The 144179-nt window shown below is 45.5% G+C and overlaps 1 protein-coding gene and 1 long non-coding RNA gene across 3 annotated transcripts; both read right to left on the bottom strand.

Annotated features, from left to right (window-relative positions):
• Nucleotides 1-22393: 22393 nt before the first annotated feature.
• LOC149337079 (uncharacterized) lies at nt 22394-35461 on the bottom strand. Of its 2 annotated transcripts, none has more exons than XR_016284355.1 (4): nt 34103-35461; nt 32744-32994; nt 31910-31983; nt 22394-22541 (listed from the first exon to the last, which is right to left on the bottom strand). It is a non-coding gene; the product is annotated as an uncharacterized LOC149337079 (long non-coding RNA). The 2 variants fall into 2 exon arrangements; XR_016284354.1 differs by having other exon boundaries at nt 32921-32994; nt 34103-35429.
• A 22769-nt stretch (nt 35462-58230) lies between these two features.
• LOC149337078 (uncharacterized) lies at nt 58231-137055 on the bottom strand. Its single transcript, XM_089553302.1, has 5 exons — nt 136795-137055; nt 132569-132612; nt 122572-122681; nt 66524-66648; nt 58231-62584 (listed from the first exon to the last, which is right to left on the bottom strand). Exons 2-5 carry the CDS (start codon nt 132572-132574, stop codon nt 62295-62297), a joined length of 531 nt encoding a protein of 176 aa, XP_089409428.1. The 5' UTR covers nt 132575-132612; nt 136795-137055; the 3' UTR covers nt 58231-62294.
• Nucleotides 137056-144179: the final 7124 nt, after the last annotated feature.

Genomic DNA, 144179 nt, shown 5'->3' with positions numbered 1-144179 from the left:
TCCTTTCCTTCTTCCTTCCTTTCTTTCTTCCTTTCTCTCTTTCTTTCTCTCTTTCTTTCTTCCTTTCTTTCTTTCTTTCCTTCTCTCTTTCCTTCTCTCTCTCTCTCTTTCTTTCTTCCTTTCTCTCTCTCTTTCTTTCTCTCTTTCTTCCTTTCTTTCTTTCCTTCTTTCTTTCCTTCTTTCTTTCCTTCATTCTTTCTTTCTTCCCTTTCCTTCCTTCTTTCCTTCTTTCTTTCTTTCTTTCCTTCCTCCTTTCTTTCTTTCTTTCTTCCCTTCTTTCCTTCCTTCTTTCCTTTCTTCTTTCTTCCTTTCCTTCTTCCTTTCTTTCTTGCTTTCTTTCTTTCTTTCCTTCTTTCTTTGTTCCTTTCTTTCTTTATTTAATGCTCCAAACCTTGCACACGTCCAAGCAGGGTGGGTAAAATGGCAAACTAAGCAATAATAACAAAATTAGTAAACATCAAAGTGTGGCGAAAGGCAATATAGAATCATTCCAGTCGGTTACAGTGCGAGGAAAACCCCGACAGAGAAATGTCAAGCTAGGATGAGATATGCAAAAGTTACTTTTTTTATATAGACGCCAAATTTTTTGGAGGGCCTGTGGTATGACACAGGCGAATCAGTGCACTATTCATTTGTTTTGTTAGCATGAGAAGTTTAATAGCCTTAAAATGTTCTTATTTCTTTATATAACAATTTCTTCAGACAGAACTAATAAAGTCAATGAAAAATGCGAAGCTCTAAGCAAATAAATCTGTTTATTGACGTTTTACGTCCAAAAGCGACTCGGGAGGGACGCCGTAGTGAAGGGCTCTGGAAATTATGACCACCAGGGGTCCTTTAACGTGCACTGACATCCCGCAATACACGGGCCTCTAGTATTTCGCCACCATCGAAATTCAGCTGCAGTTGCCGGGATCGAACCCGCGTCTTTCGGGTCAGCAGCCGAGCACTGTAACCACTGAGCCACCGCGGCGGGTCAAAGGAGATAAATGCAAGAATGTGTATGTTGGATGTTTTTCGGAATCTGTTCATTATTTCTGAAATTCCTCTCGAGGTTCCAGACATACACATTCTAAGCAAATATATGCAAGAATGTGTATGTCTGGAAGCTCTACAAAAATTTCAGTAATAAAGAATAGGTTCCTAAAAGCATCTGTGTTTCAATGACACAATTTTAAAACAATCTGCTGTTTAAAAATTTTTCACGCCAGGGAGACATTTTCAATCAGGAGCTATACGTAGCGAACGTTGTTCACAAGAAAAAATTCTGTCCTTAGAGCAAAGAATATAGCTTACTTTCTGCGTTCCATTTTATTTGCAAAGGTTTTGTCTTGCCCTTTTCAAAGCGATGCTCAAATATGCGCAGAAACAAAACATCATCAGGCACCCAGGCATCAAGCTCTTCTTTGGGTTCCCAGTCTTATGCAAAATTTACAACACCAGGGCCAGGGAAGGGAAGTCTGTCTTTGTGTATGGAGTATCGTTGGTAAAAAAACCTCTCAGTACAACCGAAGGTGATTGCACCGATGAATTTGTATGTTTGGTCAGTTTCCTCGGTAGCGAAACCCAGCTATCGATTTCTACAGTGCTTGTTTATGTAACGTGTGCTTGTCAAGTGCTGCAGACATTGAAAACAGCCGCTACATAACATCTGACGACTTTTGGATGAACATTAGTGTCTGAACTGCCTTCCTGACTCCGCCGGTTTTCTTCCACAGCTGATTTAACTAGAATCTCGTGTAGTATAGCGATAAGGGGAGAGCTAGCGCATCTGCATCCTAAAATAATGAAATAAGTTGTCACTATGATGACGCCCTGTCTGTCACCTCCTACGTTTGTCTGTGTTAAAGAAGCGCACCCAGTTTTCGCAACACGAGAACCTCACAGTTGATGTAAGGCGTCGTTTGCTGAACAGAATATTTAGTATTCAATGCATTGTGAAATCGACCACTGTTGGAAAATCATTCCTATCAGCGAGCAACCACATTGCTAATGCTGCAGATTAGCGAAAGCTGATATACAAATTAATGCCATGCTGCTCAGAATTTTACACGTTCTTGATGGCTAGTGTGTGCAATTGTCCGCCCTTACGATATATATGGCCGAGAGCATATCTGCTCTAGATATTGACGATATTCATTTTAGTGCTTCCATGTGCGCATTAGAGGCTAATTGGCTCCAGAAATCGAGGCTGATTTCAACATTTTTCCTCTGGATACATGAGCAAATCATATGTACGAGAAATCTTTTAGTTGACGTCCGCATAATCCTGTCGAGTTGCTCGTTTATAGCTTTACGCGTAAGGCATTGATGCGACTCGCAGGTTCAGCTTGACTTAGTTTTGAGCATTCTGTATGGTTGTGGCATGAAGTGTGTTGCCCTCTTTCTCGTTTTGCTACAGAACCTGGATATTCTCGCAATGTGAGTAATTAGCTTTAATTAAAATAATAAATGATGAGCCAATGTGCAGGCTAGAAATTTCTATGAACTTTACAATTAGGGTTTTCTGGGGTGAACGCCAAACCAAATGCAAGCAGCTAAAACACTTTTCTTGACCGTTGAGTCCATTTTTCCATGCGAGGTTTGAAATAGAAGTTCTTACGCACATTTTGAAACTTCTTAGCTGCCATATGTTCTTTTGTATCTACTTGAGCAATGGCAAATCTTAACACTGGAATTTCTGCATTGGTGTAGTAAAGCGCCTCACCAAAAAACCTACACAAAAAATTCAGGGGGCACTTTGACTGTCTGAAAAGTGCGTAGAGGCGAAAGCGTTTTTTGCACCACTTTGACTGCCTCTGTGGCACTGGTGACGTCACCACAGGATGACGTCCCACATAATTAACGACTAATCACCAAGTAATGACAAATGAATATTTAATGACCAATTACCTATTAATGACTAAATGATAATTAAGTGCTAATTAATTACGCTTAAGCTTCGCCTTTAAGAGTGAATCGCGAGAGCCTGTTGTAGCGCTGCCAGGCAGTCCACCGAACCCCACCACTCGTTCGGCGGGAAGCCTTGCCTGTTGAAAACACCTTTGAACGCAGCGCTTTTTGAGGAAAAAAAATGGCGCAGTAATTCTCGACCTCGCTGGAGACCCGAACCGCACCGTACAGGAAGGGAGGAAGTGGGAGTAAAAGAAAAAAAGAGGGGCTGTAGTGAAGAAACTGAAAATTGTATTTGAGCAAACGAAAATACACAGTAACTGTCACATATCTCGGTGGACTACCGCCATCCATTTGTAGAGGAAGGGAGGAAGTGGGACTGAAAGAAGAAAGAGGGGCCGTAATGAAGAAAATGAAAATTGTATTTCAAGAAAGGAAATTTTGCAGTAACTGTCTCACATAGGTCTGTGGACACCCGTCATCCGTTTGATGACGTCAGCTGCGCTCGTCGCTGAGTCACCCCAGGCGCTGAATGTAACGCTGGACGACGGAAGAATGAGACATTGAAATCTTAATTTGAAATCTCCTACAATGATATTTAGGATATTTAAGATGTTCAAAATGTGTTCAGGAACTAGACACTCCACTCGATAAAAAACAAATTGCAAGTAGCGCACGTAACTCGTAAAGATGATGAGTTGAAATGAAAATATAGAACGCAAATCCTTGTGTTGTTGCCGATATACGTTCTAGATTCGCCATATATTGGACTATTACGTTCTTAAGACTAGAATGTTGTTAATGTTACTTATAGCGGTAGTAGCCGAGATTTAACCACAATACATTCGTTAGCTTTGATATAAAAAAGTGTTAAAATACTTTCATCCTTGATATAAAAGCCAGGAAGGCACAACATCAGGAAAAAAACCGCTTACACATACATCTATTATACCCAGGGGCAGCTATCTCGAGCCTACCCTCCCTTACCACATAAAAACGAATGTGCCAGCGCCGCAGGAACCGCGCCTCGCCATCTGTTTCGAACAGGGCAGACAGATACTTTCATATGACAACACGCACGTTCTGCAAGGCTGTATAGATAGCACGGGCGGCAGTGCGGAGCGCCTCGGTAATGAGACAGACCAGAAGACACGCAGACTGCGCCAAATAAAGAGGACACGGCATGAAACGAAACGCCCTTAGCAGCGCACCCGTGCTGCACTGATACAATATTGCTGTTGTCATTTAAACTGGGTAAATGCACTTGCCTACACTTAAGGCTCGGAGACGTATTAAAGAGACTCAGCACTGTATATGAATGTGACAGTCAATCTGTTACAAATAGGCAATACATCCGAAAGTATCGCTTCCAACCTGAGCCAACATATAAGTAAACCTGAAGCTGTACGCGCGGTGGCGTTCCAGTTCACCGGCTCGGCTTCATAAGACCGCAAACGGAGAACTGCACGCGCTACCATACAACCCACATTCGCACGGTGATATTTTCAATTGTGCATTTCTTGCATGTCAATAAAGTAATCGAATCATATAGAGTTGTTTTGTTGCGAAAGGAAAACTCCGACAGCCAAAGCGAGACCTCGAGTGGCCGCCATTGCACCGTAGCTACGCTGACCTTGTTTCAATTGGTCGAAATGGTCGTGACGTCACAGTACGCGAATTTCAAACGGAGCCAATTGTACTTCGGCTAGTAACCATGCAAGAAATTAAAGAGATCGTATAGTGATGCTCGAAGTAAATGGGACAGAGTTTATTTAATTGCTTAATTAACCAATTAGCTCAATTAACCTTTCTAGTCAGCCGCCGCGGTGGCTCAGTGGTTATGGTGCTCGGCTGCTGACCCGAAAGACGCGGGTTCGATCCCGGCCGCGGCGGCGGAATTTCTTTGGAGGAGAAATTCTAGAGGCCCGTGTACTGTGCGATGTCAGTGCACGTTAAAGAACCCCGGGTGGTCGAAATTTCCGGAGCCCTCCACTATGGCGTCTCTCATCGCCTTAGGCGCTTTGGGACGTTAAACCCCATAAACCAACCAACCTAGTCAGACCAGATAAACCAATAAAACCGAGTAGGAAATTGGTTCAGTTGGAAAATTGAACCAGGGTCTCCGGAGTGCGAGACGAGTACGCTAACCACTCCGCCATGCCAGCTCGATCGTTTGGAATGAACAAATGGGGCATCTAGTGGAAACGGTGTCTTCGTTCACTCCCATCTTCCTCCCTTCCCGTTACGGCGAGGTTCAGGTGTCCACCGAGATATGCGAGACAGATAGATTTCCTTTCACCATAAACCAATTTACCGCCGAACGAGCGATGGCGTTCTGTAGACTCCCTGGCAGCGTTGCAAGACGCCGTCGCGTTCCACTCACAGGCGAATCTTAACATTTTAACCACAGATCAGTGACACAAGCAGCAACACCGCGCTTAAATATTTCGCCTCACCGGACTTTAGGTCAACATTGTGTCCCCCTGAATTTTTTTTGCAGCTTCAATTTTCGCCCAGACACACGCAGAATTTACTTGAAGGTTATTTTTACAGCCGACTTGCTGCGAAAAATACGAGCGGTACTTTCAAAGAGACGGTTGGTGCCCTAGTCCTGAAGCAATCAATATCTTGAAGATTACTTAACGGTGACTGAAAGTAACATACTGAGCGCCCATAATACAGCACCTGATTAAGCAGATTATTTCTGAAAAAGAAATTGTAGTTAAGACACTGACGAGCATTAACGTCTTAGTTAAGATTTCCACGGACAGACTTTGTTTGGTTTTAAGGTGTTATAGTGTTTGGTGTTAAGGTGTTATAGTGTTTTTTAGTTAATGCCCTTTGGTCACAAATACTAAAATTTTGTTTAGACACCGGGATAAAATGACCAGGGAAATTGTGGAAGCTTATTTCATAAGGAAGAAGGAATCACAGTGTACCAGCCAGCCTTCTTTGGCATTAGTTGACAAAGAAGTATCGTTTTTAGATAATTCGTGACTTGTTTCATTTGGGTTCTCAGGGGTGCCTTTGTTCGGAGTTCCCCACGTGGCATATGGTGCGATTGTTGATCTTGATTGTTCTAGAGCAATGCTCCTTGCTCTGTTTGTTCACGTGAATATGATGTATATACATGGTCTGTTCTGAAAGTAGTAGGACTCATTTTTTTAAACAAAATTTATTCAAGAGAATAGTACAAACGATTACAATTTTTCAAGGTAGCACCCTTCCGCACCTACACGCTGCTGCTAATGAGTTTTACAGTTTCGTACGCCTCCAGGAACGCCTGGACCGGAATGCTGTTTAGCTCCCTCGTCACGGCCTGCTGAACCACCTCTACCGATCCGTGATGTTTCCCCTCGAGCGTCGATTTTATTCTAGGGAATAGAAAAAAGTGTGGCAGGGCCAAGTCGAGGCTGTAGGGGGGCTGAGACAGCGTTGCCGCCTTGTGCTGGACAAAAAATCGGGGTCCTCATTCAGATGACGAAGGAGATACTACCGGCTGGCCTTTTCCTCCTCTGACAACACTCCCGGCACCAACTTCACGCACGCTTTCCTCATGGATATGTTTTCTGTCACGATCCCAAAAACTTGGGTTTGAGGAATGCTCAAGCCATCAGCAACCATTCTGATACTCATTCTACGATCACTTTTAAGTAAATGTTTCCCTCGCTACACATTTTCGTTGGTCTTGCTGGTCGAAGGGCGTCTGAAGCGGTCGTCTTCCTCCACTCTTTCCTTACCTTCTCGGAAAAGCTTGTGCCTATCAAAAACACCTGATCTACCCATGGAAGCCTCACCGCAGGCCTCCTTAATCATGTTGTGAGTGTCTTTGCCCGTTTTACCAAGATTTACTCAAAATTTGATCGCGTATCGCTGATCCAGTAAACGCTCGACGATTCTGCGTGACGAGACGTTTCGACAGGGGTTAACAGTACAAGCGACCTCCTCTCTATAACGGCCGAGAGCCGACTGCCGATTTTCCCCAGCATTCCCAATATCCCCCTTCAACGATCCTGCACGCGCAGACAACCTCTTGTCCGCCTGTTCACCCAGGAAAAAACCAGTCCTACTACTTTCAGAACAGACCATGTATGTTTTCTCTTTTCAATAAAAAATTCAGTTTCGAGTCAGCGCTCGTCTTTGTGTTCTCTTGCTTCGTCTGTCGTCTTGTTCACGCTGTTCCCTCCCACGATGGAAATTCTAGCTTTTGAAGGAGGCTTGTTTAAGTGCTGGAATCGGTTAAAGCTACGCCCAAGCATTTATGTCACAGTTTTTCCATTGCCTCACATCACCTACAGCTCAACCACACGTCACAGTCATCATGCTAGAAGATTTAATAGCCTGCTAGGAGATCTTCAATTACAAATTACTGAGAGGTCGTAGGCGGATACCATGCGCTGATGTGTGTATTATAATATTTAACGCATCACTTTAAAGAAAAAAATGCGATATATTTAGGTATCTAGTGACCTTTACTCATCCACTCATCAGCAGCAAACACGATCAATCGGTCGCCAAAAGTACTGACGGACAAACGTCATGAACCACGATTTTTTTCAAAGTATACCTAGGAATTATTACTGAACGCTATAGAATTTTTTTCACCACCTTACAAACCACATCACTCCAATATTTTCAGTTGGTACTAAAGGTGCTGGACAAAATATAACCCATTCTGTTATTTTAGAGTCCGCAGCTTCTCCTTCTCGTAGCTATAAACGTGTCTTCACTCGGCACCAGCACACCTTTCGCTGTCGATAATTTATCATTTCCCAGTCCAGGCCTCGGAAGACCTCCTGTAAACGCCCTGCAGTAGACGTAGTAGATCATGTTTGCTACTGAATGAGTGCAAGAGCAAACGTCACTAGACACCTAAATTTATTGCATGGTTTTCCTTTAAAATTATACTTTAGAGTGATGTTAGGTTTAATGAATAATACCTAAGTAATTTGTATTCGTTGATGACATTGCCTTGCTAAGTGCCTTAAGAGATGAGCTACAAAGCATTAACAATGAGTTACGGAGGCTCAGCAGAACTGTGGGTCTAAAAATCAGCATGCAGAAAACCAAAGTAATGTTCAACAGTCTAGCAAGGGAACAGCAGTTCACATTTTGTAGCTAGGTGCTGTAAGTAGTAAGAGAATATGTATACTTAGGGCAGATAGTGACCGCTGATCTGGATCATGAGACGGAAATAACTAGAAGAATAAGAAATGGGTTGAGCGCATATGGCAGGTTTTCTCACATCATGAATGGCAGCTTACCCATATCCCTCAAGAGAACAGTGTGTAACAGCTGTACCTTATTGGTACTCCGCTACAAGCTAGAAACGTGGGGGATAATGGGAAGGGTTTAGTTCAAGGAAAACGCAGCGAGCTATGGAAAGTAAAAGAAAAATGACAGGTGTAACGTTAAGAGACCGAAAGTGGGCAGAGTGGGTTAGCGAACAAACGCCAGTTAATGACATCGTAGTCGAAATCAAGAGGAAGGAATGGGCTTGGGCAGGGCATGTGATCCGAAGGTAAGATATCCGCTGGTCCTTAAGGGTAACGATCCTTAAGGGTAGGTGATCCGGAAAGCAAACTGATTTATGAAGGCGACGTCGAGGCATAGACGACCCAGTAATTTTGTTTCACGACGCGCTACATCACATGGAAGACGGAGGCGCAGTCCAGGGTCCAATGCCCTGAGGCGACGGTTGCAGAACTCTCCCGTGTTCCACGCTGAAAGTGTGAGCTCCAGCCTCAAAGAATGAAGCCCACACGCTGCGTCAGCTCTCGTTGCAGGGATATTGACAGGGATTCCGTCATTGTGGGCAGAACGGGCAGCTTCGTCGCTTGGTGGTTGCCATGAATACCACAGTGGCCCGGCAGCCACTGGAAAATTATGTCATGTCTTTTCAATGTGGCGTCATGGTACAGCTTGCGGATTTATGCAACGAGCTTGCAGGCCTTGAAGAGCTGCTTTAGAGTCGGTAAAAACTGTCCAGTCATGTGCAGATTCGTGACTGATTAATTGAACTGCAGCCCGTAGGGCAGCTAGTTCTGCACCACTTGAAGAGGTGAGATAGGTAGTTCTCACCTTCGTTAAAACAGACCTGGCCGGTATCGCCACAGACCCAGCCGAGCTTGTTAAGTCACTGAGCCATCTGTGTAGCCATGTTTGTGGTGTTTATGGTTAAAAATCAGATAATGCAGTTTCAGTTGCTTGAGAGCAGGCAATCTTAAATCAGATTTGTTAGTAATTCGAGGAATAGAGCTGCACCCGAGGTTCATGGAGACTCCATATGGCTGAACATGGTCTTGATGCATGGGCAAACTTCGAAGGAAGATAGGCTCGATGAGCTTGAATTACTTTTGCGAATGCAGTATGTGGTCTGAGTACGGGAACAGCTGCAAGGTGATGACTCGGAATTCGCGTGAGGGGCCGAATGTGTGTTGTCATGGTTTCCACAGCAATGTATGAAGTAACAGGACGCTCCCCAGCGACAAAAATAGTGGCTGCCGTTGAGGCTCATTTAGGTAGTCCAAGGCAGATTCGTAGACCTTGTGCTTGAACACTTTGAAGTGTCTGAAGGTTTGTCTTTCTAATATTGTTTAAAATGGGAAAGCTATACCGCATGCATTCCAGGAACAGCGAACGGTACAGTTGAAGCATCGAGCGTACAGATGCATCCCAGGACTTTCCCCCAAGGAAGGAGAGAATATGAACAATCGCTGTCAGTTTCTTTCGCATGTCGTAGAGATGGAGACTCCACGAGGGGTTCCTATCGATAAAAATGCCAAAGAAGCGGTGGCTTTTCTCATAGGGAATGGCATTGCCATTAATATATATGGGGTAAATTGTAATTTTTTTTCGCGTGAACGCCACGAGGGAACATTTCTCGGTCGAAATATTTAGGCGCTGCTGGCGAAGGTATAACGTCAGTATCGTTGCCGCCTTTGTAGTCTCGCACGAACTTGGGGACGGGTCGCGCTTGATGCCCAAATATAGATATCATAGGCGTATACTGAGATCGGAACGGATTGTGACAATGAGTCAACCAGGCCGATGAGAGCTATATTGCAAAGAGTTGGGCTCAGCGCTCCACCCTGCGGGACTCCGCGCGAATTTAGATGCGAAGAGGTTGGTGCGCCTTCAGTCTGGACAAAACACGACCTCCCTGCCAAATAGCTGCGTATCCAGCTGAACATGCGGCCTCCAATCTCAGCAGCTTCTAATGCGTCCAAAATGGCCTGATGTGTTACGTTGTCGTAGGCGCCCTTGACGTCCAAGAATAATGCCACGGTCAATATTTTCAAATTTTTCTTGTCCTGGACGGATGTTACAAGATCTACGACATTGTCAATTGAAGAGCGGCCACGTCGAAACCCAGACATAAATCCAGGGTAGATTTGGTATCGCTCCAGGTACCATTCCACGCGGGTTAACAACATTCAATAGGAGGAGTAAGTTTCTATAAAAGGTCGCAGCACAAAATACTTTACAGGTCACGAACACCATGTTCCATAAAAGGGAAAGCGAAAAGCGAAAGCGAAGGGACAAGGGAAATAATAGGCACGCTCAAAAGAAAATGTTCTGCTTCTCTTTCAGGGGGATGCTCCCGGGACGAGGTTACTTCGCTCATTCCCGGTGCCTCAGATTCGTACGATGCCAATTTATACACTGATTTTTATAGAGCAAGAAATATGCGTCTCTCCTGCAACAAGGTCGAACTCTTGACTGCAAAGGGAAAGTTCGAACGCTGTAAATTGTTGAAAAAGTTTTGTTTTTCGCGGCCAGATTTACTTAAACACACTGTACCTGTTTGAGGAAAATCAGGGAATCCCACTCCTTTGGTTATGAGGCCAATTATCTGGAAAAAAGTGTAGCAGATAAAAATTGAAAACCTGTTCTATGTTATAAGAAGGAAGTTGCTTCAACTGAATCGAAATCTCAAAACAGTTCGGAAAAATTTTTAATTCTCAAAGTATACTAAGTATACTAATGGCGCCATTAGCCGTAACTTTAATTCTGTTCATCAGAAGGGAAATTGCTTTTGCTACCATGCACATCAAAGCAGGTACACAATAAACACAATGAAGAAGTATAATTCTGATGCGCCAACTGCTATTCTGTAATAGTGGAATGACCAAAAACAATGCTTTCTTCTTAGGTTCTTGTTGAAAAAAACCCCTCAGTATGAACTGAAATTGCACGGTTTCAATAATTGTGACTTATTGCACTGATATATGTATAAAATAAGCCTGAAATGCTTCATCAAAAATTTTTGGGCTGGGAGAAAGCTAAGATTTATTGCATAAGAAGGACTGGCAAAAAAAAATGTTTAGAGAAGAACGAGAAACAAGATTAGGAATAGCTGCAAGTGTCATAAATGCAATGTTAATTGGAGTAAAAATAGCTGAAATACGTCATATTTCTTGCTAAGGGTCTCCTTAGCATGGCATTAAGTGGATTCTGCTCCTGCGGTACACCACTTTTTTATGTGTTTTGGTGCTTCCAAACAAAAGGGGCGTTTCCAGACACGCTGCTGGTCATCTCTAAGTCACCTCTTCTGTGAGTGCTGGCCAGGTTTGACGTCAATGCGCTTAAAAACGTCTAACGGACTTCCGTGACCATTATTAAAATGAGACATGGTCGTGGTCGTATCCTGTGTTTCAAACATCTTGCGTCAGTTTTGTAAGCGTTATATTAATAAGAACAAACATAATCAAATATGTATGATAAAAAATTATAAGCAGGAAATGAGAAATTTAAAAAAAGAAAATTGCTTTTTATTTACTAGAAAACCTTTAGTTTGGCTCGCGAGAAGAGCAGGAGCTTTTATCTTTGGCTGTATCTTGATAACAGTCCAGACTAGAAACCATTTTTGGACTGATTCCGGCATGAATCGACAATTTAATAAAAGATATTTGAATAATTGAATTCGTTTATAACTGTTGGTGCTTAAAAGTGACCCTACACCTCAAATAACAACAAGCAACCATTCGCCGACACGTTAGGAACAAGGCTAAATAATTATTGCATTATTCACCACCAAATATTCATGTTTATCTTCCTTCATGACAGCTGGTGTACACTTTCGAAGTGTTCCTGCGCGATTAAATAGATGGCTATTCGCAGGCGTGTCGACGAATGGTCTATTGATAGCACAACTCCACCTCAGAGTAATGAACAGTTTGAAGACACCTTTACCATCTTACGAAGTTCGTCACCTGCGAGCTCGATACGCCAGACGAGACATTGCACACATAAGGGTATATATTGAAATTCATTCAAACTCCTTCGTCTATTCGACAGCCGCATTACATCACTCGGTACTTATCGCGCTCACCGCCGCTATCTGTTGCCCATTCTGCTACTCTGAGGCGGAAGTGCAGGCTGGCCACGAAATTTTCTAGCCAAGCTGTGGAATCCAACCTGGCATCTAGAATCTTATGGAAACACATGACGCTTCAAATGCTCCGTCCCATACTGCTCACCTACAGCCGACCCACAGCCACAAGCCAAAAGTGAACAGCGGACTACATTATGTCACCGCCACAGCGAGTATGGTGATCCTGCCAGGTGTCACGGCTGGCAGATGCCATGGTGCATTTCTTGAGTTAGTGATACGCGCAGAGCTGCTTTACGAGTCCGGGTTAGGTGCTGACAGTAGGGAAGACAGTGTAGTATGCCTATGATGCCGCATGCAATCACTGGCCGCAGTGCTACGTAGGGGACTCATAATTGTTAAATGGGAATGTGGGCTCCCAGGCAGATGGGCTGTTAGCCGTGCGTACCACTGCAGTGCGTCTATGGCTCCAATGAGCTCGCGCTCGTAGTGACCCGGCTTCACACAGGCGGTGTCGGATCTTGTTGTTGGCTACCTGACTAAAAGACCACTCACCATGCGATTAGCTGACAGGCACCAGCTTCTAGCGCAGCCTTATGAAGTAATTGGAGAAGTTGTGGGCTAACCGGTATTTTTTTTAATTGTAGTGTAATTGTTCATTAGTATAACCTAATTGCACTCATACGGCTGCAAAAATTATTCTATATTTCTATTACACTTAGATCGCCGGAAATTTGATCTTGAGTGTAGCAGTTAGTGCCTGTACTTTCTTTAGACAATAATGAGCAAAACACAAATACAGAAGTAGCCCACCATGATTTTGTTTTACTTCTTGAATAGCTATTCTTTGCCGCCTCTCAGTGAATTTAGACCGAAAGGTATCTTTGGAGGGGCAGAGTATTTCCATGTAACTTGATATTTTTTTTTTTCAATTCTCAGACCGAACTACACACTCTGGATGTGTATTCAGTAATGTTTTAGGCAGGAGATATTACTCTGAATGTGTCTGGTTTATGTACCCTTTCATGATTAAGGCCTTATATCTCACACCAGTTTTGTGAACCTACAACAAGTGCAACTTTATTGACACGCGAATCTTTATTAGTACATTCATATTTTTTCGCATAATATCTGCTCCTCGTTTGCAGCTCTAAGAAAAGCAGCTGAGCCGCTATTCTTCTACGTGCAGTGCCGGCCATTCACATATCCATCGATGTGTCCCGAGGGCTGCCTATGCTACCCTGTCAGCAATCAGCACAACAGGGGATCCTGCCTCGACCCGCAGCTCCCAATTCCTCCTGGCTATGCTCCATTCCAACGCAGCGGACAAGCCAGAAGAAATATCGGAGGATAAACCGTTAAATCGGTGATTACCTTTCACCAGACGAACACATAAATGTTTTGTTTCCTGTTTGTTTTAAATATTTTGATTAAGGTTCTAAGCTGCCAGCGCAATATTTTTGCGGCGGCTTCTTTAACATCAACACAACAAAAGACATCACAAGTATCGAACGACACATTTCAAATGGCGATACCTGACTGAAAAAGGGGAAATTTGGGGGCCTCCTCATCCATATTCTTAGAGAAAATTGGGAGAGGCTCAGCTTGGTTAAGCCCGGAAATTGCGAAAGCAACTTCATCCGTTTCTTCAGCCATAATCCGCCATGTCTATCGCCGCTCTGCGCCGACGGCACGAGCTGGAGCTCTGTTAACAAAACTGGTATGACGTCACTCCGACTGCAGCGCTCCTAGCGGGAGAAGCGAGAGGCTCACCGCCCGCCATGTCTACCGCCGCTCTCCGCCGACGGCACGAGTTGGGGCCCTTCTCTTCCACAGAGGGTGTGACGTCACCCTTACTGCAGTGCCACTAGTGGTAGAAGCGAGAGGCTCACCGCCCGCCGTGTCTACCGCCGCTCTACACTGACGAGCCGAGCTGAGGCCATGTGTTTTCATAGCTAGTATGACGTCACGTCTAAGGTCACGCTAAAGGTCAAACGTGTCCACCGCCGCGCTAAGCTGAAGGGCTCAAACTGTGAGCAGTATTGCTTTCGCAATAAAAAATGTGATAGCATCTGGAAGGTGGCCTACCCCCAAAATTCCAAAGGGCCCGAAAAATCTTGGAAGTAGGCCTATCCCCAAAAAATAGATTTTTCAGAATCAGTGGAGATTAATGGAGGGTTAATATAGATTAGGTTAATCAGTGGGCAAGGTACGACATCACTGGGCTTTAGTGGAGCGTTAATATAAAATAGTGTAATTAGTGGGCAAGGTATGGCAGCACTGGTGACTAGTGGGTGGAATTACGTTTTTTTAGTGCATATCAGTGAGTGGATTACTGTGAATTATTGCGTCGGATATTTTGTTATGATAATTCTTTGCAAAGTACTCTAACATCCTGCTCTGTACGCTCTCGAACGATCACAAAATTTCATTGCCCAGAAGCTTGAAACCTTTTTGACTAGGATAATCTAAATGCAATCGCATTAATATAAAATGGAAGAAAGCGGAAATCATCTAAAGGTTCATATCATGTTGCCAGATGGTATCATCATCATTCGCCTCACTAAGCCCACTGATGGGCAAGGCTTCTCCGGTTTGTCTAATTACTCCTGTCCGGTACCCGCTGCAGCAGCCTATCCGGCAGACGTTATAGCACCCTCATAATGCAAGAGTTGATGTCAAATAACGGAAAGCAACAACCCAAATACGGCACGACGATAGACAACGACATAAGCACTTACTATGCTTTGAAATTTTTTCTGCAAGCGCGCCCGCATGATGCACTAAAGCGTGAATTTCCAGTGATGAAGGTATCATGTATCTCTGGTTGCCGTTATTCGTAGTCCGTTCTGAATATGTTCCTCCTGACGTATATTCCGCGTGTAAATATTTATAGTGAAGGGGCATATTAAAGTCCTTGCCCCTCTCAAATGGTTCGTATGCTCTCCCATGCGCTCATGAATTCACCAAAATGTACTTCACACGCAGGATGCAGCACATGACAACTAGTACACACCAGAAGACGCACAGGATTTCATGGATCGTAGTTTGCATCTAATGGCACGCGTGGTTTTTGGCGGATAGCGTATAAAATCTCTGCTGGAAAGGTCTCCTAATGCGTGAGGCCTCGAAAAAGCTACGCGGACATCTAGTTTGTCGGGAACATTTCTTTTTATTTTTGTCTTGTCTGATTCCTTTGGTGTATGGTATCATCGCGGTTTCTGTGCGTTATATATATATATATATATATATATATATATATATATATATATATATATATATATATATATATATATATATATATATATATATATATATATATATATATATATATATTGTAGTAGATGCGGTGCTACTCGCAGAGCTCAAATATAATTCTTCTGGAGCCTATATCATGACCGAGTGTGAGAATTCCACCTCTGTGAACTATTCTAGTTTTGCATGGAAGCTGGTAGGAATGAAGCGGGCTCATGTTCTTTGATGTTTATTCGTTAGAGCGGGTGTGGTTATGCAGCCCTCTTGCTGTTTTTATGCATTGCTGATGAGTATGCTGTAGCCGTTTTATCGAGAGCGGTGCGCCCTTCACCCAGATATCCCCAGGTGGTGCAGTGAAGACCATGTTAGGAAATATGGCGTATGATAATAGCGGACCTTTTTACAGTACACAAAGCAGGTTCACAACTCCTTCCGCTCTTTTTAGCCTGTTATCAGCTACCAATTGGAGATGATGTAATCTTTGACGTAGCTCATATCCTTGACGACGCCGCATTATGCCTCGTGTGCAGTACGCTTCTTTCAAATTGCGCTACACTCAGGTAGGCCAGAACATGTGCAAGGGAGAACCAGAAGCTTGCAGCGGGTTTTCCTTGGAATAGAAACCTGACTAAGAATACTGCAGAAGACCTTAATAGCGTGATGATGTGGAGGAAGCTACTGACGCCGACCCCGCTGGCATTTGAAAAGGCCAGGGTCAGTGTTGTTTAGTTACCTCGTTTACGCCTTGCAAACGCACTTGTAGTGACAGCGAATAGTTGAGATATTTTACATCAGCTAAGAAGACATCCACTCCTTAGGCATGTTCGTCATGCAGCCAGTGGAATGACACATTGTGGTTTATCGTAAAAGGTGTTCAATTGGGAGCAGTGCGAATGACTTCAGCAAACACTATCTAGTAATTTATGTAATCGCCTCGTTTGGAGATGTTCACACGGATGGTGGAGCCTTCTCTGCGAGTCTTGTTTGTGGGCTCTTAAAACAAAAAAACCTATTCTCACTATAGATGTCATTGTTGGTGACGGGTGGCAACATTATGACGCCTGCTTTTCTAAATTGTGCGTCAATGTTTACACTTTTCTTTCTTGAAGCTTACCTTTTGACTTCTTTAAAATTACATCGGCGATTACGCTTTCCTTTTCGGAAATAGGCTTCACTGCTGAGAACGAAGAAGTCTCCTTTCTTTCTATCGCAGAAGTTTTTACTTTCTTGATGGGCGGAAACCGTACTGCTGGTTTTGATGCCAACACTCGTGCAGGCCTCGGTGACTATAGCGCGTCCCGGTCACTTCAAAATTTTAAAGCAATGGTCCGGAGAAGGCTGATCAGCTAGACTTCGTCAAGCCATTGTTGAAACTGGTATTAAGATCAAGGCTGAGGAGGGGATAGCTTGGGTTTCTAACCTCCGAACTTCACGTGAAAGTGGCAGAACGTGTGTCAGCACCTCGCCTATTAATTGCCTCACGAAACAAAATGATTTGCCGGGGTAAGAAGGCACCACGTCATCCATGAAAGATCTTTTCAGTATCCTGCATTTTTAGCACTGCCTTTTTTTATCTCATACTCACTTTTCTAAATCAATTGAGATTCACCACCTTTTCTTCGCTTGGTCCTTTTTTTTTACACTTCACAGTTATTTTGCAGCTCTTAAAATCCCAGTACATTGATTAAAGTTTGTTCCTTTAAGAGCTCTCGCTCCTGACTCACTGAAAAGTTCAATCAGCATTCAAAGGAGCGTTGGAAAATTTAGGCAATGAAGAATATCTATAATTGGGCAACCTCTTCAAAAACCTCGCTCAATGCCACATATTTATGCCGATGAAACTCTCTCGCAAGCAAAAGCTGCTGAAAGAATGAGACGATTGAAGACAGGATCCTGTACATTTCGATGATTCCATCTGTCATAAACAAGTGTAAAATAGGTCATGAAACGCGTGAATTGCTTCCGACTTGGAAGCGACCTAATTGATAGCTTCAACCGGGAGGCAGGACAATTTGTATGCAGTTTCGCATAAAGCGCGTCAGAGAATGCTCAAGCGTTGTGCTTGGGATTCATTACAGTTTTTTCGCTTACAAGGCAATAGCTGATAGGGAATGATTGGCTACAACAGTGTTATGTTTACAATATAGTTGTAGATGGAATTCTGAAAGACATTCTTGACGTTGACATTGCGGGAATAGATAGAATTCATCAACTTGGTAGAGCAATTCCAGACGACGAGACACATTAGACCGGTCATTTTTAATCTGCATGACTACAGAGACAGAACGAAAATCCTTCAAAATTGCAAGAAGCTGAAAAATACCAGATACTCTATTGGTGAAGATTTTTCACGCAACGTTCGTGACAAAAGGAAAAACCTTTGGAATAAAACTTAAGAAAATCGGGACCGGAAAGAAAAAGTAATGTTAACTTACGATAAAGTTCGCATAGCTGGCCGCCTTTTTGCATGGGACGCAGAAAGCGATGATATGGTTGAGATAGAGCCAAAAAACGGCGAATTATTTAGCCCAGATCGCAGAATCACGCGATCTCAACAAAAGTAACCTTTCTGAACTTAAACGCGCGAAGTCTTATCAACAAAGTGGAATGCCTGGAAGCACTTCGGCAGCGGCAACGGCGGACAGCGCACGCAAATCAACCCTCTGTTATTGCTTGGTGCAGGACAATCCATCACGGAGTACCAAAGGTTGGAGAAACTTGTGTGAGGCTTTTCATCCCGAAGTCCTGAAAAGTCGTTTCGCCTCTGCCGCGGCTTGGTTGCCCACGTTAAAACTGACGAAGGACCGCGACTGCGCAAGTGCGGCAGAACTGCCCAGATCTGCGAACTGCCTGGAGCCACCGGCGGCGCGACAGGCGACCATCTTTCAAGATAAAGGACGGACTGCTCGGCTTTCTCGGCACTCGGTGGCAGCTGCAGCACGAAAGACAACTGCCTGAACGCTGCTCTTCTTTTCCGCAGGTTGGTGTCGTTCCTTGTGATTACTTCGATGAATATGTGCTGCTTGCTGCCACTGCTGCCGCCCTAGTGTCCTGCTTTTTTCTAAACTACTGTCTGCAACGCACGATGTCGACAGACTTTTGTTCCTCGTGCGATAACAAGTTTACGCCCGATGAAATTTCTGTCACCTGTGTTGAATGTGACCAGTTGTACCATCTCGGAACCTGTGCCGGGCTGACCCCAAAGCAGTACAAAAGTAAATCTGAGTCAGCCAAGCAGAAATGGGTATGTCCCACATGCAAAAATGGAAAGAGCAAAGGAGACAATCAAGGTGACAAGCTGGCTAGTGACGAGATAGCTGACATTAAAGCCCTACTCGTTACTATAAATGGAAAATTAGATGAGCTGATGCCGCTTAAAGAAACTGTAGCTGGCATTGAAACTGCTGTGGAGCTAATGTCCGAAAAGTATGATGAAGTACTAGAAAGACTAACTACTCAGGAAAAAGACACAAAGGACATTCAAAAGAGATTGGAAGTTTTGGAGCAAAAGATCCAAAATAACGAAGAAGAAAATGAAACGTTGCGAAATGAAGTAAATGATCTAGAATGGAGGAGCAGAAAACTTAACCTAGAATTCCATGGAATTCAGGCCAGTGAACCTGAAAATCTGCTAGATAAAGTAAACGCAGTGGCCGACTCGATAGGAGTCCCAAGGCTTTCGAGCGCAGACGTCGATGCAATTCACCGCCTACCTGCAAGGGCCGATAAGATCCAAGGCATATTAGTCAGATACACCAGGCAAGCTGTCAGAGATGAGTGGCTTGAGAAAAGGTCTAAACTGAGGGATGAAAAAAGCAACATTGCCATTATGGAAAACATGACTGGTCATAACCGACATCTGCTGCGACTGGCAAAGGACTGGGCGAAACAAAATGCATATCAGTATGTCTGGCACAGGAATGGAAAGGTATTCCTGCGCAAAGCAAGTGGCCAGTCGGCAATCGTCGTGCGCAATATGCGTGACTTTCCGTCATAGCATGTTCCAATCTGTCCAACAAATGGGTTTAAAATGTGTTGTCGGAGTTTGAAATGGCTAATGATAGTTACTTTCTTCCAAAAGATGTAAACGTAGTTGCAACGAACCACCACCAAAGTTCACTAAAATGCCTTCATTTAAACGTTCGCTCACTTTGCAACAAAGAGGCAGAAATGGATTGTTTTATCTCTAGTTTTTCCTTTTTGTTTGACGCTGTCATGTTGACTGAAACTTGGTGTAAAGACGATCAAGACAACTTTCGGTTTTCCTGTTATCAGTCCTTCGGCTTAAATCGAAAAAATCGTCGTGGTGGTGGAGTCATGCTGTTGATGAAACAGAATGTAAACTGTGAACTGCTTCCTTCTTTTTGTGTGCTATGTGATGATTTTGAAATATTATCAGTTCGTGTAAATAAGCACGTGTTTTCTGTTTGTTATCGGCCCCCAGATGGAAATGTGTCAAGTTTTTTCTCATTTTACGGGCAGTTTCTCGATTTTATTTCTGCAAATAGTTACTTTGTCACCTCGGCCGGCGACTTTAATATAGATATGTTGGCTAACACTAACGAACAAAAAAACATGCAAATGCTTATTACATCAAACGGTTTGATAATGCAATCACATTACCAACTCGAATTACGAAAGACAATAAAACACTACTAGACCTTTTTGTGACAAATTTTGACAACACGAACATCACAGCGGGAGCTATATCATGCAGTCTTAGCGACCATCTTCCGATATTTGTTATGGTAAAGAAGCAGAATTTAGGAGGGTGCAAAAGCCGACCACCCATTTTTTTTCAGCCTATCACTATGTCAAATTTAGACAGCTTCAAAACTGAAGTACTGAAGTCAGATTTTACATGGGTAATGGAGATAAAGAATGCCGATGAAGGGTACGAGAGGTTTATGAACCAATTCCTGGAAATCTACAAGCGACATTTTCCAATAAAAACTTTTAAGCTAGGTAAAAAAATCCGAAAGCCTTGGATAACTCCCACCCTGCGCCGAAAGATCAACGAAAAAAATAGGCTTTACCACCAGTTTATCAAAACAAAAGATCCTGATACCTTAAAGAAATTTAAGACGTACCGAAATAAGTTAAACAAGGAGGTTAAAATAAGCAGATCTAGTTACATTCACTCTGAATTCCAGAGTTGCCTAAAGAAAAGTGACCTCGTATGGAAAAAGTTTAACACTATTTTCAAACGCACGAAAGTGTCACCTAGGATCGAGAAGTTGTCAATAAATTACTGTGAAGTGTCTGGTTGCGCCCTAGCAGAATCTTTCAATGAGCATTTACTTCATTATTCTGATCGTGGTATACTTGAAGATATATACAATTTTATGCCAGTTAGAAATAATTCCTCTGCTTTCCTAAGCCCTGTAACAGAAGATCAAGTTACATCAGTTTTTTCTTCTCTAAATAATAGTTCAAGTTGCGATGCTGAAGGAGTTCAGACACGTCCGGTGAAATATGTGTTGGATGTCTTATGTCCATATTTAACTCATATTTTTAACCTTTGCTTGACAAGTGCATGTTTTCCAAAACGAATGCAAATCGCCAAAGTAACTATGCTCTTTAAAAAGGGTGATCCCAATGATATGAATAATTACCGACCCATATCCGTCTTACCCATATTTTCGAAAGGCTTGGAGAAGCTTATCCATAATCAGCTCTGCTCGTTCTTTGATGTACACAAACTAATTTCAGATGCTCAATATGGATTTAGGAAGAATAAATCGACCGAATTAGCTTTGCTGGAACAGAAAGAGTTTATTTTGTCCGAATTTGAAAAAAAGAACTTTATACTTGGTATTTATGTCGACTTTTCTAAAGCATTCGATTGTATTCATCACTTAACTTTGCTGAAGAAACTGGAAATCTATGGAATCCGAGGCCATTTTCTCGAACTTATTAAATCATATCTCAGTCTTCGGCAACAGTTCGTCCAAATTGAACAGTATCGTTCTGAATTAAAATCCATAATGAAAGGTGTTCCTCAGGGCAGCATTCTTGGCCCGCTTCTTTTTAACATTTACATCAATGATCTCACTAACCTCTCTACTGAGCCTAAGTATGTTTTATATGCCGACGACGCTAGCATATTTCTTTCTGCTCCAGATTGCCACATCTTACACAGCGACGCGAACTCTCTCCTTACCAAGCTTAAAACGTGGTCAATAGCGAACCATTTAAGCATAAATGTTAATAAGACGAAAGCTGTAATATTTAGACCTAAATCTAGGCAGTTAAATTTTCATGTAAGCTTAACTTATAGTGGAGCACCAATAGAAATCACAAATAATATCAAAATTCTGGGTGTTACATTTTCTCAGAGTATGCTATGGGATGGTCACATTGATGCTGTTTTAACCAAGTTATCTCGAGCAGTTGGCATTATTTCCCGTTACAGAGCTTTTCTTCCGTATCAAGTAAAGATTCTGCTTTATAATTCCCTGTTTTACTCTCATCTTAATTACTGTTTTTAATCTGGGGCACAACCACGTATACAAACTTGCAAAAGATCTTCATACTTCAAAAAAAACTTATCACCCTATTGGAAAAAAAGGCAATGATGTAAATATTGGAAACCAACACTGGAAACCTTGGTGGATTATGGTAATGGAAAATGCGTTGGAATGACTGGGCATGTTGGAATGCTGGGCATGTTGGAATGACTGGGCATGTTGGAATGACTGGGCATGTTGGAATGACTGGGCATGTTGGAATGACTGGGCATGTTGGAATGACTGGGCAGGTTGGAATGACTGGGCAGGTTGGAATGACTGGGCATGTTGGAATGCCTGGGCATGTTGGAATGACTGGGCATGTTGGAATGACTGGGAGATGTTGGGGCAGGGGCCATAGAGCAATGTTATGTCTGTCGCAATGAGACAGCAAATTTCAAAATAGATGAAGCTCCTACAGCCAGTTTTATTTTGTGTTCATGCTCCTCTTGCTCTTCTTTAGCCACTTGTCAATGCAGCTGGGCCCCATGAAACAGCCTTGTTGATGTACCACCGGTGCATGAGGGCTTGGGAAAACTGGGCGATGCACTCTGCAGAAAAGATTGAAATGAAAGAATTAGGATCCACAAGTTTTTATTCTTGCCAGTATTAGAGTGCTAAAAAAGTAAACTCCGTATTGTGGCCACAGGAATAAAGTGAGCCTAAATCAAGAACCACTGAAGCTATTCGCACTCAAAAAGAAAAATAATTTGAGGTTCTTATTCAATATATCATATGCTCGTCATTAAGTACCATCATCAGCAGCATAACTAGCACCACTGCAAGACAAAGGCCTCTCCTATATCCCTAAACATAAGCCTGACGTGTGCCATAATGAGCAAAATAAAAAAGCCATCGTTTTTTGTCCTCTGAAGGCTTTTAGTGGGGTATTAATAAGAGGGACAATATAAAGGTAACATCAGAAGGGTGACTGCAGTAGCACAGCTGAGATGTCGCAGACGATACACTACGAAAAGAGGCATACAATCCATTGATACATCAGTTGCAAAAAATAAAAACAGCAGCAAAGAAAAGGTAAAACAAACCAGTGTCAATGCTCCAAGCGATATCACTTATTTCCATAATTTTGAGGGACCACATGCAATGAAAATGTGGTGAGGTAGAGTCACAAGCGAAGGCCATTCTATTCTCGATTTAATTATTACTAACTCTATGCAGCTGAATGCTTTTTCTGGTGTTTTATCTTGTTGTGTTAGTGACCATCTTCCTGTGTTTGCTTGCATTGAGAACGCTAGTACAATAGGAAGTAAGTCCACATCAATCACATACCAAGCTATTACAGAATCATCATTGAAATCCTTTAGGGATGCGCTCATGAAAGTATATTGGAGTAAGATAGCTGAACTTCATGATGCAAATGTTGCCTATAATACGTTTGTCGATTGCTTTAAACAGATATATCACGACTGCTTTCCTCTTGTAACACGCGTGAAAAGTCGCAGAATCCGCAAGCCATGGGTAACGCCAGAGCTTCGCGGAGAAATACAAATGAAAGACAAGCTGTACAGAAAATTTTTGAGCAGCCGGAAGGTTGAGGACCTTGCGGTATTTAAGAAATATAGGAACAAATTGACTAAAAAACTGCGGTCTACACGAACAGCCTATCACGTGTCACTTCTAGATGTTAAGAATGTTCGAAATGGTGTACTATGGTCGAGATTAAATACACTTCTGCAGCGGGACAGTTCACGCACTGCATTAACAAAATTAAATATTGATGGAAAGGAAGTTTCTGGCGTCGAACTGGCTAATGTATTCAATACTTTTTTAACGAGCTTGGCTACCCGTGCTATAACACGTGCTGCCGGATCTGACGCTTGCAAATATGTTCGAATTCAGAATGATGAAACAATTTTTCTGCACCCAGTCACGGTAGACGAAGTAGTGTCGGTGATAACAAATCTTAACAATAGCAGTAGCTGTGACATTGATGATATCCAAATACGGCCAGTCAAGCATGTAGTTGACATAATTGCTCCCATACTTGCTCACATCTTTAACATCTGTTTAGAAACTGCAGTTTTTACGGAAAAAATGCAATTAGCAAAAGTTGTTGTTCTTTACAAAAAAGGAGATCGCAACGCCCTCGCCAACTACAGACCAATCTCTATTTTGCCAGTGTTTTCGAAAGCATTTGAGAAAATGCTGCATCTAAGAATGTCAAATTTCATCCATAAATTTAACTTGCTAACACCATTTCAGTTTGGCTCCTGCAAAAGCAAATCCACTGAACTTGCATTACTCCAACAAAAGGAATATATAATAAAGCAACTTGAAAACAAATCTATTGTCATTGGTGTATTTGTGGACTTCTCAAAGGCTTTTGACCTGGTAAATCATAAAATCTTACTAAATAAATTACACTACTATGGTATCCGAGAAAAAGTGCTCTCATTGTTAAGTTCTTATTTGTCGTTTAGACAGCAAGTGGTGTACATAAATGGTATACAGTCTGAACCGAAGCCGCTCTTCTACGGTGTCCCCCAAGGCAGTACGCTAGGGCCTCTACTCTTCAATATTTACCGAAACGATATTGTCAACATTAGCGATAATACAAAGTTTTCCATCTATGCAGACGATACGAGCGTATTTTTTTCGGGTAAAAATGTTCATGAACTTATCAAACAATGTAATGCCACAATGCCTCTTGAGGTCTGGTCTGCAGTTAACCTGATGCAAATAAATGAGAGTAAGACCAAAGCTGTCATATTTAGGCCGAAAAATAAAGTTATCCCACTGCACGAGAATATTATATTAAACTCGCGGGCTGTAGAAATTGTTGAGCAGTTTAAATGCCTTGGGGTCATATTTTCTGCCAGTATGTCATGGGATTATCATGTCAATTATATCTTGAAAAAAATAGCTCAAATCACTGGTGTTATAGGCCGTCTAAAATACATACTTCCCACAAAAACTAAGATGCTGGTATACAATTCAATATTCAACTCGCATTTAAACTATTGCCAGTTGGTGTGGGGCACTACAACATTCACTAACCTTGAACGTATTCATTTAATGCAAAAAAGATATCTCCGAAATGCATATAATTTACCGTTCCGACATCCCAGTGCAGCTTTCTTTTGTCATTCCAGAGTTATTAAAGCACATAATCTTTATAAATACCGCCTCAGTGTTACTTTTAAAACAGAAATCAAGAAGAATGTAACAAATCTTAAAAATTTTGCAGAACTAAGGAAAAAAGAATCAGTCTATCCAACAAGACGTGGCGAAGAATGGACAGTGCCAACACCTCGACTAAATCTTGGTAGGGAATGCCTTCAGTACACACTTCCATCTCTTCTAAATAGGTATATCCACATTAACCTCGATTTGTTTTCTTTTTCACGTCATGAACTACATAATTTGTTTTTGCATAACATTGTTTAAGTTTCATTATGTATACATATTGCTGTTTCGTGTATTCTCCGGTGCTTCCTTGATGTGCTTGTTTTTTAAAATTGTATAAACTCTTGTGTTGCCTCCCTGTCAATAATAAGGATTGTAGACTCGTCAAGCTGCCCAAGGGCAGCTTTTTTCTACAATTCCTCCATCTGTAGTGCTAGATGGGAAATAAACTTTGATTTGATTTATTCTTCAATGGGAACAGGAAAAATTTCTTGATTTAGTTGTGATGGCATCCTGGTCTGAAGCGGGGCAGCAACATTTAACATTAAGTTGTGGAAAAGTATTGTAGAGTATATGGAACACACCTAAACGAGCGTTTCCCCTTTTATGCAGTGATGTCTGGTGGTCAAATGAGATGACTGATTACACATATGCTGTACCAAGTGTCGCTGTTGGATTAAAGGGAGTTGGTGGCGTAGCATCAAACAGTTTGGTGCAAAATTGAAAGAGCTAGGGAATACTTCAGTTTGGAATCAATAAAATTTTTATGCATAAACTGCGCAGCATGGCAAGAGCACACAGATCATGACATCTCCTGATAAACCCGAGTGCCCTTGTGGTGCCAGCAGCATGTATCGTGACATGCTCCAAGTATGTGGGGCTGCATCTGGTTAAGGTTTCTCCATACCATTAACCCTAGAGGTGGGAAAGGAGGTCAATACGTTGTGACAAAACAATGCAGACAAGACAAGGACAACGAAGGAATAAATATGATGGCATGAGTGCTGACTATCGCCAATGTGTATTGGAAACCACGTCAAAATATATACACTGTGGCCTAAAAAAAACAACGAACAAAGGGCACCTTGTGTCAACCACATTGCATGAGTGTAAAACAAAACAAAAACTGACAAAGAAGCATTTAAGAGCATGAACTCTTCCTTAGGAAGCGTAAAGAAGGTGTGCTAACACAGTGATTACGGTTTTTTTTTAAATTTCAGTGGCCTCGATTATCTCACGCACAAACTTTTCTGTGTCTGTCAGGCAAAATGCAGAACATGAATTCCGGTTCACAGCGTTTAGGATCTGGCAAACAATTGCAATTGCGACAGTGAATCATCAAAGTTCTCCCGCAAGCTTTGTTCACATCGTCGTGGTGGTCTTTTAAACCTCTCAGTGACACACTTGCCTGTTTTCCCACTGTAAACATAGCCGCATTTCAAGGCGTTCGAACACACTATGTCTTCTGTGCAGTGCACGAAGAGACTCTGATGGATAATCTCGGTTGACTACAGGTACTGAAACTTCATAGGGTTAGAAAAACAATATCGACGCCAACTCGACTGCCTATTTAACCGGTGCGACCAATTGTGGATGTAGAGAAAGGTACGTACAAACTTCCTTTTGGGAGTTACAGTCTCGACGGGGGCACAAAAAGAATGTTTCAACTTCTGCTTAAAGCAATCGGCTAAAGACACTGACAAAGGTTCTAAATATCCAGTAAAGGACAAACGGCATATGAGCTGGGCAAAACTGGATGTCATGGCAATCAAACAGGATTTCATTAAGCAATTTTTGAAGCAAAGGTTAGTGACACCTCTTGACCAGCTTAGACTGAACCGAAGAAAATGGTAAAAGTAGCTTGTTTTCCCTTGGCTCGTAAGCCCAACAAGTGTAACCACCCAAGATTGAGATCCAATAAATGTGATGACATATTATCCTCTATAATTTCAGTGGTGATTCAAAGTGGACTGAGGCTTTGACTGAACTCCTCTCTCACCTTAGACAATGCTTCGTCAGGATTGGAGATCCTGCAATAAGCCACGTAACAGCGGCGCTAATAGTTTTTTTTGCAAAAACAAGCTATTCTGAAATGTAATAAAGGTGGACTGAAGGTATGAGCTTAAAAGTGCGACAAAATTATTCACCAAAACGCCTGAGACGTTTGGAATGCCACTGCTCCATTTAGGTTAATGAATTCTTCAACACATTATTGATCCTGATTGAGGGATGGCGTAATATAAATCCTTGATGTCAACATAGCACCCCATGAAACTGGTGCGAGAGTTATTGTGTAGAAACTGCGTTACTTTCTCTGCAGATCTTACACGAGAGGAGTCATCAATGCTCAGCAACTTAATTTTATGTCGCAAAGAGAAGGCGATTTGTTTCTGACAGGTTCCATTCTCTTAAACTACAACCCTCAAGGAGCAGTCACCTTTATGGGTCTTTGCGGTAAAGAAGATAGCTGGACAATTTTTCTTACTGAAGTTGATGGCATTAGCCTGATGGTTAAACTCTAGATTGTTAATGTTTCTTGGCACTGGACTTTGCTTTTAACAAATCAGATAGTAAGTGGCGCTCAAATTCAGAATACACTGCATCTGTGGCCTTGGACTGACAGGCGCCTTTCGATACGACCACAAAACCACCGTTTATCAGCAGTTGAAAGCAAGAGGGCCCACCCTCTTAAATACGACACAGTTCGGCCTGTGGGCAAGTTCCTAAAGAGGGTTCAAACCGTGACACTGCATCAAAACATCCCGAAGCACACCTGTCACACTCAGGTCTGTGCGTGGAAAAGGCAACTCGTCAAACCATGGCAAGCATCTCCACAATAGTTCTCTTCGGCGGAAAGGAAAATTTTGGTCCATAAGCACTTCAAGGACCAGACGAGGCAGCGACTCCAAGCTGAAGGTGTGCACCTTGTTGTCAAACTCTTGTGCCTGAAAACAAGCCAGGGAGTGGCTGGTTGACGGTGTCACGCACCGTTGACCAGGTGAAAGCCATCTGGAATGCCACTTTGCAGCCACTTTGCGCTCACTAGCCCGGAGCAGAGAAGCCAAGGCACGAGTGTCTGAAAACAAGGTGCACAATGTCGACACTGAGTTGCTGCCTCGTCTGCTGCTTGAAGCATATACGGGCCAAAATTTGCCATTGTTCCTTCGAAGAGGACTATTCTGGAGCTGTTTGCCATACTTTGACGTCTTGCCTTCCTGTGCCTGGACCTGAGCGTGACAGGTGTGTTTCAGGGGGCGTTGGTTGATGGGGTGTCGTGGTTTGAACCATGACAGAAACTTGCCCGCAGGCTGAACTGTAACGGGTTTAAGACGGTGGGCCCTATCGCATTCAACTGCTGATAAAGAAGGTGGTTTTGTGGTCATGTCTAAAGGCGTCTTTCTGTCCAAGGCAACGGAGGCAGTTAATTCTGAGTTCAAGTGTCACACAACAGCTGATTTGTTAATAGCAATGTCCAGAGCCAAGAAACTATGTAATAATCTAAAGTTGAACCATCTGGCTAATGTATCAACTTCAGCAAGAAACTAGCAGAGGTGCCAATGAGAGGTCAAAAGACCACCGTTACGATGTGAACAAAGCTAGCAGGGGGAATCTGATGTTTCATTGTCGCGACTGCGATCGTTTGCCACATCCTTTATGCTGTGAGGCGTAATTTCTTGTGCTGCATTGTGATAGACAGACACAGAAAAGTTTGTGCATGAGATGATCGAGGCCACTGAAATTGTAGAAAAAACGCAATCAATGTGTTAACACACCTTCTTTATCGCTCCCTAAGAAAGAGTTCATGCTCTTAAATGCTTCATATTCAACTTTCGTTTTGTTTTTGACAGATCCAAAGTGAATGTTACAAGGCACCCTTTCTTCATTCTTTGTTTAGGCCAGTGTATATATTTTGATGTGCTTTCCAATAAACCTTCTTGAAAGTCAGCACTCGCACCGTCGCATTCCTTCCTCATCTTTCTCTTCTTTGCGCTGTTTTGACATAATGAATTACAAACAAGCCCATTCATCCGTCTTGCAAAAGTCAATACAGTCAGAGTAGCTGAGATAGTTGGGGCATCCTTCAGAATAATGCAGTCATAAAGACAAGGTTGGGACATAAAGACAAAGACTGTTATTGAATGGCTAATATTAATGTACTTTAGTAATGTGCTTGGTTTGGTTTATGGGGGTTTAACATCCCAAAGTGACTCAGGATGAGGGACGCCTTATGATTTTGCATATTGATATGCTGGGCTTCATAAGAGAAGAAGTACAATAGTTTTTTAAGGCCAGCCGTAGAACAGGAAGCAATGAATCTACACTAATATCAAAGAATGAAGGCTCAAGCATGAGAGTGTAGCTAAAAGGTTATAATGACAAACATGAAAAGCTTTGGAGAAATTCAAGTCGATGACACTTGCCTAAAATAAAGAATCTAAATTTGGGTGAAAATCTGTTGTGAATTCAAAAAGTTGGATTGCACATTAGTAAAGAGAATGGGAGCCGTGATGAATGGTATAGAAATATTAGTTTGAATTATGGTGGCAAGTAATATGCGGACTCATTTCGTGCTCTAACAGTTCATGCAAAATGCACATCAATAAAATAGGAGAACAGTTTGGGGATCAGAACGGTTTCCAGCCTTAATTATTGACAGGTCAGCTTCAGGTTGTCAGGGATAGAACCAAGAGGTTTGGATTGGCTAACAATTATTGGTAAAATCTGTCTTCAGATATCCTCAGTAGTTTAAAGTATGTCAGAAGGCTTCTTACACAGCCCTCAGGTACTCGAAAGCTTGTGCTTATCAATGACTTTCGAGACATGATGAGAAGCAATGGTTAATGCAGTGAAATGGGTAACAAATAACTGATTTTTCTCAAGAAAGTGCCCATGGAATATGCTGTCAAACAAATTCCCAAGGATCCTTCAATTAAGCCCAAAATGACAGTTTATGGGTAGCCACTTTGTTATAACCATCACATACAAAAAAAGAGACACCAGAAGCCCTCCTTATTCACTGAAAACAAGGGAGAATTATGAGACATCATTCCGGCACACAAAATCACACGGATGAAGAGAGTAGACTCCATGGACACCATATTTCAACTGAGGTTTATTCCACAACACAGGCTTTTTATGTGCAAAGGGGTACTGTGATCCCTGGGGCTGAAAAGTATTTCCGCCACCAGATAACAATTATTCAGGACGGCAAAAACCAAAACACAAAAAAACATAGGGGTAAAGGTATCTTGCCACTCACATTAAACACATCGGCACGCCTATGCATCACCTACCTGGCTGACCCAACAAACATATTTGCCTCCAGATAATCTATTTCTTTTTCTGGAGCGCTGCAGAAGGGCTGCTGACGTAATTCTCTTTTTCAACAGAGATACAAAAGGCTTAAAAAATTTCCCAGCCCTTTCAAGTGCTAAACTTGCACAAGGCATGTGTTTCTTTCAAAAACGCCTTGCATGCTCGCTTGTGCGAGCAAAGGCGAATGTGCTCAGCTAAATGACCTCTGCCACTTAATGAATCAGCTGTCCTGCAATGTTCAAGCAAGCGTTCATTGATGCAAGCCTCGTCTGTCTAATGTAATGTTTGCCACAGGCAAGGAGGATGCTGTACACCATGTCAACCTCATGTTTAACGAGGGGTTTGGTGTGCTTAGTTTTGTAGGCAGGCTTTTTCGTAACGTCATTTATCAGGTGGCACATGCATCCCAGCTTTCCCAAGCTGAAAATACGACATGTACATCGTGTTTGTCACTGGCCTTCTTGAGGCGGTGTGACACCTGATGGCAATAGGGCACAATGACAGGTCACTGTTGCGAATGTGCGTTGTCTTCCGGCTTGCGCTGCCCAGCACACTTCATCTCTCGAACCTGGCTTTCTACCACTAAGGCTACAATTTCTCCTGTGAAAACTGCCTGCTCCAGTCTCCTTACTTGCGCATTGATGCTGTCACAGAGTCGTGACAGCGTCAATGCCGAAGTAAGGCGACTGGAGCAGGCAGGCAGAAAAAGAAATAGATTATCTCAACGCAAATGTGTGTTGGGTCAGCCAGGTAGGCAATGTTTAGTCACGCCAATGCATTCAACTTGAGTGACAAGCTAACCTTACGCCTATGTTTTTGTTTTTGCAACATTGAATAATTGTTACCTGGTCGAGGAAACACTTTTCAGCCACAGGGGTCACTAGTACCACTTTGCATGTAAAAAGCTCATGTTGTGGAATCAACCTCAGTTGAAGTATGGGGTCTATGGAGTCTACTCTCTTCGTTCATGTGTTTTTGTACACTGGAATGATGTCTCATAATTCTACCCAGAACCAATTAGCTCAGCTCTCCATGCTTAGCAAAAACAAGGCAGCAGTAATGAAACCAGTTCTCATGTGTGCACTTTTTCTTTTACATCTGTGACCTGCGATGAGTGGCGTAAAAACACATATTTAAGTTAACACACATGCATCATAATGTTAATATTCGTAGTCAAATAGTATCACATAATGCAGCCAAAAACATGCAGACATTTCGCACTTCATGCATAGAATGCAACGGTTAAAAGACGAGCAATATTGAATGTAAAACTTCAAATGGCCTGCAACCGGCCCATTCTGACAGCCAACTAATATTACTCATATAAACATGTAAACATATCAGGCCAGAGCAATTCAAACTGCTCCAAGCAGTAGCATTAAGGAAAAGAGCAATGAAAGTAAGAGAACATTTCATGGCAACCACAAGAACAAAGCACAATGCAGTAACAACTTACAACACAGCTTTTGACTTCATCTGGTGGCCACAAAATCCATGCCATTGACTCGGACTGGAAGACAGATGTGCCACCTGCAGATACCAATTTTCCATTATCACTATGACAGGAGTACAAAAACAAGCATGCGAACTCGGTCCAACAGTGAATATCACATGAATGTAAAAAGATCACGAAAAATATACTTGCCCAAGTATACGCAAATATACTTGCCCAAGTATACGCCTCAATACAAAGGAAAACTACCCTGTTTAAAATGCATCAGTTCCCCTAGCACTAGTAAAGGAATCTTGCTATGAGCAAAACAAATCTGCGTTCGAAAGCGTAGATAAACATCGTAATAACTGAGACAATTATTGCGTCACTTGTTTTCCTCAGAAACGAATTTTCAAACAGCAGAGTGATCGAAATGCAAGATCCTATACTCTGGGTAGCCAGAAACGCTATCGGTATCATAAAAAAAAAAAAATCTTCACATACTCATTTAAAAATTAGATCCTGACGGCCGGAAATTAACTTTCGTTGGTAACTGCAACCTGAGACAGTGCTTTCTTTATAGTGGGGTTTGAATTCAGATGCGGAAAATGGGCACTGATCGTATTGGAGGGTTCCGGATTAATTTAGACCACCTAGAATTTCTTAACGTGAGCTGACATCGCACAGCACAGGGGCATTCTTTTTTTCATTTCACCTAAATCGAAATGCGGCTACTGCCATCAGGATCGACCCCACGACCTAAGGTTCAACAGTCTAGGGCCAAGCAAAAACCGCGGCGAATAAAAAGTGTTTCAATCCCCCTCAAAGTGCTAACGCTATCTTGAAAGACAATCATACATTTTACGCACAGCCAAAGTGCCGGTCCTTGAAACGTGCGCGGTGGTGTGAACAAGCATGGGCTCTGCAGAGCAATCCAAACTGCTCCAAGCAGTAGCATTAAGGAAAAGAGCAATGAAAGTAAGAGAACATTTCATGGCAACCACAAGAACAAAGCACAATGCAGTAACAACTTACAACACAGCTTTTGACTTCATCTGGTGGCCACAAAATCCATGCCATTGACTCGGACTGGAAGACAGATGTGCCACCTGCAGATACCAATTTTCCATTATCACTATGACAGGAGTACAAAAACAAGCATGCGAACTCGGTCCAACAGTGAATATCACATGAATGTAAAAAGATCACGAAAAATATACTTGCCCAAGTATACGCAAATATACTTGCCCAAGTATACGCCTCAATACAAAGGAAAACTACCCTGTTTAAAATGCATCAGTTCCCCTAGCACTAGTAAAGGAATCTTGCTATGAGCAAAACAAATCTGCGTTCGAAAGCGTAGATAAACATCGTAATAACTGAGACAATTATTGCGTCACTTGTTTTCCTCAGAAACCAATTTTCAAACAGCAGAGTGATCGAAATGCAAGATCCTATACTCTGGGTAGCCAGAAACGCTATCGGTATCATAAAAAAAAAAAATCTTCACATACTCATTTAAAAATTAGATCCTGACGGCCGGAAATTAACTTTCGTTGGTAACTGCAACCTGAGACAGTGCTTTCTTTATAGTGGGGTTTGAATTCAGATGCGGAAAATGGGCACTGATCGTATTGGAGGGTTCCGGATTAATTTAGACCACCTAGAATTTCTTAACGTGAGCTGACATCGCACAGCACAGGGGCATTCTTTTTTTCATTTCACCTAAATCGAAATGCGGCTACTGCCATCAGGATCGACCCCACGACCTAAGGTTCAACAGTCTAGGGCCAAGCAAAAACCGCGGCGAATAAAAAGTGTTTCAATCCCCCTCAAAGTGCTAACGCTATCTTGAAAGACAATCATACATTTTACGCACAGCCAAAGTGCCGGTCCTTGAAACGTGCGCGGTGGTGTGAACAAGCATGGGCAGAAACGCGTAGAACGAGGCATATACGAGGACAAATCTGTGCTCAACAAGAAACAAAACGCGCAAACATGCGCATACCAAAATCATGCAAAGCTAGCGCACGCACGGTCGCATCCCCTTCGCCAAAACAAGTACCGACAGCGACAATTCTTGGCAGAGCAACTCACCGCGGCGACAACAAAAGCGCCTTAAACGCTTTTTATAGCATTGAACACGAATACTGCAGCAGTACGACAGGTCACCGTTCCAGCATTATATGCTTCGGATAATGCACGAGTACTGCTTACCTTTTCAGATGATTGCGTAGTCGTGCAGAACGCTGTTTGCCTTCGTGTCACGGGCACTACACCAACCAGTGAGATTTCAGCACGAGTGCTACGTAGCCGGCACTCTCTACCACGTAGTCACACAGAAGAAAATATTCCGGGCCTTATTTGGAACATTTCCACCGCGACACTGCCCGCGCGTCTTTGTGCCTGGACACCCATCCTGGACTACACAAAGAAGCGCACAGACTGAAAAGTTAGAGACCAGAAAAATGACACTTTGCCCCGAATAGGCTACGTCGACAGCACTGCGCGATTGTGCACCCTTGAGCAAGAAGAAACACACGCAAACCACAACACAGTTCACGACGGCTCACAATCCAAGTAGCGAATTGTAGCAAGCGCCGAAGCGCGACGCACGCGACGCAGCACCCGAACCGCCATGAGGGTTATACAGAAAAACAGCTACCGGCAGCCACCTGGCGGTGACAACCAGTTTTTGTTTCGGTTTCGTTGTGAAAAAGCTTGTATCCTACTTTTTATTTTATTTTTGGTATTTTTATTGGGTATTCAGCCGTATCGGCATCCACAGAAATTGCAGCGATTGCGAGCAATTACCACTGGTAGAAACGCGCGAATTAACGACCTGTTGCTTGCGCTGCGGTTGAAAAATGCCTGAGTTCTCACGGCAGTATGGCTTGCTGCTTTGCTCATTCACGAAATTACATGCCGATTTCTGTTTGTATGGGGAAGTTTTTTTTTATATTGATGGGAGATCAGCAAGGCTAACAAAATACCCAACGTAGCAGTCGTAGAGAGTAGGTTGTCGTAAAAACATGGTGACGCTGTTTGATCGGCAGCACGACGTGAGAGGCGGCAGCGTTGAAACGCGCGTCGAGAGAACAACCTCCACGGTATATGCTTTCTTGAGACTACAGTGAAGGTGTGCATTTTTTATAGTGGAGTTCTCTCATCCAACGTGAAAACCAAATCAATTCTTAGTATGAAATATGCTGTGTAATTTATATCCTCATATTGTATTTATATATATCTGCATTTCTATTTTGAAAAACAGTGTTGTACTGGTAATTGTGTACCGAGGTGCATGTATAAGAGTGCAGCCTTGTCGAAATATTCTGTGTATATATTTGTATTCGTAGCCCTTCTACAAAGAAGCTGTGTGGCCAGCTATGTGGTTAACAATTTGTTAATTGAATTAGTATATGTCTTGAAATGCACGCTCAATAAAATTTTCTGAATGAAATTGAGTGTTCAGATTCAGGCATGCAGGGCTCTGCAAACCTGCAATTTATTATTTTGTGAACAATGAAGTTAAACTTTTTCTCAAATATTTTGCTAATGATAATCTAAGCCCAAGTATATAAGTCGTTACTTTTTAAAAAAATTTTCTGAAACTGTCAAGTCAACAAATGCACGTGTAAAAAAAGAGAAATTTGTCTTGCAGTTTTTATTCTAACAGCATAAAGTGCCAAGTGTACAGTCTTTGTCAAAAGTAACCAGGCTGCATGGTTTGCTTCTAGCTTGTATAGAGGAGCCCTTGTGTTATTCCTAAGGATCAAAACGTGTTGGAAGGTAATAAGACCCTCAGCCCTTACCTTTAGCTACCATTCCAGCTTCAGGGAAGCTGTGAGGGATCCGCTGTACGAGCTAGAAGCAAACCATGCAGCCTGGTTACTTTTGACAAAGACTGTACGTTTGATGGATTTGACCCACTGAGATTGTTAGTGCATTGATGAGTTTCATTTTGTCAACCATATAGGCACATGCATATGCAGTATCTGCTGCCCAGCATCGGCCATTCAAATACAGCCATGGTTTGTGCCATGCCAAACAAGTAGGTACAGTCGTGGGTAAAAAAGATTAGCACACATGACGGAACACCAGAGCGCCGGAATGACAACGCCTGGCACTGCGGGTGGCGGAGAGGCTGATAACGGGAGTGCCGGGCCGTTCCCATTCTACAGTATTAAGGGGGTCTGCCACGGACAGTAAAATTACTGCGGACTGCCACGGACAGCAAATTAGCGGACTGCCACGGACAGCAAAACTGCTGACTAAAAGCAGCGCTATCATCTATTGTTCCCGCGAGTTCCTTTTGACAAACCATCGCGGACATAAAAAAACAGTAATAAAAAGAAGCCATCTGTGCTCATGATAACCGAGCCAAAATAAATTCCGCAAGCACAGTCACGTAGGGTTGGCACTTCAACGCTCGGGCGGTGCACGCTTGATAAAGCTTACTTCCTGCCGCCCCCCCCCCCCCCCCCCTAGGCTGCAAACATGGAAACGGCCCGTTAGGCAGTTCTGCCTACCGCAGCGCCGCGTGGTGAGATATACGAATTCTGATCGCCAGTGATCTGTGCTAATATTTTTTGCTCGCGACTGTACACATCCATAGGCTCCCACCGTGGTTTCCACATAGTCCAGTGTTGCCTGCCAGGCCCACCGAGATAATCACGATGGATACCACCAAGCCCATCCCGTCCCACCGTGTTCACTGAAGTGTCCAGCGTGGTTTCCATTCAGCCCAATATTGTTTACTGAAAGTGCCAGTGCAGCCACCACAATTTCCACTCAATCCAGGGTGGCCCAAAGTCGCCATTAGTGCATCCAACATCTCTCCCATTCGCTCCAACAGCACCCAGCGTGGAAACCAACACTTCCAATCAGCCCACCGTTTTCTCCAACATGGAAACCAACACTTCCATTCGGCCCACCGTTTTCTCCAACATGACTTTTGCTGGAATTTTCAACAGGGCAGAATACATTTCAATCAATCATACAACAGTCACTCGCAAGGTCTTTTCCCAAAAGCAAACATAATACCAGTATTCAATCTATACAATTATAAGCTAACACTTGCATTCCAGCGCGAATTAAAAAGTCATCTTGAATCTTTGCATGAGTTGTCTTTACTGGAAAAAAGAACTGTTTGTTACCCCACACGTCATAAAGAGGAGTGGATTGTACCAACTCCTAGAACCAACTATGCAATGGAAAAATTATCCTTCACCCTTCCAACACTATTAAATAACTATAAAAAATCCGGGACTGACCTGTTTATTATATCTAAACGCGAATTACGACAGCTTCACTGCATACACTCCTAAAAATTGTACCTTTGTTCCTATGATATGTATATTTAATCTTTTGTTTATTGTACCTCTTTGTGCCCTCTGTATTTATTGCATTGTTGTTGTTTTTTCTTCTTTTTTCTTTCTACTGTATTTTATATTGGCTCTGCTAAATCGCGAAGAGTTTAGATGTGTATATTTATGTTGTTCCATGCCTTGCTGCTGTTGCCCTGTACAGGGGGGTTGTGGGCCTTTGTCAAGCTGCCGTTTACGAGCAGCTTTTACCCACAACCTCCTCCATCATACCGATGGAAATAAAGATTATTATTATTATTATTATTTGTTGATGGCACTGAGTCCGAACGTGGTCACTATATCCGAAACGTGGCTTCACTCAAATGTTTCAGATAATGAAGTTGTTCCACCATGTTATGCTATTCTGCGCAAAGATAGAGCATCGAGAGGCGGGGGTGTGGTCCTTATCTTGAGGGATGATATATCTTTCATGCCTATGCCTGATGTACCAAACGTAGAAAGTATTTGGTGCAAACTAAACATAGAAGGATATGTCCAGCACGTAGGGGCGGTCTATAGGCCACCAAACGCTGATCCCGAGTACTTGGTTCCTTTACTTAATTGCATGCACCGGCACATATTGGGTGACAAAGTTATTTTGGCTGGGGACTCTAATATTTCAGAACCGGACTGGAGCTCTCAAATACCGAAATCACTTTATAATAATGCTCTATCGGACATTATATTCGCATTTAACTTGAATCAACTTGTCCACACGCCTACTCGCATTCAAGGGTTGTACAGCTCGATACTCGATCTGGTTTTCGTTAGTGATTATTTTCCATCAACCGAAATAGACACTGAAATACTATAAGGCTTGTCAGACCATCAGCTTGTGTTATGCACTCTGCCTTTCCCTGTTCCTCTGGCTGTGAAAAAAGATAGATCGCCGATTTTAGCATTTGGAAAGGCAAATGACGCAGCCATTATGACATATCTCGTCCATGAATACGCCAATTTTCTTGAACTGTGTATGGATGATTCGTCAACCATTGATCAGGTCTGGGCATGTTTTAACGTTCACGTCAGGCATTGCATTGACAGTTTCATTCCCGCTGTAATTAAATGCACAAAGAAAAAGAATCCATGGATGACACGCGATGCGATCCACCTCAAGCGTAAAATCAAACGACTGAGAATATCAAATAAAATACGCCCGATTCCCAACTACCTTACTCGCCTTCACTCTCTAACTTATTAAAAAGCAAAATAAAGTCTATTAAACTGAATTATTGTAATAACACACTTAATGGGTTCATTAAAACAGCACCCAGCAAATTCTGGAGATATCTAAGTTCCCAACGCACAAGCAGCAAGGCAAAATCCACCGAAGGACTTGACGCTGACACCTTTAACACTCACTTTAAGTCAGTGTTCACACATGATAACGACTGCTGTGACCTTACCCCCGCATTGGAATGTAAGACCACGCTGTCAGGCACTCCTTCAATATCCGAGGCGGGAGTTCTTATGATGTTGTTAAACATGGATGATAAGAAATGTAATGCCCCACAACCGGGGCCTTTGAGGTAATAAATAAATTGGTTGGTTTATGGGTTTAACGTCCCAAAGCGACTAAGGCTATGAGAGACGCCGTAGTAGAGGGCTCCGGAAATTTCGACCACCTGGGGTTCTTTAACGTGCACTGACATCGCACAGTACACGGGCCTCGAATTTCTCCTCCAAAGAAATTCAGCCGCCGCGGCCGGGATCGAACCCGCGTCCTTCGGGCCAGCAGCCGAGCACCATAGCTACTGAGCCACCGCGGCGGCAATAAATAAATAAATAAATAAATGTGATGGACCAGATGGAATCCCGAACAAATTTTTCAAGCGATATGCCGAGCCTATAAGTAAATACCTCTGCCTAAAATATCAAAAATCAATCGACGAGTGTAGCCTTCCTGCAAAGTGGAAAGTAGCGAAAGTAATTCCGGTACATAAATCTGGCAATATTTCATCTGCAGCTAATTATCGACCCATATCACTGACATGTACAGTACATGCTGCAGATTACTGGAACACATTATTTTGAAATTTCTGACAAATTTTGTTGAAGTCAATAACATACTACACAGAAACAAACATGGATTTCGTAGTGGCTTGTCAACGACTACGCAACTAGTAGAAATTATGCATGATTTGGCACAGTGCCTCAGCAATCAGTCACAAATCGCTGCCCTTTTCCTGGATCTGTCGAAGGCTTTTGACCGAGTCTCTCATGCTAAACTCCACTTTAAACATACAGTTATACTTGGTGATGGACCACTCGTAAGATGGATTTATAATTACCTCTCTGACCGTTATCAATTTGTACAGTACGACCATCATGCCTCCAAGTTAGTACCTGTTCTTTCAGGAGTACCTCAGGGTACAGTTTTAGCCCCGCTGTTGTTTCTACTTTTTATTAACGACATATCAAATGAAACCGAAGTAAAAATGCGACTATTCGCGGATGACTGCGTGCTGTACCAAGAAATAAAAGACTCTAATGACCAGGTAAAACTTAACAATGCTCTAGGAAAAATTGCAGTCTGGTGTAATAAATGGCAGATGGTAATTAATTTCGAAAAAACGGTCTCTATGTCTGTTACAAAGAAAAAGTGTAAATTAGATTATGTATATTCTTGGAATAACATGAATATCCGTAGTGTGACCGAATATCGATACTTGGGTGTAGTCATCACTTCTTACTTAAACTGGACTACGCATGTTCAAACCATAGCCAGCAAAGCATTGAACAAGTTATTTTTCCTTAAAAGGGCCCTTCGTTATTCTACATCCGATACAAAACTTCTTGCTTACGTCACTTTTATCCGTCCGGTCTTAGAATACGCCAACATAACTTGGTTCCCCCACACTAAAAACAACGTTAATACGCTCGAGATGGTGCAAAGGAAAGCCGTGCGCTTTATCTTCAACTGCTATGGCCGCATGCATTCAGCCACAGATCTTTTACGCACGGCAGGGCTTCACACGCTGACCAGCCGTGCCAAATCACACCGTTTAAAGTTTTTGTATCTACTGCTTAATAACGCATTAATGATGTCTCCCACAGATGTTGTTCGTATAAGCACTACACGAGGAACACGTCACAAACATGCACTCACCCTTGAAGAATATTTCTGTCGCAGTAATACTTTCCAATATTCTTTTTTTTCCACAAGTTGTTCGAGATTGGAATCGCTTGCATCCGTCAGTCACGGCCCAGCGCACCATAGACAAATTTATTACCCTCGCTGAGAGCTTTGTGATTTCATTCCTCTCATCATAACCTTGCTCATATTCTTGTATTACAGTACTTTTCTCAGTGTATTTGTGGTACTCAAGTGCCATCATCAGTTTGGTGACACGATTGCTTTATTTATTATTGCCATTTGTATTGCATATTGTTACGGGACGGCGGGCCCGCGCAGAGAAAGGCACAGAGACTCAGACACAGGAAACTCAGACATAACCGGCCGGGGCGATTCACCTTTGTTCTCTATCTCACGCGCTAGCGCCGCGCGCTCTCCCCTCGCGCTCGCCCCGCGCCTCTTCTTTATTTGTATACCGCAGCGCGCTCTTAGTTGCGAAGGTCGTATGCCGTTACATCTTTCCACCGGGGGGGGGGGGAGAGGTGGAAGATAAGAGTCTCTTCCAGCCTCCAAGATAAGAGGAGGAAGACACCGCTGGTGTCCCCTAGCGCGTGCTTCGCTTTGCAGGCGGCATCGAACTCGTCCCGATGAGCCCGGGCTGAGGTTCTTCGCACCGGCGCAGCTTGGTGCGCAGGAGGCATCGTCACGTTGTGATGACAGTGTCGTCTGACACGAGACGGTCTCGGTAGATCCCGGGGCTGCTTGTAGGCGACTCCTCGCCGTACGAAAACTGCGAGGGCTTCTCGCACCGCGGGACTTGGGATGGCGTTCACGGAGCAGCGCTCCACTTAAGGGGCGGCATTCAGGAAGGGAGGCCTGGTGCTGGTACGGGAGGGCGGCACTAGGGAGGACGTGGGAGCCAAGTCGGGATCACGGTGGGTGCCGGAGACATAGCTCTTCATGTTGGAGACATGTTCCGGAAAAATGTGGTGTACACCGCGTGGTCGAAGCTCGGGGAGGTCTTCTAGACGGTACGTAACGGGGCCGAGCCGTGCAACTACACGGTAAGGGCCGCGGTATCGGGGCAAGAGCTTCGCGGCACGGCCAGTCGCGCGGATGGTGCGGCGAACGAGGACCAAGTCACCGGACCGAAAGGAGGGAGGTGGTGGTGCTGCAGCATTGGCCACTTGCGCACGCGCATGGGCCGTGAGAAGGTTGCGCTGAGCGTCGAGGCGGGCGGAACGAAGTCGTTGGGCGCAGTCAGTCGGTGACGCAGTAGGATGGCGAAGGCCCAACTGCGCGTCGAGAGGGATGGAGGGCGTTCTGCCATAGACGACTGAGAACGGCGTGACATGCGTTGTTTCTTGAGCCGCAGTGTTGAGTGCAAAAGCTGCAGTAGAAACAAAACGATCCCAGTTTGTGTGGGACGGAGCGACGTAGGAGGCGAGTATATCCGTAAGGGTGCGGTTGACACGCTCCACGAGGCCATTGCACTGGGGATGATTGACGGATGTAGTGGAATGCGCAATGCCGAAGGAGCGGAGGGCACGCTCAAATTCTTGGGACATAAAGCAGCTCCCGCGGTCCGTGATGAGGCGTTGTGGCACACCATGCCGAAGAACAAGATGTTGTTCCACAAACAAGACGGCATGAGCGGACGACGTGTCGGGAACGGGCAGTGCTTCGACCCACTTGGAGAAGTAGTCGACCGCAACCAGAATATACCGGTTGCCGGCGCGTGTCTTCGGGAACGGGCCCAAATGATCCAGTCCAACCAGTTCGAAAGGTGAACTCGGCGGCGAAAACGCCTGCGGGGGTGGCTTGGTTACTCGTGTGGATGACTTCCTGAACTGGCACGTCTGGCAGGACGCCACGTGTTCCTTGACGTCTCTGGACATATTAGGCCACCAAAAGCGCTCCGACACTCGTGCGTAGGTTTTGCTGCGACCAAGGTGACCAGCCGTGGGAGCGTCGTGTAGGCCGCGCAAGATTTGCGACCGCAGTGTTGCCGGCACAACTGGCAACCACACGGGTGGTCGACCACGGAACCACTTCACATGACACAAGAGGTTATCCTTCATTTGATAGACCCGGCGCAGTTTGCGGAGACCTGCGCCGACGGCGGTGCCAAGGGAGTGGATTATGGCAGCAACGTAGGTATCTTGCGCTTGCGCAGTCCTGAGGTCCGTCAAAGCTGTCACGGAACAAGGGTGGCGAGAAAGGAAATCGGCATCCTGATGTGCAGAGCCGCGCCGATGCACTATGGTGAAATCATACTCTTGAAGTTGCAGGGACCAGCGTGCAATCTTGGCATTTAAGTGTTTGGCAGACTGCAGCCAAGTCAGAGCGCTATTGTCCGTGACGATGGTAAAGTGACGGCCGTACAAGTAGGGACGGAACTTCTCGACGGCCCAGACAACGGCGAGGCACTCGAGTTCTGAAGAGTGGCGGCGGCGCTCAACGTCGGAAAGGTGGCGGCTGGCATAAGCTAGGACTTTATGGTCACCAGACTCGTCTTCCTGCAGAAGGACAGCGCCGAGCCCATCTTGGCTGGCATCCGTGTGGAGGACGATGGGGGCCGATTCGTTGTAATGGGCCAACGTAGGAGGCTCGAGGAGCGCGTGCTTGACGTCAAGGAACGCGAGCTGTTGGGCCGGTGTCCAACTCCACGCTGCATTCTTCTTCAGTAGGGCGGTCAACAGAGCGCTTCGCTTGGCAAAGTTGGGTATAAAACGACGGAAGTATGAAGCAAATCCGAGGAAACTTTTGAGCTCCTTGGCAGTGGTGGGAGCTTCGTAAGCCGTAAGCGCTTTTAGCTTCTCCGGGTCGGGACGGATGCCATGCCGGCTCACAACGTGACCCAAGTACGTGACCTCGGCGAAACCGAAGAAACATTTCTTTGGTTTTAAGCGAAGCCCAGCAGAGGTAAGGGCTTCGAGGACGAGTTTGAGTCGCCTTTGGTGTTCATCAAACGTGGCCGCATAGACAATGACGTCATCCAGGTAGACCAGCGCCATAGTCCACTTCATATGGCCTAAGACGCGGTCCATGAGGCGCTGAAAGGTGGCTGGAGCATTTGAGAGACCGAACGGCATACGGTTGAATTGGTAGAGGCCGTCGGGAGTCACGAATGCTGTCTTTTCCACATCATTGGGGTGAACAGGCACCTGCCAGTAGCCCCAGAGCAGATCTAGGGTGGAAAAATAACGGGCCCCCTTCAGGCGGTCAAGTGCATCGTCGAGGCGGGGCAGCGCGTACACGTCGAGACGAGTGATAGCGTTCAATTTGCGGTAATCTACGCAGAAGCGGAGTGTTCCATCCTTCTTGCGCACAAGGACGACAGGGGAGGACCAAGGGCTACAAGAAGGGGCGATGATTCCCTGGTCAAGCATGTCGCATACGTGCTGCTGGATGACTCTCCGTTCAGCTGGCGCGACACGGCGAGGTTGGTGATGAATAGGCCCACGGTTTTCGGTGTTTATCCGGTGTTGGGCCCAGGAAGTGCACCCGAGTTCACTGGCGCTTAGAGCAAGGCAACTGCGATGCTCGAGCAGCAAGGCCTTCAGAGAGGCGAGCTCCGCGCAGGTCAGGGTGGGCCCAAAGTTAAATGCGTCCCATGATAGGACCGCCGGCGCTGGAGTGTGGTGAGATGGTTTTTCATGCTGCAAAGACGCAACCGGTGATGCTGAGTCCAAGACTGACGCTGCACCCAATTGCGTGCCGGGAGTCAGCACGAGCGGTGCGCGGCTGATATTAAGCATTAACACGTGGACCTCTCCATTGAGCACCGACAGAAGGCTTCGAGGGGAGGTCATCTCTCGGGCCGGAGCCGAACACCGGGTAGGTTCGAAAATCACATCCGCTGTGATCGGATTCTCAGACTTGGCATGCACCCAAGTTGCCGCACCCGGTGGCAGAGTCACGGCGGTCGCCACAGTCACGGTAGTGACGTCGACTGGCTTGACTCGACGTGGCCACTTCGTTCCGAGGTAGCGCACAGACCCTGAAGCACGCTTGGTCGCCGACACCAGGGACTGCCACAGGGTGACACCGACGCTGGAAATCTAGTTAAGCCAACCCGGCCCACACAGAGTTTGGCTCGCACGTGGTTCTGTGGTGGTAAAATTGAGAACGACTCCGGCTTGCTGGCACCACCCGCAACCGAGGACCACTGGCCAAATAGGGCTGTCCACGACAACAAACTCGGTGGAGATGGTCTTTCCGAGTGCTGTCAGGTTGACGGTAACACGTCCGACTTGCTCCACCGGGGCGCCGTTAAAAGCTACGAGCCGGGTTTTGGCGGCCGGAAGAAGCAGGTGGGGCGCGTTGACAATAAGCGATTTGTCGAGCACATTAACAGCCGCTCCAGTGTCGACCAAGGCCGCTACGTGCCGATCAAGCAGGGCGACGTCAAGGAGCACGTAGGGAGCTTCCGTTGTCATCGAAGCCGACGAAAGAAGGGGACGCGGCGAACTAAGGAGTGCGGGGACGGACTTTATCCGGGGGCACCGTTCCACCGAATCGTTTTCCGACGTCGGAGGGCCAGCACAGTCCCTCGCGTAGTGTCCCCTCAGGCCGCAGCGGAAGCAGGTCGTGCGGGTGTCATTACGCCTGCGTCGGGTAGAGGCCGCTGTGGGGACTGAGAACCGAGGAGCCTGCACCGGGACGCTGTGCTCGGAAGACGGTGGCGACCCCCGCGTGGCCAGCAAAGTCGATTCCGCCTCGACGGCGAGCGCCATGGCGGCGCGGACGGACTCAGGACGCCCAGAGCGGACCAAGCGCTGCACCTCAGGGAGTCGGATGGCGTCGACGAATGCCTCGGTGCCGACCAGGGCCACGGCGTTCTGAGGCGCCCCCGGCAACGACTGCAGAGCCAGGCGTTCAATGGCGGCGGCGAGGTCTTGGTATGTCTCCCCGGGCTCTTGACGGCGGACTCGCAGGCGGTGGTACTGCACACGGGGGTGACCTGAGGCACTGTAGTGGTCGGCGAGGAGGCCCGCCAGGACAGTATAAGAGCCCAGCTGGTCAGGCGGCACGTTCTGCAGCAGCTCAGTCGCGCGGCCTCTCAGTTTGGCGACGAGCATCTGTGCCTTCATCTGCTCGTCCCAGCCTCTCGCCGCCGCAATACTGTCCAGCTGGATGCGGTAAGCATCCCACGAAATGGTGCCGTCGAACGTGGGCAACTCCACGACGTCCAATGATGCGCCCGCGCCGAGCACGCTGTTGGCGGCTACGACCGCAGGTACAGCGACGGGAGAGCTGGGTACAGCGGTGGCGGGGACGTCCAGAGGCACCGGACCCGTGTTCGGCTCGACTGGCAGAAGGCGACGGAAGTCGCGCCGGATCGCCTCCATCTCCCCAGCCTGGGCAGTCAGACGGGCCTCCCATGCGTCCATCCGCTGAGTAAAAATATCGAGGAGGCGCTCAATACCGGCGTCCAGCCGCTGCGGAGAACCGAGCCCCTCCGAACGCCCAGGTGTAGCGATGCCGGCCGCGGCGTCGTCGGCGCCGTCGGCTGGTGGCGGAGTCCTGTCGACTGGCACGTCGGGGACTTGATTCTGGGAGCGGGTGAGCGGCATGATCCCACCGCTGCCACCAAATGTTACGGGACGGCGGGCCCGCGCAGAGAAAGGCACAGAGACTCAGACACAGGAGACTCAGACATAACCGGCCGGGGCGATTCACCTTTGTTCTCTACCTCACGCGCTAGCGCCGCGCGCTCTCCCCTCGCGCTCGCCCCGCGCCTCTTCTTTATTTGTATACCGCAGCGCGCTCTTGGTTGCGAAGGTCGTATGCCGTTACAATATTTTGCTTTTATTTTCTACTGTTAAAAAAATAGCACTAAACCTGTATCTGTATCTTTTGCCGTCTACTTTAAAAATCACAAGAAGGAATTCACAGCTTTCCGAAATAAATAATAAATAAATATTGGTGCAAACAGGAATAGCGCAAGTCTGGGTGCCGAATTTTGATTTCTAGGCAAACACAATCGCTAAACGACAAGCACACACGACATTTATTCCGGTGGAACTGCTCGACGTTTTCTAGCTGACCATTTCGAGTTCTCCATATGGCGGCAACAGGCCGCCTGTTTTAATTGTATATTATGTGCATATCTACCATTTAAGAGAGATTACTCACCCGAGCTTCATCCCGAGTAAGGTCGGGAACATGCACTAGCGGCCGAAAACAACGCTGAGGGAAGATGAGGAAGTAAAAATTATCAAGATGGTATCACGAATGTCAAATAAATTAGGAAGTTCCTGCACCGCCTTTAAAATATAAGGAATGCAATTCCGGAACATAGTTTATCTTGAAATAAAAAAGCGGACATTTTCTTCGAATGTCGCTGCTGATTTTAGCTAGAAGTCCATTCGGCCGCGGCCTAAGCGTGCGCTATTAGCGCTTTTTTGTTTTAATTAACGGCACCTGCGAGTTGTAATTTAGTCAGAGTACATTTGCACATCATCACTTTCACGAGTCAGTATTCATTCGGGAAGGTCAACGTTAGAATAAATGATTGTCTCACACTTTTTAGTAATTTCTGCGTTGTAGCCTACACTGATAAACGATACAAAATTCTTGAAAAGCTCTATTTATGAATATTGTTGAATGGAAGTATCCTTGCGTTTTCTTAGATTGAGCGCGTTATGTGGTTCTTTAGATGGCTAAACATTTTGGATTATTGGATGTATGGGTTATTAGATATTTAGGATGAACTAAATATGCTTTAAAACCAGCTGAGGTGTCCGCCGCGGCGGCTCAGTGGTTATGGCGCTCGGGTGCTGGCCCCAAAGACGCGGGTTCGATCCCTGCCACTGTGGTCAAATTTCGATGCAGGGGAAATTCTAGATGCTCCTATACTCTGCGATGGCAGTGCGTGTTAAAGAACCGTTTGATATTCGAAACTTCCGGAGCCCTTCACTACGGCGCCTCTCATAGCCTCAGTCGCATCGGGACGTTAAACCTCAATAAACCAATAAACCAAACAAACAAGCTAAGGCAATCAAGATCCACTCTTCTTCATAAGAAAATGAGTAGTGTCCATGTATGATATCTGTCTTCCTTTTTACGAAGATATTTTGCACGCAGCTATAGATTATCCTGCTATCCTCGTCAACAACTTTCCCCTCCCTTCACTGAGAAACCTATGAACAACTAGTGCATAAAATGCCAGAAATCGACAGCCGTCTATTGCACCTCCGGGAAGCCCGTAGAAGCCTAACCAAGGGATCGGAAACACAGTACAACAGGCGACTTATCTACGCATACCCCAACTTACAGCTCAAGCTGAATAGCACACTCTAACCCTGGCCAGAGAGAAATGGGACCAGCTGGGCAACTCACTGCAGGGTACACCCGGCATAGCCAAAACCTGGGCCTGCTTAGACACAAGGCTGATCCTGCTAAGTGCAAGTCTGAAAACAGCAAGGATTTGCAACGCATCACCAAACAACGCATCACTCAAGCTTTCCTGGGCGACGATGCAGTCCTGCTGCATAAGATCACTAACCGGTACATTGAAGCAGCCAGCTATGGCGCAAAAAACACGGCACCAGGACGGCATAGCATCGGTAATGCAATCATGCGAAACCTGGGACCTAAGCAGATTACTAGCTTTACCAAGTACCTAAACTGACTTTGGGACGCAGGGACGGTACCCCAAGTGTGGAGGCATGCGGAGAACGTAATGATCTTTTAGCCGCGGAAGAAACCAGAATTAAACAATCTCAGACCCATCTTTCTGACATCGTGTCTAGGCAAGCTCTATGAAAGGGTCATGCAATCAGTCTGCAGAACTACCTGGAGAAGAACGACCTTCTACCCAAAGCCATGTAGGTTTCCGCCAGCACCTGTCGGCGCAAAGCACCCTCCTAGTCTTAAAGATGAAATCTTAACTAACAGAGTGGCGGAGTGGACTAACATACCCAAGTTTGGCGAAATATTGTCGTAGCCACAGACCTCAAAGGGGCATTTTACAACGTCAGCGATGACGCAGTATTGACGCGGCTAAGTCGACTAGGCAGCGGCAAGAAGATCGACCATCATATTAGAGGCTACCTAACGGACCAATCAGCAACCATCGGAGTAGGAGAACTTAGGTCGGACAAGCTGGCAAAGCTGAATAAAGCCACCCCGCAAGGCTCAGTGATCTCCCTTTCAGGGCTGCTTGAATGACCCTACTACTTCAAAGGCCTCTGCCAGCCTATGTACCCCCTTTTGCCAAAAGTAACCGAGCAGCACGTTTTTGTTTCTCAACCGTACAACGGAGCCTTTACGGCACCGCTAAGACCGAAATCTGTCAAAACGTGAAGACAGGGGTTCACCTTACTTTACCGAGATTCAGAGCTTAATGGCTGCTATAAGTGCTTCGCCGTGCGGCTAAGAAATAAACCACCGTTGGTCGGTTAATTTGGGAAAGTTGCATGATGACGATATCACGGTGTGGTCAAACGTGGGATGACTTAGTACGGCATCTTTCTCAAAACCGGCGTGATGAAAGGAGCCAAATTACAGTTTACTTTATCTGAAACCTAGCTGTGAGAATATATCCCACGAAAAAAAAGCTTACGTCTACTTCATTGCTACCCCGTTACTAGCTGACATTTCAGGTTATGTTTCAACCCACTCCATCACTCTCTCAAGTATCCAGTCTTTGTGCCGTTTATTAGAAGCAGAAAACATTAGTGTTACATCTCTCTCAAAACAGGCTGGATACACGAAGGTAAGTTTCAGTTTACTTTCTTGACAGCTAGCTGCGAGCAATCTGTGTTACATATCAATTTTCCGCCTACTCCACTGCTGTTTCATTTTTTTTACGCGACATTTCAGTTATTTTTAGTGCTACTCTGAAGTATAAAATGTTCTCTCTGACGCAGATTCAAGGTAGAAATCCTTAGAGCGGCGTGTTATCTTTCTGAAAAACAAGCTTCAAGCAAGAAAGCGAATTTAAGTTTGGTGTCTTTGAAGGATAGTTGTGAACAAATGTGTCGTGTATAAACTCTCCGCGCACTTCACTGCTACTGCACGTTCTACGCGACATTTCAGGTTATTTTTCATTCCACTATATTACTGTATCCGCTATCCGATCTTCTCTTCAATATTGTTTCCAAGCAAAACACTTCAGTGCGGAGTGTTACCTTTCTCAAGCCAGGCTTGAGGCAAAACTAAAATTTCACTCTACTTTCGCTGGAAGTTAGCTGGAAGGGATTGTGTCGCGAACAAATTTTCCATCTTCATCGTTTCTACTCTATTTCTATGTAACATTTGAAGATACTTTTCTTGCCCGCTTGTTATTCCCTCGGCTAGTCCTTGTCCACTCTGACGTTCTCTCCATAGAAGACATTTGACGGTGGTATGTTATCTTTCTTTATCAAAGCAGGGTTGATGCAAAAATGTAAGTTTGAATTTTACTCTCCATGAAAGCTAGCTGGAAGGGGTTGTGGCATGGAGAAATTTTGTGCCTCCTTTTTGCTACTCAGAATCTATGTAACGTTCCAAGATTTTTTACGCCGCTGCGTCACTCTCTCAACTATCGTTTGACCTTTATGATTTTCTTTTCAGCTGGAAAGCTTAAGTGCGGTCTGTTATCTTTATCAAAGGAGCCTTGATGCAATAAGGCGAATTTCAGTTTCATATAAATGAAAGGTAGTTGTGCGTAACGTGTCACGAGTAAACGTTCTGCCCTCTTCTTTTCTATTTCACTTTTACGTCATAGTTCATGGTATTCTTCGTGCCTGCCACTCTCTTATCCTCTAAAATGTGCATTGTTATCCCTGATGTTATTTCAATGGTGAAAACTGTAGTGCGGCGTGTTTTCTCTATCAAACCAGGTTTAGTGCAAGAAATTAAGTTACAGTTTACTTTCTCGTAAAGCTACCTATGAGGAAATGAAATACCTATGAGGAAATTTTTCACCAACTTCGCTACTACTCCATTTTCTTCGTGACATTTAATGTTACTTTTCATGCGACTCTATCCAATGTTCTCCCCGACGTTGTTTCGAAGCAGAAAAATTTAGTGCGTCGTGCTGTTTTTCACAAAACGAGCTTCATAAAAGTAGGCGAATTTCAGTTTACTTTCTCAGAAAGCTAGTTTTGAGGACCTATCAAACGAATAAAGCTCCCGCCCCCATCACTGGAGCTACATTTATACAACTCATTTCATGATATCTCTCGAGCAACTCTATCGTTTTCTACATTATCAGTCGTCTTGTCTGGCGCTGCTTTCGGGGAGAAAACTTTATTTGTTCAAGGAACTTTGCGGCATATTTGTCTGATTAAAAGAATTTATTGATTTCATGCTGTTAAGGCCTCTCAATCCGTCAAGTGCCTTCCTTTGTAAATATATTCAGTTCCGGAACAGCAGTCAAAATATGACTTTCATGCTATGTTCTCTGCAGTGAACACGCACGATATTTTCATCTTTTTCTGGCACTTAAATCATCCGGTCAGATGTTTAGGGGAATCCACCAAGGTGGAGTAAATTTGTAATAAGAGAGTAATTACTCATTGGCATCCACCCAAGCGCAGCCATACGGCTACAAAGGACAGCTAGAGAAAGCTGTATAGCTTGCCTTTGTAGCCGTATGGCTGCGCTTGGGTGGATGCCAATGAGTAATTACTCCCTTATTAAATCATCCCACACAATCTTCTTTTCATTTCCGCTTTTCAATAAATCTCAACCACAACATCCTCTGCCATTTTTAATTCCATTACCAAAAGTTTTTCGTTTCTTCTCACCTTTACGCTATCCTGCTGTAAATTCAATACTTTTCTTTTTGTAATTTGTAACAACTACCAAAAGTTTTAGACGCCAATTTTAATGCTTTAGTAGCGCGACTCTCGCTTGCTCAAAATTTGTTTATTTTTTGGCTTGGCGCCACGTGGATGGTGGGGCGGAAGTCTGACTGAAGAATTCTGAGAGAAAGAGGAGAGGCAGCAGTACGATTACTAATTTATGCGCCAGAAAGAAGCGCCCATTGTAGCCGCCACCGTTGGAGCTGAAGAAACGTGCTAGAAGGGAAAAGCGAGAAGGAGGTGTTGATAGGCAGTGCCCCCACATGGGTGCAAAATGGACAAGATGCCATTGCGAGGCGAATATTATGAGCAAATATCCAGATGCGGAAATGAAAACAATACAGCCGATGTAGAAATGCATCATGGCATTGCATGACAGTTTGTGACCTTTGTTTCTGACGCTAACGCCCATTCACTGCAGTGCTTCATAACATCTTGCAAATTTATGTCATTTGCTGTGCGTTTTTTAAAAGACTGCCTCATAGAAGTTACAGAAAGTCATTGTTTACTTATGGTAGATTACCTCTTTATTTTTGTATATTTGCAAATGTACCCTTTAACAGCATCCCGTTCGATCACTTTTTGTGCTTTGCCCAACTTTCGCGTTTCGCATTCTTGTTATCCTAGCTTCCCGGCTCATGTTCTGCAATTTATGCTGTCGTGCCCATTTTCCCTTCTAAGGCCTCACATCACTCCCTTCCTGCCTCAAGCTTCACCAGAAAGTTTCACCAGACACCCAAAGTCAATACCACTTCTTCTTTGTCTATTCGGCAAGAACTTTAGGTGACTCTTTCTTTTTTATGTTACTAATCTCAGAAATTCTGCCTTCAGTTCGCTCCAGTCAACTATCATTTTCGCTTACACCTGTTCCTTGCTACTGATTGTGCATTGTGCTCTTTTATTTTGACTTTATCTTGCCTTTAGAAGCCGTTGTTATATTGCGGAATTGGTTTCTGGAGAACTAGTTTTGCCTCCTTCTTGCTTTTCATGATCAAGAGCTGATCAGCACAGCATTGTTTCAAAAGCTCCTCGTTCTACTTACACGTTTATACATCGACCATGCCTTCGACAAAATTGCATCTTTCATACATTTGACGTGGAAAATAAGCCAATTTTGAGGTCCTCTTCGAGACCATTTTTCTTTCTTACACTACAGGGGCCTTTGAAACATACCTGCCTGTTCTTATAGGGTGCTATTTGTCCCACAATTCTAGTAGTGGCCCTTCATTCACACATTTTTGCCTTCATCGTTTATTTAGGCTCGTCATTAAAATGTTCCACTTCCTCCCCTTCTTTAGTGCGGAAATATTCCCTTAGTTTTACAGAGGCACGCCGAGGTTGCTTCCCTTCCACAGGAAAATGCAATGCTTGATGTTCGTGTTTAGTCTGGCGGTTAAGGCAGCCTTTCGAGTGAAAATAAATGTTAACGGTATTTGTTCATCCTCAAAAGTTCATTCGTATTAATTTTCTTCCCCTTCAGAGCACTAAAACACAGGAAGTAAGTCTCGATATACTTTTTCGATTGCTGCGTTAGAAAACTGTACGGTAGCGAAGACAAAAAATTGCCGTCCTCTATTGTGCCGCCAGAGTGCGATGCACACGAATGTGAAGAAGCAAAGATCGAAAAATTGTTTTCCAATTCAAATAACGCAAGATGTGAGGATATGTGTTTTATGCCACTAGTATGCTTGGTCTGAGCCACTGTATTTAATACTTACTTGGTACCTTTCATAATGAATATTCTTGGCAATTGTATAACAGTGCTGTTAGCACCCATCGAGAATTAAGGGGCGAGAAATTAATGAGCGTTACGCCTGGTGTTGCTGGTTGGTACTTTTTCCTTCTCAAAATAGACAAAAGCAGCCTAGGCTAGATTAAAAAAGAATCAAACAAGGCGCTCAGCACTAAACCACTATTCTGTAATTAGGCTTGCGATAGACTCAATATTTTACAGGTAAGTCAAGCACGTTGCCATTTTTCAAAGCATAAAAAGTGTCCAGTACTGCATTTTAGTACTAAACATTTTAGTACTACGAGAGTGCAAAAAGGCGTGTGGCTGTCTTATTTTCGCAGGTCAAAAGGTAAGTTATTTTGGCTTTGACAACCCACGTTCTGCCAGAAAATAGGGTGGCAATTAGTTTCCAAATCCCAAGAATAATAATAAGATAGACCTCTACATCGCTTTGAAAACGAGCACACTGAACGAGTACAGCGAATTTGAATCATACTGACAGAAAGTAATATGACAAAACTGAAAGAAAGGATGAGAAGATGTTTCCAAAGTGAACAAAACCACTGTTGAGCCCATTCACAGCGTCTCTGAACCAATCATGTATAGACAAAAAAAAATGATAGCTGCTTTACCAAAAAAAAAAAAATGCTTGTGTGCTGACTCGTTCTTCTGACCTTCATACCAGTCATTTTTACTTGCAGCACAGCAGTACGCCTCGGTGCGCTTGCATTAAATCGACAATCCTTCAACCACCTTCAATTTCGCTAAGTTGAAAAGCCCCAGACAACAGAGAATACCATTGATGCCATACTTCTCGGCTTCAGGAGTGGGAGGTGGTCTCTCTTTCAGAATTTCTATCCATGGAAATGCAAAATCACTCAATAGCTGGCGCCAGTGAGGAGCATGTGTTTGCAGATTTTGCGGTATCTTTTTTTTCCCGAGTTAATACTTGTCTACAGTGCCCGGTTATGCTGAGTTTACTTTCCCCTGGCACTTTAGCGTCCAAATAATAGAATTTTTGTCCACTCCCGAGTTTCTCTACGAGTGTAGTGGCTTTGCTACATAAAAATGTGTCTGAGTACGTGGCCTCGTTGAAGGTTTTGTGTTTTCCGGTGGCTTTCAGCCTGATTCCATTCAAGACTAACTTTGTCACTATAAATACAAAGGAAGGCAACACTGAAAACAGAACGGAATAGTGGAATGACTCAACCTTTTTATTTGTGATGTTCGCCAATTTGAAATTATTTCATAATTGTATTATGAGTTAATAACCATCGATTAGAAAACAGAAGAAAACGACCATGTATCCCCGGTGGGAACCCAACCCACGACCACCGAATTTTGCGTACGGTGCTCCACCAACCGAGCTACGGCGGCGGTTGACGAACATGCTTTCGGTGATATTTATGTTGCGTGCAACCGAACTTTAGAGTGCTCACCAGCGCCACCCTCGTGAGTAGTGGTGGATGTAGTACGTTCTGCACATCCCTGAGTGCCAAGTAGAATGTCATCAGATGGCGAGGGTGGAAGCTGTCCGAGGACTTTCTTATGCTATACCTACGGCATCTAGATTGGTCGAACCTGCATGCCACTATGTGCCTTGTGCCTTGCGGAGTAAAATTGGCCGCAATCTGGAACAGGCTCGTGAACTCAGGGTTTCCAGTAAATGGGGCTGGGCCAATGCTTCCAATTTTACAAGATCTGGACTGATCCTTGTCGCTGCTAGAAGTGACCGAAGAACTTTAGCTTCTTTGATCGCAGCATAAAACATTTTCACTCATGTTGAGGCCTATATTTATTAATGGGCCGAGATCATGCATGTGCGACGGCCGTGTTCTTCGATGGTGGGCCTAAGATTAGCAAGTGATCACTTAGAATAATTTAGCTGTCTTGGATAAGTAGCACATCCTTATGGAATAGTGAAACATCTGGTGAGCAGAATTTATTCCTAAGAGCAGTCTTCCGTTCATTTTGAGTCCACGTAGGGTGGAGCAAGCCGTTAAGAAATGTGCGCAATTTTTACGCTCCATTTTGCGGTGTCCAAGAGCGAAAGCTCACTTGACTAAGAATGTAGCACCAGTCAGGACGATAACCACGTTTTCCGCAGTGCAATGATGCCCACGTCCCTGGCACTGTGTGGTTGCTGCTAGAATGTAAATATTTTTTGTTAATTCTTGGTATGGATCTCAGAATTATGAATAACTAGACTCATGCAGGGAACCCCGCATCCGTTCAAGATTGTCTCAGCTTCAAAGCAACTGAACTTGAGCAGAGCAGAGAGCTACGTAGGTAAGTGTCACCTTACAACTGTAACAAGGCACGCCACACATCAGGGCAGGGGTTAAAAGAGTGTCTCCCTGAGGAGTGCAGTAAAATGAAACGACGAAAAAAAGACATCTGCTTCTAAAATTTTCTACGAGCATAATGCCCTATGGCTTTCACATTTAAAAATCTCAAGACAACCGGAATGAACTATACATTAGATTCATGCATGCTGTTCGACATTTATTTCGCGCGAAAAACATGTTAACTTGAACTTTAAAACAAATAAAAAGTCGCACGTGAGGGAATTTTGATTTCTGCTTCAATATTTCATTAAAGTCACGTCAATGGCCAAAGGCCGACAGATGAACAAGATTTCGTTCTCAGAACCAGGGCTAACTTTGCCTCTTTCACAGAGTCTATGGTAGAGAGAGGTTGGTCAGATGGTTCTTGAGGAACCCGAAGTGAACAAGGGAGAAGAAAACCTCAGGTGCTTGCCAACGTTTCGACAGGAAGAATTCTCTTCGTCTGGGCAAGACAAGACCTTTGGCAAGACAAGACTGGGCAAGACAAGTATGGGCAAGACATAGGCATCGGCAAGACATTCTTCGCATAGTTGGTTGGAATCAGATAGTCGCGCAATTACGAACAAGCAGCTCACGTGCGAGCAAACTAGGAGGAAAATATTCATTGCTATGCTCTTACCTGCCATAAAACATCAGGATTCGAGGGGAAGGATCAAATGCAAAAGCTTACGAGTGCATTTGTTAGATTGCTGCTGCGCCGGGAAAATGTCAAATTGTCCACAATGGAACATGAACATATCAAGCGCAAAAGAAACAATGTAGAGTGACATGATGTAGTTTCTGTACGACAGATTTGCCTGCTAATGTTCAAACTCTACGGCTGCTTTAAGGCGCTGACCTATATTTGGGGTCGGTTGCTAAGAGCATCAAGTTGCAATAAGGTAATGTATCTGTTTTATTTGAAATGCCTTTTATGTGGAATTCCTTTGTTATCTCTAGAAAGAATTATCCACGTTGTGTTGTTAGCATAAATAGTAAAATTAGTAAGTTGGTTCTTGAGGAAAGGAAATCGCAAGTATCTGTCTTACATATCTCGGTGGAAACCTGAACCGACCCTTAAAAGAAAAGTGGAAAGTGAGAGTGAAAGAAGAGAGAGAGAAAGAGGTGCCGTAGTGGAGGTCTCCGGAATAATTTCGACCACCTGGAGATCATTAACGAGCACTGACATCGCCCAGCACACGGGCGCCTTTTGCGTTCCGTCTCGATCGACACGCGGCCTCCGCGGTAACACACGATAACACACAAGATCACACAACACTAATAAATAATATATGACACAAGATAATACAAGACACAAAGATAACACACGACACTAAAGTGTTTTGTACGGAAACATAGTCAGAGAAAAGAGTGGATGGCTGAAAAACAACACGGATGCATGAAAATTGTCTTTAAATGTTACGTATTGATAGAGTAGCAGAGTAGGGTGGGGAAAACTTTAATCGCAAAATATTTCATCAGAAGCTTTCAGGGAAAGTAAGCTGACATTTGCTTTCTTGCACCAAGCCTAGTTTGATAAAGACAGCACGTCACGCTTAAGTTTTCTGCATGAAAACAATGTCAGTGAGAGTGATGGATAGCTGAGAGAATGACGCAGTGGGATGGGAAACATTATGAAGTCAACGTAATTTATTGCCGACCCATTTCCTCACGACTAGGTGTCAGAGAAGAGAAAATAAAGTTTGCCTCCTTGCGTCAAGACTGCTTTGATAAAGATAACACGCCAGAACGACATTTTCTGCATGGAAACAACTTCGTTGAGAACAGGGGATAGTGGAGAGGATAACAGCGTTCCAAGTAAAATATTCTGCGATGGTGTGCAGTAATGAAGCAGAAAAAGATGGGTCGGAGAATTTATTCGCGATACAGTCGGCCACAACTAGCTTTGACAGAAATGAAACTGAAATTTCTATGTGCGCATCAAGTCTGCTCTGGTAAAGATAACACGTCAGGCTAAACTTTTATGCTTGGAAACAATTTCAGAAAGAACATTGGATGGCTGGGATAACAATAGGTGGGCATGAAAAATAACCTGAAATGACACTTATAAAAGGAAGCAGGAGTGAAGTTGGAGGAGAATTGATTTGTGACGCCATTGCTCAAAGCAAGCTTCCAGGGAAAGTAAAACGAAATTTCGCTTTTGCATGAAGCCTGGTTTGGGAAAGAACTTTCGACCCAAAAGTTTCTTCTTATGAAACAACGTCATAGAGAACATTGGATAGTTGAAAGTGTAATAGAGTGGGCGAAAAAATGACCTGAGATGTCGCGTAGAAAGTGCAGTAGCAGCGAAATCAGCCTATAACTCATTTGTAACGCATTTGCTGGTAGACAGCTTTCAGAGACAGTAAATTAAAATTTGCCTTCTTGCATCAAGCCTGTTTTGAGGAGGATAACATGCCACACTAAAGTATGCTGCGTCGAATCAACGCCTGAGAGAAGATTGGATAGTTCAAAGTGGACTGAAAAATAACCTTAAATGCCATGTAGAAAAAAAGAGTAGCCTTGAAATGGGCGGAAAGTTTATTCGTGACGCATATCCTCACAGCTGGTTTTCAGAGAAAGTGAACTGAAATTTGCGTTCTTGCATATAGCCTGTTTTATAAAACAAAACAGGTTCCGTGCTCGAAACAACGTCATAGCGAACACTGGATAATTTGAGAGCGTATTAGAGTTTGGTTTTGTGGTGGTTTAACGTCCCAAAACAACTTAGGCTATGAGGAACGCCGTATTGAAGGGCTCCGGAAATTTCGACCACCTGGGGTTCTTTAACGTGCACTGATATCGTACAGAACACGGGCCTCTAGAATTTCGCCTCCATCGAAATTCGGCCGCCGCGGCCGGCATCGAACCGGCGTCTTTCGGGCCAGGAGCCGAGCGCCGTAACCACTAAGCCACCGCGGCATGTGTGTATTAGAGTGGCATGAAACATAACAAGAAATTTCACCTAAAGATAGAAGTTCTTCTAAACTATTCTCCTAAAGATAGAGTAGCATTGAAGAGGGCGGAGAATTTATTCTTAACAGATTTTCTCACAGTTAACTTTCATAACTGCATAGTAAATTTGCCGTCTTTCATTAAGCCTTGCTGGACGAAAACAACGCGCCATACGCATAACTTTTCTCTAGAGGCGGGAGTTGCAGAATGAAGTGCCTAAAGGGTTCTTTTCTTCTGCGCATTTCCATGGTGAAGCGTTTTTCGCAGTCCCTCTTTTGCAGCAAGAATTTCAGAGTGTTTGAGTGCTTCTGTTTGGTATTTCACTCTTTCCTGTACTGTAGACTCTATATAGTTATGATTCTTCTACTTAGAACCTCTTTTTTGCGCAAGGATGGCGTGAAGTGTTCCTGTTAAATAATTAGTGAGATTAGTGAAATAAAGGGCATCAATAGAATAAGGGTAATTACAGCACAACTCCGCCAATGTTGATTAGACAGGGCAGCAAGAGTGTCCGCGTACCGAATGTTGAGATACAAGGTTGACCGAAAATAAATATCTTTTTTTTTCTACAACACAAACTATAATCGCTCTTTGCTTCGTGCTTCGCTAGTTATTTTTGTCTATATAACTTCTATCCACAGTTTCGCGTAAAGTGCAGTGCGCGCTCACTGTTGGGTTAACAAAAACTTGTCGTCTAGGATATTCGGCGCTTCTGTAGCCACATCATCCATCCATCATACACCCCCTGGAAAAAAGCCACATCCTGCTTACACGCACGCGCCGTAGTCTAAAAAGATTACAGACTGCGCAATAAGAATAAGAACGCTGACAACACGAAGAACAGAAAAGAGAACGGCCCACCACAAAACAAAAACGATAGCGTCGTGCATTCTCGACTGATAATCATAGCTATGTGCATGAAAACTTGATGTGTCCGTTCAACACCAGCGCCACTTCTGCAACAGCGATGAGACATCTGTGTCGCTCATTCAGTCACTACCCTCACCGCTCCATTTCAGGCCCAGTGTGAATTTATTATCTCCGCCGCCTATCGAAATTGGCCGAATAATTAACAAATCCCAGTGCAGCGCTGTTCATGCGGTTTGCACTTGAAAAGGGAACAATTCATGATTCCACAGCCGATATATCCAATGCAAATCAAGGTGTCTACGTGCTCTTCTTGGAGTAGCCACTCATTTGTGCGTAGTAGATCCGGCAGCAGCTTTTCACACGAAGCCATGGCTGCGGACACCTAAGCGCCCTATTCAGATAGAAGAGTGATTGAAAGCAGCTGTATTAAATTTATATATGAGTCAGTAAACACGACACTTATAGATATTATCATTAATTGTGATGATCTAAGTCGCCGCACGTTATTCTGCTGGAGGTATTCGCATTATTCATAAAAGTTTTCATATCCCAGCATGAGCGGAGAAGCATAGAATACCAGACGGGGTCGCTTTGCATATTCACATCTGAATATGCACGGCGATGGACTAGTGGGTGGTAACGTTTGCCACACCTCATTAGTGTTTTCTATGGACTGACATTTATGGTAATTGTCTTGGTGACGACGGAGGCAGCACTATATTTAGATGGGCGCAAATGGCGGAAAAAGGTAATCCACAAATTTTTCTTCATAGAAGACTTGTAGCCCTAGATCAGCTCTGCTGTTTCGTTATGAAGAGTGCTGCGCTTCCTCTACTCTGTTTTCTAACCTGTAGCGGTCTAGTAGGGTGAGTACAATAATTTCACTTAGAAAAAATGAATACCATATATCCGGTGGTTCACCTAAAGCATTCTCCAATTTTAAAAATGGCTTTTTGTGTTTAAACAGCGCTACCAGCAGAGTAGCGCATCATAATACAGCTATGATGTGCTGAGTAAAGGCTGGTTAACATATACTGAATAATTTAGTTCTCGAATCATATTGTTAGCCTTCTCATGTATTTAGAGGTGTGTAGCCCACTGTAAATAGTATCTGTAGTTGGTATTAAAATTTCGAGGACGAAGAGAGAGAGAGAGAGAAATGGACGGAAAGGCAGGGAGGTTAACCAGGCGATGCCCACTTGGCTACCCTACGCTTGGGGAGGGGAACAAAGAGGAAAAAAAGGAAAAATAGTGGCAATGAAATGAGTTTTTCAAGTGTCCATCGACCACTATGTCAAGCGGACACAGCGCGCGCAATAAAACTTTGGTTATAAACGGAAATACAACCCCGAGTCCTAAAAAAATCTCAGGAGCGCTTTCAACGCTTTCCTTTGCGAGGAAGGTTGTGTCCAAGGACCCAGAATCTTGGACTCTGTTAGAGGACGCGAGTCCAAGCGGTAGAGAGTAGCAGTCAGGAAACCGTGCTCTCGCTCAAAACGAGGGCAGTCGCAGAGGAGCTGCCCAATCGTTTAATCACAACCGCACTGCTCACTCGCTGGAGAGTGTGCCATTGCGATGAGATTGGAGTAGGCGTTTGTGAACGGCACTCCCAGCCAACGGCGGCACAACAGCGTAGTATCGCCGCGGGGAGACCGAATGGTATATGAAGTTGAAGCAAGAGGCCGAAGTGGTGTGAGCGGGGTGTCCAACCTCCAGGGGTAGACCACGACTGTACAGTCACCTTTCGGACGCCCAGTTGAAGGTGCCTTGCTGCGTCAGCTCTTGTTAATGGTATGCGGACAGTGTTGGTTCCATCATGAGCCGATTGAGCAGCATCGTCAGCTAAGGCGTTACCAACAATGCCGCTATGGCCCGGTACCCACTGGAAGATGATTTCGTGATCCTGTTCGATTGCAAAACACTTAGGGCCTTCTTAACCACATTCAAAGGTATACGCGTCGTTTGTTCTGACCCTTTCAAAGGGACAAATTCCTGCGCACTCAACCAAAACAATTTGGTGATGCTCTTTCTCTTCTCAATCTAGTTATACAAAGCGTGATCTCTGTTTGGCTCGCATACGCATGTGTTAAGCTTAGTTCTAAGCATAGGTTAGCAATTCCTATGAATTGTTCAGCTTTGTTTAGCAATGAATATGTACTCAGGTCTGATTAAAGTTTGCTTCGGTGAAGTCGTTATGGAACTTTTTTGCCGCAGATTAACTTCTCGCCAATTGGATGGTGTGGTCGGTCAAACGCCATTTAGACTAAGAATCCTATTCGTTAGTCTCACAAACGAAAGAAGCCGTCGTCGAGGACATAGCAGCGGCAGCCTCCACTGCTACCATTTCGGCCTTTCTCTCCTCGTGATATTGGTGACAATGTTGTCAACGAAAACGCAAGCAGCGCACATTTCTCTTTCAATACCGCCATGTATCTAAAATCGCTATTTGAGGTGTCCTCTGACCCAGGAAGCATATTATGCGCTTTTCGTTTTCTTTCGTGATTTTTGTGCGCAAATGCAGGCTTCGGACATACCTCGTCTTTTCCAAGATTGCTAGTGATTTAGTGCTTTCACATTGAAGTATTACTGGCCCCGTCGGTCCATTGACGTCGCATACTAAGCTAAGAATTGTTATGAATACCAACGCCTCAAAACTTTGCCAATGATCTCTGCAGGATTTTTACAGCAATGCTAGTAACCAAGGAAACTTTTACAGGATATAGGTATCGACCTGCTTTGCCTGTTCCGAATGCTGAGAGCCCATAGCAAATGAATAATAGTAAAAACCGATTACATGGCCAAATCAGCCGGCGCTGAAGCCTCGCTCCGTGGTAGCGAAGCAGGAGCTGCCAAATTCTTCACGGTAAACACCCTCTTTCGCCACAGCGCCCCTGAAGTTTTCATCAAAGAGTGCAGATCTACGTTTATTGCTTAACTAACCGAAGGAATCCTGCTGTGCAGAAAAATTAACCACCGCCGACGACCGCTTGCCAGCTTACATACGAGCGGGTGAACGGAGAGCTTAAATAAAACGATCGTCGACTGTGCTCCCTATGTATGTCAAAGCTGAACTCAAGAATTCGGTTGCCATACTGTAAGCTTCAGTATTTTCGTACAGCAATGCTTTGCAGCCAGCCACCCAGATGGCGCCGTCGAAGCTGGCCGAACGTATTGACGCTACACAACGACATTAGACGTCATCCTGCCAATCGTCATTCTCGAGAAAAATCTTGATGTCACTGCCTTGGTTCGCCCGCAGAAGATTGATGACTTAGACCTGATTCTCACTGCCGGTCTCCTCTACAGCGCGGTGGCGACGGAGGCGATAACCGCGCCATCTCTTGCTCGCAGCAAGCAAGCAGTGGGTCACGTGAAGCGAGCTCGCGCTGTGACTGGTGCGCTCTCCATGGGGCAGGGCTCCGTCGCCGCCGCTCGACGGAAACGTAGAGCAGGACCCGGCGGCACCAGCCGCCCGATTTGGTGGGGAAAACGGTCCAAAAACCGGTCCCTCCGTCAGCTGCGGGCGCGACGGAGGCGACGGAGCAAGGGAAAAACCGGCTGTGAGAATGTGGCTCTGCAAGGAAAAAAACAGCGACGGCGGCGATTTATTCATATCCTTCTTATAATAGATGATTTATATTGCTTAACGCTTTCTCGTAACAGGACGTCACTGCAGTTTTTCAAATACATAAATAATTATTCGAAATAAGCAAACATTTCGAGCTGAAACCGAAACTCTCTGACATGACCCGGACGGCCGCATTGCGGGACGCAACAATTAGGCCGCATTTGCGTTCTCGCGCGCTACTGCAAAGGTGAATTGGCAGAATTACGTGTACGAAAACTGGTGTCATATCTGCAGCTCTTTCTACATGTTGGCTTAAAGATAAAATGAAACCTACATAGTCAAATTTAGCATGAATGACTCGCCGTTTATGTATTACCTACCGCCACCGGAAACGATGCCTGATCAGGTGAATGCTGGGCAGGCGCAGCACGTAGCACAGTGTAACGGCAGGGATGCAGGAAAGAGAAAAGCTCAAAGTACACCCGTAGCCTAGGAAGAAAACTCTCCCACAAAACGCCAATACCGGGCACGTGACAAGGTACGTGATGTGCAATCGCGTGGTATGGCTGTTTCAGAAAGTCTGCAAAGGCAACTTGCATGCATACCTAGCAACTTGAAGACGAGTGGACTAACTTATTCATATCTAACACATCAGTGCTACGAGCTCTGCAAAGCCTTCACTGAAATTCTTTACGCTGTTTATGCATGCTGACCCCGTGGTGCATCGAAGTATTTCGTTAAACAGCAGTATTGTGAGTACGACTGCGTCTGAGCATAATCGAGGGACGAGGGTAGAATGAATTACGGAAACAATAACGTTTCATTTGCATTAAGTCAGCTGCGGATTCCCGAGCATGTGTAAGGTCCGCTAATACTCGCCTGAGCGCTAGTGAGCTATGCGCGGTTTAGCCACATCGTTTGTTCCTGTTCGCTATACACCAACAGAAACAATTATATGGCAATGGAACTGTCCCAGCATATGCCGAAAACAAGCACAACTAGCCGCATATATAGCAAACTCCCCTAATACCCCCATGTCATCGCTCTGCAACAGACGGAAACAAATCACATTCATATCCGCGGTTATCACACGGCAGCCCTTACACCACGTACGGCAATCCTGACACTCGCATCCATGCCAGTACTAGACCGCACACCGACAAACACCCCAGACAGCAAGGGCACTCAATATACCGCGATAGAGCTCAGCTCACCAAGGCACACATATGGCCTCACTATTATTAACATATACAGCAATCCTAAAGATAAAGGCAGAGTTATTCCGGGCATCCTGGGCTCCTTCCCTTCCTCAAAGCTCCTTGTGGTGGGTGATTTTAATGCACGTCACACGCACTGGGGATACACCTCGGATACCCCCAAAGGTAACCTGATTTCTACCGCAATGGCTGATTACAACTTTAGCCTGATCACAAACCCCAACGTACCCACTCGCATTGGCACAAGCGTCACCCGCGACACCACACCCGATCTCACATGGGCCACACCGAACATAATCGTTAAATCTCACACGGTGCTCCAAGACAGCCTTGGAAGTGACCACTTTCTAGTCTGCACTATTATAGCTTATGATTCCAAGATTTTCAACCCTCGTTCGCAGCTTCTCACTGACTGGGATAAATTGCGCTTATATTTGGCAGCTGATTCTACAGAACCCCGTTCTGTTACTGACTGGACTGACCATCTGGTGAAGGCCATCCAGGCGAACAGCAAAAGCATTAAAAATACCCATAAGGCACCGCAGATTGATCCGCATCTTGCTCATATATGGGAGGCCCGACAGGGACTTCTCAAGCGCTGGCGTCACCAGCGACACAATCGTAAATTGAGACTCCGCATAGCCGCTCTCACTCGCGAGGCAGAAGAATATGCGAACACGCTAGCCCGCGCAAACTGGGCAACATTTTGTAACGACCTCAAGGGTACATTAAGCACTAAACGCACGTGGTCCCTCCTACGTGCTCTCTTGGATCCAACAACCACTAAATCTCAGACACAAGTAAACAGACAACGTCTAATACAACTAGAGCGCCAAAAGGGCACCGACGTAATTGGCCAACTACGGGACACTTATATACCCACATCTCTTCAGTCGGCAGATCCACCCAATCTACCTCCACCTAACCCAGAACTTGATGCCGACATCACCTTAAACGAAGTCCACCGAGCACTCTTCAGTATTCGCCGCTCTACGGAGCCGGGGCCGGATGGCATAACGTACAAGGCACTACTCAGTCTGGACGAAGTCTCCCTCCAGGAACTCACGGAGCTCTTTAATAACCACTGGCAAGCTGGGACACTCCCATCAGCCTGGACCCATGCCAGCATGCGATTTATACCCAAACCGGGCAAGCCCGTCACTCTTCAAAATTTGCGCCCCATCTCCTTAACGAGCTGTGTCGGCAAGCTCTTCGAGCATGTCATTCTCAATCGCCTGCAACCGTTTGTAGAAACAACAGGCTTTCTATCCAACGTTCAATTCGGCTTCCGCCCAAACATTTCGGCGCAAGACGTACTTCTTGCCCTTAAAGAGTCCCTCTTTTGCACCAGGCGCCGTACAGCCAGTACGCGAGCCGTACTGGCCCTGGATATTCATAAGACTTTCGACACAATAAGCCGTGACCATATCCTCGCGACATTAGCCACCACGGGATGCGGCACCCGCATATGGCGATATATTCGGGCCTTCCTTCAGGGACGCACGGCAGAACTCCACCTTGGGGATATTGCCTCCCAGCCTTTCCCCCTGCCTAACCGGGGTACCCCACAAGGGGCGGTTCTGTCACCTTTACTTTTTAACATTGCACTAGCGCCACTGGCAAAGGCCCTTGCTGCTATCCCAGGGCTGCACACAGCCATATACGCAGATGATATAACCCTCTGGACAACGGGAGGATCCCTTGGAACAGCCCAGGATATCCTGCAATCTGTCATAGACATCACCACTACTCATTTAGCAAACAAAGGCCTCCGTTGCTCTCCAAATAAATCGGAACTCCTGCAACTGAAGCCCCTCCCCAGTGACCCTCAGATCGAACTACACATGTACGGCAATCCAGTGCCCATTGTGCCTCAGGTGAAGATTCTCGGCCTTCTCATTAGCAACACACTGGATGCAACCACCACCCTTCAGCTCTTGCAAAAACAGACCAAACAGGTCGCTGCACTTATCAGGCGGGTGGCAGCACGCAATCATGGGCTGTCTGAACGGGAGACACTCAATATGACAAATGCACTAATCATTAGCCGCATTATATATCACCTCCCATACCACATACTCACTCAGCGGCAAACACAACAGGCAGACATCCTAATACGCACGGCTGTCACCTTCGCCCTACGTCTTCCACGGACGTTTAGCACGAAACGTCTCCTGGCCACTGGTACCCACAATACAGTGATCGAATTAATAGAGGCTCAACGCCCCAACCAATTAGTCCGCCTGAGTCGCACGGAAACAGGACAACGCCTACTGCGACAGCTACGTCTCAATCCACCCATTCCCACCCCAACAAGTCCTACACCTTACATGATCTCTCTGCGCACGCAGGATCACATATATCAGAAGCCCCTATCACGCAATATGAGCGCTAGTCTCCATCAGGGTAGGCAGCAGACAGGAGCGAGCTATTACAAGAAAACATACAGCAACCGCTCCGATATCCTTTCTGTCGACGCGGCAGAAAATTCAAAACCAGGATATTTCACGGCAGTCGCAGCCTATGAAGACGGCACAGTGGGGGCCGCAGCCACTATCCGGACTAATTCGTCTGCAGAAGCGGAAGGAGCCGCCATCGCACTTGCTCTGGCCCACTCCACCATTGACAAAAACGTAACCGTAATTTGCACAGATTCCCAGGCCGCGTACCGCCACTACCTAAAGGGCGTGGCGACGCCGGCAACACATCGTATTCTTGCCACAGTCACCTCTCTCGACCGAACGGTTCCTCTGTCGTGGGTCCCTGGGCATGCCTCGATCCCCGGTAATGAGCGCGTTCATGCGCTGGCCCGAGAACTCTCCTCCCGGATCCCGGATGATCAGGCACCCAACCCTGCGAAAGAGGCTACATCGGTCCTGTATACATATCATCAAATTACAACATTCTACAAACTCAGCCGCATGACACTGTCACCACCCCACAATACCTTGTCGCCCTCATCTAGCGCCACATGGCGACAATTACAGACAGGCTGTTTTATTTCCCCCTACCGTCTCTCATGCTTTCACCCCACCTTTCCTCCTGATTGTACCACCTGTGGCTTGTCCAGATCCACACTTTTCCACTACCTTTGGGAATGTCCTTCCCCAAAGGCATTACCCTCCATCCCCAATCCCACTCATTCTTCCTGGGAGGCTGCTTTACGGACCGCTCAGCCCGCCGGCCAGAAATGGCTGGTGGATCGGGCTTTACGTGAAGCGCAAGCCCGTGGACTCCTGGACCAGTAGGGGACCACCCTGGAAGATTTTTGTTTTGGTGTAATAAAGTTGTTTCCATCCATCCATTCTGTTCGCTATCTACAGCAGTTAATGTACTCAGTGTCAGTTACCTAAAACAACACACCTTCCAACCACCTGCTAAACTTACCATTTATTGGTTCCTGTTCATAGCTACCCCTCGAGAAACAGGCAGCTTAAAAAGCACTGTGTATTGGAGCAACGTTGGCAGTCCGTCCAACCTCGACAACCTGGCGTCATAGTGTCGCGAAACCGGGCACCTTTGTAACGGCGTTGGCTTTTTATCATTCCCCCTTAAATTGTTTCGAATACTCAGGCGATCTTGAAGTCGGTGACCTCTAGAAGAGCCAGACAGAATAAATAAACTACTCGCGATACGCCTTGTCGCTTTGTGAATGCACTCCCACCTGCTTTTCCGATATACGAGTATTCGCGTGCATTCCACACCTCTGCAGCGCAACATCACCCACGACAATCACTTCCGGAGCCAAAGCGCAAGAACTGCTATCCAAAGACCGCGTTCGAACACAAGAAACCTGTTCGCTGGTGACAGTTGCTTACAAGACCACAAAACACGACGTGTTCCTTCTCCGACCGGACGCCACTGCTTGCGGATGAAGAGAACTGGACATCATCTAACAGGAACAAGGCTGCGGACCGTCCGGCTATCAAGAGCGGATTTTTCTCCGATATTCTCGCAATTTCGACGGCTTAATCGGGCGAGTTTTCGTTTGCGTCCCCCTAGCTACTTGAATATTCGCCAGTTTTTGTTGCGCTGGCGGCTCACGCTAATTTCAAACTCAACGAAACATGATGGGCAGGAACAAGAAAGCGAAGTCCACGAGATAGAGGAAAACGAACAGTGTGCACACAAGGGGATATAAAGGACGAAATGCTCTAATGCAGGGCAACACAAGAGAACAGCCACCAGAAATGGAATAATCTTGTCGTATAATAATAAGCCTGCGCGCAGGCAGGTAGATATTTGCTTGTATCTTTTCTCTTGATAACCGTTTTTGGGCTTACTCTATTAGCCTCTGTGTACTAAAATACATTAAATACAGCAGTCTTTAAACAAGTCTTTCGTTGTCTGTTTTGTTGCGGAAGGCTCAAAGATGCCATTCTCATATAGCAATAGTGGACTCGGTCTATTCTTGCCGCGTGTAACTTCATTCTTTGCAAACAGTAGTGGTATAAGGGAGCAATTACTCATTGGCATCCACCCAAGCGCAGCCATAGGGCTACAAAGGAAAGCTAAACAGCTTTCTCAGAAACTTCGTAGTTAAAGAAAAAAATCGTCCTCGTCCGGGGTTTGAACCCGGGACCACCGCTTCACCGGAGCAGTCGCTCTACACACTGAGCTAACCGGGACGGCAAGCTTATGGTAGGGCGAGAGCGAATTGATCAATACGTCCGCACAAGGTGTGCGGTCGTTTTTAACTTAGTTGGTGATTGCGGTTTGTTTTGTATGTATATGTGAATACCGGAAATAAAAAAAAAGAATTGATCAATAACTCGAAACAGCTCTGTTGGTAGAGCGACTGCTCCGGTGAAGCGGTGGTCCCGGGTTCGAACCCCGGACCAGGATGAATTTTTCTTTAACTATGAAGTTTCTGAGAAAGCTGTTCAGCTTTCCTTTGTAGCCGTATGGCTGCGCTTGGGTGGATGCCAATGAGTAATTGCTCCCTTATTACAAATTTACTCCACCTTGGGGGATTCCCCTAAACATTTGACCAGTAGTGGTATAATGCGTTCATTCAATGAAAGCGAGGCCCATATTCTCTATGTACGTCGTTCGTAATGCCCTGGACACAGTTATAAACAAAAAAAGTGGCAGTTCTGTATTTCTTCTTTTATATATCATTTCACTTGGGGTTATGAAAACCGGTTAATTTTAGCATACGCGGTCAAAATAGCATACATGCAAAGAATATCTTAAAAACCATTTAAGCTGTACTTGCAACTTTTAGATCTATTTTGGTTGTTTTAGTTAATTTTTGGTTTGACTCAGTGTTAACTTTTGTTTTCAATTCTTTCTATCCACCCTATAAATGCCTTGGAGACAAGGCCGTAGCGTAAGTAAATAAATTTTAACTATTGCTGCCAAAAACTATATACCAACAAGGAATGGGAAGTCACCCTATAACGTGGAACCTTCTAAAGACGTAGCTGGCCGTATCGGTTTTGTGAAATGTCTAGTGCGATATTTTCCGCTGGGATAACGCACACTTCTGCCACCACAGGGGATACTCAACTCAGTTATCGCATGGTCCAGTTCAGGCACCAGATTTCATGGAGATCAAGTTAGCGTGCTACATTTTTTAAATTAGCGAATGCACTTAACTTTGTCTGAAAAAAATCAGGTATCTTGCCATAAAAACGGTAATATGATTATTTTATGTAAGTTGGAATTTCATGTTCGCTATAAGCTATAATTCTGTTCGCCAATTAACAATCCACTTTCATTCCAGAACAATGATGCTTCCGGGAAAAGGATACTTCGAACATGGACGATGCCTCCGATACGTACGAGCTTTTTTTCTAACTTTGGTTATAAGTAGGGAAATATTTCTCCAAATGGAGGCAAAACTATGCACTGAAAACGAAAACTTGGTAATGAGCAAATGTTTGAGCAGAAAATTCTGCCGTAAATTCATGAAGCATTGCGTTTACAACGGTCAAACCTCGCTAGCCTCTGAAGGAAGAATTGCCAGTCCCGCTAAGTTAAGACCACAGTGTAGGCTCTATGAGCACGCGTTTCGGTAAAAGAACGTACAACGTTCTGTAACCCTTTCTCCGAATTACAGAACATTGTAACTCTTTCTCCGAATTAGCCCCGCCGCGGTGGCTCAGTGGTTAAGGCGCTCGGCTGCCGACCCGAATGACGTGGGTTGTCTCCCGGCTGCGGCGGCCGAATTTCGATGCAGGCAAAATTACAGAAGCCCGTGTACTGTGCGATGTCAGTGCACGTTAAAGAGCCCCAGGTGGTTGGAATTTCCGGAGCCCTTCACTACGGCGTCCCTCATAGCCTGAGTCACTTTGAGACGCTAATCCCGAATAAACCAATAAATCAATCTTTCTTCGAATTACCTTATCAAAAACACTGTGTTATTCACAACTGAAAAAAAAACGTTGATTTAGTATTGTGCGAATATGCAATTCCGAAGTCAGTGTTGGTTAACAGGAGGATGAGATGATTTACAGCTTTTAGTAGATTCAGAGCAGTCAGAGTTTCTAGAAAGAAGCCTCTTATGGCCGCACGTGGTTTCTTTGAAGCTTGCAAGGACTTGCATTTCTGTTATAAATGCGCGTTTACCAAGCCAAACAAGCAGTTTTCTAAAGTAGAAGTGATTTTTCCGGCAATGAGGCAAATCGGAAACCAAGAAAGCGATATAAGTTTGTTTCTTTAAGCAGAGTCTAGTTAAATTATGTTCTCTCTCTCGCCTTAGGCGCGCGGCTTCTACATGTACGTGTGAGTATTTTGAAAATTTTTGATAATAGCTCGCCTTTTTGAAATTCGGAAAATAGCTCGCCTTGGATTAAAAAAAAAACGTTGTATCTTTTGGCGCACGTGTCCTTGTGACAGAGCTGCATCGATTTTTTTTTATTAAGAACACATGTGACTGCTGCAACATTGCACTGATTGCAATGCTAGTCATCTCTAAAGAGTCAATAAATTTGTACATGCTCGAGGCAGAGAGCCTGTGACATTGGTGAACCCCTTCCTGCTGACTGTACGTAGTGATTCAACCGCACCCATTTTCAGCCAGCAATTTATGTGCAGTGCAAAAGAAATATTCCTGTGCTCTCCGTACGCACGTGCTAGAAACACAGCCTTTTTTTCTGGATAGGCAGGGAGTGCTGTGCCGTATTTATCGATGGCGCTGAGTTCAGGGCAGCATATATCAGGCAGAACTCAACGAAAAGCTAGAATAAGTATGTGTGCCGGTTTTAATCATGTTCATGCGAAAAATCCACGGAAAGCAAAAAAGCAAAGACGTGGCAACTTTGTCGTGCAATCTGCCGACATCTTACTTACTGTCTGACTCCAAGTTAGTCTTTCCCCAGTGTGACGGATAGCGGTGTGGTGACACATAACGAGGAAGCGCGATCTGATTGGACGAACACTTCCAATTCTCCTATTTCGGCTATTCGTCATTTTACGAAAAAAACTGCAAGAACAGCTTGTCCTAAGACGGCATTACGGCTCGCAGCAAAAAAAAAAAAAGAACTGCTTGAGAACTATCTACATGCGAACCGTTTTGATGTCCAGGCTTTTAATTAAACAAAAAATTCGCCCAGCTAAGGTGGATCGCAATATCCTATCCTATTTGCCCTCTTGCACGCATGAACTCACATCTGTGGTCCATGGTCGATGTTTTCTTAAGGAGACAGATGCCGGCTACTTTTCTCGACTGCAGAGATGATTTGCTGCGGGCAGTAAATGGTGTCCAAGCTCGGCTGGATGATACGCTGCAGTGCCTGGCATGCTGCAGTGCCTGGGTTCTTGGGAAAATGCCTAAATCCTGTATGCAGGGTTACCCTCCTATATGGTGCCTGTCAGGAATCAGCAGCAAGACGCCGGAGATATTTCTCTATACAGGTCTTGAAGGCAGGAGGGCTTCGTTATGTGGCGCCTTCCTGCCAAGCGGCAGGCTTCAGAAAACGAAGGAGCTCTTGCTTAGGCCGACGACTGTACACCTCACTGAGTTTCCCGCTCGCATAAGCCACAGCTTGCATCGTGCCGTCTAAAACGGTCTTCATTATTATTAGGCCGATTATTACGAAATTTTATGACAGCAGAGAAAAGCAACAAGTGCTGAAGAACTGCAGCAAACTGAAAGGACAATCGGTTAGTGTAAGCAATGACTATGCGAAGGAAACGGTAGCGGTGCGAAGGAAGTTGTGGGAAAATGCCTCTGCTGAAAGGGCGCAGGGCGAGAAGGTCTTTTTAATCGATGACAAGCTCAAAATAAATGATAAGTTATACACTTGGGACATCGAGAAGAACGCACGCTCGCTCCTGAACTCCCGAGATAAGTTGAAGCAACGCACTCGAAAAGCAGGCAACTGGCATGATGGCCCTGACACCTCGGATAATTCCGGTGAATCAACGCCCGCCGCCCAGTCGGGTGCGGCAGGGCGGCGGCAACCGCCACTGGGGTCCCATACTAGGGACCTCCACCTAGTGTTTGCAAGGATCGGTCCCTTACGGGCTGATCCAAACATACCTCCTGTTCATTCTTAATAAATGTTTTCACCACCACCACCACCTGAACCCACCCCGTCATAGCTACGAATCTTATCATTGAATGCTCGCAGCCTTTTTAACAAAGTAGCAGAGTTAGAATATGTATTACCGACGGAAAGTCCACACGTGCTCGTCGTAAGCGAAACAAGGCTAAACAACGGTGTGCCTAGTCACTGTATAGTAGCCCAAACTACCAGACGTTCAGATGGGACAGGGATACTCGTGGTGGGGGTGTTGCAATCATTGTCAAAAGACCTATAGATGCAGTAATGGTCCAGTGCACTTTGCCTGAAACAGCTTGGTGCAAAATTACTTATACGAGTGTTGCTTACCTTGTTGGCGCAGTGTATAGGCCACCTGCCACTTCGCCACAGCTTTTTGGATGACCTTAATATGTTCTTATGCCCTCACTTGAACCGCACCACCAGACTAATAATGACCGGAGATTTTAATTTGCCAAGCATTAACTGGGACAGACTGCTACCTGGGAACGTTGAAATTTGTAGTTCCGAAGCACTGCTGCAAATAATGTTTTCGCACAATCTGAAACAAATCGTGGAAGAAGACACGAGGGTAACACTCGAACCCCGGTCACTTTTGGACTTGGTGTGTCTTTTGGGCAGAGTGGGTGACTATACTGTGTCTGTTAAAGACGGGATATCTGACCATAAAACGGTTTCTGCGCACATTCCGATCAGAACAAACACTCGTGGGCAACCCTTTGTGCCTGTGCAATTTAAGGCTTATAAGCAGGCAGACGACCCATCCATTCAAGATTTTTTAGAAATGGCATATAGTGAATTTGAACTTGCCTGCGATTGTGAACCAGTTGAAAACCTATGGCTACGTTTCAAGAATATCATAAAACATTGCGTTGACAGACTCTTTCTAACTCGAGAAAAGAAAATAAAACCCAGTAACCCTTTGATTAATCGACCTATTATACACATCAAGCGCATGATAAAGAGGCTGCACAGGAGAAAAGACAGCTCAGCTGAGGTATCGAAATTGCGAAGGAGTTTAAAAACGGCTCTGATGGAATAAAAAGAGCAAATTTTGAATAAAAAATTAAGTAGCTTCGTCAAAACGGCACCTTGGAAGTTTTGGCTTTACCTTAGTGGCAATGGGAGAAAGAGAAAGAAGTTGTTCGGTGTCAGAACGCCGGCTTCATGTCTCTGCAATTTTTTGATATTCTGTGTCATAATTAGGGAGGCGCCGCTCGCTTTGTGTCACGGTGATGGAAGTGGAGGCCGCGGTGCCTTCTGTGGATCCCGGTGGGTCGGCGACAGCCGCCCAGAGGAAGCGCCTGTACGCCCCGAGTGACGCAAGCTGCCAGGACACCCTTGTGTACAGTGATGACTACACGACTCCTCGAAGTGATGACTCCTCGACCGACGATGGGTTCGTACCCGTCGTTAGTAAGAAGGCCAAGCGCAGACTGCGCAGACAAACTGAGTCGACGTCAACGACGTCTTCAAGTATGGATACGATCATCAGGGCACGAAGTGGCGATGCACATACAGCCTTGTTCGGGCCATTGGAGTCAACGGACAACTTGAATCTCCTAAACAGGCAAGCCATTTCTGTTTATTGAAAGCCTCGTACCAGGAGGGATTAAAGACGTTAGAAGAAACCCCCACAAGAACATCATTGCCATTGATGTCATGAAGCGAAGCCAGCTAGACAGTTTGGTCGCCATCACCAAACTCGGCAATTTCAGTGTACGCCCTCTTATTCTACAAGACAGCGGAACCACGGCTGGCGTAATTTACAACGTCGACATCGCCATCCCTGACGCCGACTTGCCCATCTTAATCAAGCCGGCAACCAACAGCATTTCCATTATGCAAGTTAAGCGCCTTGGAAGGTCTACATGCATCAAGCTGACGTTCAAGGGTGACTGCATTCCATCATACGTGAAGGTAGGGCACTTTCGTCACCCAGTTCGTCCATTCGTACCAAAGCCGCTACAGTGCAGGAAATGTATGAGGATTGGTCACGTGAGCGGCGTCTGTCACAACTCCATCGTGTGCCCAAGATGCTCTGAGCCACACAGCGGCGACAGTTGCCGCGAAGTGCGCCGACTGTCGTCGCCCTCACGACTCTTCCTCGAAGGACTGCCCTCGCCTAAAGACTGAGAGGGCGGTACTGAAGCAAATGGTGCGTGACCATTCCACCCACAGAGCAGCCGCTGCAAAGGTGCGACGACGTCGTTCGCGCCGCCGCCGAAGGTGGTTGAAGGAAACAAATACTTTCGAAGAGAAGACCCCAAGCGGCACTGCAGTTTGTCCGCCACCACCGACAACAAATTAGGAAAGCTCGGCGACTGGTGTCACACGACCTGCTGCCTCTGATACCACGTGGCCATCACTACCAAAGCCTAGTGCACGCACTGCGTCAGGTACGTTGCCGCGCCCCATGTCTGCAACACCTACGACTGATCCGGGCAAAAGGCATGATTCCGACCATGGCCAATATACGCAAATGATTGCAATGCTCACGTCACTGATGAATGTCATGCGTGCTCTGCTGTCCAGCTTGTGCACGCCAGTAGCACAGAACGCACTGCAAGTACTGGACGCGCTACAGCCAGTTCTTGCAGTTATACATTAGAAGACACCATGACTCCCCCGGAACTATCTTTTCCGAAGAAAGTCAAGCAAGCTTTTATTTTTGATCGGAATGCCCGCGGGCTCCAGTCCCGGATTTAAGATATTAGACACTATGTTTATCCCAACCGCTTCCCCATTCTGGTTATCTGTCAACAGAATCAGCCCAACATTTTACAATTATCCGGCTATGAAGCAGTTACTTCTCCCACGCGCAACAGAACCAGCTAAGTCGTCGTCCACATTCGACGTGAGCTTACATATGTGCTCAATTCCATTCCCCCACACAATGACAACCAATATCATCTCTTGTGTGAGTGACCTGTCTTCGCTAACGTAAGACGTAAGCTGCGTTGCGCTCTGGACCGCCTTGACTTCGCCCTTTCACAGAGGCCAAGATCCTCGGTCCGTAGCCACAACAGCCGACTACCATCAAGGCTCACAAGGCGCTGTTTTGTTTTTCCCGAGAGATTGCCTTGATTGATGGACTGTAACTTGGTCTCTCGTTCCTTCTCTCTTCCCTTTTTAATCCCCTCATTCCTTTCCCTAGTGCAGGGTAGCCAACCGGAAACCTTTCTGGTTAACATCCCTGCCTTTCCCCCTCTCTGTATCTCTCTTCTTAGTGGAAATAAAGAGGAAATAAATAGAATTAAAATTAGTGACAACATAGTAACAGAAAAAAACAAAAATAGCAGATCATTTCATTAACTTTTTCCAGTCTGTTTTTTCTAAACCAAGCAATGATGACTGTGACGCATACCCGCCTTCCTCCCTTTCATGTTCGATAGAAGACCAGGTCGTGACTACGGCCGGTGTGTTTAATCAATTGTTACTTTTGGATTCTAAAAAGGCTAGCGGGCCGGATGGGATTACAACCCAGTTTTTAAAGCGATACGCAGATTGGATATCATTTTTCTTGGCGAGAATTTTTGCAAAATCCCTACACACTGACTCGTTGCCACAAGATTGGCGTTGCGCAGTCGTAACACCTGTTTTTAAAAACGGCGACCGACTACTCGCAAATAATTATCGCCCAATTTCACTGACAAGTATCAGCTGTAAACTTTTGGAACATATCATAAGTAAACATTTACTAACTTTACTCGAGGATAACGCGTTCTTTTATCAGCATCAGCACGGGTTCCGAAGAAGGTTATCTACCTTAACACAGCTCATAGAAACGGTACATAATTTTAGTTCAGCCATAGATGCCCAAGAACAAATAGATGTAATTTGCGTAGATTTTGCAAAAGCATTTGACAAGGTTGCACACAGTAAATTAGTTTTCAAGTTGCACAAAGCAGGAGTTAGCGAAACCATTCTTAAGTGGATTGAAGCCTATTTGAACAATCGCAGGCAGGTTGTGCATGTGGATGACTGTTTTTCGTCTACATTAGTATTTTCTGGCGTTCCTCAAGGGTCGGGTTTAGCTCCATTGCTGTTCCTAATTTATATTAATGATATTAACGAGGTTACCGATCTCCCATAGAAATGAAGCTTTTTGCAGACGATTGTTTAATTTATTCTCGAATAACACAAGCTGTCGACCAAATTAGAATGAACCGTGCCCTTCATTCCTTGCATTTTTGGTGCGAAAAATGGGGCCTATAAATTAATTACACAAAATCAACTTTTACGCATATAACTAATAAGAAGACTGTGCAGTTATTTTCTCATAATGTTGGAAAAATAATCTAAAAAATGTTGATACCTTCAAGTATTTAGGCGTCACAATTACACATAAGCTGCAGTGGCATAAACATACCAATAATGTGTGCACGACAGCATCCCAAAAACTTTACTTTCTGAGCAAGAAATTGGAACATGCAACAAAATATGTCAAATTGATAGCTTACAAAACATTCATCCGCCCATCCTTGGAGTACGCTTGTGTTGTCTGGAGCCCGCACCAAAAAGTTCTAATAGACAAACTGGAACGAATTCAAAGAATGGCCGCTCATTTTATTTCGTCAAGATACAGAAGAAGGGACTCAGTGACGGAAATGCTGAACTCATGTGGGCTCGAGGCACTTGAAAATTCAAGAAAAAAATCAAGACTAAAGCTTTTCTTTCAAATAGGTCAAGGGCACTTTAAGATAAAATCAGATAGATATGTTCAGCGTCCGGGAAGACGGAGAACGAGAACAAACCACACTAGATCAATAAAGCCTTGCAACTTACGTGTTGATGTTTTTCGTTACTCTTTTTTTCCTGATGTGATCGAAATATGGAATGCTTTGCCTGTTGAAGTTGTCGACCAATCGGACGTGCACAAGTTCGAACGTTCTATCGATATTTTGTGTCGGGGGCACCCAACTTGATGTTATGAGATATGAATTTTGTCTGTTGTACATTGCATTGTATTCCCTCCATGTAACGACCCTTAAGCGAGGTTCAACAGTATCAATAAAATAAAAAATAAATAAGAATTAACACAGCGACCAGTACAAAATCCGTATAGAGGGATGTGTCGCCACTCCAACCGAAGCAAAGTAGACTTCTGGTTCTTATAATTGCGATAGAAGCTTTAATTCAGTCCAGCGGACGACGTTTCTTCAAGAGAGCGTAATGCGGAGCTGTCGGATCAGCCAAATGAGGGAAAAATTCTCCCAACAACAACGAGAAGCGCAGAAAGCTTCGAATTTCTTATCAAGACGTGAATGTTGTGTAGGCTTCAGCGGAGGGTTTTCTTCAGCACCAGTCGTATGCCATTCGTGGTCACATGTGGTGCGTACACGACCAAGTTGAAGCCGAAAAAATAATAGCTATGTTTCAAGTTGGGGCTAGAGTTTATTAACGCATTTAGAGCACCTTCAAAGGGATGATGTGCTCATAAAAACCGTGAATCTTGACGACAATTTAAATTTGAAAGGAAAAGCCATAAAAACTGTGGATGCTGGTGACAATGTACCTTTGAAAGAAAAATCCAGTGTGAGGTATGCTGAAAAACTACATAATAGACGTGCGTTTCCGCAATATATTCTTTTCATTTCCGATTCTTCTGAGGCAATTTTTCCGCGATGCAATAGTGGTGCAGGAGAGACATCTGGAGTTCTCGTCCACTTTCTGTTCTGAACCCACGAGAGCAGTCTCCTGTGGCTGCGGCGGGGCTATTAGTGCATTTGGTCCGTCGCCGTCTCGAACAGACTGCTGCCAGACAAGTGAAACCGTTGGGAACCGAACAGCGTTTTATCACCTCAGTCTGCTCCCTGGGAAATACGAAATGCCGCATCATCCCTTTTGCGACCAGGCTGCTTTCGAAATCAACGGCTCTCTGGTTACCTCCAGCTCAGTTTGTATGTTATACCTTTATTTTAGTCCTTCATGCGAAAGTTGTTGGAAAAACGACATCATTGGCGTGTGGCGGCGGGGCTGCGCAGCGCTGTTGCAGACAACAAACGGCCGACTGCTCCGTCCTCGCTTAGTGTCCGTGTGCCTGGTGCCGCCGATCGTGCACTCGGACGTTGCGTTATGTGCGATTCCTAATTTCGAAAATTTGTGCCCTCATTGCTAAAGCAGAATGAACCGGAAAATGTTTTTGCACGAAATTGTGAGTATTTTTACATCATTAACCTGTCTCGTTGGCTACAGCTGCACCGTTTGTCGTTCTGGGGTAAAAATACCGCAACCATGTCGGCCAGTGATGTTGGGCGACGGACCAAATGCACTAATAGCCCCGCCGCAGCCGCAGGAGGTTGCTTTCGTGGGTTCAGAACAGAAAGTGGACGACAACTAGAGATGTCTCTCCTGAGCCACTATTGCATCGCGGAATAATTGCCTCAGAAGAATCGGAAATGAAAAGAATATATTGCGGACACGCACGTCTATTATGTAGCTTCGAGGAAAATGCGGTTTTTGTGTTTAGTTCACCCGTCGCGTTCCAGAGTTTCTATCTCAGCAAGCCAAGCGCCAAAGGAGCGCCGTAGCAGACGACGCGGGGCGGGCTCCACCTTCCGCGTTGGCTGCGCATGCGCCTGGTGTCTCCGATTCTCGCCGCTTCTCGAAGGGGGCGCTTCACGGAACACGGCGGCCACGCGGCGCGAGGTTCCCTTTAACAGTGGACCATACTGCACATCACCCTCAAGGCTATGTACCGAACAAGAGACGGGCACCGGTTATACCTACCATGCGGCCTTCATATTCCTGAAACAATTTTCTTGACCCGTAATCACAGTCATGAGCTTCTTGACTGAGCATTGTGCACTCATCGAGCTTCTAATAAAGTCCACAATATTTGAGACGGAGCAAGTCCTACCTTCGAAGACGAGTCTGAATCATCCCGTCCCCTTGGGTGTGCTCGATGAAGGCGGAGCGTTGCAGCCAGGTAATTTTTTTTTGTCTGGGTGGGTGCCAAGATTACCGAGAACATCGAGGGCATCGCCTATGGAAACAAAGTGTTGCTCTTAGATCGAGGATTGGCCATCGCTCGAGATATCGCCTGTTTCCGAAATGGACAAGCTGAGGTACTGGTGGCGAACTTCAGCGAAGAATACTGACACTGCAGCGTCCGGCGACGCAATAAAGCGCAGGCGCTGAGATCGGCGTTCCCGCGATAGAAAAAATGGCTGAGGCTTAACTTGGTTAAGCCTGGAGAATGCGAAGCATCATCGTGTCGCGTAATTTGGAGGCGCACAACCACAGCGACGGCGCCAGATGGCCCCCGTTTCTCCACTGTCGTGACGTCATCGTGTCACGTGGTGTGACGTCATGTATCACGTGATTTGGAGGCGCACAACCACAGCGACGGCGCGAGGTGGGCCCCCGTTTCTCCACTGTCGTGACGTCATCGTGTCACGTGGTGTGACGTCATTGTCGTGACGTCATCGTGTCACGTGGTGTGACGTCGTGTATCACGTGATTTTAAGGCGCACAACCACAACGACGGCGCGAGGTGGGCCCCCGTTTCGCTACTGTCGTGACGTCATCGTGTCACGTGGTGTGACGTCATTTATCACGTGATTTGGAGGCGCATAACTACGGTGAAGGGCTGAAGTGGTAGCTAAAGTAGTATGCTTCGCATAAAAAATAAAGCCTACAAGAATTCGGCACCTGGCGGCAGCGGGTCTTTCGCCCGAGAACAGTGCGTCATACACCGCTTGGACACAAGGACCTCATCATCGTTCACTGCTCGATTTCATTAGATCAGCGAACCTTTACTCATTCATTTAGGCATCCTCATTTATCATTACATGCCGTTTTATGCCCTGAGGCAATAAACATCGCATTAAAAAAAAAAAAAAAAAAATAAAGAACGACAGCGCGTGCTCGGAGCGCACGCCCGGCACGGGCAGTCCGGAACTAGAAGCCTGCCACGCTGATCGTCTCTCTCTGGTGCTCCGCTGCGACCCCGCAAATCTTCAACAACACCTCAACCGAGGCACGACGATTGCCTCCTTTGATCGGGGCGCATTGGCCTTCTCCAACCGACCTTGAGAAAATCTTCCTAACAAAGAGAACTCGCCCACCTTCCACATAAAAAAATCCTGTCCAGGAGCAGATAAGCCCTCATATACGCTGTTCTTCAAAGTTATAGCGAGGCTTCTAGTCGTCTTCAAACGTGAGAGAAACGTATATTGCCGAACATGGCATAGTAACCAACGAACAAGCCTTACTTCTCTGCCAAATCCTTTACCATGCGTGGCCACGAGAGAGCCAAGCAATCTGCCACCAAATGGAAGACGTGCCCCTCGAAGAATTTATCCAACCATAGAAGATCTCCTGGCCAGCACCAGTTATACTTGTAAGGCAGACGGCACACTTTGGTTTTCCGTCTATAACCACCGCTTGAACAACCTAACAAAGAACGGTGTCTACCCCCTCCCTGCATCGACGACACACTCGACCGGCTCTTCAAAGCCAAGAACCTCTGTCCGATGGAGCTCAAGAGCGGCTACTGATAAATCGAAGTGGATCAAAGAGACCGAGAGAAGACCGCATTCATCACACCGGATGGCCTCTTCGACTTCAAGCTGTGGCAATTTAGACGCTGTTCAGAGGCAGTGACGTTCAGGCTGGTCATTGATGAAGTACTAGCGAGTGTAAATGGCTGATTTGTCTAGTACACTAGATGATGTCGCTGTCTTCAGCTCGAACTTTAATGACCCTCTGAAGAGGCTTCCAAGGGTGCTGGAAGCCAGCAAGTCATCCACGCTCACCTTCAAAGAAGTGAAGCGCTACTTTGCCTAAACAAGAGCTGCCGTATCTAAGTCACATCATAACCAAGGATGGAATACGATCATATCCGTAGAAAACAGCTTACGGCGCGGCTCAGGTGTCCACTGAGATATGTGAGACAGATACTGCGCAATTTCTTTTCCTCAAAAACCAATTTACCATTTTTTTCTTTCTCAGCCATGCCGTTCACTGCAGGAGGTTGTGTATGTCTTATGCCTGCAGTCTCGTTATGGACTCTTATGGACACTTTTCGTTTGCACTCTCAGTGTTTATTTTTGCAATGTTTTCTTTTTTTTTTTGTAAACCTTCGGGCCGAAGCTTCGTCGAAAAGGCAGTAGTGCTGCCATGAACCTTGTTCGTTATCGCTCACAGCAGCAGGAACGTGGCTTTATTACTTTGTGACGCAAGTTGCGACCAGATATATCTCGAATGATCGCAGCTGGGCGGAACCGATTTTACTTTGTTCGAGAGTGTTGTATATACTTTTCGCGCCTTATCTCGGAAGACGCTGTCAGCTTTAAGTTGAGGGCGGCCCACAGCGGCGACCACTCTGCTCGATAACCGGCGAGCATGATTGTAGCTTTCTCCTCTGCCAAGTCATTCAGATCTCTGTGGGCAGGACTCAGTCCAATAAGCAGTTTGTTTTGCAACCTGTTGCTACAGGTGCGGCTCGTCATCGCATATGGCTAACGCAACTGCATGTCCGGCGAGGAACAAGCGTTGCCACTCTTGTGGAAAAATTGGTCACTTTTCAAGCATGTGCAAATCGAACATATAATTGAACCTGTCGACGCATCGGAGTGGATTTCACCGATCGTCGCCGTGAGGAAGAAGGACGGTTCAATTAGATTGTGTGTGGACCTACGTGAAGTGAACAAGGCAGTAATTGCCGATGCTTTTCCTCTTCCGCATACAGAGGAATTACTTCATGAACTAGCTGGAGGAACGTGCTTCTCAAAGCTCGACTTAGCGTCGGCATATCACCAGCTAGAACTGACTCCGGAAAGTCGGGGACTAACCACCTTTATCACACACGAAGGATTGTTTCGTTTTAAGAGAGTGTTTCTGCATACTGCGCTTGCGTGGTCCGGTGTCATGCGTCTGGTCCTCCGGTTCGAATGTTCCTGCTAGGGTTAAGGCGAAGCATATATATGCAAAACAGTATACGGACAGGAGGCGAGGTGCGAAAAGACCAGCCTTTAGAGTAGGGGACTTCGTTCGTGTACGCAAGCCAGCAGGCGGTGGGAAAGCGTCGGTAAATTACATGGGACCTTTCAAGATTGTCGGCAGAAAAGGCAAAAATAGCTTTTTGATGAGCGACGGTCGTTGCTGGAACGCGTCTAAACTAGTTCGGGTTCCCTGCAATCAATCGCAGACAATAGAACAATGGGCATGGGAATTGCCTCATCACTACTCGGGTACCGCTGGGCCTGAAAGCCGCGCAGGCGCTGAACAGGGTGAATTGTTGCGATTGCCGGAAACAAGGGCTGAAGTTACTGAAGAAGTGGTTGCTCCTTTAGAGGATTCGGTGGAGCATCCTTTGTGTCGAAGCACTAGGGTACGCCGACCTGTAGAAAGATTTGGGTTTTTTTTACCTGAACAATAAGTGTTTAGTTCGTGTTATTTTGGTTGTTGTAAATTACTATGTTGTATTTTCAAGCGGGAGGCGATGTTGTATTCTTTCTTGTTTCAGTTTCGTTTCTTTCAGTGTACATATCGTCATCGTCATTCAATATGATATAAGTGGCTTCACTGTGACGAATAAAGGAGAGTGTTTCTGCATACTGCGCTTGCGTGGTCCGGTGTCATGCGTCTGGTCTGAACCAGACACCACACAACCCCTCTTTGCTCTCTTCCTGTCCGCCGTCACCACTACGTGGGAATATATTTCGTAAGGGTTCTTATGCGCTGTATGTGTTAATTGGTAGCATTTCCTTTTCCTCCGAATATGTACAGTCGGGGAAAAAAGTCTCCGGACCACGTGTTCCTCAAACGAAACTTATAGCTCTACTATTAGACAACGGCTGGAGACCGCACTTGTGGAGATGAAAGCAAAAAATTTAACTATTACCTCCACAAGTGTGGTCTCTAGCCGCCGTCTAATAGCATAGCTATCGGCTTCGTTAGAGGAACACGTGGTCCGGAGACTTTTGTCCCCGACTGTACGAATTAGCTAAGGAATGCACTCTACTGAATGTGGTGTTTGTGAAACGCATCCATAGACAACTTCTAATGGCCGAGTACGTGATCCATGGGGTAGTTGCACATAGCTGGTGAGGTACGCCATCCGAATGGGGGGGGGGGGGGGGGGTTCAACTTGAAGAGGCCGTCTCATGTTACAAAAAAATTTGGTGTTGTTTAGCTCTGGTTAAACCTGCTTAGCTGCGAAAGCATGGCTTGCTTAGCTCCTTCTGATTCTCGTCGTTTTCGCAAACGTCCTTCACGTAGTTCCTCTGTTTCCTAGGAACGTCGTTACCGCTTGGCTTCATTCCGTTTAGCTTGCCTAATCCCAGCTTCTGAACTCGATACAGCTCGTTTAGTTGCTTCGGCTTCTCGTCGTTTCCGCAGTCGTTCTTCTCGTTGTTCTTCCATTTCTTGGGCACGCTGCAACCTTTTTCTTGCATTCTTCCCATCTTTCTTAGCTGTCTCCTTAGAGTTAAACTGTTCAGAAGCAGTAGAGCAACTAGGTTCAGATATAGACTCTTCGTCGGTAACATCCATGGTGAGACTCCTCGAGGAGCGCGGCACGACCGGCTGCTCGTGGCTGCGGTGGAGAGAGCAAGCTGACGTCACGCGTCGCCATAGCAACAGAGAGGCGGACATCACACCATCTGTTAGGCGCGGCGGCGGCTCCTCGAGGAGCAGGGGGGTCCACGGACCACGCGACGAGCGGTTAGACCTCGCGTACTATTGCTTTCGCAATAAAACATACTTTTTCTATTGAGCTCATCTAAAAAACTTGCTAGTACCCCAGTAGGATGTTCAACGTAGTTAAAAGCTCGGATTCCTGTAGCATACCCAGGACGTCGTGTATGCAGAGGATTAGCTTCCTGTTTAGTGGCTCAGATCAGCTTTGTGCTGTCCACGCAAAAAGAAATTACGCGTCTTTTTTGATCAGTATATAAACAGGAAAAGAGGCCTTCTTGAAATGTAATTAAGATATTTAACTGTCTCGCTCTCAAATACTGCATGCAACAGTACCTGCATATTGACCTGTTTCCACTGGCATTCCATTTATTTAAACATGATTAAAATATTAACGATCAAAAGCTCACAATTTCTTGGCTTGCAAAATCTAACGGTGTTCACGTCATTATGCAACTAATAATGTGCTTCTGAATACAGAGTATTGTGTTAATAGGCCACTACATATATTTCAGTGCTTTCAGCTGACATTGTTTTGAAGCTTATTCGCCCGTGCATCTTTATTAAACGAGCTGCTAAGCACGGTAGAATGACAGCTAGCTTTTTTTTTAAATTGGCTTTAAGGAAGCACAACTTGACGTTTCTCTTGTTCCTTGTGTTGCAGTGCAACCCGTACGGACATCCATGGCTATGCCCTAAAGGATGCCGGTGTTTTCGTGTCAGTTTTGAACCCATGAGGGGAACGTGCCTAGAGAGAAACCTTCCGCTGCCTCGGGGCTACATTCCGTGGGACAATTCCCCTAAAGGACGCGGCGGAAGAAACATCCAGAGTAAAATGACGTAGCAATGAGCACATCTTTGCAGAAAAACATAAACGCATCTTGTGTTTCAAGCATCCAGTGCAATATTTTTGGTCCAGTTCTTTTGTGTGAGAAATCCATGTTTATTCTGTCATGCAATAACGTTATCAAAAACATGTACTCTAATATGCATTCTGACTGAAGGCAGGCCTGCACACCCCCACCCGAAGATCGATGAAGCTTATGAAACCTCGTAAAAATTTCTAGATTAGAGGAATGTTTGATTTTTTGTTCATTTTTGAGTACTGATATCCCTTCTTGTCTTCTACATTCCATGGCTGTAGAATTGATGATTACAGGGTGGTGTAAATTCATTTACAGTGTGTAATTGTGAATAAAACTATATAAATATGTGTGTAGCTTTATATTAGTTTAATGAATTGCTTCTGTGAAAAAAAAAGTAAATGTAAACACTTCACTCTCCACATGTAAGGATACTCACAATTAGGACCCAGAGTATTGAACAGTCTGGCGAAACAAGCTTTTCGGGAAAAATTGCGTATATTCTGCTCTATACTTCCAATAAATTTTGGATTGACTTTTCGTAATGATATGTCAAGAGCAAGATTACCAAACAAGAATAATTTCAATTATGAAATATGATAATCAAGTAATTATTAAATGAACGCTCAAACTTTGTTCCCTTCCATGTTGCTCAAGACTTTGCGAGCATGTATCCTTACAGACGACTGAAAGCGACAGTAGAAGTAAAAAATCAGACTTTGATATAAATGAATTGCAAATTATCAGCGAGTAACAAATGCAACACTCATATTTCTTGTTAAACGCAAAATATTAACTTAATAGCATATCCTGGAACATAGCGAAGAGTATTTGAAAAATGCTTCTATATTGGCGCGGATTATTGGTGCTTACACTATGTTGGGCCTTATGAACCATTCAACACCAATGAGCTTAACAGCTGCAGGTACTTTTTAGTTTAATCAGAATAAAGTAACCGTCCATAAACTGCATCGTATAATTTTTGGATACATTCCAAGGAACTTTACATTTAATGAGGTGCGCGAGCCTTGGTATCGTGTGGCGAGTAGCACACCACGACTAGCAGTCAAAACATCATTTACAACAGTTGACTGTACAGCAAACAAAGCGGTAACGTGGTTCGAACAAATTACTGGCACCGCACTAGCTCAGTACCATGCATACCTAAAGGCTGTACTCCTCGACGCTACAGCGGAGGAACTACAGCGGTTTTACAACGACACGCTACTCTTAACCGAGCACAGGACAGTAGAGAACGCCGGCATTGGTGCAGCAGCCCCAAAACTACCGAAAACAAAGAGCATAAATGTTGCCATATATACATATCTATATGTATGCGATTTGTGGCGTTCATCAATGGGAGATTAGTAGGCTCATTATTTTTAAAGGTAATTGATAAGAAAGCATAAGCAATATATCCACATGCTGCACGTGGGATCCGAATCCACGACCTCCGAATGTTGCGTCCGGTGCTCTCCCAACTCATCTGTGGAGACAGTTGTCCAGTCGTCTGGTTTTAGGGGGTATTTTTGTTTAGTGTAACCAAAACTTCAGAGTGTTCACCAGCGCCACCCTCGTCCATAGCGTCAAACGTAGTAAACCCTGTATTACATCGTGTGCCGCGTAGGAACTTGAACGAACGGTGAGGGAGGAAGCTGTGCGAGAACCGTCTCTCACAACTTTGTCATCAACACTGCCAGAATCGAGGCCCTCGTCACCTATTGAGCACAAAAGGGAAGACAAGAATCACCCAAGGCAGGTAGCATATGGGATGTTATTTTTTCCTTGAGCGTAACCTTGAGGATGTAGCCAAACACGCTCAAGCGAAATTCGACGGTCGTGGGTTTGGATCCCACCGACGGCATGCAGTTTTTTCCCCATTCTGATCAGTTATCTCCAAAATATAATTAGCTTATTAATCTCCCACTGATGAACACGACAACTTGTATATAAAAATACAAATAACATCCCCTATTCTCCTAGGTTTCGGTGAGTGACCGTAAGCTCCCGTCAGGTTGTCAGGCACGTTAGACATCATCTCACAAATGCTGTTCACCGCCTGTTTAGAGGAGGTGTTCCGAGGCCTGGATTTGGAGCATTTGGGGATAAGAGTTAATGGAGAATTCGTTGGTAATCTGCTATTTGCTTACGGCATTGTTTTGCTAAGTCAATCAGGAGATGAACTGCAAAGCATGATAAATGAGTTAGACAGCCAGAGCAGGGCGGTGTCCACAAATTTATGTGCACAACACCTAAGTAATACTCAACAGTCTCGGAAGGGAACAGAAGTGTTCAATTGGTAGCGAGGTGCTAGAAGCTCTAAGTGAATACGTTTACTTTGGTAAGGTAGTGACCGTAGATCCGGATCACGAGAGTAAAATAACGAGAAGAATAAGAATGGGGTCCATCTTATAACCAGCCGGAAGGCACAACACAGGAGAAGAGATGTGAACAACATGACGCTGGACTAGCAACTGAAATTTTATTGAAGGAATGTGGTAATAGAAGGCTTCCAAAGGAGTCTTCAAAAATAAGAATCGAATGTCACTGGCGTTCTAGTAAATCATCTAAAAAGCGAAATTCTTATGCTGAAGGTTCACCGACGGCATAGCCACACACATGTCAGCGGTTTTAAGACGAATAAGTACCAACTCGCTCAGTCGTCAGCTTTGCTAAGTATAGGGTAGAGCGCATTTGGCAGGCTTTCTCAGATTATGAACGACAGTTTACCGATATCCCTTGAGAGAAAAGCATACAAAAGCTATATCTTACCAGTATTCACCTATGAGGTACAAACGTGGAGGCCATCAAAAATAGGTCAACATAACGACAACGCAGCCAGCTATGGAAAGAAAAATTATGGGTGTAGCGTTAGAGTGAGAAAGAAGGCAGAGTGCGCCAGTGAAGAAACGCTCGTTAATGACAGCCTAGTCGAAATCCAGAAGAAGAAATGGCGTTGGCAAGATTTACAACAAGAGAAAGAGAGAGAGAAAAGCACGGAAAGGCAGGGAGGTTAACCAGGCGATGCCCAGTTGGCTACCCTACACTTGGGGAGGAGAACAAAGGGGAAGAAAGGAAAAAGAGCAGCAATGAAATGAGTTTTCTAAGTGTCCAGCGACAACTATGTCACGGGGACAGAGGGCGCGCAGTGAAAACTTAAAAGATTATAGACGGGAATACAACCCCCCCTCCCTTAAGAATCTCAGGAGTGCTTTCACCGCTTTCCTTTGTGAGGAAGGTTGTGTCCAAGGCCCTAGAACGTTGGACTCTGTTAGAGGACGCGAGTCCAAGCGGTAGAGAGTAGCAATCAGGAAACCACGCTCTCGCTCAAAACGAGGGCGGTCACAGAGGAGGTGTCCGATCGTTTCATCCCAACCACACTTGTCACGTGCTGGAGAGTCTGCCATTGCGATGAGATGGGAATAGGCGTTTGTGAACGCCACTCCCAGCCACAGGCGGCACAACAGCGTAGTATCACCACGGGGAGGCCAAATGGTATATGATGTTGAAGCAAGAGGTTGAAGTGGTGCGAGCGGGGTGTCCAACCTCCCGGGGCAGACCACGACGTTACAGTCAGGTTTCGCGTGAGCAGTTGAAGGTGCCTTGCTGCGTCAGCTCTTGTCAGTGGTATGCGGACAGTGTTGGTTGTATCGTGAGCCGATCGAGCAGCATCGTCAGCTAAGGCGTTACCAACAATGCCGCTATGGCCTGGTACGCATTGGAAGATGATTTCATGCTCTTGTTCGATTGCCTGGTGGTGCAGATATCGTATCTCCGCTACAAGTTGCTAATGGTCGCTATGTCTCAAGGCAGATTGAAGACATTGTAGGGCAGGTTTTGAATCACAGAAAACAGCCCATGCTTGAGGTGATCGTTGTGAGATATACTCTACCGCCGCAAGAAGTGCGGCCAATCCTGCTCCAGTAGAGGTAGTCCGGTGCGAAATTTGTTGGTGAATTTGAGTATGTCGCACAGGAAGGACCAGAGTGCAAGCAGAACTAGTAGAGGTTACTGATTCATCCGTGAGTCTGTCGCGCAGGAAGGACCAGAGTGCAAGCAGAACTAGTAGAGGTTACTGATCCATCCGTGAGTCTGTCGCGCAGGAAGGACCAGAGTGCAGGCAGAACTAGTAGAGGTTACTGATCCATCCATGAGTCTGTCGCGCAGGAAGGACCAGAGTGCAGGCAGAACTAGTAGAGGTTACTGATCCATCCGTGAGTCTGTCGCGCAGGAAGGACCAGAGTGCAAGCAGAACTAGTAGAGGTTACTGAGCCATCCGTGAGTCTGTCGCGCAGGAAGGACCAGAGTGCAAGCAGAACTAGTAGAGGTTATTGATCCATCCGTGAGTCTGTCTCGCAGGAAGGACCAGAGTGCAAGCAGAACTAGTAGAGGTTACTGATCCATCCGTGAGTCTGTCGCGCAGGAAGGACCAGAGTGCAAGCAGAACTAGTAGAGGTTACTGATCCATCCGTGAGTCTGTCGCGCAGAAAGGACCAGAGTGCAAGCAGAACTAGTAGAGGTTACTGATCCATCCGTATAGAAGTGAGTACGGTCTCAATATTCGAAGTGGAGCATGGACTGTGTCATTTGCTTAATGGCTGGCGTCGATAAATTTGATTTCTTCGCTATCCCCGGAATAGCAAGGCGCACACATGGGAGCCGCATACACCACAGAGGAGAGGGAGGTAGTGCTGCCGGGGTGAACTGTTGTGGGATCGACGACTGTTGCGTTGTTATCACCCTTGCAAATGCAGAATGTGGTCTCTGCAGTGGCAGAGGCGCAAGGTGATCTGTGGAATCCTTGAAATGTGACGTATGTGCATTCGCAAGCAGTCTAGGACAATATAAGTAGAGATCGGGTGGTCTTTGGCGAGTGCAATGCTACCCAGTGTTGATGCGCTCCGAGGGATACCTAGGCATGTGCAAAGGGCCTGACCCTGCACTGTCTGGAGAGCACGCATGTTAGTCTTGCATGTGTTTGAGAGTACAGGTATACTGTACCGCAAGTATTCCGGAAAAAGAGCTCTGTACAGCTCCAGCATTGACTGGACCGACGAGCCCCATGTTTTTCGACCCAGAAATCGTAGTAAATGAGCGATAGATGTTAACTTTTTTTTTCAGTAGAGTGCAATGCGGGCTCGATGATAAATTGCGGTCGATCAGGATCCCTAGGAAACGATGAGATTTGCAGTAAGAAATGATGTGACCGTCGATGCGTACCGGATATGGAGTCATACATTTACGTGTAAATGCCACTAGCGCGCACTTTTCCGGTGAAACGCTGAGACCTTGCTTTTGGAGATAGGAAGAAGTGATCGATGCTGCCCGCTGAAGCCTTGCACGCACCTGGAGACGCGTCACAGAGGAGGACCAAATGCAGATGTCATCGGCGCACATACACATCTGGACGGTGTTGGGGAGGTTCTCAGGGAGGGCGATGAGAGTCAGATTAAATAATGTAGGGATAAGGACACCGCCCTGGGGCACGCCACGGTAGGTGTAATGCGCAGGCGTCGGGCCATCTTAACACTGGATAAAAAATTATCTTTTGGACAGATAGCTCTCTATTCACGCAAACATCCGACCACCGATGCCCACAGTTTCCAGCGCATCAAGGATGGCCTCATGGGTCACGTTGTCGTAGGCACCTTTCACATCCAGAAAGAGTGCCACTGACAAACGTTTCAATCGCTTCTGTTGTTGAACCGTGGATACGAGATCAACGACGTTGTCAATAGAAGAGCGATCCCGCCTGAAGCCGGCCATAGCGTCGGGGTATATTTTGTAGTGTTCGAGGTACCACTCAAGGTACGACAAAATGCTTTGCTCAATGACCTTTCCTACGCAACTGGCCGAAGCTATTGGCCTATACGATGAGAGCTATACAATAAGCGCATAAGATAACTAATGGTATCTAAGGTTAACGGAGGTAATTCGATAGAAAGACATAGGGCAGCAAAAATTTAGGTGGGCAGATGAGATTAAGAAGTTTGCTGGCGCGCATATGGTGGTCGGAGCTTGCACAGGACAGGGTCAGTTAAGGAGACATGGGAGACACCTTCGCCCTCTAGTGGACGTAGTCAGGCTGATGATGATGGTGATTTTACTTCCTTGACTTTCGGTGGCACAATTTTCAGTTTCCTTTCTTTTAACGGGATATTTCAACATTCTGTTTTGTTTATAACGGCATTGGATAATATGACGAACTTCCCATTTCAGTTTGCTAGTAAGTGGCATCAGATCGAGCCTTTCACTACTAAGGAGAACAATTCACTGAGCGTCCCGTATGTGTAGACATTACAAGCACAGAAACCAACATGAACGAAGGAAACTGGGTCGGCTGCAAGTGATTGCTCCGAATCCAGCTAGCGTGCCTGGGTGCAGAAGCCACCTCGACACTTTACGGGATGCGACAGTGCCCTTTTTGCTTGCTAAAACTGTTGACAGAACACATTCTTTGCGTATACCCTCACTGGCTTTAATTAGAAAAGGTGACAAATATATCCCCGGAATTGGTGCCTTGCAGGCAAGAAAAAGACAGGGAACTGAACGGAGTGCCCGTCCCTTCGTTTTGCTATGCCACCAAGGTCAAATATATTGCCACGTATCATTGTAGTGTCGCTTCGTTGAGGGCGGCAGGAAAGGGGTGTTGTCATTTTTGTTCGTGGCGCGAGAAGCGACCGGACTGATCTCGATTGACTACAGTCACGAACAGCTGCGTCTACGATGCTCCAGATTACTGTAGATGATCTTAACCTGTTATCTCGAAGTTTCCTTGCCGGCTTTAAATTGAGCAATACCGCGAGCGGCGGGCATTCGTAGTCCGACGACTGACGAACACTTTTGTTGCTTACGCCGCCGCCGAGTGATTCAGTTCTTTTGCGGGCGCAAGTCAGCCCCAATCTTCCTGACTGCTGGATTGCCGTCACTACAACGTGACAATATTTTCCCTCAACTATGCGCACGTCGAGTTTCACTAGACATTCGGTTTGCACAACATACGTCACATTAAAGAGTTACTGTGAGCTGCACTCAGGGAAGGGCAAAATTTTTACAGATGTAGAAAGGGGCAATCCAATATTTTAATGAAGCATATCTATGCTTAGCGGCTAATCGACGTGCAGTCATCTAAGGCGCTGTGATAAAAAATTCAGTGCGACAGGTAGGGAAGCCAAAACTGCATCAATCGATAAAGTGGAGCAGCATTTGTGGTTTTTTCTGGCTTGCTCTGACGGATAGAAGTAAGGATGTTTGTCATCAAAGGAGCACTACCTAGTATTATCGATGAAGAAATATTGAAGCATCAATGGCGCTAACCGCGAACAAAACGATAGCTGTGCTTAAACAAACAACGAAAATTAGACAGAGACGCGTGAGACTGCTTAGGTGTTGGAATGCCAAGGAAATAGTGTCCCTGGATGCAACTATACTTCGACGATGAGACGCACCGTCCGGCTGTACGATGAACGGCTGCACCGAAATTTTGGCACGAAAGTCTGGGAGCGCATACAATCGAAGGTACATAAGTCGTCGTTTGGAATTGCTCACGCAAGATAGCCTCCAACTTGAGGAGCACAGGTAAACTAATGCCACGAGAAATCGTATGGCACCACCGGGAACGTAGTATGTCAAACGGTGGGGCCACAATTTTGGTACGAATGTCGAGAAAAGTGGTGCCAGTATAAAGACGAATGACACGCATACAATTTTCTGAAGTGGCGGTGCTCAGCTTATTGTATTTGTCAAGCCAGCGCTTTATGGCGTTACCCAACTTGGACATCGCTGGGATTTTCTGTACCATCTGGGAGTACACACACAGATACACAGGGCACCGGCTTTCGTCTTCTTGGTACTCGTCATGTTTTCGCAATAAACTAGCTTCTCCTTTGTGAAGCAGTACAAGTGAACTGTACTCGATTTATTTGAAGCTTTTCTTCTGGCTCCTTTGGTCGCAGAATGGCTCTAAAGCTAAAAAAAAACCGAGACCTCGTGTAATCATCGCCTTAATATTTAGATACCAGAAACAGGCTGCGCTTTTAATAAATCTTCCGTAAGGAGTGGAAATGGCAAATATCTTCACCCTAAAGCTGTGAGTTTGTCAGTTGTGATCATCTGCCTTCTTTCGCGTTCGCGGATACTGCGAATTGGAAATTAAGGCGTAAGCACCGTAACGCTCATGACGGTCGCACAATCGTGGCGAAGAAGTTCGTTCTTTACGCAGCTCTTCTGGGTGTGCACGTGAAGCGCCCTATGCCTCTAGACATTGGTGGCTCTCAATTTTTCGTTCTTTGCGTTACCTGCTGAAGGGGAATGCGAGGCGGCTCAAAATATGGAGAAACGATGGCTTCTGAACGAAAGGTTAAAAATCAAAAGAAATCAAATTTATTTTGTGTCTTAAGGATAAAAGAGGGTAACAGGTAAAAGCCGCCGACCTGCGGCTTGACAAAGCTTGGCCTCCCTTTATGTTCAGTTTGAACGCAGTTCTAGTACCATACCAGGAACTACATTATACAGGCTGCAAATTTTCACACATCAATTCACTGACGTACATTTCCACTTTCCACTACAAAACTCTACTGATAAAAGCACACGCAGTTGGAAGTACTTTAGAAATGTAGTCAATTTCAAACACATTAGGTTCTGAACATAATAAATTGAAAAGACATTGAATTTCAAGCACTTAAGAATTAAATGTGTGGAAAAATTAACCTTTAACGCCAATTAGAATTCATGGCAAACCAAAGCACATAATCAAAACAGGCATAATATACCAGAAGTTCCAAAACACGAATAAAGTAGAAACACAAGCATGGAGAAATTATGAGATGTGCCCTAAGGAAATATGCAAGAACACATCTTTTCTGTGTTGCTATTGCTCAGCGCATGGCTATTTAGAAGAACAACAACATGGTAAGAAATGGACAGGCGACAGGTGTCTGTGAGACAATGAGGCACCACCCATGCATCATTATGACGTGTATTATATATGCAAGAGCCGATGCGAAGATTTAGAAAGTTCGGGATGCTCTGCTTACACGCTGAAATGGACGGGCGATAGATAGATAGATACGTACACGTTAGACAGTAAGGGTGAGTGAATTCCATAAAAAGAAGCTTTTAGTGTCAGAATTAATCAGAGTTTTGAAATGTAGCGCTTTCATTCGGTGTTTGCAGTTTTCAGGCATTGATCTGCTAACTCAGGCCATTCGTTGCTGATCGGAAGGCCTCTCGTCTTAGCTAAATCCTGTCGGCTAGCGTATACTTCGTCTATTACGACTTATAGCCGGCTTATGGTCGTCCCTTGGTCAAGTAGGTTTTTCTACTGCATGTGATTACGCTGAAAACTTTCGAACCGTCACCCCTGTCAAAGCGAAACTAAACATAAACGACGCAGAAGTTTCATGCCTCAACTTCGCGATGACTAAATGGCAGTTGCATCGCTGCCGTCAGCATGCCGATAATATGATGATGGCCCGATTACGTTCTTTCTCACGACCTCATCATTTACCATCGATATTACTGCTTTCTATTGTTGCCCCGTAACTCCTTTCTTCAGGATACAACAATTTGTCTCTTAACCAATTCTAAAAGTAAAAAATAAATTCCAGGTAACTTTTAACCGCAAATGGACCTGATATATTTAACTAAACAATACCCGAAGATTCGTACACAGAGGATTTTATTCGCCGAAAAAAAAAGCGAAAGGTCCTTTCGCAAATAAACATCGATAAAGCGCCCCGAATTTACGAAAAATGAAAACTGAAAAGCCGAGCCTCTAGTCATAAAGTAAGCTTTCAAATGGCATTTGGAGGAAGTGGCAGTTTGAATGTAGTATGCCCTATGCCTTATTAAGGTTCTTGCAGCGTTGATCTACGTCATTCTTCTATTTTGTATTCAATCATGGTGACATTTGGGGAATCATGAAGCACTGTCTTTAGAAAAATACATTTTTTTCCTGCGCTAAGGCAGTAATTAATGCGGTACATTTTTACATTCTGCTGTTCAGAGAAGCGTTTCAGAGCAACGCTGAATTTTCTTTTGTGCTTTGTCATTGATCACTTCATTTCAGCCTCCGAACAAAATCTGATGGGAATAATACATAATATATTTTTACCTTGACTTTCACAATTGTGATGAACGTAGCTATGAAAAATGGCGTTTGTGTGAACCGACGTTTTCTGAATTAGATTAAAAATTCAACTTAAATGCTCCTTGAAGGGCAGTGCACGTTATCCGACATCGCAGTGCGCCTACCAGAACGCTGCCTCAGGCTCTCAATGGACTGCCTGCTGCTCCTACTGCCTTTATTGCTTCTTTCAGCTGCCCCAGTACAGTAAGTAAACTTGCTTAGACGCTATCATTTATGCAGTCTTTGATCTTGCAGTCGTTGCAGATATGCGGTTCATTGCTAGGGAAAAAAAAAACAGTAATATAGATAACCAGATACACGAAGAATAATTTGTGTACTACTCTGGTCTCAGTCAGCTGCACGCGAGAATTGATCATTTGTGCTTTCTTTTAGTAGACTTAATTTCAAAAGCTTGGTCGCAAATATGTCATCTCCCCAATCCTTGCACCTGCAGAAGGTTTCACACGGGTACTTCGAAAGCGGAGGGAGTTGATGACGTCACTGGTTGGTGAAGCCACCTCTGCTCCCGTATTCACACCGGAAGGAAAAGCATGAGAGCGATGTCATTGTTGCCAGACGACAGAGGTTCGGGGCACGCAGACGAGAACGCGGCTGCGCTAGCTTCCACTCCCAGTTTCCCAGAAGTTTCCCAGTTTCCCATGGCCGCGCATATCTTAGGCTCTGAATCAAGTTTCCTTGTGTCGAGCGGTCTCCCGCCACCTTTCTTTTTTGATTTGAGACGCCTCGCAGCCTTTTCTTCTGCCGGTGAGAGCCTCCTCGGTACGGCGCATGTTTTGCCCATCGGACCAAATACACGTGCGCTGATGCCGTAGGCAGGGAGAGGTCTATATATTCGAAGTACTTGGTGTTCTCATATGACTCACAAGGCGTTGCCTCCTACCCCACCGCGAAGTTTCGAGGCGCCCGAAGAAATGACTGCCAGCCGAGGAAAATTATGTGCCAGCCCAGCAAAAGGCACCACATTCCTGAAAAGGTTTGTTTTATTGGGGTTTTTACGTCCCAAGGCAACTGAGGCTATGAGGGACGCCGTAGTGAAGGACTCCGGAAATTTCGACCACCTGGGGTTCTTTAACGTGCACTGACATCGCAAAGTACGCGGGCTTCTAGAATTTCGCCTCCACCGAAATTCGGCCGCCGCGGCCCGGAACAAACCCGCGTCTTTCGGGTCAGTAGCCGAGTTCCGTAATCACTGGGCCACCGCGGCGGGGATTCCTGAAGAGGCTTGGCCTGACGCACTCGTGCGGCGCCTGAAGGCGTCCGGTTCTGGTGACATGCACGCAACTCCCCGTTCGAGAGGGGTGGAATTCTTCCTCGCGTGAATCAAGTTTAAACGGGTACTAAGCTGCACTGAAAAGAAGTTATGATGGTCGGTTATTGAAGCAGTTGCTTTAAAAGTGCTATATTTCTTTAACTCTTATTGCTCTACTCAATGACGCAGCAACACCGCTTCTTATAATTTTCATCGATTGCGCTTCATTCCAAGCTAACAATGCTGGTGAAAAAAAAAAGTGCTGCCATGCTGAAGTGGCACCCCCTATTGAAGAACTAGAGTAACAAAAGCAAAAAAAGCTACCAGCCCGTAAACGATGCAAACCTGGTATAGTCGCTTCAAAAATAGCTAGAACCAATTCCTTCATAAAAAGCTTTGAACTGAGCGGCTCCCGCCAACTTCAGCCTGCGACTCAGTGACGATGGTCAAGACTTCAATTTCTAAACAAAAAAATGACGTGCACTAAACAGAGTCACAAAAGTTGTGCTTTGGAGAACTTGAAGACGAGGGAACGGTTTATAGCGCAGAGACCCTTGCGGTGTTTGTTGGCTGCGACACGCGCTGCACCGTTTATGATCAGGAAAAGCAGACTTCGCAAAGCTTTCGCAAATTACTCCACTCAGATCCAGGCCACCTTGCATTCCATAGCGACGCATGTTCTTTTTGGAGGGTTTTTTTGTTACTGCTTCTTCCAGTCATAGAAAGAGCTCAAAAGGTGCATGAAACTTAAAAGGGCTTAACACCTGTTGCCCCGGTTGGTTGCCCATCTAGGTGCATTCAGATTTGAAGGAAGAACCGAAATAATGCCAAACCAAATATTCAGTCATATAAAAGCGGGAGTGTAGGTGGGGAAGCATATATTACTCTTTTACTAAGCAGAGAATCTGTAAAACGTAATGCAACGCTCGCTGCAAACATTTGCAACGCTCGGAGGAAGAAGAATGTGGCACAATAACGCAAAACAAATTCAGCTAGTCAGATTCAAATTCAGATCAGCTAGCACATCATCCCCCTGAACGAACTGCACCTCTTTCCTTTTCTTCTGCGTCATATCTTTTCTGTTTTGTTTATTTTTTCTTTGCTGTAATTTTGCTTGCATCGACTTCTGTGTTTTGCCATAATTTTTTCTTCCATTGTTCTTACTTTCTTTGCGTCGTATGTACTCTTCTCTTTTTTCCAGCGTATTCAAGAAATCATAAAAATGTTAATGTTCCCCCTTATTACATGCCTTAGGGCCCTAAAGAGAAAGAAAATGAAAGATAATGAAATTATGAACGAAATGTCGCATACCATAAAATATGCAAGAAGCAGCGATGGCATAGCAGTTTATCATCCATTTTGCCTGCAAGAGGACCGCTCCTCACGGGTCCGTTTAAAATGGCCCACCGGTGGTCCACGCCCTGATTACAGATACTCCATATAAATCACGGCCCTTACTTTCCCAGCAGCTGCGGAGCAACTGAACGACGCTTCAGTCAGAAGTTCGACGCAGCGGAAGGTATTAAAAACTGTCGTACAGGCTGCCTCAGCAAATTGAACCTGGCAGCGCTCAACGCTAAAGCCTTATTCAAAGACGCTAGCAAAGCAGTCCTGTACGAGAAGCAAGGTGATATTAAATGGTTGCTCATTGGGCGAAGTCTGTACAGATTAAGTGTGCACAGTGTTAGAGGGCTTTCACGCACTATGCTATCATGGTGTCATGAACCGACTAGCGATAGAAGGGAGATTTCTGAACATTTAGGATAAAGCTGGCTGTACAGTGCAGTTGTATGCATTAATAAGACGGTGGTATTTGCCATAACAGGCCTTACAAAAAGTACCAATTTCAGGTGGTACTTGCCTACTCGCGCGCGTTGAGTCATTATGACTAGATTGTCGAAGGCGTCTATGAAGACAATTGGAACACACTGAGAGTGAAGTGTTTAGACAGCACACTACTGATAGGCGGCATCAATGCCAATGTAGGCAAGAAGCGGCAGGAGACCAGGTAATGGGTGATTGTATGGTAGGTTCTAGAAATAGCAATGGGGAGTTTAAGCAGAGTTTTCAGAATTTTAGAATTTACGTTATTAGCTGTTAAAAAGCTTCTCCTGCAAGGAGAAGAGCCAGAAGCGGACATAGCAAAGCTAGAATGACGAGAATAAATATGAAAACGACTTCATACTGTTTGCGCACCTGGCATCATGCAACATATGTAGGCGCTCGACGAGATGAACGGTAATGACCTTAGGATCGTAAGACCTCAAAGTAGCCGACATTTTCACAGAGAACAAAAGAAACTAGTAAGGAAGGAGCCCATCAGTATGTTAGTGATAAGAAGGAAAATGTAGAAATCCATGATCTCAGTACAGAACAGAGATTCAGCTTTAACCAAGGATGACTAACGTTTTTGTTCAAGAAATAAATTACAATCTCTTCAGATATCATTAGGAAGTGCGCAATATAATTGCTGAGCAGGACAGACTAGATACCGGTAAGCTCTATCAGCAGACAAAAAGTTCTCATTAAGAAATGCTGAAGCGTGAAAGCCTGTAACGTAATAGATAGGATAGTGGGCCCAAAGTTGTCAGAGTTAGTAAAGAAAGCGGCATAACTGAGTATAAAAATTACGAGGAACTTTAGCGGCTAAAGTGGAGAAAGGCGAAAGCCTGAGTGCTGCATTCTGCTACGCGATTGTTCACTGCACATTTTGTTGGTGCATTAATTAACTGCCAATTAATGACGCTTAAGCTTCGCCTTTAGGATTGGAACGCGACAGCGTGTTGTAGCGCTGCCACGGAGTCTAAGGAACGCCACCACCCGTTCGGCGCGAGACCGAACGCTTTTTTAGGAAAGGAAAAGGCGCGGTAATTATCTGTCATCTCGGTGGACACCTGAGCCGCACCGTACAGGAAGGGAGGCAGTGTGAGTGAAGGAAGAAAGAGGGGCCGTAATAAAGAAAATGAAAATTGCATTTGAGGAAAGTAAATTAGGCATTAACTGTCTCACGTATCTCAGTAGGCACTAGTCGAAAATTGTATTTGAGGAAACGAAGTTGCACAGTAACTGTCTCACATATTTCGGTGAACACCCGTCAAAATTCGCGCGCGGTGACGTCAAAATTCGCGCGCGGTGACGTCACGACAATTTGGACCATTCTGAAACACGGACAAATACGCCTTGCTCGTCGGTAAATTGGTTTTTGAGGAAAGGAAATGTATCTGTCTCTTATATCTCGGTAGACACCTAAACCTCGCCGTAACGGGAAGGGAGGAAGATGGGAGTGAACGAAGACACGGTATTCACTAGACGCACCTTTGTTCATTCCAAACCATCGAGCTGGCATGGCGGAGTGGTAGCGTGCTCGACTTGCACTCCGGAGACCGGAGTTCGATTCCCAAGCTCGGCCAATTTCTTACTCGGTTTTATTTATTTGTCTGGTCTGACTAGAAAGGTTAATTAGAGAAATTGGTTAAGTAAGAAATTAACTAAACTCAGTCAAACTTACTTGGAGCATCACTATATGATCCCTTTAATTGGTTGCATGGTTAGTAGGCAAAGTACAATTGGCCCCGTTTGAAATTCGCGCACTGTGACGTCACGAAGGTTTCGACCAATTGAAAAGCGTGACATTTCTGTCGACAGCTCCTGCTTACAACGATGAGGCATTAAAGGCTTCCGCCTTAATATGCACTGATTTGAGGATGCTCTAAAGGACCGAGGTGGACCAAGGGCCTTGAAAAGAATATTAGAGAAAAATGAGACATAAGACCTAAGACTCAAGAACCGCGGTATCCTTATTGGAAAGTTTAGTGCTACTGGGGTCCAGCGCCCCAAAGCCATACCTTGTTATCGGCGCAGTATGTTAACGTAGGCTGGGACGCAACATACTGGACAGCTTTGCACTGGCCCGTACTGCTTGCAAGGGGGAAAAAAAGCAGATGTAAGCAGAAAATAAAAGCTGCAAAATAAATCTTGTGCATTAGAAAAAGCTTGAAAAGTAAGAAGAAAACCCTGCGAAAATAAAAAATCAGGTGACGACGGCATTTAAACCAACAACCTTGAGACTATCCGTCTAACACGCTAAGCACGGCGAGAACTTTGTGAATAGCTTGTGATTTTTCCATGTCAAATCTCACTGAAAATTTCAGCGCCGCGGTGTCGTTTCATGAAAGGAAGTTGCGGCCGCCGCTGTACGGTTACCGCTGCAGGAGCGCTGAAGCTCTCTTTAGGCCCGTTTCACATGCTGTGAATTTCACCGCCCGACACAGGTAATTCGTTCTGCATGGGAATGCGTTCAAACAGGACCGAAATCGCTCGCAAACGCTTTGTGGCTTGAGCGGCAGCCTTCTGCAGTGTCGGCCGATGAAATTCGCGGGATGTAAAGTGGGCCTAAGGCTGCTCTCTGCTTCATGAGATTTGACACGGAGATAGGGTGAAAAATTTTCTGGCATAATGAGTGACGTAGCATCGCAGACGGCTCGCAGAGCAGCGAGGAGAACAATTTACTTCCAGTTACACCTTGTATGCAAGTAAACACATGAGGAAGCCTCGAAAGATTCACAGCTGGGCTTGTTGCTGCAAGGAAGAGCGCAAAACCTAAGAAACACTCGCGGAAATTATTCAATGCAGGCGCTTTGTGGTTATTTTCTTTTACATTCTCTTTCACCGCTTGGTAGTCTATACTTCTCGCTTCATTCCTTTCGCACTGCTGTTTCCACTTTGCCGCCGCGCTAAGAGCGGCCGCAGGCTGGCTACATCGTAGGCATCGTTTTAAGCCTGCGATGACCTAGTTTCGCATATTTCTAGGGTAACCACCTTGTTTCAGTGTCGTTAAGAATATTTGCTAGGTTTATGACAATACCTTACGTTACTCCTTCCATTTTCCCGCTGCAAGTTTTTCGACAAGGGCTGATGTGATAGTAAGCGTTGACTTCTCGCTAGCCTAAAACGATGAACTCCACCATCCAACCCGTCGAAAGAAAATCAAATTACCTTCATTTGCTATTCAGGTACGAAATAAGCTCCAAGAAAGCAGCGCTTACTTGCATAATACTTTTCATTCTACTGACGTCAAGCCTGCCAGTTTTCGGACAGCCGGTGTTTTCAAATGATGCCGCGGAAATCGCGCTCCTACAAGTGTTATGAGGGATACCTGTGGCGCAGCCGGTGTGGGAAACCGAATTTGAGCGTTTTCCACAATCGTGACAGCGTAAAGTGAATTCCTACTGCCGCTGGAGTGAAACTTCATGACTGCCAGTGCTCTAGGCCAAAACCGGCGCGAAAAACGCACTCATTTCGCACAGGAAGATACTAGTTTTTGCAACAGCGATTGCCATTATAAAACCAATATAAAAAAGATGGGGGAGGTACCCCAGGATTTCTAACGAATCTATTGAGTAGATAAAACCACTCGGACGATAATAACGGAGGCAACAGTGCAGAGAAAGTGGAGATCCCATTGGTAAGAAAGGAGAAAGGAAAGAAAGCATTACATTCAATGCAAGAGGGGAACGCGGCTAATAATAATAACGCAGAAACATTAAAGGACTGTGGAGCATTGCGCAAGACAATTTTTTCAACCGATATACCGAGTGCCACATGATCTGGACAGTGCCAGAATCAAGGAACACAATAATATTATCCTAATATGTAATGAAGACGGCGTCAAGTTCTTTAAAATTAACAAGCCCATCATAGTTTTGTCAATTTCCTACTATGAATGCACAAAAAAGATTGATTTCAACTGCCGACAATGCAGCAACTTAAGGATAAAGAAATGTAGGGTTTCCATTAACATACAGGCAAGGAGCATAATGGGTTAAAAGATAAACGCGAGTTAAAATATGCTAACCGATATCAAGAAGAAGAAATCGGTATGAGCACAGCACGAACCTCGGAGTCAAGAAAATCAACTGTCCTAAAGGTTAACGAAATTGATTCCAAGAGAAGGCAATTGTAAGTGGAGGTGGCAGGAAGCTAGGGAGGCGGATGAGGTTAGGAAGTCTTCGGGGATCACGTGACAGCAGGTGGCGCAGGACTGCGTTAATGGGAGAAACATGGGAGATACTTTTGTGCTACAGTGGACGTAGCTGCGACGAGGATGATGATGATCTTCTCTCAGTCTACGCTTCTTAGATACCAAAAGGGTTATCATGGAATGATATATGTCAACAGCGCAATGTCATATGTAAATCACATGCCCTTTTCCAATATTTTTTTGGCTGCCTGAAGGCAATTTACGACAAATAGGTTCCTGGGGGTTAACGTCGCAAAGCGACTCATGCTATGAGAGACGCCGTAGTGGAGGGCTCCGGAAATTTCCACCACCTGGGGTTCTTTAACGTGCACTGACATCGCACAGTACACGGGACTCTAGAATTTCTCCTCCATCGAAAATCCGCCGCAGCCGGGATCGAAGCCGCGTCTTTTGGGTCAGCAGCCGAGCACCATAACCACTGAGCCACTGCGGCGGCAATTTACGACAAATAGGCGCCCTTACTATTTCCACTGCCATGTATGTGAAATATGAACGATTGCTTGATCTTCCGTAATCACAAAGCGTGGCCTGAATGTCAATCACTTTCAAGTCCACTAAACAACTGAAGGGGACAATTAAGCTCCCTCTTAAGGGTACGACGCGATTAAGCAATCGGTTAATTCCCATATATACAAAATTGGGAATCCTCACACCATTTTTGGCGCAGTGGTACAAAGGTTAAGCGATGCGCCACTGCCCTGAGATGGCAGGTGCTGACACCGGTGAGGCTTGTGCGACCCAGGTTGCTCTTCCCAAGCGACAAATCATTACCTGTCGCGAAGGGCAGTTTTCTCACATATGAGTGCGCAGGTTGGGATGAGGCCACAATATCACGTGACCTTGGTGGCCCAGTTGTCTTCTAGATTGCTTATCTGGTACTTTTTCACAGACATTTGGCTCGCGGACAGCGACGCCGAAGGCGACACCGGTTTTTCTGCGACGCGACTGCCTTAAGTCTAAAACGTTAGAATTGCACCCACGTGCTTTAAAGCTCTTTCCAGGCAGTAGCGATGCGCTAGACGTAAACTTTTAACTGCATCCAGAACACGTCGCGAGATGACACAAAAAATTCAGGAACTAACTTGGCGTCGAGAGTAGACGTGAACAAGTGCGCTGCTCGAAAGGCATATCTTATTTCAGACACAACTGATATTGACACACGCACTCTTGTCTTGTGAAGCGTGTCACACCAGCCGCTTTCCTCTAATGCAACCATGCCACAATCCACTCTCGTCACCACCGCCACAGGACGAGCCCACTCTCCCACAGTGGTAAAAGAAACCGCCATCGCTGACTTACGTACGCGCGCAGTCCTAAGCGGCTCCAAAAGAGCGATCCGAAATTACTCGGCAGGCTTTTTCTGCCACCTCGCTGCACGCATCCTTTGCGGCTGCACTCCCGACCATAAGATCAACCTGGTCTGGGTACCCGCCCACGCGGGGAACTCGGGACACGAAGCGGTCGACCGACTAGCCCGAGGACTAACCAACCGGGCGGCTGGCCCCACGTACCCAGACGCTCTTGCCGAGGCTCCCCATACCTTTGCCGAAATTACCAACCTCTACAGAGAGACGAGACGTCAGTTACCACTTCCCCACCCCAACTTAAATTGAGCGCAAGCCACCTTGCTCCGCAGGTTGCAGACACACTCCATCCTTAGCCATTTTAGACTTTCACTCATCGCAGACGGGGAACACGACCCCATCCGCCAAAATTGTAACCAGGGAGAAATCGCCACACAGGCGCACATCCTCTGGAATTGCGCGGGAAATCCGCCCCAAGAACCTTACTGCCAGCTCGCTCCGAGGAGCGATGGAACCAACTGCTCAGAAGGCCAGACAAGAGCATCCAACTGGCACTCATTTCGTGGGCCCAGGAAGCCGCTCCCACCAGGGGACCAAACTAAGCCCACCTGCCCTAAATAACGCCGTTCTATGGCAATAAAGTTCTTTCTCATTCTCTAACCAAGACATGATTGAAGAGAATAATAAGTAAAAGCAGCACAATAAAATACCATGGTAAATAAGGGCATCGTTAGCATGTGAATACAAACTACTTCAAACAATAGGCTGATTAAAACTCAACTAATATCTGTATCACCAGACTTCTGATTACGCGTGTTGGACTTGCATCCTGTTGACGCACAGAGTTTTAAGAACAAGGAGCATATTTGAAGGACGATGTCTATATCTTGAACAAAAGCGAAATCGTTTATCACCTCTTTGCGTATTGCTATTATTATATGGCCACATAAATTTGGAAAAAAGATATGCATCGACCAAGGAGTTTTGCCCTCAATGCAGCCACTGCTACTACAACTCTGCCCTTTCACGAACAACACTTTTGTTCATGTAAGATAATACAATATCTTCTTTTATTCGTGCCCAAAACCAATGTCATTATTTATGCAGCCACAGTCGTATGTTACGGTGTACGCATAAATGTTTCAACATTACCACCTTTTTGTCGCTGATTAGTGGTCCAAGTGGAAAGCACCTAGCCAACCTTTCCAACTGCTTAAGTCATTAAGCTCCATCGGTGTTGTAAACTGCACATGCATCACAGCCCGTGCACAGAAAATGGATAAGCAAGCAACGTCCGGTAGATGACGGATTTCTTACGGTAGCTTCAAAGGACGCTTCTCAGTGGACAGTGGGAAATAAGTAAAGTTACGACACACCCATGCTTAATTCAAGCCCCACTCCGTTGTCGCTGATCAGACATTTCTTTAGTGAGGAGTATGTGGCAATGTGTTCTCGTGTTCATGAGATATCGCTTTTGGTCTTCGAATGATTATATAGTACCACTAAAGCCCGTCGGCGATTGCTCGGAAAAGAGAAAGGTGTCTCTTGGTCCTTTCCAGTGGAGACAAAACATATCGACACAGCTTACTTCACAGAGTTACCATATGAGCGCAACGATGCAGGGTGCCTTCCCTTATGTCTCTTTTTATGGTCCTTTAAAGGTAATTCGCTTTTCTGTATATCGCTTGCAGACCACATTCACTGCAGGTACATGCGCCAGGAGCACAGAGTCCTTCGGCACTTGAAACTAGTTTAGTTGTCAATGACCACTATGCCCCTTTTACGACTTGCGGGCGCAGAAACGCTACCTCAACTTAGTAGACTTTCACCAGTATTGGTGACACTTCTTGGGATGCCTGTAACGCTTCATCGAAGCAGCTGTTTCGCAAATATTGAATTAGGTTCCATTTTTTTTCTTTCATGCGAGCTCTCATTGTTATAGTATATGTACGTTCGTCTAATAAAATGGACCTGCGTGTTCACTTTTTTTACCTATAAATTTACTACTTTGCAGAAAAGTATGTAAGCAGACAAAATGTCCGTTCTATTTCTATTACAGGCCAATGATTGCTGCTGGAAGAGGATACTTCGCTCATGAACGCTGCCTCAGATATGTACGATGACACTTATTTCGCCCAGTTTCTTGTATTACGATGGCTAGATGACACGCCCTTCTAAAAAGTATGCTCCAGTTTGGAGCGCCATAGCCTCAGTTGCTTATATGCCATAAAACTCAACACAACACACAACTACAAATTATAAGTAGGACCAGTAGAAAATTTCGAGAAATTATTTGGACATAAATATTCAAAAATCGTATAACTTAGCTGTAAAGCACTCCGCCGCAACAAATAGTGATGTAATGAATCGAGGTTCTTAAGGCAATAGAAGAACTAGTCGAGAAGGCACCACTCAGTGGCCTACGATGCCTGAATACTGCCTTCAACCGTGCGATACTGCTTATTCCTAACGCTCAGCGATGGGCGCACAACGTTACTTGGGGCTTCTTCTGTTAAATACTATTACAGAATCTCATACTCGCTCCGATAGACGTGTCCTGTCGCCAAATCTTCACAACGCTTGCCTGGCGTGCGGCAAGCCCGGAACCTCAGAGTTTCCGGCAGCCTCCCTTCCATAGTTAGTCCCCGTAGGTGTGGGTAGCGCTGACATGCGCACTTGAAAAGGGTATGCTAAGATTGGCACCAGCTGTGAAGGAAGAAGGCGACACGAGGCGAATGGGTCACCGCCTGATCATGGGCAAACCCCGTAGCCAGTATGTGCCAATTTATGAGGCTATCAATGACAGCAACGACACTATGAACCACTACACCAGAGGAGAACAAAAATAACAAAACGCAGGGCAATAAGAACTGGAGCCGTCAATTAATTTGCAGCCCCTGGCTCTGTGTATGGATATCTTCGTGTTCAAAGTCGTTCATATGTTCGCTGTGAGGCGCGTATGTGCCGGTAAGAGGGAAGTATGTTTTAAGAACACAGGGTAGACTAATCTTAAAAAGAGTATAGTGTGAAGACGAAGACGACCGTTCTGCTTAGCGGCGGCATTGCCATCGCTGCGCGTGCTGTGTCCTCGCCTTCGCCGCCCATGAACTGTTGCCGCCCTGCTTCCGAGGTCCCAGTGCCTTCAACAAACCCCCATCCTACATTTGGTGGAGGCGCTGGGTACGAAATATCGGCTCAGGAGCTCCGTAGGTGCACTCTTCCGACACCTGCGATGCCTGTGGACATCCCAACCAAGGTGTGCAAGGAGGCCCACCGACTGTCATCTGTGCCGGCTCCCTTCGCCAAAGTGACCCGGCTATCTTCAGCGGAACAGATGAACATGACGTGGAAGATTGGCTCGCATCCTACGAGCGGGTGAGCCTGTATAACAAGGGGGATGACGAGACAAAGCTCAGCAATGTAATTTTCTATCTTACCGGCGTCGAAAACCTATGGTATCGCAGCCATGAAGGGGACGTTGCGACTTGGTCGGCCTTCAAGACGAAGTTCTCCGAAGTGTTTGGTCGCCAAGCTGTCAGACAACTTCGGGCCGAACAACGCTAAGCAGAACGGTCGTCTTCGTCTTCACAATTTATTCTTGTTTGTTTCTTGGGAATACAAATATTCCCCTTTTTCCTAAAGTTTCAATATCGCACTTGGTGGCTATAACACTTGCGACCAAAAATATTTTTGCAGATCTCGGTTGCGCTGCCTGTTTTTCATCTATATGTGCCGTGTAGCTTGCTTGTGCTGAAAAAAAAAACAGGAACCATAATTTCCTTCAGGTTGAGGCGGGCTGTTAGTGTTCATAGGGCATCAACTAAAAACTTCTTAGCATTTTGCTTTATTAGATTATAGTTGCCGAACGCATGTAATTTGCCAGAACCGCGCTTTTTACTGTTGCACTGTTTCAGCGACATGTCTCTCAAGCAGAATATTTTTGTTCAGTTTTGGGGCTCGCTTGTGACAGGTTTTGGAAGGAATAGTGCCATAGAACTGATTCTAAAAAGTCCGATTTCACGCTAATGAGCCTATGCTGACAATCATGCTGTTGAGTTCTGGCACGACCGCCCAGCAGAGGGTGGAGTTTCTATGAAGTAGTTATTATCTTCCAAGAACTAATAATTTTCAAAACTATCGCTGTCGGCAGCACGCACAGACGAGCTAAAGGTGACTTACGGACCGCGGCTATGTATTGATTGATATAGAAAGCAAAATGCCTTCATGGGACGAAACAAAACGAGAACCAGTGCTACATTTTTTGAGGCGTGCTTAAAAAAGACGTGCTTATTTGTCTTTAGAGAGTTCAAATATCCAGGATCAATATCGTGCTTAGTTTTAATAACTGCAGGATTGCCCCAGGATGGTCGTCATAGGTGAACCGGTGATGACTTCACCTGCGAACAGGACTACACAACTGATCCCTAAAGGAGCCAAACATCAGGGGAGCAGGTCAACCAGAGATTGTGGAGATGAGTACCTAGCTGGTGGATACTCAAATTATAATCAACGTACATTTGCACATCATAATTGTGTAATGAAACCCTTTTCTTTTTGCTTCCAAGACCATTATCTCAGATCAATTTTTTGCGAAAACTGACCTATTTTCGCAAGAACCACAAACGCTAGGAACAGTACTTTTTCTAGGCATTTAAACAACACAAGTGATAGTGTACTGAACAATAAATATAGAAATTAATGCATACAATATCTTTCCACAGGATGTTCAGTGCCGATGTCGCCTTGAAAGTTGCAACAAAAAGAGGAAACTTTTACTGAAGAATAATTTTAGTTGTGTACAGAGAAAATGAAAACCAGATTATAATAATACCAGTGTGACGACTCCTCACCAAGAAGATCCTGAGCAAATGGGCAACAAGTATCGGCAAAGAATTGGATAGACACTTTAGCTCCGCCTTAAGGCTGTGGTGCGATAGCTTCAGTAGATTAATGCTCACATATGCAGAAACGACCATTCTCGAATTTACAATCATAGATTCCTGGGAGTCCTCATACCAATTCTTGAGTTGTGGTGCAGCGCAGTAGAGAAGCAAGCGCTCTGTGCTTGGGATGGTAGGCTCTGTCACCGGTGCGGCTTGTGAGACCGAGGTTTCTCTTCCCGAGCAACCCCTCGCTTATAATCATTAACTGCCACCTGCCGCAGTGGTCAGTTTCCTCACAATAGGGTGAGCGGGCCGTGATGACGACAGAAGGTAGCGTGAACAAGGTGAATTAATTGCGTTGCTTATTGAAGGATTTTGTTGCGAAAGCAACACTCCGACAGGCAAAGCGACACCTCAGATGGCCACCGTAGCTACACTGACCTTGTTTCGGTTTGGTTGGTTTGGTTTATGGGGTTTAACGTCCCAAAGCGACTAAGGCTATGAGAAACGCCGTAGTGGAGGGCTCCGGAAATTTCGACCACCTGGGGTTCTTTTAACGTGCACTGATATCGCACAGCACACGGGCCACTAGAATTTCTCCTCCAAAGAAATTCAACCGCCGCGGCCGGGATCGAACCCGCGTCTTTCGGGACAGCAGCCGAGCACCATAACCACTGAGCCACCGCGGCGGCTGACCTTGTTTCAATTGGTCGAAATGGTCGTGACATCACAGTGCGCGAATTTCAAACTGGGCCAATTGTACTTTGGCTATTAACCATGCAAATAATTAAAGGTATGTCATAGTGATGCTCCAAGTAAGTGGGACTCAGTTTAGTTAATTGCTTAATTCACCAATTAGCCTAATTAACCTTTCTAGTCAGTCCATATAAATAAATAAAACCGAGTAGGAAACTGGTCTAGTTGGGTCGAGTTGGGAGTTGCAAGACGCTGTCGCGTTCCACTCATAGAGGCGAAGCTTAACATCGTAACCACACATCAGTGACACAGGCAGCGACACCGCGCTTAAGGTTTTCGCCTCACCGCACTTTAGGTCAACAAAGTGCCCCCCTGAATTTTTTCACACACGCTTCCAAAGCAGAGGACACGCCGCATTTTCTTTAGAGCTGGAGCCTTGAAGCTATCGCGTTAAAATACACGAAAGTTATAAAGCCTGCCCTGTGGCCTTAAGAAAACGCAACCAGGAGAATTTGTCTCACCTGGCACTGTATAAGTACAACGTGCCGTACATCTTACCTGCGGCACTGCGAACTGGCGCGCTCAGCGAAAGGCGAAACAATGACCGACGCCAAAGCTTATCGTCTCATGCAAAAAACGAAAAGATCCAAAAGAGACAATGCAATAGGGAAAGGCAAAAACGAATCTGCTAGAACTTATGTGTCCACTACATTGCATTATCGCCTGTCACTGTTTCCTTTTCTTGGTTACTAGCATAACAGTTCTGGGCAAACGAGTAACAGATGTTAAAGGAGCGTAAAAAATCCTAAACTGGACACAGTGACAAATGAACTTGCAACATAAGAAATAATGTTCAGTAGTTTAATAGATTACCTTACATGTCTAGGAACAAAGGTGTTGTGCAGCATTGCAATGATTTACGCATGCTAGCCGCATTTTGTGCAGTAATATGATACTAGCATGTACCATTTTGATTATTGAGGAATAGGAATAAAATATTTCTCAAGAAAAATTAATTCGCGAACATAGAGCGGCGCTATTAAATTCAAACGTGTAATAGTTTAGGTGGCTGTGCACACCGAGCTTTTTAATTCGGCCGCTATAAATATCCTGTTGCACTGAAACGAAAGGATACAAGAGCTTCCGCCAATGAAACTCTTTTAGACAATCTAAACTGGTCGGGAGGGAAACGACTGTGATTTCAGACGGTTTTCTCTTCTTTTTCCGCACAGTGTGACCCGAGAGGGCATAAATGGATGTGCCCACGAGGATGCGAGTGCTTCACTGTCTCATATGGACACCTAAGGGGGACTTGTCTGGACCCTAGCATGCCCCTTCCTCCTGGCTACCTCCAACAGGGAAGCAAGGCTAATGGGCCACGAAGAAACAAGCGCAGCGCACCGACTAAGTGAGCTGTTCAGGTTTAATTGCAGAAGTAAATAAATTCTAAAGGCGAAGATGAATATTGGCTTCAAAGGCGCGGAGGAACATGTACTTCAGTGTCATTTCTTTCTGACGCCGTTTGCATCTTGACGTTTTTGTTGCGCTTCGAAAATGTTCCAGTATCGACAGACCTGTATTTTGCTGCTCTCCTTTCGCATTAAAAATATATGTTGTGCAATTTCATAGGACAGAAGACAATAGAATCGACTCCAGAATAAAGAAAATGCATTAATGGCGCAAACCTATTAATAACCCTCTATATCTTGGTTGGAATGATAGGTATTATGTCTCAGAAAGCCGAAATATGAGCTTGCAACCAAATAAATTGTCAATGTTGACGCAACAAAATAATGCCTAGGGATGAAGTAATACTATAATCTTAAGTAACCATAAAAGCTAACATAAAAACATAAACATAAACTATAAGATTCAAAGCAGCGTTCTAGAGAGAGAGGACATGGAGGCGAAATTGCCCATCCAAATATTCAAACGTGGACGCGTCCACTCCAAGCGTCCTCTTGTCTTGGTAAAATGAAATCAAGTGACCGCATCAGATGCGCTGATAGACGCACTCGGTGTGCGGTACACATGCCTCTTAGTTTCCCTGATATCCCGTTCGCCGCGAATGTTTTTTTAAGCATGAAATGCTTTTAGCTCCCGTTGTCGGCAGTGTGGTGACGTCACGGCGAGACCGAGAGCCAACATCCGGGCTCTGAAACGACAACATCCGGGCACCGTACGAGATTTAACGAGTTTGTTGTTGTTGTGACTGAGAGAAGGATGAAAAGGAAATTGCACGGGCCTGCTACTGGCTCTAGCCAAGCCACCACCGCTGCCAACGTGCAGATAGAGGAGAGGCAAGAGATCACAGGAAAGAGAAAAAGGCAAGAAAAGACGCGCGTCGCAGCAACAACTGCGTCCGCCGGAGCGGACGTTGCTGAAAAAATCAGATAAGCGGCCGAAGCCGCGCTCGCCGAAGCGAGATCAGATCCTTAGAACATTAACGAGTTTGTTGTTGTTGTTGTGACTGAGAGAAGGATGAAAAGGAAATTGCACGGGCCTGCTAATGGCTCTAGCCAAGCCACCACCGCTGCCACGTGCAGATAGAGGAGAGGCAAGAGATCAGAGGAAACAGAAAAAGGCAAGAAAAGACGCGCGTCGCAGCAACAACTGCGTCCGCCGGAGCGGACGCTGCTGAAAAATCAGATCCGAAGCGAGGACAGATACTTGAATGCTTCCTTTGTTGTTGTTGTTGTTGTGACTGAGAGAAGGATGAAGAGGAAATTGCACGGGCCTGCTACTGGCTCGAGCCAAGCCACCACCGCTGCCACGTGCAGATAGAGGAGAGTTAAAAGATCAGAGGAAAGAGAAAAGGAAGGAAAAGACGCGCGTCGCAGCAACAACTGCGTCCGCCGGAGCGGACGCTGCTCAAAACGAAGCGGCCGAAGCCGCGCTCGCCGAAGCGAGAACAGATACTCCACTCTTCCTTTATCAACGAGACTCAACGAGACTCTCTAATCCCTCCTACGGGACCGGCATACAAGCGCCGGTTGCTCTCCAAACGAGTCACAAAAAATAACTGCTGCAAGTGTCTTCTCAATGTTCATCAAGATATCACTCGAGCTGTGCATTTGATTGCACGGAATTATAATTTCCGATTTCTAATAACGCGTGCGATAAGCACATAAATGCCACGATACACTTCGTTGTCATACGTGATCTCTTAGGGGCTTCGCATCGAAGCAAAGTCGCGCAGGAGCACAGGGGCCCAGGGGAGGAGCTTCGTGTCGTATGCTACCGCGCTGGCGCGCACCTCGCTTGCACCTCCCTTGAGGTCCGCGCAGGCGCAGCGCTGTAGCAGGCGACACGAAGCTCCTGTCCCGGGCCCCTGTGCGGCCTGCGCGGCTTTGCTTCGATGCGCGAACGCGCCGGATCCGCTGGCGCTCCGCAGAGCGCGGCCACGCGGAGCTGCGTTCGCACTTAAAGTGGACCACCCTGTACATTGTTGTCAGGCCTGCGTCTCGTCGTGCCCGCGTACGCTTTTGCATCAATGCAGCCACCGTCACAGCTGCTTAAGCCGAGCAATGGAGCCTGTGTTAGGCCCGTAAACATTTCATGCTTACTCTACTCTCGGTTACGGGAGAGGCGCAATTTTTTTATAACTACATACTCTACCGCAATAACGACATCCTTCACCGCACGTGGTTGACATGCTGCAGTAGAAGCCATTTGGCCTTCTACTGCAACGCTGCAGCGCTCGTCTTTGTGTCCTCTTGCTTCGTGTGTCGTCTCGTTCGCGCTGTTCCCTCCCACCATTTGGCCTGTTATCAGGCGTTCTCTACTCACCCGGGATGCTGCAGCGGGTGGGCTAAAAGGGTGGGCGGAGCGGAATAGTTGTGGAGTACAACCGACAACTGGAGTAATGAGAGAATAGACAGAGAGGAAGGCTATGTTAGAGAATCGCTGCCGTACGACAGCCCGTTGGGGCAGTTGATAAAAGAGCAGCATTAATAGCCTCTAGCTCCCGACAGACCATTCACGTCAGAAACTTCGGTGGCGGAAACTGAAACGGCGGCAAGGGACTTCAATTTTACGTTTTAAATAGTCTCAGGCCGCAAAATGAGACTCCTAGTAACCTAGCGACCTTAGAGGTACAACCTACGGAAACTCCTTCTTCAAAATACCCACCACACCCTGCACCGCTTGCAAAGCAGAACCAGCCCATCATAATCCTTTACACAGCGTACAACATCCTGACAATTACAGGACATTCAAGCTCTCCCAAAATAACCTGACCGACCTCATTAAAAAAAAATCAATCCCACAATCCAAAAAAAAAAAGGTTGTTGCCATCAAAGATTGCCATCTGCCCCGCCGCGGTGGCTCAGCGGTTACGGCGCTCGGCTGCTGACCCGAAAGACGCGGGTTCGATCCCGGCCGCGGCGGCTAAATTTCTTGAAGGCGATATTCTAGAGGCCCGTATGCTGTGCGATGTCAGTGCACGTTAAAGAAACCCAGGTGGTCGAAATTTCCGGAGCCCTTCACTACGGCGTCCCGCATAGCCTCAGTCGCTTTGGGACGTTAAACCCCAATAAACCAAACCAAACCAAACCAAAGATTGCCATCTCTGTTCCACCCGCATAGGAAACTTCATTGATCCTCTGAGGGTATGCCATTATGTGGAGACACGGGTCTTCAAATGAACGTTTTTATTTGAAGATATTATAAAGAAATTATGTGAATATATGTGTTTATTCTTCCTGTTTTCAACAGTACAATTACTATCAGCATATCTCATATAGTTTCTATGTTATAAGAAAATAACAAAAGCCTAACAGCTAAATTTTTACCAGTTGGTAAGATAATTTTTCGGCATTTTTTGTTGCGATTAAAATGGTTATATAGCTAAAGACCGACTATCTCGACCTATGCCAATTATATTGTTTGATAAGTATGGCATCATATAAAAAAGTAAAAATTTGTTAAAGCTCCAGAATTGTGAGGTAGTGTTAGGCTCTCAAAATTAGATGCATTTGACTCTGTCAAACAAAAACAGTGTAGCTGCAGAGTTCAGTTATTTCTGAATTCAACACCATATGATTAACTGAACTTGCAGCATAAAGTCACAAGAAAAACTTCCGCAAGGCTATTTATGTTGGCAGAGAACACGAAGCTGCGAAAAGTGCATTTGAATTGCGCACGACAGCCATTCGGAGATCGCTATAAAAACCTAAAAAGCAGCGACATACGAGCGTTATAACACTATTTCACAGTAGAGAGTAATACGTGGGGAACGGGCCCAGAATTTCGCTCTGAAATCGCCGCCTTCATGCTCGACTCTATATCCGACGAACTCCTCCAGTGGAAGACAGGTTTCACATCCCAGTATGTCAAAAACAGGGACATGGACTCCCCCGATGCACCTCCGCCCCACCATGTGGAGCTGATATGGGTGTATGCGCACTCCGGGAATCCCGGAAACGAGGCTGCCAACCTTTTAGCCCGAGGTTCTTTAAACCGGGCTCAGGTGGCCTCGGATCGGGGATTCACAAAGAAGCGCATGCACACATTCAGTGAGCTGACCCAGGCATACAGAGCCTCACGACAGCTCTACCCCCGCCCCACCCCTCCCTAGATAACAAGAACGCAACACTCTGGCGCCGACTACAGACACACACTCTCCCCTCACCCCTTAACCTAGCCCACTATCATCCATTCTTTCACACTCCCGCATGTGCCCTATGCCCAGAACCCTTCGCTTCTTCCCTCCACATCCTCTCCCTCTGCCCGGCGGACCCTCCCCCGCGGGACCCAGAGAACCTCAAGGCCTGGGAGGACTGGGAGCCCCTGCTGCGCTCGGAGGACCCGGCCGTGCAGACTATCGCCACCGGCCGGGCTGCCAGTTACGAACATAAACACTTGAGTGCAGTGGGGTCGTGCGGGGACCCTGGCGCGTGCCCCGAATTTCTGTTGAAATAAAGTTTTCTCTCTCTTTCACATCCGAGAACTGTGGAGACGTGCCCTCCACGTGCGGCCTCTTCCAGTAAACATGTCACACGAAGACCATAATGGTCGGCACCTGGCACGAGCGGAAGCGCTAGACCGACATTATGGCAAGAAAACAGGTGTATACTACGTGGACGCCTCCGGTCCTCACCACGGGGGATAGTACACGGTCGCGGTAATTCACAACAGCAACACAGTTAACGGCCTCACCTTCAGAGCCAGCAGTGCAACACAAGCAGAAGAGGTCGCGATTTCTCTCGCGGCCTCACATTCAGATTCAAAATACATAATCGCCGACTCCCGAGGGGCCAGTCGGAACGTCGAACAAGGCTGCACTCCCTTGCTAGCCTTTCGAATCTACCAAAATTGCATACCCTTTATCGTAGCCCATGTAAAGGCCTGAAGAAGGCGGATGAGCGTCTCCTTCTCCGCCTGCTCACCAATACATGATGGCAGGCAGATGCCAATCTCTATCGTGTGCTCTAACTCCTGGCGGGCAATGCTCATGTGCTCTAACTCCTGGGCGGGCTTTCCTGGTGTGAGGTGAGGACCTATGGAATGCGTTGATTGACCACTGCTAATAATGCAGTACCGGTCGTCGTGCTTGGCAGGTATTGTCCAGACGGGGGCGGCTGTCAAAGACGCAGACTCTCTCAAGAGGTACCGTAAGGCGAAGGAACGGTATGGCGGATCGTAAAGGGGAAGACGGAGAATAAGGAGGACCAGTGAGTCACAGAGAGTCCGGTAGTCGATTCGCAGTTCATGCGTTCCACGTCAGCCACGAGGGAGAAATCGCAAAGTCCGCTACAAGGATGACGTGGCTGGCCTCGGCAACCAGGAATATCGAATGAAACAAGCGCTATAAACCAAGGTTGACGAGGAGAGCTCGTTTCAAGTAAGCCGGTATCCGTGAGCGGCCCACGGCTTGGACATCACACAGCAGCGGACCATTAAGGTCCACAGCGTTGGCAGAGAGTACACTGACCTTGCACCTGTATCAACTAGAAACCGAAGTCCACTGGTAGAGTAATAATGTAGAGAGGCAACCTTGATTATCTGGTGAACCGCTGGACGCATTAATGATTCGTGGGGGTGTTTTCCAGCCGTCTACTATTTCAGGCGCAATGCTCCGCCGCAGCGCCAAAACGCCGGTGATACCAGCGGTGCGGCACGCTGTGACGCACCTCAATGTGACGAAAAATTGTCTGTGAGGAGGAACGGGAGCAGCTGTTGTGGGAACGGCTCGGATAACGCCGCTCAGGATGGGACCAGAGAATAGGAACGCCATGCCTGGAGGACCGAAGGGTGCGAGCAACGAGGTCTTGGAGATGACGGATGTCGTCGCGCAGCTCTGCAAGTTCTTGAGGAAACGCTGTGAATGGTGTTGAGATTGGCGGCTGCGGATCGTACACAGCTGGGGACAGACCACATGGCACAGACGGTGGCCCGTGGTGGAGCGTGGCGACGTCCATCATGTCTACGTGGTCAGGAAAAGTCGCAAGTGGCGTGTTGGTGGCCGTCGCCGGTAACATCTACACCGAAGGTGGAATGCGTTGCAGGAAGAGGTCCAGAAGGAGCTGGGTGCCGCAAAGCAGCCCTGCATGTGTCGAAGTTGCGATGGACGCCGTTCGGGGATCTCTGACGCGGAAAAGGAGGTGCTGCAGCCGCTTGCGGTCGGATGGCAAAGTACATTGTAGAAAGGCGGCCTTGAAATGGTCATCCGGATCTGCTGCTGGGGGCTTGCTATTATGTAGACCTCGAGCCCGACCACCGCGGGCAGCGAGGCTTGAAGGGGGCCGAACCTGGATTGCCGGGAGGTGTTGTTCGCCGCACGAAAATGAGCTTCGGCTTGTAAGAACCATACGTCCGGATGTCGCGGCCAGAATGGAGGAACACGGGCAGTGTAGGCGTGAACGTAGGAAATGTGGGACGTCAGAGTGCGGGAAACGCCATCGGATGCAGCTTGGCTGTCTATGTTCCAGGCCACCAATGCTGAAGGATATTTTGCTTCCAAAAGAGCCGCAGGCGAACAGCTGTTGTCTCTAAAGCGATGGCACATGCCCCCGTGAGGATTGACAAAGGTTTGATGTCAATCAAAACAGGAAACTATTTATCCCTGCCGATGCGCGTTTCTGCCTTCCCTTTACCTCGTAGCGGGCGGCGCTCACGCGCCGCTCACAAACTGTTGCTCACTTCCAGATGTATACAAAATTAGATGTGTCTCTGCGCTGCACTGCTGTCGAACTGACTCTAACTTATCATATGCAATTCCTGTTCTACTTCAATCGTAGTGTTAGACTACTCTTTCTAATTTAAATAAATTGCATACCCACTAGCCTCACCTCACGCATCAAGTTTAATGCTGATGAATTCATTATAACGACAAAATATCCTCACAGGCAGATGATGCACAGCAACAAACAGATATTAATTGCATCATGCCATGGTGCTAGATACATAAAGTGAAAATAAGTGGTTAAAGACGTGAGTACTTCTCGTTCAGCAAAAAAAAAAACCATAAACGCGAACGCAGTGTGTAACCTGGGTACAGGGACTGCAATCCTTGCTGATAACATTCAATACCAAAGGTTTATTTTTTTTTTCATTATCATCAACATCATCACCATCATCATCAGCCTGACCACGCCCACTGCAGGGCAAAGGCCTCTCCCATGTCTCTCCAATTTACCCTTTCCTTCGCTAGTTGCGGCCACCATATTCCCACAAATTTCTTAATCTCATCCGCCCATCTAACTTTCTGCCGCCCCCTGCTACGCTTGCCTTCTCTTGGAATCCGCTCCGTTACCTATACGGACCAGCGCTTAGCTTGCCTTCGCATTACATGCCCTGCCCAAGCCCACTTCTTCCTCTTTATTTCGACTAGGATATCATTAACCCGCGTTTGTTCTCTAACCCACTCCGCCGCTTCCTATCTCTTAACGTTACACCTATCATTTTTCTTTCCATAGCTAGATGCGTTGTCTTTAACTTCGCTTGAACCCACTTTGCCAGCCTCCACGTTTCTGCCCCATAGGTGAGTACCGTTAAGATACAGCTGTTGTATACTTTTCTCTTCAGGGATATTGATCTATGAGAACCTGCCAAATGCGCTCCACCCCATTCTTATTCTTCTAGTTATTTCCTCTCTTGATCCGGATCAGCTGTGACTACCAGCCCTAAATAGACATATTCTCTTGCTACTTCCAGCACCGCGCCATGAATTGCGAACTGCTGTTCTCTTGCTAGGCTGTTGAATATTACTTTGGTTTTCCGCATGTTAAATTTTAGCCCCACCTTTCTGCTCTGCCTGTCTAATTCATTGATCATGCTTTGCAGTTCATGTCCTGAGTGGTTTAGCAAGGCAATGTCATCAGCGAATCGCAGTTTTCTTACGTATTCTTCATTAATTATTACCCCCAACTGGTCCCATTTCAGGCCCCGGAATACCTCCTGCAAACAGGCAGTGAATAGCATAGGCGACGTCCTGCCTCCTTGCCGGACCCCTTTCTTTACTACAATTTTATTGCTGACTTTATGGAGAACTATGGTAGCTGTGCAATCGTTATAAATATCTTCTAATATTTTCACATAACACTCTTCTACATCCTGACTCCGCAATGCCTGCATTACTGCTGAGGTTTCTACCGAGTTGAATGCCTTTTTCGTAATCAATGAACGCTATATATAGGGGCTGGTTATATTCTGCGCGTTTCTTTATCAGCTGATTGATGGCGTGAATACGGTCTATTGTCCAATATCCTTAACGAAAGCCTGCCTGATCACTTGGCTGATTGAAGTCTAAGATTGCCCTGGCCATATTAGCGATTACCTTTGTAAATACCTTATAGACAACACACAATAAGCTGATCGGTCTGTAATTCTTGAAGTCCTTGACATCTCCTTTCTTATGAATTAAGATAATGCTAGCATTTTTCCAAGCTCTAGGTACGCTCGAGATAACAAGGCATTGCGTATACAGGATGGCTAGTTTCTAGAGCACAATCTCTCCTCCATCCTTCAACAAATCTGGTGTTATCTGATCTTCACCAGCTGCTTTCCCTTTTTTCATTGCTCCTGAGGGTTTCTTTACTTCCTCCTTCGTTACTGGCTAGATGTCCCACTGCTGTGCTCGACTGCCTCTCTCAGTAACATTCTGATTGCAATCACTACTGCATAGATTTGTGTAAAACTCTTCAGCTACGTTAAATATGTTATCTATATTGCTAATGACATTGCCCTCTTTGCCTCTTATCGCATACATCTGGTTTTTACCTATGCCTAGTTTTCTCTTCACTGCCTTTAGGTTACCTCTGCTCTTTGGAGCATGCTCGATTTTCTCCATGTTAAACTTCCTGATGTCGGCTACCTTACGCTAATTTATTAACTTCGACAGCTCCGCTAGTTCTATCCTGTCTGTGAAGTTAGACGTCCTCATGCTGTTGTTTCTTAATCAGATCTTTAGTCTCGTGAGATAGCTTCCCAGTATCCTGTCGAACCATGCTACCGCCTACCTCTACGGCGCACTCTGTAATGATATCTGGGAGACGATCGTTCATTGTTTCAACATTACGGTCGCCACCTTCAGTTGAAGCGGAGAATCTCTTCTGCAGCATAATCATGAATTCCTCTACTTTCCTTATTAATTCTAACTTTTTAATACACTTCCGCTTCACTAATTTCCTCCGTTACTTTTTCAAATCTAAGCTAATACGAGACTCTACAATTCTGTGATCCTACAACGGACCTTTCCGAGTACCTCTACATTCAGTAGGAAGTCTATTTCATTTTTAGTCTCACCATTGGGGCTCTTCCACGTCCACTTCCTGTTGGCTCGTTTGCGGAAGAAGGCATTCATGATCCGCAAATTATTTCTATCTGCGCACTCTCTAATTACTCCCCCCTGCTATTCCTAGAACCTATGCCATAGTCACCGCCTGGCCTCCAGCTTGCTTCTTGCCTACCGTTGCACTGATCACCCATAAGTACAGTGTGTGTGATTTTACTTTGGTCATCGCCAATTCCGCATCTTCATAGAAGATTTCAATGAACTGCTCATCGTGATCTGCTCATCGTAGGCGCGTAGGCCTGCGCCACCTTCGGCCTATACCCCTTATTAAGCCTGATTACGATAGCTGCCACCCTCTCATTAATACTATAAAGCTCCTCTATGTTGCCAGCTATATTCTGATTGATGAGGAATCACGCGCCTACTTCTGGTCTGTCTGCTAATCCACGATGGCACAGTACGTGCCCGACCTTTAGTACCGCATACGCTTCATCTGTCCTCCTAACCTCACTGAGCCCTATGGCATACCAATTAATATCCGCTGATTCCTCCAACAGCACTGGTAAATTAGCCTCACTGGATAAGGTTCTTGCGTTAAACGTTGCCTTGTTCAGATTCCAATGGCGGCCTGTCCGCAGCCAATGATTCTTAGCATCCTCCGCGGCGCCACAGGTCTGACCGCCTCCCCGGTCAGCTGCTCTTCAGCCGCTGGGGACTTAGGGCCGAGGGTTAATTGGTTTGTTCAGAGAAGGTTGCGGCCAAGTACTACACCAGGGTAGCCAAATCCTCCTCTAGTGAGGAAGTATGAAACCTGGGAAAGGACTTAATTTCATCAAGTGCAATTTCAGGACTCCTCTCGTCGCAATCCCCAGTATGCTGCGGAATTCTGCGATTCTCATTCCATTACGCTGAAAAAAATTGAGAACCTTTTCAAAGTAGGGCCGCAGGTTTCTTGACTACCTTTACGCGTATTCCACATTGTGACCCACATCGTGACTGCAGTGATGAAAGCTCTTGAAACACGCCGCTCCTCATCTAGGCGCAGATTACTCAAGGAGGTAGCACAGAGAAAGGTTATTGTTTATTGGAGTCTTCAGCTAAAACTGCATACGTTTATATCTGCCGGAAAAGAATACATTAAAAAAATTAAAATAGCTTGCCGCGCACAAGCATACCAGTCGTCGCCTTTACCGCGTCATATAAACCAATAGAACCGGCTCCCAGATTGTATCAAGGAAAGTAGTTATGCCAGTCTGTGGATGATTCCTTGCAAAACTAAGCGCAAGGCAAGAGAAGGTAGACAGGAAGACATGTTTTGTCTGGGTGTTGTTACCCTGCGAGCTGTTTTTCCAAGCACCAGAATGCGTCCTTTCAGCCGCTCAAGAGACTTTTCCACTTCTGCTTATGAAGCACCTACAGCTTCAGTGTGAAAATGTTATTCATAAGTTTTCTTTTTTAATTTCTTAACTTTTGTAGGCACCTGTAATACCGCTGGCACGTTGTTTGTGTTCTTATATTCTGATCACATATTTATTTTGCAACTTTTCGTTTTACACGACTTTTCCTCTTTTGTCTTCACGATTTTCTATGCTTTGACGTTTTTTCCTTGGCAAAATTATATTATTGTTTCGTATCATCAACTGTCACTTTTTTTTTGTAAAATGAGAGCGTACTTCCAAGGCGTCTGGGTGGAACGTAGGTACACGAATAAATGAATAAATCTGCACCAAATCGCCCTAAACCAAGCATAATCATAGCAGCTGAAAGCCAGCAGCAGAGGCGAGGCTGAACAAATACATCAGCGGCAGCCGAATAACGAGATGTAAATAACGTGTAGGAGAGTGGAATAAGCAAAGACTAAAAAGCATATTTGAGAGAACAGAAAAAGTTAAATTGCTCCTTTGTGTCAGTGTTAGGCTTTATTTTTTGAAATAGCAGTAAGCTACTCCGGCTATATTTCACTCAGCGTGAAACACCCCGTATATCATATTTGTCTATGAGACCTTCCGGTGGCGTTTAAAGCATGCGTCATGAATGACGAATTGATATCAGCCGTTTATGTTCCCCTGTTTTCAGCATAACAGTTAGGAAAACTGTTAAAAGGGCTTTCAGCGTGATAATGAAATAAGGGTAGCATCTTTTTCAGTCACCAACGGAATTATGGCAATGAATGAACTTGTTTTAGCGATCGCTTTCCTAAACAAAAATTAAAAAGCGTCCACTAGGCAATTAAACTAAAAAAATACGACTTCATGCCGACCAGAACAAAAAGAAAGAAAAATATTCGATCCAAATCGAACGCGTTCTACGAAGCACCGCTATGATTAGCGATATGGTCTCACACGACAATGCATTTACAGAGTAAAATTTAAACACGGGAAGTACACAAGTTGTACTAATAGATTTCGCTCTATGGGATTTTTAAACTGGATGCTGACAAAATTATTAAGCCCTGTTATCTTAATCGAAGGTTCTTTCAGGGCTATATCTGGTGAGGGTGGAAGAATCGCCGAAGCCACCTCCACTTATCTGCGCCAGCGAGTTGTGTTCATTCTCTCAAGGGCGTAGTTAAGCAACTTAAGTAGTCTGCTGCCGGAGATGTTACTTTTTTTTCCTCCCGCTGTTCATTAGCGCCAAAACGCAAAAGAGGATTTGCTGTCTTGCCTAACAAACACTTAGGATCAATATCTCTGAACTTACACTCCATGTGGGCCGCCCTTCACCCGCTGGTGCAGGAACACGTGGACGTAGAGCCCGCCTTCCACTTTGCAAGGCAGATATCTTTCCCAGTGCATCAGCTTTAGAGGATTCTGTGGAAAAGAGAACACCATGTTGAGGAGCTACGGGAGGCGAGTTCCGCGCTTAATTGACGATATGCGAAATGCGGAGCGCCATCTCTCGGCGCGTTCCAGCGTTCCAGCTTTTCGCTTTTCAGTTTTTTTAGTCTGTCCCAACATTCGCCAAATGCCGTGCGATCGAGGTTTCATGTGGCAGCACGCCTTTCAGTGCAAAAATTTCGCTTTCTGCGCTGATTTTTCAGAAAGCTTTCTAGGTGATTTGCGTTCAAATTCAGATAGGGACCATAGCCGTTGTTGTCCCTGATGAAAATTAGAAGCCGATTTCGTGCATTTATTGACTCTGCGATTGCGCATAGTCGGTCGCACGAGAATTTTGCAAAGTTTTAGCGGCCTACGTCTGTGTTCCTCAAGCGTGTATTTCAGTTGCGAACAAGCAAGTTGTGGTAAGGTGGAAAGTTGGGCAAGTTGAATCTTATTCATGATGAAGTTAGCGCCAAAAACGAGGACTAAAGTAGGAGAGAAGACACAACACGAGCGCTTTTTCGCAACTAAAACTTTAATGGAAGAACACATGACATATATATCCATTTCGTGAAGTAAATCAAAAAGAAACATACATGGTATCGTCAAGATAAACCTTAGAGGGCGATACATCCGAAGAGTGCTGAGAGTGCAAAAGGTACATAAAAAGTGCAAAAACAGGAAACTTCATGGTCACAATCACGAAGGGCAAACCAAAATACCCCAAAAAACCCAAAGAAAGGAAGGAGAAGGAAATGATATTAATTCCACGTGTGATCCAGATATGCCAGCTCCTTTGCTTTGCGGTTGTGTCTTCTCTCCTACTTTAGTCCTCGTTTTTGGCGCTAACTTCATCATGAAGCAAGTTGGTTAATGTACAGGCAAATCGTGCCGTGGCGAACTAAGCGCACTCGAAGAACCACACGCCGATTACTGCTTAGTTTGCTAGGTGTTCAGTTAATTTTTTCCCGTGTTCAATTAGTTTTAAAAGGGCTAGCAAGCTCTCTGGATCATGCGGTTATTGCAAGATCACACAAACTCTTTTGTACAATGTTGCGCGATCGCGCGACATATCTTGCGCGCGTTTATTCGTCTTTTTGAAGCAATACACCCTACGTATAAAACTTGAGGTGTGAATGCTTTATTTTTTTTAGGATTCCTACATTCGATATCTGGGGTGATGACAGTCTGTGAAAAAAAATGGACAATGTATAGCTATTTTATTGTGAAGGAAGGATGCCTTTCCAAACTTGTAAGTGCGTGCGACAGTGTTCTGAAAACACTTCAGTCCGTCTGATTTTATTATCGTTGTGTCCAGCACTAACAGCTTGCTTCGCAACAAAGCCATTTGTCCAGGTTTGGGACCAAGCGAATTAAGTGTCGGAAGCAACCAAACATGCGAATTTCATCCCTCCTCACACAGCTTCCAGCGTATCGAGTCCGTGCATACACCTACAGCTGTAGCAACTTTCTCTAATCAAGCCGGTGCGGTGGTTCATTGGTTATGGCGCTCAGGTGCGTACTCGAAAGACGCGAGTTCGGTCCCGTCCGCGGAGGTCGCGAATTTCGATGGAGGCGAAAATATAGAGGCCCGTGTGTAGTGTGCGATGTCAGTGCACGTTAAAGAACCCCAGATGGTCGCAATTTCGGGAGCCCTTCACTACGGCGTCCCTCATAGACTGAGTCGCTTTGGGACGTTAAACCCCAATACACCAAACCATATAATCAAGCGCACGCTTCATATCAGCGGTGAATAAAGATCCGCTCTACCGTCACTGCTGTTATTGAAACAGGTTGGGAGATCACGATTTCTTCTCTGCGCAACTTTTTTCCTTGCTTTTCTCGCAACATATTGTTGCAAAGCAAGGATATAGCTCAATTCAATATCGCATGTACGAAATCTGAAACAAAAAAGAAAAAAAAAGCTGCGTCTTACCTAGCAACATTTTATTTTATTTATATATTTGTACCTCGCAGGCCCTGAAGGGCATTGGGTGAAGGGGCATGTCGAAAAAGGAATATGCGGAAATAATAAAGAATAATAACGGTAAAACAGACGCGGTACAAGGTAAATACGCGTTAGGAACACGAAGTTGATACAAAATGGAGTTAAAATATAAATGTGCCTAATTTCCGTTTATTAATATCGATTGATAACATCCCAATACTCTCGTCAACTGCGTCTTAAGCAAGACGCGGTTTCTACAAATTGTACCGAAAATCAACCGGCGCCGGGCTCTGAAACGGTGACGCTGAAACCCGCGGATGTGCATTCCACATCAGTAAAGGAATAGCATTACGCAGCTGCTCAAGGGTTTTGTGTGATTATACTGCAATGCACGAAGCTACTGGAATCGGCGCAAACGAAAATTCGCACTGTCACAGAAGTTTCTGAACACGTCTGTGCGCTCAGCGCAAAATAATCGCTCGCTACCCTATTCGTGTCCACCTCAAAATAAAATGACAATGCGCGATGCTTGAACCGGTGCTTTAATCCGCGCATTAAAACGAAAACGGCACAGGGTTCGACTCTCCAGCGCACTTTTAAGTGCCGATTCTCTCTATCGTCAGCTACAGACTTCAAGCGAAGCTGATGACGCAGCAGAAGTAAGCTGGCGCTTAGTGAAAGCACCTACCTTTCCTGAAAAATGAGCAGTGCAAGCAACGCAGCAGCTGCAGCTCGCCCTTTGAAATCCCACTCTCAAGATTCATGACAGCTATACCGGTACGGTATAGAGAAAGCACGCTTAGAAAACGATACACCAGCTCGACGAGCTCGACCGAACCAGAATGGAAACCAGAAGCTGTTGGCGCGGTGTTTCCAGACAGCCAAGCAATTTCGCATATCGTCTATTTTTCTCTTGGTAATTCCTTATAGGGGCACGATACGATGGTCGCGTGTTTTCAATGACAGCGAAACTCATGTGACAAGTCTGAAACACTGAAATCCGAGCAGAACACGGTGCATAGAATAGCATTCCTCCCACATGGATAGAGCAGGTGACAGCGGTACTAGTCATTGCATTCGTTACACAACTGCTTCAGGAGATTGTCTGTGCTGCTCATAAATATGTGTTTTGTGATATTAAAATGCAGCCGTTCACGCATGTGAGGGTCCACGCTCCTCCTGAGAGGCTACTAATCTATAGAAACAGGAAGTAGTTTTGGAAAGGTCGATGTCCACGCAATTTTGATGGTGTTGTAATAAGTTACGAAAGAAACACGACGCCAGCGAATTAGGAAAAATTGAAATACATCTAAAAGCCTTCAGCCACGAGGCTCTCATACTGAAAAAACACAGTTCATTAATTACAAGACTGTGCGCCCAACTGGTCCCTGTGCACAGACCTACAGATCCACTGATTTAAATAATCTTGGAGTGCACATTGCGACAACTTTGGCGTATTTAGGCAACATTTATTACATCAGATGATTGAGAGGTATCCAACATTCAGGGGTTCAAATTTCAGTAAAAAAGCACTGATGAGCAATTACGTCTCTCTATAAATGTTCATAACACGAAGATAGCTCTTTAGTAAATAGCTGAATATACTGAGATGTTTACGAGAGTTTGCAGTCCAGTAAACATCTGTCTACAAGGGTCCCCTGCATAATGTTGCCAACCTTCCTGAGGGGCATTTATTTATAGAAATATGTTGCCTAAAAGGTTGCGTTAAGTCGCAATGGGTTGGTTGTGTCATTTTTTCTTTCTTTATAGCAGCTCGCGCACAGTTCGAAGTAGTAAAAGTGTGTTTATTGGATAACATGTAAAACATGCCAACGAAGTGAGGCTAAAGTATGACTGCAAACAATGGCTCCTGACGAGGGCTACACCAAGAACTGCAAATCATTACACCGGTGGCTGGACGGCAAAACGCATTCAAAACAAAAACGAGTTGGGATGAACAATCAATGCAAAGTGATAAGTTAAATCAAAACGCAAGGGAAAGCAGCAGATAGTGACAGCTAAAATTTTTTAACAAAATAAATATCAAAAAAATAAATTTTAAGACTACTAAAAGGACCTAAATTCTAAGAAACACTTTACAAACTAAATACATATGTTGCAACAGTTAATAACGCAGTGCAAATAAAATTTGAGAATATGAACAAAAGAAACGAATGATAATTCTTTAGTGTAAAAGCAGTAATTTTTCGCAGAGTAAAATATAGAGGAGGAAGGAGCATATTCAGGTTATTTCCTTACAGAAACAGACACTGCTAATTTCTTGAGCCGTTTCGACAAGGGACTGGCACGTAGTACAAAAGATAGAAATTTTGCCTGCTATGGTTTGTTTCCCATGGTTTGCCGTATAGTTCGTCGTGGATAGTAAAAGCACACGTAAATGAAAGTTAAGTTGCTGAAATCATAAGATTTAGGGAAGGAAAAGAAATCCTGTTTGTTTTCGTGGAAATTAACAACCGCAAAACTCAAGTTCAAACAATGAGAAAGATTGCGGACATGAAAACTGAAACTGTTAGATTCGTTAGCTGGGCTTGCAGACAATAAACGCTGGCCTCTTTTCTGAAATCGAAAGAATTTATCAAGGTCGGCTTTATTGCAGGTACTGTACATGAGATTGCAATATACATGCTTACTGATTGGCATCCACCCGAGCGCAGCCATACGGCTACAAAGGAAAGCTATAGAGCTTTCACAGCTTTCTCAGAAACTTCGTAGTTAAAGAAAAATTGGTAGAGCGACTGCTCCGGTGAAGCGGTGGTCCCGGGTTCGAACCCCGGACCAGGACGAATTTTTCTTTAACTACGAAGTTTCTGAGAAATCTGTACAGCTTTCCTTTGTAGCCGTATGGCTGCGCTCTGGTCGATGCCACTGAGTAATTACTCCCTTATTACAAATCTACTCCACCTTGGGGGACTCCACTAAAACATTTGACCAATATACATGCTTCCATTCACACAGCGCAAAGACGAACACGGGCAGGTGGGGAGACACCACAAAGCGCCGACTTCAACAAAGTTTATTGCTGCGCGCAGCGAATAGATATAGAGTACAGCGGGCATACGCAGCAACGAAAAGAGTAGTCATGCTAAAGCTTGTAGCAGCGCCAAACTACACGGGGCCACAATGTCCTTGGTACAAGAAAGAAAACGTAAAGCTAAAACCTAAAAGGCAGGATCCGAACGAAAACAAAAACAGAATACTGTAGTTCCAAATTTCCAAGACACGACGCTCCTTATCACTTAACAACCCCGATGGTGTGCCGACACAGTCATCTCCTTTCTCCGCGATCTCACCAGCCCCATCTATCTCCCGGGATGTTTTCTTGATATTCCTATGAAGGATTGTGGTCCTTCCCAAAGAGGGACCATGTTCGTTATACTGTTGGCAAACACGGCAGTGTATGCCGAGATGACGCTGTTGCTATGCTCCATGAGCCTCTCATTGAGACATCTGCCCATTTGGCCAATGTAGGCTCGGCCACAGGACGAAGGTATCGAATAGACTACGTCTTTCGCGCACTCTACAAATGGTTGCCGGTGCCTAACAGTGCAGTGACAGTGACAGTGGAATTCGCCTTCTTGCACAGTTTAGATAGTTTCTCTGGTGCAGAAAACACCAGATACACACCTGCTGTTTTTCCTACTTTCTTGAGCTGGTGGGCGATGGTGTGCATGTACGGTAATACCGTCACATTTTTTCTCCAATCCGTACGAGCCCCGCCGTTGTTAAGAGCCACTCTCCTGCTTTCTTTGAGCATGCTCTCGGCAACCGGCAACAAGAGTGCGCATGGGTAGCGAGAACCGCTTACACGGGTCAACTGGCTAGCGAACGCAGAATCCAGTCGATGCTCACACAATTTCGCGACAGCATAACTAAAGCAAGACTTATCAATTCCTCATTGACTAGTTTGGAGTGGACTGAACCGAAAGGAAGTACAGGTTAGTTTCCTCGCGGTTCATAAGCCCAACACACATGATCAGCAGAAAAATAAATTCCCATGTCAAGAAATTCGATGAATTGGCTCACAGCCACTTCATGCGTCAAGATTAGTGGTTGAAAGCATTCTTAAAACACAGACACGGTACTGAACATATTTTCCTGACCGGACATATCTTGTGCTTTGGTAAAAACGAGAAAATCATCAACGTATTTGAAAATTCCTGCAACACTGGACCCTTCACTTCTGCGTTGCAACTCTGCGTCCCGCTCCGCTAGAAAAATGTCGCTCAAAACAGGAGCAACGCAGGAACCAACGCATATTCCGTTTGTTTGGTGAGGATGATACCTTCCCAAACTGCGAAAGTAGATTTCAGGCAAATTGCAAGCAATTCCAGAAAATTATCGACGGAAAAGAGGAGAGAAATTGTCTCCCCTGTTTTCCTTGTTCGTCTTTGCGCTGTGTGAATGAAAGCATTAAATACCAACTCGGCCAGCAACTGATTTTATGCAATATGCAGATTGAAAAGACTTGTTTCGATAGCTGGGCTTGTGGACAATTAGAAGGGGAGCTCGTTTCTCAACCAGAAAGAATTTATTAAGATCGGTTTTATAGCAGGCGCCCACACGAGATCGCGATATACAAGATTGGAATGAGCCAGCTTTAGGAGAAGATGCCGTATACGATAAATCGATCAGTTCCAAATCTAATGCTGTTCACATGATCTGTAAAGCCCAGATAACTGATGATAGGCACACCAAGAAACCCGCAACATGCACTTGTCTAATAGTGGTGTAATGGCTTATTTGAAAACAGGATGGAAATCATATTCTTCTTGAATAATTACTTTTTGGCATGTAAGATGTTATTTAGCCACCTGAAATTACGCACTCAGCTGCTTTTAAAAATGGTAGCAGTTCAGAACTTCGACAGTATTTGTTGAGGCAGTTTGTGCTGCCTCCTTGTTTCCGCAGGCAAACTGTACTCAAGGCCTGGTAGCTTGCTATTTCAGAGTTTGTCTTTCAAGTTCATCAGCTCATGCCGTAACTTGAGAGTGCGAAAGTGTGCAGCGTGCACGTCATGTGTATACAGCACACGTCCCAGCGCTCGACTTATGCCAGACGCGTCAGGTGTAGCCACAGGTGGTCTGCAGCGGCTGCCATCAGGGGTTGCTAGGGGCACAGGGCGGCACTCCTCAGAATCGAGAAATTTATTGGGAAAACCACAAATTTCTACGCCACAGCGCACTTGCATCGAATCCGAGACATGATCCTGACTTCTTATGCAGATTTTCTGCGCCAGGTTTTCAGCGCTGAAATCCGGATGCCTTGTGGGTGTTGCTCCCTAAGACTTGGAGCGAAAGGTGGGGCGGCAATCTTGATTTACGTGGCCGGTCAGAAATCAAGGTGGACGTGCTTATATGGTCCGGATGGCGAGTTTTACCCACTACCCTTTTTTACTGGCTGTCGGGCCGCCATCGTCGCGTGTTCGTGCCGCTTGTTAGCAAAACATCCACATTTTATGAAACAATAACCATTCACTTCAAGGCTGCGTAAGACCACGGCGGACGACGCCCTACTTTGTGTAGTCTTTAGACGCGAAGCCTCGTTTACCTGCGTCCCAGTGTATCTGGCGGTAAATGTATACGTAGTTGTCCATCAGCTCGGGACTAGAACGCCTTTCGAGGCGCAGCGTGGTTTGATGCTACCGAAACTGTGCCTATAAAACACGATCATCTTCGATCGTGTCATATTGCGCTCCAGGTTCTCGGAACTGCGATGGGTACGTCCGTTACTGTTAAGGAAACTCCTAATCGCTCAGTCCATATGAAACCGGACTGTTCCTTCCTTTCAACATCCACCTAAAGTGTTTTTGCGGTGCCCACATGACTGTTTTTGTAACATTAAAACGGACTCACTCACCGTCTTCACGGAGCACCAACAGAGCATGGCAGAGGCCACTAATTTTTCAAGATTACGTTGGTGAGTGACAGCCGTTTTTAGTAATATAAGTGGCGCCAGAAGGCCGCCAACCATCGTTCAAAGCGTTTATCAAGGGCGCCCACGCAATTCAGTGAACCTGGCCTACCACAAATGTGCTGCTTCGGCATCGTTTTTTCTACGAAACTGGGGAATTGCTGAAGACCTGGAGAACGCGCCTCGGAACTGATGGAAAGGCGCCGTAAGTTAACTAGCGGCGACTATCCCAAACATTTTGTGGACTTTGCGGAGCGCTCCTCTGTGCACCCTGGGAAACCGATTCCCAACCACTGCAGGTTACCTGTCACCATACTCTATCTACAGCCTTTGTCAAAAGTTTAGAGCCAAGGGGGTTTGCTTCTAAGCACTACTGTGGCGCTCCTGCAGCACTCATGGAAGCCCTACGCATCAGAGGGAGCAGGACCAGAAATATTCTTACCTTCAGGAGATTTGCGACGCTGAGGACGCATTACGGGAAAAGCAGTGTGGCCCAGAAGCAAACCCCCTGGGCTCTAAACTTTTGACAAAGGCTGTACCTGGCATAAGCGGAGTGCCGGCACTCGTCCGGCTTACGTGCTGTGTGCCCGCTTCCACGTTCACTCCCCAAAGTTACGCAAGGAGTTCGTGAAGTTTAAGGACAAACTAAAATGCTAAAAATTTCGGGACAATTAAGGCGCACAATATCTCCTGCGCTGGATGTGACCGTGTTTATGTAGGCGAGCGCGGCAAGCTGAAATGTGCGTGAAAGGACAGACGAAAGGCGCAGTGAATAGTTCAGCTATCTCGAGTGCACTTGCGGTGTTCCCAGACTAGCTACAGCACGATATCTGCTGGAAGAGGCTTCAATCATTGATAAAGAACGGAACGGACTTTCACGCCAAAGCCTTGGGCATCTGGTGAAACAAACCAAAGATACATTGCCACGAAGGCAATCTCTCGCCAACGTATGCAAGCAACCGCGGGCGATTATTCAAGCACACTCGTCGATTGTCACGCACTTAGTCAGTGAACAAGGCTTCTGTAGTGAGGGCGAAACACCAGTGTTGGTTTGAGCAAAACCCTTGGTCAGTGCTTCTTTTTTAGTTTTGAAGTTAACGTAATACTCGACGAAAAGATATTTCGTGAAATCTTGAATTTCATCCCAGACATCAGTTTGTTAAAAGGTAACTTTTGAGGATTGATGGGAAAACTGCATTCTCAATAAATACTCACGTCGAATATCAAATGATATCCCTTTTTAGCAAACACAGATTTCTGCTTTGCCACTATATTCGCCGGGTGGATACTCTCGGAAAGCAGCTGGAAAATGAAGTAGGACGAACGTAAACGAAATTCTCCCATTCGTGAACATATCCCTGGCTTCTAGACATAATTTGTGTCTTCTTATCGCGAAGTATTTGAGTTTTGAAGTGGCGAGAACTTCTGTTAGTCCCCATGGGCTAGCGTGTTTTGCCGGCCACCGCTACTACGCTACTATAGCCGCTGTCACTGTGACAAACCACAATTTACGGCAAGGAAAAATTTGACTATAATAAAAGGCTGAAAGGTCTATTGTGCATTCATCCGCGATAGCTCCGAGTTCGCTTAAACATCAATAATCATAAAGCAGTGCTTAGAGGGAATATTGTTCTCAACCAATAATTCTTCTGCATAAAAGGTTTTAAAAATGCTTTGCCCCGCGCGACAGGAAGAGCCCATCTGTTAAAAGTGGGAGTGTTTGATTTCGCTTTTTGTTTATTTTAATTACACTATGGGCTCTTAATATGGCCCCGAGCAGGAGAAGCATAACCATGTTCACAGAAAGCAATATATCTGAATGAGAAAGCAATATACCGTAAAAGTTAAGAATGCAATTCGGGAACGCCTAAATTCTTCACTAAGCTGCTAACCCTTTAAAGTGAAAGGAGCACCATAATTTGGTTATACATAATGATGTAATTTTCTGTTTCATGAATTGCAAGATAACTTGGTACCAAATATATATTTGATTGCTTACCGGCATGGTGGTGTCGAAAAGATAGTTCGCTCAGCAGTGGCAACCTGAAGAATCAGTAAAAATAGAAAAGATCATGCCATACGATATATATAGTCATGCTGGTTCCATAAATAAATAAATAAAAATAAAGATTGCCGCGACTGTGAATGAAACCCGCTGCGCTACAAACAGAAAAGCTTCGCAGGCTGCCGCGCGAGAACACTATTCCATCGCCGCATTTTTTTTAGAACTTGCTGCGAAGGTTTGGACAGGCCCAGGATCGTGGGGTCCACTGACCAATCGCAACCATAAACGAAATCATATTTTTAATGTTTAACAATTTAGACAAGGCATGTATCAGAATTCTGGAGCTGATGATTTTTTTTATTGTGGTAAGCTTCTTCTTTAGGCAACAGACAAGTTTCATCAATCGACTACTTTTTTCGTCGTGAAGTGATTCTGTGCGGCGTTCCTGAATGTGGGAGTAGCTTCACTGCAGACTTGTATCCGACTATAAGTATGACATTCTAATTCTGTACCTCTGAGCCTGGCACAAGTGCACAACTCTACTCTTCACAAAAATAATTTTTGTCATAGTGCACTCTTTGAATATCCAAAAGGCTTTGCTGCTGTTAACCAAGCGTTGCTATAAAAAAAAGAACAGGCAAGGTTTTAGACGTAAAGTAATATAGCTGGTCACAAGCTACGTGTTGGATAGCAAGCAACGAGTAACTCTGAATGGCTTCATATCTAGTCCCCGAACAGTATTCTCAGGTGCACCGCAGGCGGAATCCTCGGGCCCATCTTATTTTCCTTTTATATAAATTAGTTTTCTGCTGTGCTAGACAACTGTAAATCTTTGTTTTATAACAATGACACAGTTCTAGCCTTCTTCGGACGTCCTATGAATGAAGTGTGTATTAACATGAATCAAGAACTAGACAGTGTTATTATACAGTTCATTGCTAATTATTTAAATTTGATCACCAAAACAAAGCATGGCTTATATCGCTTTATAATAAACATTAAATGTTCATAGCTAGCAAGTATCACTAAGTTACAAAAAACTGGAACGCGGTCAATGTTATAAGTACTTAGGAGTTTATTTTCGTCCTATATGCCTTGGAAAGCTCAAGTTACATAAAGGCCGACCCACATGGAGCGAGCAGACACTGCGAATTTCATGCGGCGCGGCGGAACGCCGACGCGCTGTCGCCGTGCTGCACCACATACGGCGAAAAACAGGCGACCGCCGGCAGACCGCAGCCGTCTTGATTTCAGTGTCTTCAGATTTCAACGGCATGGCCTAAATCTTAGTAAACTGCAGCAACAAAAAAAGATTATTAGACTTACTTTAAAGCCATTGTTTATTAGAGGGCGGCAAAGGAAAAAATAACTATTCAGATTTGTTTCAATTTTATCAATTTTGTCTTTATTTATCAGACCGTAGACTAGAGTAGGAAGAGAAAGGGCTCGTTCACACTTGTCCAAAAATCTGGCGAGGGAAGCGGATTCGCTCTTCGCAAAATCTAGTCCCTGTTCTCATCCCTCGACGCCCGGGCGAAGCGGAACCGCCGCGCTGCTGCTGTTTCTCGCTTTTTAAGGCGGAAGCCTTTAATGTCTCATCGTTGTAAGCAGCAGTTGTCGACAGAAAATGTCACGCTTTTCAATTGGTGGAAACGGTCGTGACGTCACAGTGCGCGAATTTCAAACGGGGCCATTTGTACTTTGGCTAGTAACCATGCAACCAATTACAGGGATCGTATAGTGATGCTCCAATTAAGTGGGACTGAGCTTAGTTATTTGCTTAATTACCCAATTAGCCTAATTAGCTTTACTAGTCAGGTCATTTAAATAAATAAAACCGATTAAGAAATTGGTCCAGCTCAGGAATCGAACCCCGGTCTTCGGCGTGAGAGACGAGCATGCTATCCACTCCGCCATGCCAGCTCGATGGTTTGGAATGAACAAAGGCGCGTCTAGTGAACACGGTGTCTTCACTCACTCTCATCCTCCTCCATTGCCTTCCCGCGAGATTTAGGTGTCCACCGACAAATGAGAGACAGATACATTTCCTTTCCTCAAAAACCAATTTACTGACGAGCGAGGCGTAGAACCGAATGGGCGATGGCGTTCTATGGACTCCTTGGCAGCGTTGCAAGACGCTGTCGCGTTCCACTCTTAGGGGCATCAGTGACCACACTTTAGGTCAAAAAAGTGCCCCCCTGAATTTTGTGAGACAGTTACTGCGTAATTTCCTTTCCTCAAATACAATTTTCATTTTCTTCATTACGGCTCCCCTTTACCTATCTTCTTTCACTCCCACTTCCTCCCTTCCTCTACGGTGCGGTTCAGGTGTCCACCGAGATGACAGAGAATTACTGCGCCATTTCCTTTCCTCAAAAAGCGTTGCGTTCAAAGGGCAAGGCATCGCGCTGTACGGGTGGTGTTCCGTGGACTCCCTGGCAGCGCTACAACGCGCTGTCGCGTTCCACTCCTAAAGGCGAAGCTTAAGCGTCATTAATTAGCAGTTAATTAGTATTCAGGCATTTATCAGTAATTAACCATTAATTAGTGATTTGCCATCACTTAGTAATTAGTACTGAATTATATGTGACGCCACCGGTGCCACAGAAACAGCGAAGGTGGTGCGGGAAACGCTTCCGCCTCTACCCACTTTAGACAGTCAAAGTGCCCCCTGAATTTTTGTACACCACGTCGCCACATGCGGCGTACATAGATACAGTGAGAAAGAACATAAATTTACGCTGTCTACGTACCATAAGCGTAAGCATGCTTACGTACGCTAAACGCAGGCGCATTCCCACTTTTAGTTCAGCGTATGCTAGCAGGGACGCGAAAATAAACTCAGTCTATAGTGGCTTCATCCGATTCTCAGGACGGCAACCATTACTGTAAACAGACTCTTCTCTTAAGCTTAGAAGTGGGAGAATTGTCCCTCTAAATAAAAAAAAGCAGATTTATTATACGTTTTCTTACAGGCAAGGTGAGACGAACCGAAACACCGGTGCCCCATTTACGACCAGTGGACGCACTGAAAAAGGCAGCAACAACGAGAATTCAGTCCGAAGCTAGGGGTCTGACTTCGAAGGGCGCTGCCATGTTTGTCGTCGCGCGGTGAAAATCGGTCTGAACGCATCGAGCAGAGCGCCCTCATTGGTCCGCGCTGACAGCTCGCATACGCCGCTTCCGGTGAGCAGCTGACCACCAGGCGAACGTATCTAGCACGGCTTGTTCGGGGGTGAACGGCCGCCGGCGGCCAAGCGGTCGCCGCCGGGAGGCCGTTCGCAGGTTTTTCGCGAGAAAATCGCTCCATGTGGGCCCGGCTCAATACTGCTCCGAACTAGCACGACGATGTTAGGTTTTAGTTTGGAGTTTGGAGTATTTGAACTTGGAGCTTTTGAGTTGGGGAGTTAGAGCACGAGAAATTTTTGAGGTCAGGTGACGGAGTCAGCTGCGGCGGCGACGGCGGCCACCTGCGCCGTGCGTGACGTCCCTCGGTTTCGCGCATGCGCAGAAGTGGCAAATCTGGCCTCCGGCTCACGCGAAGCGTGATGTTGACTAGCCTAGTGAAGCTTTTCGCTTCAGAACAATATCAGAGGATGCCATTGTGCCACCGTTGAGAAACACTCCTTGACATACATAAGTCACAATTGGTTAACACAAACCAGATTTTGTCGATACCTGCGCTCTTCAAACGTTTAAGAGCGAAAATTGAGGAAAAATATACTTGTCAACGACGTGCATGAACCACGAAAGTGAATTGTAGACGTAGTTTGCAGCCACAAGCAGTAAAATTGAACACGTAATGGAAAGCAGCTATGCAGATCCAGCTAGGTACGCGCATGCCTTCGACACGATGGGAATAAAACCATGTACGAAGAGTTCTGGCATTGTGCCGCACAAGTACTCTTAGCCTGGTTCATTTTTCCACCATCTATGAATACTTTACTTCCCTTTGGCGGGGCAGTATAAGTGAAGAGGGCAGTCTACCAGAATTAGAATTTGGTACCAAGGCTGAACGTTAGTTATGCATTCACGTGCATTCACTTAAAGATAATGGAGAAATGAAGCGAAAACTACCAGGAACACTACAGAGCAGAAAAAAGGCGCAATATTATGCACACCGACAATATAAGGGATGATATTGTCATCATACATAAGAAATTATTGACGCTTCTTTTAAAATAGAAAAGTGAAAAACAGCGAGAATTGCTAGTACTTACGCAGATTTCAGTGCTACTGCAGACACTCGATACTGGTTCCACCGCTCCGTATATTGGAAATGCGGTCAAGCCGAAATAAGTTGGAGTGCCTGGGAAAAGCCAGAGACACCCATATTTCCATCACTCATTGTTCACGAGGAGCCATATTAAGGCGGAAGCCTTTAATGTCTCATCGTTGTAAGCAGCAGTTGTCGACAGAAAATGTCACGCTTTTCAATTGGTGGAAACGGTCGTGACGTCACAGTGCGCGAATTTCAAACGGGGCCATTTGTACTTTGGCTAGTAACCATGCAACCAATTACAGGGATCGTATAGTGATGCTCCAATTAAGTGGGACTGAGCTTAGTTATTTGCTTAATTACCCAATTAGCCTAATTAGCTTTACTAGTCAGGTCATTTAAATAAATAAAACCGATTAAGAAATTGGTCCAGCTCAGGAATCGAACCCCGGTCTTCGGCGTGAGAGACGAGCATGCTATCCACTCCGCCATGCCAGCTTTTTTTTTTTTTTTTTGTCTTTATTGCCTGTTTTGACAGATTACAACAGATCATAAACAGATGTTCTGCGCTGCACACTCAAACAACAAGAACGGACATAAGTTTCACTCGCGTGAGAAAATCAAAACTGTCTCAGGAAACACAACTCTCCCATCAACTCGATAACTTCATCTCCAAAACATAGCTCCTTGTACACTTCACGCAGCTTAAATATGTTTTCTTTGAAGTAATCGCGGACAGAACGCGCATCTTCATCACAGTGTCGTACAGCCATCCTGCTTCGCCAAATACTGTGCAGGCCAAGCAGGAAAATTACATCATATTTATAAAGATCCGGCTCTATGTCCAGGAATCGTATCCCATACGGCGTTAGGGGTAAGTCTTTCTTTATTGTACGCTGGAGCACGTCCCAAAAGAGCAGCGCATCCCAGCAATCAATAAAAACGTGTTCTATTGACTCTGGTTTGCGACACAACAAGCAGTCAGCACCCCATGGTAGAAACAATCCCTTTTCCTCCATCCATGTTTTAACCAGCAACGTCCCAGTGTGTAACTTGAAGAAGAACGTCTTCACACCCGCTGGCACCAACATTTTTCGTACTCTTTTTAAAACATTTCCTGCTTGGCCTCCACTATACATAGATCGATAGATTGGCTCCGGGAAGACAGAGTCGAGCAAATCTTTTAACAATTTCTTACGCGTGACATTAGAAAGATATTCCAAACTGAAGCGCGCATTCAGAAACCGGAAAGCAAAGACCACTTCTTTCAAAAACCTACTTGCACTGTATCTCATCCCGTCCACACTGGAAATAACATAGTTTGGCAAAGCCGAAGAAAGCCTCACTTGAATAAATGTCCGCAGGAAAGGGTCGCGTTGATCTCGAAGAAACAGAAATCTTGACACCACCTGCCTCAGGTACAAGTGTGGCAAGGAAAGACCCCCTTTTCTCAAACGCAGAAATAAATTATCACGTTTAGTCCTCTCCCATGAGGACTGCCAAACAAAAACTGCGAAGAGACGATGAAACTTTTGAATGCTAAGTCGAGAGCATGAAAGGACCTGCAACAAATAGCACACTTTTGAAACCAGATATACATTGCATATGTTTGCGCGCGTGAATACAGACAGTTCCTTCCCCGACCATTTCTGTGCACGCGTGGAGAGTTCTTGAATTTTCTCCTTCCAAAAGTCATCGTTATCTCGATACTTGTCAAGAGGTACACCTAGGTATTTGGAAGGAACATGTGACCATTTTACACTTGCATGAAACAAAGGCGCTGATGCCCAATTCCCATGCCAAAGGCCCGCACACTTGTCCAGGTTAACAACGCTATTGGTTACATCACAAAATCTACGAACAACCGACATCGCATGTTCTATGCTGCTGTGGTCACTACAGAAAACTGCCACATCATCGGCATAAGCCAATACTTTAATTTCACATGCTTCCAGTTCGAAACCACGAATACAGCTGTTATTTATTACATTTCGGCAAAGTGGCTCCAGGTACAGAGCGAAAAGTAGCGGTGACATTGGGCAGCCTTGCCGCACGGATGCTCTAACGGCAATTCTGTCTGTGAGCTCTCGGTTAACAACCAGATTCGTGGTACAGTTGCTATAGGCCATTTTAACCCCTTTTAAAATAACTTCTCCAACACAGACATGTTCAAGGATTTTAAAAAGAATGTCATGACATACACGGTCAAATGCCTTCTCTAAATCAATTTGCAACATTGCGACTCGCCTAAAGTCAGCGTCACAGCATTCCAGTATACTCCGAGTGACATGAACATTCGTGAAGATGGTCCGCCCTTGAATTCCACATGTCTGGTGGGGGCCAACCAAGATGTCCATAACTGATTGTAAACGTTTGGCTAATACTTTCATAAAAATTTTATAATCAACATTAGTAAGCGTTATCGGCCGATAACCTGTAACTTGCTTAAGCTGAGCAGGATTGTCAGTTTTCGGTATAAGTACTGTATGTGCACGAGAAAACGACGGTGGTAAAATACCAGTTCTATATGACTCTTCATAAACGCGTTGCAAAATGAGAGCAGTTTCACGTTTGAACGCCTTATAAAATTCTGCTGTTATCCCGTCAGTACCTGGCGATTTCCCCAAGTGAAGCTCATCAATAGCGCATTCCAATTCCGCTGTTGATAAGTCGGCAGACAGGATGTCAGTGTCTTCACTGGTCAATCGGGGTAATAGACTTAAAAATTCATCCTGAAAGGCCTGTACATCTGCCGATTTGGAAGCGAACAAATCACGGTAATGCTCACTGAAAGCCTCCCTTATCGCCTTGGGATTGTCTGTCAGAATGCCTTTGTTTTCAATTTCTACGATATCTTTTCTTCTAGCGTATCTTTTTTCTGTCGTCAAATTTCGCCTACTGGGCATATCATCTGCCAGCAAGCGATCTGCTCGTGCACGAATTGCAGCTCCCTGAAACAATGTCGCATCGATAACCTCAAGCTTTGCTTTAACTTCGCTGATAAGGTCACTGTATAGTCCCGGAGCTCTATTTTCCTCTGTAATTAATTCTTTCAACATCTGTTTTAGGTTCTTCTGTTTCGCTTTCTCAGCGTGCTTGATTTCTACGGACCTTTCAATAGCCCTCATTTTGACATCAATTTTGAATTCCTCCCACTTTTCTGCCCAACTTTTTCCATAATTCAACCGAACTTCTTCTAACACGTTCTTTGTTTCTAAAACAAACGAATCGTCCTTTAGTAACTTTGCATTCAGTTTCCACAAGTCCCAGCTGAATTTCGCTTGAGGTGTCACATTCCTGCCAATGGTGAATATGACACAACAGTGATCGCTAAACGTAACCGGTTCGACGATGTAGTTATCGCAAATGGCCGCCAGGTCAAGGGAAACGTAAGCTCTATCTAGCCTAGCATGACTACACCCTTGAAAATGTGTATAATGACGCCTCATTCCGCCCTTTGCAAACTGGGCTACGTCTTGAAGTGAATACTTTTCAATGTTTTCTTTCAAGAAAACAGCACTTTCGCTTTCGGTGACTGTTGAGCCTGATCGGTCATCTGCACTGAGAACACAATTGAAATCCCCTAAAAGAATGACAAGTCTATTGCATTCCAGATACGCACATAGTTCCTGGAAAAACAAAAGTCGTTCACGGGGTTTCGTAGGAGCATACACACAGATAACTCTCAAATATTCCTCCCCGTACAACAGATCACAGAGCACAAACCTTCCCCTCGTGCAATACACCACTGCTTGTTCCTCGATATTAAGACTGTTCTTAATTAACAGAACACAGCCCGCTGATGTCCCCACTGCATGACTAGCACGCACGTTATATCGCGGCTTGAACTGCGCAACCATAGCGTCTGTCGCGCTCGCACTCTCTACCTTTGTTTCTTGTACTGCAAGAATGTCCAGGTCTTTCTCATAGAGCAGGCGCCTTAGCTGACATTGTTTACGTCTAGCTGCTAGTCCACGCACGTTTAACGTGCCGCATTTTAAATTTGACGGAAGACAAGCCATGCTGAAAATCCTGAGCACAAAAAGGTACAAGTCCCTTACCAGGCGTACGCCTTACCCTCCGAGAAGGGGCGATTAATCAGCGCTCCTTGCGCTGCGCACGGGAGACGCGGACGATGAACGACACTCAGGCACATACTTCCCCTTGGCCCCGGTGGGTCTGAGCCACTGGCGCTCAAGGCGTTGCGACCTGACCTCGGTGGAAGGTTGTGAAGGGGACGGCAACACCGTCTTGGCACGCTTAGCCGGACCGAAGGTGTCATGTGATGCCCTTTCATCCTCGACTGGCTCCGCTTCGGCGTTCATGGCAGACGCCTGGTCACTCATCGGCGGCGTTTCAGTCGCGTTGCTCAAAGCTCGTTGTTCGTTCGGCGTCTTGCTCGAAGTTTCCATGTTTCCGTTGGAGACGCTTCCCTGTTCCCCAGACGCACTCTTCATTGGACGGTCATCAGGGGCCGCCGTTTCAGCTTCCTCAACGTCCATGATATCCTCTTTATCACCACAGTCCTCTGAGGCCGCCCCTAGCACATTGGCGTACGTACGTATGCAGTCCTCACGGACATGACCAAAGGCTCGGCACTTAGTGCAGCGGGGCGTCTGGCAGTCGCGGCGGATATGCCCGCGTCTGCGACATCGGAGACAAACAGGCGCCCTACCGGGCACAACCACAAGGACGGAGCCCCCGTAGAATTTCAAAAGATGCGGTAGCTCCTCCGCCGTGACTCCCTCTTTAAGCACCATTCGAGCGACACGTCTTGTCGACTCCGCCGATTCAAATCCTGGAACACTCCATTCCTCATGCTGAATTTCCATCACTTCCCCAAACTCGCTCAGGGCCTTCCGTAGGGTCTCACTGGGTATGTGAAATGGCACCCAGTGAATCTTCACCTTGATCTCCTTTCGACAGGGATCAATAATGGCACAGTAACCGCCTTTCACACTCAGGCCCCCGGCCGCAAGTACAGTGTCCTTCGCCTCCTGGGTGCGGAACCTCACGAGCCAGAGGTGGCTCATCTGGTAAGCGCCAATGCCGCTGACATCCCTAAGGACGCCGGCATCTTCTAATGGTTGACGAAAGTCCTCTATTCGATACGGACGCTTCGAGGTATCACCGTGCAAGATAACACACAAACGCATACCTTCGTCAGCCGGCAGTGACGGTAGCAGAAAGCGATAACCAGGAGGTGGTCCAGACACCGATTCATCCCGACCAACAAAGGCCGTTGCGACACCTCGCCCGGAGCGAGCCATTTCTGCGTCCGTCTAGCAGGGCAGCCAGAAGCAGAATCCAGCTCGATGGTTTGGAATGAACAAAGGCGCGTCTAGTGAACACGGTGTCTTCACTCACTCTCATCCTCCTCCACTGCCTTCCCGCGAGATTTAGGTGTCCACCGACAAATGAGAGACAGATACATTTCCTTTCCTCAAAAACCAATTTACTGACGAGCGAGGCGTAGAACCGAATGGGCGATGGCGTTCTATGGACTCCTTGGCAGCGTTGCAAGACGCTGTCGCGTTCCACTCTTAGGGGCATCAGTGACCACACTTTAGGTCAAAAAAGTGCCCCCCTGAATTTTGTGAGACAGTTACTGCGTAATTTCCTTTCCTCAAATACAATTTTCATTTTCTTCATTACGGCTCCCCTTTACCTATCTTCTTTCACTCCCACTTCCTCCCTTCCTCTACGGTGCGGTTCAGGTGTCCACCGAGATGACAGAGAATTACTGCGCCATTTCCTTTCCTCAAAAAGCGTTGCGTTCAAAGGGCAAGGCATCGCGCTGAACGGGTGGTGTTCCGTGGACTCCCTGGCAGCGCTACAACGCGCTGTCGCGTTCCACTCCTAAAGGCGAAGCTTAAGCGTCATTAATTAGCAGTTAATTAGTATTCAGGCATTGACCAGTAATTAACCATTAATTAGTGATTTGTCATCACTTAGTAATTAGTACTGAATTATATGTGACGCCACCGGTGCCACAGAAACAGCGAAGGTGGTGCGGGAAACGCTTCCGCCTCTACCCACTTTAGACAGTCAAAGTGCCCCCTGAATTTTTTTAGCTGCATATGATGCTGTAGCAAATCCACTCAGCAGATGAGGCGCTCTCTGCCAAAATTATGGACAGCTGTAGGCAATATTCTTGGCTGGCAGCTGCAAGCGGCACAGCGCGCCTTACTGGGCTATGTTTAATGGCCGCTGAGAACCATGATTTTTCCAGCGGAAAGCCGGAAACAGGCACTGGCGTGGCCTGGGCCGAAGCACTTGCCTATGCTAAGTTTACTGATCGCGGTGGATGGATGGATGATGAATAGAAACAACTTTATTACACACAAAAAAAATTTCCAGGGTGGTCCCCTACTGGTCCAGAAGTCCACGGGCTTGTGCTTCACGTAAAGCCCGATCCACCAGCCTTTTCTCGCCGGCGGGCCCAGCGGTCCGCAGTAACCAGTCATCTTCCTTTGGGCATTGAAGATTAAGACAGTTGCAGGCTTGGTGTTAACGGCACCTGGCTCCTTTTGCTTAAAGGGACTAAGGGTGATTGCATCCAATTTTTGTCCGTAATAAAGTACATGGTATTGAACTTTTTATATTCCGCCGCGGTGGCTCAGTGGTTATGGCGCTCGACAGCTGACCCGAAACACGCGGGTTTGCATTTCTGGCCATTTTTATTCTAGTCGCTTTTAATTGACTATAGGGCGCTCTTCGATAAACTAAACATTGTATGCTTTCAACACCATAGGTGACGCTTCATCCGATGGTTATGTCGCTGAATACAAGGAGCGGTTTTGAAAGGATTGAATGAGCATGTCTTTTTCCTTCCGTCCAAACTCTTAGTCTATTTCAGGCTTTTTCTATTTCAGGGCTATGACGTCACCAAGAAGAGGATACTTCACTCATGAATGCTGCGTCAGATATGTATGATCGCATTTATTTCACAAATTATTAGAAATATTGTGACCGATAAATGAAACTCCCCACTTCAAAGTAGAAGTAGGGACAGCCCAAAAGTTCACATATGTATTCTGACAGAAACTTTGTAAAATCGCAGCATGGGTGCTCAGTGGCTATGGCACTCGGCCGCTGACCTGAAAGATACGGCTTCGATCCCGGCCGCCGCAGTAGCATTTCGATACAGGCCCGTGTACTGTGCGATGCAAGAGCGCATCAAGGAATCCCAAGTGGTTGAAATTTACGCAGCCCCTCCCGACAGCATCCCTCATCGCCTGAGTCACTTTAGAACGTTGAACCGCCATAAACCATAAAGCAAAACAAACTTTCGAAATCCAAATAACTGACCAGCAAAATACCCCAACCATACAGTGCCGTGCATCTAGCTTCTGAGAATATTAGCAGAACTAGTCGGGAAGCTAG

This window comes from Amblyomma mixtum, chromosome 7 (assembly GCF_055824585.1).
Source record: "Amblyomma mixtum isolate Tamu chromosome 7, ASM5582458v1, whole genome shotgun sequence".
In the NCBI taxonomy this organism is placed as follows: domain Eukaryota; kingdom Metazoa; phylum Arthropoda; class Arachnida; order Ixodida; family Ixodidae; genus Amblyomma; species Amblyomma mixtum.
Note: the sequence above shows the minus strand (reverse complement) of the source record. Positions and strands in the feature narration are given on the sequence as shown.

Bases quoted from the DNA above. Each gene is read 5' to 3' on its own strand.
- LOC149337078 (XM_089553302.1), bottom strand. The intron at 66,649-122,571 runs GTAAGTTCAGAG...CCTCTTTCGCAG, and splicing joins AAGGGCGGCCCACATGGAGT to GGTTGGGTGCCTGATCATCC. The intron at 62,585-66,523 runs GTGACTGTGGCA...TTTTCCTTGCAG, and splicing joins GAACCGTTCGGTCGAGAGAG to AGCCACATTCTCACAGCCGG.